General features: G+C 37.5%; 2 protein-coding genes across 2 annotated transcripts; both read right to left on the bottom strand.

Moving 5' to 3' along the window:
* Positions 1–1327: 1327 nt before the first annotated feature.
* LOC148821252 (protein diaphanous homolog 1-like) lies at positions 1328–44568 on the bottom strand. The gene is made up of 12 exons (XM_088932531.1): positions 41684–44568; positions 41078–41172; positions 38885–38986; positions 38223–38462; positions 37203–37332; positions 36580–36705; positions 33763–33926; positions 31177–31309; positions 22484–22573; positions 11680–11723; positions 4813–4913; positions 1328–3615 (listed from the first exon to the last, which is right to left on the bottom strand). The coding sequence occupies exons 2-12, from the start codon at positions 41084–41086 to the stop codon at positions 3522–3524; spliced, it is 1233 nt and encodes a 410-aa protein (XP_088788657.1). The 5' UTR covers positions 41087–41172; positions 41684–44568; the 3' UTR covers positions 1328–3521.
* A 50767-nt stretch (positions 44569–95335) lies between these two features.
* LOC148821253 (protein diaphanous homolog 1-like) lies at positions 95336–143293 on the bottom strand. The gene is made up of 19 exons (XM_088933449.1): positions 142818–143293; positions 142581–142692; positions 118889–118915; positions 117585–117746; positions 116805–116906; positions 115625–115755; positions 114947–115033; positions 114767–114830; positions 114320–114459; positions 113538–113643; positions 113037–113147; positions 112606–112724; positions 110374–110490; positions 105621–105736; positions 103472–103536; positions 101204–101383; positions 99557–100156; positions 95601–95715; positions 95336–95409 (listed from the first exon to the last, which is right to left on the bottom strand). Exons 2-19 carry the CDS (start codon positions 142686–142688, stop codon positions 95336–95338), a joined length of 2424 nt encoding a protein of 807 aa, XP_088789575.1. The 5' UTR covers positions 142689–142692; positions 142818–143293.
* Positions 143294–144179: the final 886 nt, after the last annotated feature.

Consider the following 144179-nt stretch of genomic DNA (forward strand, 5'->3'; position numbering starts at 1 on the left):
GTTCTCCACAAATCCTTCCGCTTGCCAATTCCTCCCCAACAAATAAACAGGAATTGAAGACAGGGCTGGTTTTGAAATAATTCTTCTGTGTCTTGGAGAAAAACTTTGCTGGTCTTATTTTGGGCCCCATGCCCAGGTGCTTCCTGAATGAATCACAACACACACAGCCAAAACTGTGAAGGAAACATTTCCTGTCATCCACCTCCCCCCCCCCCATATTACACTTACACCTTCATCATAATTCATTACTTGGCCTTTCCTCACTGGATCTACGTTCTTGATTATTTAAACTTTTATTCACAGTGCAAACTAGTCTCCAAAAGTATCAGCATTTTTGTTAATGTTGCATTTCATAAAGAGAAAAGGTGAAACATCTATACCAGGTGAAAACCAAGCAAAATTTATGGTCAAAAATGCAATAGTCAAGAAGGAGGAAGTCTTAACATTTCTACATTTCAAACCCAAGTACATTTAACACAGTTTTTTTCCTGCATTTGTACTGGTTACAAATGAAATGGGGCCCTTTGGTCTGCTTATTTGGTTATTAATAGGTCAGTAGTCAGAGGAACTGTATTGTCTCCTGCACAGTCTCTAATAATAATGACCACAGAGAGTCTGGACCTCAGTTCAACATCTCATCCGAAGAACGGGTCCTTTTTTACCGTTTAGTGTCCCCCGTCACTATCGGGGCCCAGACCTCAGTGTGAGCACCCCCTACTATACCCACTAACACCTCTTCCAGCACCAACCTTAGCATTCCTAGGAGGTCTCCCATCCAGGTACTGGCCAGGCTCACACCTGCTGGGCTTCAGTGGGTTCCTCACTCCCTGAGGAAGCCATTTCTGTAAGTGCTTCAAATTCATACCTCAGATGGTCAAATTCAGATGGTCTTTTGTCCACTTCTGGTTTTCAGATAGCAAACACAAGGGGCAATGACTGGAGATGTAGAGATAGTGCACAAAGATTTAACACGTCGTGAAAGCCAGCTGAAAGCTTTTATCACCATTTAACATAACTTAAATAAATTACACAGGGAGAAGAACAGTAAATAGTATCACTGTAGCCCGGTGATATGACAGGTAAACTTAAGAGTAGAAAAAGAAAAACACCCTATGTGTAAGTGTACAGATCACAGATCTTGCATCAGGACAAGACTTAACAGAAATGGCTAATCATCTTTCTCTAATTTTAAATAGTCAAAAATCAATGTTATCTAATTGATATACACAACACAGATGCTAGACAGAGTTTTTCAGTGTTCAGAAAAATCAATTGTGAAAATGTCTGGATAGCTCATTAAAAAAAAAATTTCACTGACAAGAACATATTCAATACATTTTTAATCTTCTGGGCTTCAATACTTTAACAGCTGCAAAGAATACCTAAATACTGTTCAATATACAAGTAACATCCCACTAAAGAGGAGACAAATAGCATGAAAAAATGTAATTGATTCTGTATCACTTATATTAAAACATTATTCAAAATAAAAAAAATAAACATAAAATTAAGCTATAGCGGAACACTGGCTTAAAATTTTACCCTGATGTGAATCCCATTATTAGTATTCACTTTTTCAAATTTCACTGATATCACAATGTTAAAAAAACAGTACTTTCTCGAGTCTGTATTTTGAGTTGTTTTCATTCTTTTCTGTGACATGGAGTCCTACATGGAAAACAGAATGAATCATAAACTGTACAAGAAATAAAATTCAGTATTTCAAAAAATAAATCAATAATTAACTGATTATTTTCTTATTGATATGCGTCATGGGAAAATGTCTCTTTTTGGATTTAATTGAGCCTAATTAAGCACACACCTCAGCTGGACTTCACAGATACCATCAGCACAAACTTTCATGACCTCATGATATGTGACTGATACTTAAACGTGTTGAAATAGAACACGTCAAACAGTAGCCTCCTCCAGGGGCTAAAACACAAAGGTACACACGCCTTCTAGAACTGCATCGTGATGAGAAGGAAGAATGTTTAAGAAAAATAGTTTTCTCCAGCAATAATACTGGAGATTACTCAGCATTCTGTTCGGTCAGATTCCATCCCAGCAGTATTTTGGAAGAGAAAATGTTGTCAGTGCTGCAAGATAATCGTTACTAGACACCCACCAGCATGACGCAGAAGCTGATGACCACCAGCTGAACATTACAGAAGGCTTTACAAATGACCCATTATTAACCTCATTGACGTCAATTGATGACATGCCCGATGAAGCTACTGTACCTAGGTACATTCTTGTTTTTGAATACGTAAGCACTACATTGAATACAGAAGAGACCAGAAGATGACGTCGTGGCATATGTCATTTAATTTGCCCTTAATTTATAATTCTAGAACCTGAAACTCCCTTAAATGTTGTAAATCCAATAAAAAAGATCTAACACTCATGCATACAACCTCTTATGGCTGGAGCTGACTAAAAGTGACACCACAAGGCTTACGGAGTAATTATACATTTCATGTGCTTTTAAAAATTTTGAATTTTTAACTCAGTGCATTTTCAGAGATACTGTATATCTAAATAAACCATTATACAAAAAGATGTTTAAATGCAGATGTCAAGAACACAAAAAAAAACATTCATTCCCTTAAATACAAAACAAAAAGGTGGTGAGGTTCCAGATTGACAGAAAGGGAACTGGCAGGAAATCATGTGGTGACGCTTTCTACATTAGCCCCTGAAACTACTTTTTATCTGAAACGTGCTCACATTTAAATTATATTGGCACTTTTTTATACAGGTAACTGCATTCAGGAATTTTATTTTTTTAAAAGATGCACCGCATACATAAGATGTATCTGTAAAACGTTCTCAAGTTACATTTTAGTCAATTCCAGCCACTGCCAGGAACGTTCTGGTGTAGAAGACCAATGGCTTGCACAAACAAGTCAGACTCCAAAACCCAATCGTGCTATTGGGTGCCCCCCCGTGCTATTGTGTGTAAAATCTGTCCTTATCTAACTGGTAATAAATAGTTATGAGCTCACTGCCTTCGCCATGAACATTACACTGAAATATAGTAAAGAAATAATGAATTTATAGCTGACCAAATCGTCCCCTAACATATCTTGGGCTTTCATTTGAAGATTTCAGATTCAAGACATTATTATGTTTCATGCACATGCATGTTAAGAGACCCTTAGTTTATACATTCTAACAGACTGATCCAGTGTAAATAGGTGCCTACAGCAACCATACCAGTGTTAAAAGTAAACGTAGAATAACAATCAAAAAAAAGTCTTTCAACAAACACAAAGACAGGCATCCTCCTCTCCGTCTTACACTTTTTAGTGCCTGTCAGGATGTCTTGTTTAAGGAAGGCATTATTTGAACTCTGAAAGAGGAATGGCTGTGTGCTCGCTTTTCGATTTCGGCAACCTCGAGTCTTGTGGTCATTTTTCTTTTAACTGGATCTCGCTGGTGGAGCTTCTAAAATGTCTTCTAGTGCTTCTGCCTCATCTGTTTCCACTGCGTTTTCCTGCATCTCCTGCTTCTCGACTTTAGTCTTTTTCTTGGGCGTGGTAGCAACAGCATCGTCCTGCATCAGCTCTTTGGCCAGGATTGAGGTGACAGCATTGCCAGCTCTTCGATTGGCTAGAATTACAAAAAGAAATGTATCAGAGTTGCACAAGCGAGCTTTATTTATGTTTTAACTTGCAGATTCAGTTCTAATACATGGAGGACTCCCGATGTGAATGAAAACAGAGCAATTACCAGAGCCTGGATTGGTTGGGTTACCAATTTCTGAAGCCCATAACAAAAGAATAAAATGAAGCTTACGAAAACTGTAGAGAGAGCGAGATAGGTTCTAGCTCTTTAAAAGGTTGTAGAACAAAGGAAAATCAAGAAATGGAAAAAAAGCGGTCCTTGCCAAGGCTGGCAGCTGCTGCCTTCTGTTCTCTGAAATGAGGGTCTGCGGGTGATTAGCCTGCGAGCTACAGGCCAAGTATGAGACACACTTGGAGGAAGGAAAGTGACAAACTGTCTCCATAGGGTCCCGCGCACACTTACATAAGCGAACATCTATGCCACAGTTAGAAAAATAAGTTAATCATCCAATCTGTTCATGAATGTGCTGGAAAACACCAAACGTATTTATTGTTCAGTTTGGGCTGCCTTTCAGTGGAGCCATAAAAGCTGGCCTTTGGTCCAGACCAGATTAAATGTGAGAAAGGAACATGCATCGGTCCAGTGCCATTCTGGGCCATGCTGTTATTCATGGGGATGAATACTGATGACATGGAGGAGTGTCCTGGGCAGCATCTTGAAATAAGCAAAATCAGGAATGACGCACACGGCTTTAAATAGTAAACAAGTCAATATTCTCTTTCATCCTGTAGAGCCATGCAGATTTCTTGTGTGTTTTTGAGCGGCATGTCAAAACTGAGACTGCTGTGTGTAATTCTACGGACCTTATTAAATGACCTCTAATTTAAAGCTTTTATCCTAAACATAAGCATTTTCGGCAAGTCAAACATCTTCAAAATACACATTATACTATTTAAAGGGATTACTAAAATGTTTTAGAGATGAAAGCTATTACTTTCTGAATAATAGACATACACTGGCAGAACTGAGAGTCATTTAACTCTCCTCCTAAATTGTATTCAAAATCTATTTAGCACTGAACACAAGGAGCAAACTACTGAAAACGAGCAGGTTGCGATGATGTTTTTTATGGAAACATGTCTTTATCTCTTTATATGCAAAGTTAGGTATGTTTTGGATTTTTTCACAAAACTCAGTCACAAAAAAAGATGTGAAATAACAGCACATTTAATTGCCACGTACCCCTGAAATATAATGGATACTGACAGGCTTGGCAGGAAAGAAACATGTCTGATCTGCAATCTGGACGCCTCTCTCAAACTTTCCACTGCTGTGTGTTTATACTGGAGCAAGAATAAGAAATTACAGAGAAAGACAAAGGTTACAGCTTGTGGGGCTCAGAAGGATGCAATATCCGGTACTTTTGGCAGGGAGGGATAATGTAGAGTTGTATGCTAGCCCCCAAGTCATTTCCCTGGTTGTTAAGCCTGCTACACAGAGAGGGCTTTTAGATGTGTTTTGTACTGCAGGTTTTATCATTGAGCAAACCTCATTCATGCCACTGTATAAGGTTAAATGAAAGCACTGCAAACACATAGTCTAATAAATCAACAAACAGTGCCCTCCAAAAGTACTGGGACTGCAAATAGCATATACTGTATAGAATATCAAGGTATCAAGGGGAAGCAAATAATGACTTTTACACTCTGAAAAGTACTGAATTTTATAGTGACTTATGGTTACTTGAAACGATTGAGTTGAACACAATACATTTCTGTTGTAATATGATCAAATGTGGGCATGGAAATACTCAAAAATAAATTGCATGTTATATTGTACATGTCGTTTGATTTAATCAAAAGATCCCAAATTGACTATAAAGTAAAAATAGCATTTTTATACTTTGCTGTCCTAATACTTTTGGAGGACACTGTACAAGAAAAAGAACAGCTAGCATGTTTTTGGTACGATTCGTGAAATGTTCTGGAACCTGTTTATACTGCATCCTGTCTTTTTCAAAACAGTTTTAATGTTTTTTTCTGTTGTATTAAACTGTATATTTGACTACATATTCTACTGATGAAATCCTGTATCTAATGACAACTAGAATTGCCAATGCAAGCAAATTCAGAATTCAGCTAGAAAACCAGGTTTATAAAATGCTTTAAGAATCGCAGCATTCTTGCCAGACATTGAAACATCACATGATGAATTAAATCGAGTTACTCTCCATTTACTTCAACTCTGTATTCCTTGCAACAGGAAGTATATTTATTTTTATCTTATTAACTGCCGTGTTTCACTGTTAAAAGGCTCCTGTTCTTAGCAATGCCAACCTAGCCTGAGTTGATGCTAGAAAGATCAATACACTCTAGAATAAAAACAATTTTATATACTGTGTATAATGACATCAAGGGCCTCTCTATTTGGTTTGTGTGTGTGCATGGCCTGTGATTGACCGGCATCCTGTCCAGTGTATATCCTGCCTTGTACCCATTGCTTGCTCCAGCTCCCCTGTGACCCTGTACTGGATAAATAGATTATAAAATGGAAGGATCTTTCCATCAGATAAATTATCTTGAAAATGGTTTACCACAAGGTGAGTTCTGTCACAGCAGTTTTGACTTGCCTTTTAAGGGATCTGAGTAAGATCTAAGTAGGTAGATGAGAATCCCGGCCTGTCAGAAAATCTTCTTCATGCAAAGAAGAGTCAATTTACAATCTGACTTCTAACCCATTCTCTGTGAGGAAAACTTGTGAGAAAGTTTCTGCTTACAGTCAGCTAAACAGTAGAAAAGTGTTCTGTGCTGAGGTTTCTTTGCAAAAACATACCATCACACTTATAGTAATGACAAGAGATGTGAAATAAAACAATGGCGGAAATGTTAGTGGCCAGAAGAGTGACAGCAGGCATGTGACCTCCACTGCATCGCCGGCGCTGAGGCAACACAAAGCCCCAGCTTCACAGGACTGGAGAGGAGGACGACATCTAACAAAACGCATTCTGCTTCACTGCCCCCTGAATGCGCCATCCTCTCCTTCCTGCAAAGTAAAATAGTGTTTAACAGATTTGTGGATCTCCCTCATTTGCAAAGCATGCAATTATTGCTATGGAGTGAATTTGAAACGGTTAAATTGGAACTGTTAAGTGTTACGATTCAGAGATAATTCAAACATTAATGTCTCTGATCATTCATCCTATGCACTTGCATGGGGGAGGGTGAATTTTGTTAAAATACTGCTTCATATGTTCTACTGACTGTGATATTTCATGGAGCAGGACCAAAGGTGCCTATGGAACAGTACAGGTACACCAGTGCTGTGTGCACTGAGAGTGCAGCCGGCAACAGAACACAGAACACTTTGTCTGCTTTCACCATCCCCACCCTTGGGAGAAAAGAAAACCGCACACAGCCTTGCGTGTCAGTGTACATATGGGCTGTGACAATTTTCTGCATGGAGGAAGTAAGCCAAATTAAATAAATGACAAGCAGGGGCTAGGAGAAATCTATCCTATGAAGGGTAAATTACCGCATCCTGCCCTTTTGTTTGTTTTTCTTTTACTGACTAGAACTCAGATCCCTTTTGTTCTTTTGTTCCACGCCGCCTCTGTGCTTTCATAAAATAGCTCCTATACGGTATAATCGTCTGCACTTGCACCAAAACCAGAGCATTTCTACAGAGGCAAAGACAGACAACCTCTCTTCCTGTGTGGGAAGGCGGCATTGAATCTAAACCGGGGAGCTCATTGAGACCCTGAGGATATGAAGCTGCCTTATTTAGGTCAGGGGGAGAAGCAAGCAAGCAGCACTCTCCATCTTAACCCTCTCATGACGGTGGGGAGCCTCCATCTCAACAGAAAACCATTTGATTGCAAAATTAATTACATTGATAACGTAGTGCAAATGAAAAGAAATTGGTGGCTTCATCCCTTTCAGTCAATTCACTCCAATTAATAATTCCAAGGTTTGGTTTTCACTAAAGCCTTATTTATTATCATACTTTTAAATGTATAGTTCATTTTCAACTCCCTGCCTTTGTCATTAATGAAAGCATATAAGACAAAGGATGAACTTTTTGAGAGTACACTTATGCAACATATGATGCACAAAACCCCAATTTTGTGTGCATCTTCCTACTGTAATGTACTGTATTAGCACTAATGCCTAAAGTTGCATTTTACAGTTAAGACCTATTTCAGTACCTTCTAATTGAAAAGGAAAGTTAATATTTTTAGAAATGAGAAAACATTAGGTTTCACTTTGTGATCTCAGGTACAGCCGAGAACTGCCTTATACCATGACAAAATTCTTCAGTCATTTCTTTTTTGTCAGACTTCCCAACCCCCCAGGAGAATACAAATTCCTTTGTCTTTTGTATCAATGATCATTCAGAATTTTCAGGCCTCTTTTAATCTAAAAAATAGTGAAACCTCCTGTAAAAAATATATTGTACCAATAACGATGCTGTTACAATGCCATATCTGAAATGATTATAGTCTATATGTGTTACCAACCATGGAACTGCAGAAAACCACACTGAACTGTTCTTTTTGTAGCCGTAAAGAAGATATGTATTTTGTTTTAAGAATACAAGTCCAGCTATCAATTTCAGTTTTATCAAGCAAGTTGATTTTCAAGATCATAATAATTCAGAGGTTTGTGAAGTTGTTTTCCAGTCAGCAGCTTAATTCCCACAGGATCTGAGAAAGCAGAGAAAGGACAGAAGAGGGTGGCAGGGAGTGGCCACAGGAAGTGGCTTGATCTTATGATAACCTTATAATAAACACATTGGCTTTTAATAAACTGCTCCCTTGCAAAAGTTCCCAAATCAGACGCTGTTAAGTTTTACATTGAAAGCTTTAACTGTCATTTACACACTGCTGAACCCTGCTCCTGGGAAGCTTAATTAGGCTATGTTTTATATAAATAGCAGCAAACTTACAAAATAAAAAGGTCTCAAAACCTCCATTTGAAGAGGTGGTACTGTAGGATATGTTAAGGCAGAGGAGCACTACCGGTTACAACTTGTTTCTACAAACAGCACTATTCATTACCAGTGACAAGTGCTATATATATTTTCCCCCCTTCCTTTCTGCATGAATGTGTATACAAATAAAACATACTCTGAAAACAATGAGAAGGAACAAAAGCAGCTGTGTGCTTGTTCTTAATCTATGGCTACTTCCTCACAAGTTTCATATAGTAAAGAGGGGATATCTGGGTATATTTTTAGATCTGTTGTGCCTGCAGAACACAGCTAAATTAATCTGAGGAAAGGGAAGACAATAGTTAATTTAATGGTTTAATTAAACTAGATATTAATCCCATCATTATTACCCTCAGGTTTCCACAGGGGCAGGGATCACTTGCTATGAAGGTTTTACTACCGCAGACAGAAAATTAAAATGACCACAGTGAAATGAGTGCAAACAGGCAGAACAACTGTAATGGAGCACTGATTCAAGACTTCCACTAGGGGGAATTGCAAACAATCCAATTACAGACGACAGCACGCAAATGACATTACTACTAAATAGTTTTGAACGTCCAATCAAGTTATTTACCATTATTATTTACTATGTTATTTTTCAAAATGCTTTCTAAATTTTTCACATGGAATTATATCTCTCATTTACTTTCTTTTAAGAAATGTAATGACTGTAATGACTATAATGTGGTCATTTTCTAAGCAAGCAACTCCATCAGACAGATGTGCAGATCCATAAATGGTCAGTGCTTATTCTAGGGCTAACTTCATGAAATCAATAAACCATACATCAGTAATATTCATAAATATATTGTTTAAATGGAAAGGTATTGATTAAATTATTTATGTACATGATTAGATCTGATTAACTCTCTGAGGATCATTACTTGTAATGAGGAGCTTGTTACTGTCAATGAACCCAGCAGCTATGCTGTTCTTAGCCAGTGGGTTCAAGTACCCAGTGGCCTTTTGAAGCTGGCTACAGAATAGGCACAGCACCTGTAGCATCCTGTCCATGACGATGAAACGCACATGAACCTCTCGATTCACAAATAGATACACACTCCCATCTTCACCTACAGTCCTGAACTTTGTCTAATCACCGAGCTGTTGGGCTTACAATCTAAGACAGGCTGAGAATCATGGCTGTGTGGGAAAGCTTTGAGCAGATTTTCTATTTCTACAGATTGAGAGGAGCCAGTTGGGAAAAGTCTGGAAGCTGGTAAGGAAGCTCCCAGGAGTTCTACTTGCCCCTACAGTACGTGTTCTACATGCACGAGGACTGGATGCCCCTACAGGGGGAGCCATCAAGGCTGACACCAGAGTCACTGGAGGGGCTATCCTTCCTGGCTGGCCTGGGAACACTTGGGAATCCTCCAAAAGGAGCTGGAATGTAGTTTTGGATTCTCTCCAACTGATGTGCTGTGGCAGCTCTTGCAGCGGACAAGCTAGTGAGCAACTAGAAGTGAAAGTGGATATACAGTATATGGGATGGCAAGATTCTGAGTACTGTATAAAACAAGACAGGAAACCTGTGGGGACACCAAACTACTCAAAAAAATAAAAGCCTCTCTCCCACAGGCTCCGTTCAGGTGAGGCTGATGCTATGCTCACTGTACCTCAGACTAAATCTGGGACCTTTGATCATCATGCTTTTTTTTGTCACTGCCCCTTTGTCATGGGATGCCCTTCCTTCAGCTCCTTGGGACACAAATTGCTTGATTCTCTTCAAATCAAAATTCAAAACTCACTTACTGGAGCCTATGTCTGACTTCCCTGCATTCTGTTCAGTTTGTTTTTATTTTTGTATTACTTTTTAAACTTACCTTTTTGTCTTTCTTTATCACTATTATGGATATGGAAAGGCACATTAAAATCAAGAGTTATTTTGTTGTTGTTATATACTTAGACGATGAGAATTCTGGTCAATAATCGTTACTTCAACAATCAACCTCTTTTAGCAAGAGATGAGCTACTTCTACACACAAAATTTCAATTGGGGAGAAAAAAAGTGCAACTTTTTTTAAATTTAAATTTAAATAAAAACAACAGGCATTTTTCACAGCTCTGGAGGGAAGCTTCACAACATTAAAAGATTTAAGAAGTGCGTGTGATTACATTACAGCAAAACCATGAAGGAGGCCCATTTACTGCGAAATTGTAGAACCACTGCATTCATTTCAAACCACATGACATTCTCTTCTGAATATTTGTGAATCAGCTTTGATCTGTTTCCTTCTGTTACACTATGAAGAGAATGAATCATCGCCACCAGACTTTAATGTCTCTCAGTGGAGACCAACAAAGAGAGAGTTATTTTTAACCCGTCTTGCACACTGCAGCTGAAATGGTTCATGTTCTGATGACATAGTATACTGCCGACATGTGGTGGTTGAGGAAATAGCCTGCTTCTGTACAAGTGCTGATGACATATGAGTCACATATGGACTGAATGCCTTTCTAAGTTCCCTCCATAAAACCAAGGATATTTGCCACCCGAGCAGATCTGCCTTCAAGGCATTCAAAAAAACGAAAAATAGTGGCTGCAAAAGTCTGAGGTACTGAAATATGAAGGAAACAAAATAAAACACCAAACAAGCATGCATCAGAAAACAGTTAAACATACATTAGCCATGTTACAAAAGGAACAAAAAACAGCAAATCATGACTGCATCTAATCTACCGTGTTAAGTTCCAAGTGAGTGACACCAATGGTTACTTCCATTCATAGAGCAGTTAAAGACCAAATACCAAAAGCAAATACTAAATCATCTTTTAATGCTTCTCTCCATATTATAAATGGATTTCTCATTCTAGGTTCTAAAACTCCAGAATGCATATTGCTAGTGTTTAGCTTTCAGACATTTTTTGACCAAAAAATTATATTTCTTTAATACAGCACAAAATCTAAGGCTTATGCCAACCACTACCATCAATTCTATCACAGGTAAAAGCAGCTCCTGAAATTGTCCAATGACAACTGGGACATTATTTCCCACATGCAGTGACCTGTTTAACTGCATTGTCTAATTGATTTCTCAATGCCTTAGGAGGTATCCAGGCTGGGTGTTAGTCACACAAAATCACAATGGCACACTCAAACACACTTCAAACGTTTACCAGGCTGGTTTCCGAACTGTACTCTGACAGGGAGAGCATGGAGTCTACAGAGGGAGAAAAGGAATGATTAGACAAGGTCTGTTTCCATCCCAAATTTCCCAAAAAAGTGACAAAAGGTGAGAAAAACCTCTGACACCTCTTAGGAGAACATGTCAATAGGGCCTATTAAAACAAGTTTGTAAAACCTACAGTGATTTAATAGATATTAAGACAGGTTGAATCCTTGATTATTAAAGATTGTGAGCCCATTTCAACAGCTTTAAATAGACCGAATTTGAATTGAGATGTGTAAACCCGGGAGGGAACTCACAAAGTCAACCCCCCAAAAAAACCGACTACCGACTCAATGAAAGTGAGAATTAAATGTATGACAACAGGACAAAAACAGAAAGAAAGAACATTAAGAGGAAGCATTTCTACCTAACCATGTGGGAAGCAACAAGATGAGAATCTCTTAAATTACTAATTGAAGACAAAAGCTTTGCTTATAAAGCTCTTAATATTGCTAAATCTTGGCCTTTGTAATTTGCCCAACTTAAAAACAGTAGTAGTTTTGTATAATATCAAAAAATACTCATAGAACATTTATACCCAGAGGCACAGAAAATTACATTAGAATTAAATTAAAATAGAGGCACAGTTCCCAGATTTTAGATGAGGATATTTTTACGCTTCTAACAAGTAATGTGGTAGCTGTAAAACTGAATTAACACCCTTTTAATGCCCTGGGAGAAAAACCATGCAGAGATGATGCACTTTCTAAACTAATTAAAGATTATGTAAATGACCCTACAAACGTCAGCGATGGAATCATCTTCTAGAAACAGAAAATTAAAAAACAATTAGATTTCATGTTCATTTACAATATTTACAATAAACATACAGCCTTGAATTAAAGATATTCCAGAATCTATTTGGACTGCTATCTACTGTAAGTACTACAGAGTTAATGCAACTTTGCTCCATTTATGTGAGGATACTAAATATAATGAATTTGTCCAGAATTTTACAACACTAAATTAGGATTTGGGAGTTTTCCTATCTTAGTAAACAGACCATCTACAGCTCAGGAAATCTTTAGTCTAGACAAACATTTGTAAAGAATATAAAAGAAATACAAAAATTCTGAGTGGGTGCCACAGGAATCTGAAAATTACAACAGTTTTAGACTGGGTTTGGTCACTTTCAGGAATCTGACTGCTCGTATATAATAAATTAAAGCCCAAAGTACACAAAAATAAAATGAAAAGGCTTTCAATAAATTCAGTTCATGGCTTGGTAATTATATGGTTAAGAAACTAACAACAGAGCTTCTGAAATTCTATAATTTTTGAAGAAATAAAAAAAAATCATCTTGCATGTGAACACAAAACATTGAAAGTAATCTCTGCCTTTTCTAGAATATAGTCCTTCAGAAACTTATGTAAGCGATTTCATTGCTTTCCATCAACTTTATCCTATTTATCAATATTTCCCTTCAGCTGTTCCAGTTCAAACAATCAAATGAACAGTTTTTGTCTAGAGTCATTTGTAATTCTGCAGATGGATGTATTGTTGTAAGTGGTCAAGACCAGAGAAAAAGAAAAATAGGGGAAACTCATTGTCTCGGCAGTGCTGGGTCCCTCCATTCTGTCAAGTGGTTGCTGTAAAAATGCTCTGCCTACAGCATGCACTGGCCTATTGTCAGGCTGTACAAAAACTAGAATGGCAGATTAGGAGTGAAGCCCTCAGAGACAGACTGTGGGTTTAAGGTAGAACAATGTCTGTTTTCGGGGGGAAGAGTATATCCCCACAATAAGCAGCCTGTTGCTCCATTGACGGCCCTTTGCTTCATTTCTTTGGAAAAAAACAACACAAAAATACCTTGGAATGAAGCCATCTGCTGTAGCTGTAAATAGAAGTCAAAGATCAAATGGGCAACAAGTTTCATGCTTGCCTATCTCCCAGCCCACCTCCTAGGGTTCTTTCTTTAAGGCAGGGTGGGGGAATAGAAACAGGAGTAAAGGGGCAGGGGGAGGGGGTCATTTCAGTACTGTCTGGTGTACTAACTTTGTTTAGCTTATATGTTGAAAAAATTAATCAAATAAAGCACAATACCAAAGACTGTTGGACAAACTGGACACTAAAGCACTGTGTGAACTTCCTATATTTGCTACCATGGAGTGGAAGTTATGTTTTTCCTGAGACAACTACAAAGTTACTAAGATAACTATAATTGTGATAATTGCTTCAACACACTAGGTGGATGGGGGTTTTCAAATTGTTGGCAAAAAAATGAATAATATCATATGAAATATGTAGTAAGGAGTAATCCAAAGATGCTGAATTTTAAAGATATTTAAAAAAAAATTCCAATCCAATTTAATTACTGAAAATATAGACACAGCAAAAACAATGATTTGCCCTTGAATCATCCCATATAGGGATGCTGAGAGTCTTTTATGCTGACTGTAAGACATTTGCCAATGCATAAAATCAGTACTGATGTATTCAGCGAGGCTTAGATTACAGACAAAAACATCTAGCAAAAGTGACGAATCTTAGCCTACTTACTGTAGACAATCCTAGCCTTAGTCTTAGACAATCTTACCTAAACTAAGATTATAAAGTGATAAAAACACTTTACAATCTTAGTTTAGGCTGTTTATTGTCAATCCCATGTTTAAAAGTACACGTTGTTCAATTTCTTTTATGTTACTCTAACGTTCTTTCAACAAATTCTTTGATAGTAGAACATATGCAGTTTTTATTAACACTGCTGTGCAATTAGGCATCAAAAAACATTCAGAAATCTTGCATGGAACACCCGCTAAGCAAAACATGATTCTACCAAGTCATTTTTATAAAAACAATTCTAGAACCATCTACGTGCTCATTATGTTTGATAGTCCAGTAGTCTGCAAAAACTGTTCCCTGCTTGGTGTACTAAGCCTAAAAGTTTAATGAGGCACAGCATGGTTTCAATGGATATTTTGTTTTCGTAAAAAACACTGGCTATTTGAACTTCTAATTTTCATATGAATCAATGTTACTAAAATTACTAAATGAATGTTAATTTAGCTAAACCATTTTACACAACTTTCAATAAATCACAATCGATTTTTTAAAAACATAATTTTTCTAAGATTGTCTCTAATGTATGATGGAACAACCTACATAAGAAAGCAACTGAAGTTAAGTCTTCATCTTGTTCCTCTTCTCGCATGGGAACTTGAAAGATTGAAAGATCAACAAGGATAATATGGAAGAATGTTTTTAACAAATTATTTCAAAAACAAAACCAGATGCAAATGCTAAAATTAAATGTAAGAGAACGGCATGACTAAAATTTAGATGTACAGTTACAGTATATTCTACATCCAAGCTGTACTGCTGTCACTTTCAGAAAACTGTGGTATGAAAAAAGGAATGTTGGAGTTCTAGTTAAAGAGATGGTTTAGAAGCTATGGAATTGAAAAACCATGTGGTCCGTTTGTTCTCCGCGAACCACAGTCCTCCTTGTTCGTTTTTTCTCTAGAGACAAGCCAAAAGAATTTCTAACTCATAGCTGGTAATTTGTTTTCACATGCGCCAGAAAACTATATACTGTACCACCTGAAGAACAGCCATTAAAAAACATTCTTGCACAGTCTTAAACCAACCCTAGTAACACAGTACTCTGCAGCTGTCTTCGGTTTCTATGAAGTTTACCATTACTTGAGGTGAAGTTGTAAAACTGTGGTAGATTAACTGCAAATAAAGTTTGGAGTTTATGAGTTGCATTTCAATGTCAGATAAATTATTCCCCTGAGAATTCAATCTTTATAGACATGACACGTGATCCAAAATGAGCCTTTGGGAACAAAGAAAGAACACATAGAAGCAGTTTACCCTCTTCTGGCCTGGCATTAAGCTATTTAAACTATCTCTATGGGAGCACACATCTCTCAAAGGCATCTGCTAGCTAGACTCTGAGAATCTGATTACAAATACTTTCCATTTTCTTTCCTTTACTGTATCATCACCATCACTATAATGTTTAGGGAGTGAATGCAGCTTTTAATAAAAAAAACAATGCTAGGGTGTATTACTGTTTTAATGGATCAAAAATAATTCTACAGCTTGGGTGCAACACAGACCTTACATGTCAAGAGTAAATACGAAAGATCACCACACAGCATGACATAAACAGGCTTTGGTGTGTTGTTCTTTTCTTAAACACCCAGAAACAAAATCAAAGCCATGATAAAAAAGCATCATTTAAAAAAGAGGTCAGCATGTACTATCTTCAGACTGTTCTGATAGAGGATGGCTCAGCCCACAGTATCCATTCTAATGACCTTGACGTGATATTGGTTACAAGGTTATATCCTTGAATTCTTGGGTTGTACAAAACAAACTTCAGACTAGAGATTTGTAGCAAACATCTGCTCTTTCCTGCTTTCCAATTCAAATAGTATTGTGCAGATTCCATCTGATTCCATCCTAAAGCAGCAGGCTGGGGGATCTCACACATTTGTCTTATCCTGTCTTTTATCATGTTTAAGAATGTATTTCAAAATTCTAAAACAAACAAGAGACTAAAAAATTCCACATAAAGAATGGTTAGGTAATATGAACTGTTAGCGATCCTTTCAGTTTCAGAGGCTAAGGTCCAAAGCAACTTAAATTATATGGTGTATAAAAAACGTATATGGTGTATGTAAGAACTGTTGTACATACTGTAATACAACAAACCTTTCCCCCAACACATTTTTCAACAATGCTGGTAGCAAAATGGATGGATATATATATATATTTGCAGTCTGTGTAGCGTTTGCTCTGTGGATTAACACAAAATCTTCACACCTATTTTTTCAAGCATGAAAAAGTAATGTTCACAGAAAAGGCAACAAAAAATAAAGAGCCAAAGACATAAACACATCTGTCATGGTTTTTCAATCAGTGTGTTTTGCTTATTAAAGCCACAGTAGCAGTTTGGGCTTAAAGGACTTAGCTGAAGGATAATTCAAAGTACTATTAAAACTAATAGGATTAGAAATATAACTCCTAATAATAACAGATTCAAGCAATTCTAAATTCATTTTAGAATTTAGAATCATCACAAAATTTGATGATAACAGTAACCTCAGTCTACTTCTCTGGAAAAACACTGACCAATTTAATAGTCATTTTTAAGGCATTTTATAGCCTGAAAAGCTTATGTCGCTATATTTGCAAAAGAGTCCTATAATGATAAGTGCAAAGGGAACTATTCAACTCTTCTCTAAAGGCAGTAGTATGTCAAAAAGTATGTCAAAGTCCAATCACTTTATAGATGCACAAATCTCAGTCACAATTTCGGTAAGGCTCCACCTGAACTCCCCAGTGGGAAATTCAAGTAAATATAAGGCATTGATGCTAAGAATACCCCCTCAGCCAGGAAAAGACTTGCTCGTAAATTATGGCCTGCTGCAGTCTTTCATTGTCCCAGTGAATTAGTAGCCAGCAACTACCATGAATTATCCATAGCTAGACCAGCTGGCAGGCATTCTCACAGAGCTGGCACAGCTTAGAGGTTAAAAGGTATTAAAAATTCCGCAGCAAAGCATTTCATCAGTCAGGGGCAAGGTAACAAGCACAAGGGGAGAGAATAAAGGTGGGAGAAAGACTCAGTTAGCTCTACCTGGATTTCCCTCTGGGGCTTTTGCCGTCTTGTCAATATGTCTGTTTGGATTGATAAAAATGCAGAATCGATCTTGGCAAAAGTGTTATTCACACTAGTTCCGGCTTAAAGAGCACCATGACTTACAAATAACACAATGCAATCTAACTGTGTTGAAGAAAGGAGAAGTTCTAATTGCAACTAGGATTAGGATTTTAATTCTTAATACATGAAGCACCTAACACAGATCCACACTCTTCTCAAATTCTCCTCTCCGCCTCTACTAAAAGTGTACCCCTTGATGGAAAGGAAGAGGTGGAAGGGAGGTCAGTGTCCTGCGATAACAGCGCACAGCCAGATCCTCTTCTGACCTGCCGCATGAAGCTGCTGGTTTCTGCAGAGGCATTCTGTCCTTCATGAGTGGACTCAATAGGCCTCTTGCTCAGAAAGCAGACTGCAGCAGAATGGGGTCAGTCAATCTTCCCTCTCTGCCCTCTCCGAGGGAGCGAAAGATAACCTTGCCCTCCCTTCCAGGACCCGATTGAACTGTAAGTTTTGGTATTTAAACAATTTGTTTAAAAAATGTCAACATTTCTAAGGTGGCAAGCACAAACAAAAAATATTTTGAGTGAACTTTGCGTTGAAGGAATGTTTTCAACAGCACCGGGTTTAGGGAGGAAAAACTTCTTCCCCTGAGAATCATAGGAGAGAAAGGCAATGTAAATATATACATGTTCAGGTGGGTAGCTGCGTCAGCATGCGTAGGCTGCAAAGGAACAAGTAATAGGTTTATTCCATGCTGAAAAAAAGAAGAAAGAAAACACAACATTTCGGCTGTGGAGCCTTCTTCTGGTGTTACCGAAAAGTTGTTTTCTTTCTTCTTTTTTTCAGCATGGAATAAACCTAACTTGTTCCTTCGCAGTACATATATACATGTACATCTAAAATGCAATATAACTAATATACATTGAAACTTGATGTCACCCTCAGTCTTAAAAAAATTGTAAAAGAAAAAATGATGGGTGTACAGAATAGTACTGCTGCCCGACAGACTGGAAATTCCTTCACGGTAAGAATAAATACCCATGGGGATTACAGTTATCCAATTGCTAACACTGAGGCTGCTGGAGAAATGTTTAGCCATGCCAGCAGTGCTCATCTCTAGGGATTAAAGTCCATGCTGCTGTGCCATATGGGAACACAGACAATAGATGCACATTTTGTTGTAGGCAAGCTGGCATTCTGGTTAAAAGAAAAACATTGACAATTGCAGACTGCTTTCAATATCCAGGGCTCAAAGTGGGAGTTGCTCTATTGTTGCTCTAATCGACTCTTAACCTTGAAAAATGATCGACTGTCTCTAAATCAATACTCTTTGCTTCCACAACAGACTACTCGCAGAGGGCCCCGAGATTGGATGGAGGGATTAGTCTGAGATCCAAGAGATCGACGGACTTAATCTTCTTTTAAAAGCGGATGTCTACGGATTTGAGCACAGTACGCACTCCAGCAGGGTGAGGCGGAGTGCCATCTCAATGTGCCAGACGGCAGAAGGTATACGGGCAAGAGTGTCCTCCACTGGAACTCGAAGAGATCATGTGAAGGAACAGATGCTGCCTAAGCTGTGAAAGTCTGCAGGAAATAGTGAGTGTGACAGAACCAGATGAGAGAGGTGCAGAATGAAAGCTAATTTCACAACAATTGCTGACAAACTTCAGGAAAAGTGCCAAACCTATAGCAGAGGAGATTAAGCAGATTAAGAGGACATGAGCAAATAATTTCTCTATTAAGATAAAAGATCACCATAATGTATAATACAATGTAAGCAAGTTTCACAATTACATTATTGATTTCAATTGATTAAATAATGAGATTCTGATGTCACTTACAGAAGAGAACTGAAGGTTTACATTACTATTACTTCATCATCACACTAAAGAGCCTAAATTAGCATCCACCGCCAACTTACTGTATCAGATATCCATCTCTAAGGTTCACAAAAAGCATTTTCCACTTTGAGAATTACTATTGTTATAAGCAACTACCTACATTACTTAGTGCTGCTTATAAATTAGGGATGCAATGGCAAATCAACATGAATGTCAAAGAGAATAATGGTTTGGTAAATGGTCTTTTTATGTATTTATATAAAATATAAATAAAAATATTTTGTAGTTAATATACATAAGGTACTGAAGGTCTACCAAAATTTATGGAGTCTCTGAAGCCTTTCAAGTAAATGGTTAAAAGAGTTAAAGTTAAGGTACTTGCAGCTGGATCTGCATTATACTGTAGCTAAACAAAAACTAATTTAAGCCAGCAGCTCTATCTTGCAGAATGACAGAGTACACAGAATCATAAACACCCAAAATATTCAATCAGCAGTAACCCAGCCAAGATCTCCACTCTTGTTCATGACTAGATTACTAGGCATCCGGGTGAGAGGTCATTATTTAACATCGGTTACAGACAGAAGTCACCTAGCATTCAGTCAAGACAACAATTGACATGCCAATCTTTTAGATGACAAAAGTCCTGAACTCTTAAATTGATAAGAAACAAAGGTTTCGAGACTCCAATATTTACACTTCCTTTAAACTTGATATTTTTGCTGTAGAAAAGGCTCTACAAGTAACTACTTCTAACACTGTACATTCTCCATGACAAGACATTGCTCAAAGCTGGAATTGTATGAGGCTGCCAATAGCTCCCCTGCTGTTAGAAATCAATGGAAATGAGGATTTATTGATTCCACATGCTGCTAAATTAATATTTAATTATTCTTGCAAAAGGAATTTACATGTTAAACACGCAAGCTCTTTACTGTAAATTTGGATTTTTTTTACAGTACATCTTGCAAAGTATGTTTATTTTTTTAACACCTTAACTGAAAAGAACTTAAAAATGACTTCACTGTTCTGCTCCTTTAATATTGTAACAGATGGGGGCTTACGAAAATGGAGATGATAACATTAATAATAATAATAATATTAATAATAATAATAATAATAATAATACACACCATCAACATACAAGTTACACGATTACAAATTTACAAATAATGCCTCCCAGAGGCCTAACATCCTAACCAGACAGAAAAAAAAAGTTTGCTTACCAAAAGGCCAAAAGAAGAGATTATCTTCCATCTCAACCAAACAGAATACAATCTATAGTTAAATATTTCTCTCTATTGACCTGGATGCCACAAAATGATTAGGAATCTATCCCACTTTCCTAAAAATGCACTCAATATCTAGGAGAGGGCGTTTTTAACCAAGTGATTCTTTACACAAGTTCCTTACAACAACAAAATAGCAAGTTCAGATACAGCCATTTTCTCCTATGATTTGAGCTTACGTTGTGCAAGTTGGATATAGCATGACTATTAAAGAAGAGAAAAGTAGTTATATTGTGCAGATGTCGGTTGGATAGAGAGCAATCTCATTCTGGAACTCGCACCTCATGGTGTAGAAAAACAGACTTGCATGTGCAGCACAGTTGCACATACTATAGCTGCTTAGTGGCCATTGCATGTTTTTTTTAGAAGTGGCAGTTGTGTGCTTTACTGGATTATTTCATTATTTTGTGCTTTTTAAAAATATTTTTATACAGATCCTATACAGATGGAAGAAACTGAGTTACTTATCTCCTCCTTTCTGTTCCAGGCTGCATTCCATTGTTTTTGAATTCCTACAGACCAACTAATACTTATCTTTCATCTTTATATTGATAAGTTCTAATACTTAGAAGTGCAAAGAGAGGGGAATATTTGGGGCAGCAGTTATGGGTGTAACTCAGGACTGTGGAGTTGATAACAACACACGTTGTTGGTCAACTGGAGAGATGCGTGTACATCTGTTCCCTCAGGATCAAAATTGATCTCAGAAATGGTTCATTGGAATGTGACTAGGGCTACAAAGTGAGGCAGATCAATAGTCAGTTGCTACCAGAGTCCATCATGTGATAAACCAGATACTGTGGTGTTCTGGCACTTCAAAGGTTACACTTTATCTATCCCAGATGTGAGAAGGAATCCTGCAGTTATATAAAGCACCATTCTCTTATTTACACTTTGAATATATTAGCCAAAATTTTGAATAATTAAAAAAGTTATTGAAGGACCAAGGGCAAGGAAGAAACTTAAACCAACTTAACTGATCCTTGCTTTAATATTATTACATTGTCATTTCGGGATAGATGGTCATTATGTTTCTTTTAGATATTGAAAACAAACTTTATTATTAAGAATTGAAAAAAATGTACCTATTTCTTTAACAGGAACTTATTAATTCCCAATTCTGAATGAATGCACAATGTTGTTAATTGTTTATTGTCACCAGTTTGAATCATAAACTGCGCCATTAAAAAAACAACACTACCAGTGTGAACATTTCAGACACATCTTTCTTAGTTCTTCAGCCTTACTGAAAAGCAGAGGGATCTACTGAACTCCTGCTACCAATTCTTCAATGAGCAGACATTCATGATCTTCATTCATTTTTATGGAGTAGACAATCATCAGTTTAAAGATGCCAAGACATCAGTAAGAATGAAGAAAGAGCCACATTGTTCTCATCCTGAGCAATTCACTACACGTACGCTATAGAGCAAACATCAGTTGGCTGATTGTGATTCTGCCAGGAATAAAAAGTAGTTCATTTGCTCAGCTGAATGTGTTTACTTGATTTTGCAAGTTTCTAAGAAAGCTATTTGGAACTATTTTTCAATATATACTGTAATTGTCTCATAATGGGCAGCACTGTTACAATCACTGGAATAAGAAGCTGTCCAAGGCTTTTACTGTCAGCAGAAGCGAAACTGTCTAATATTTCACAAGCTAACACTGCAGCAGATGAAAAGTGGTCACTTAGGACTAATGCAAAGCCATGCAACATGAGAACGCATACAATGCTACATGATGTGTTGGGTTGTAACTAATACAGCCTTTTTCTAAAGAAGAAAGGACAGATATAAAATGGTGTTTAGGATGTCACAGAGTGAAAGTGTCAGACGTGCTGAATCCAGAGCTATCAAATTCAGCCTTAACAAGCAAAATGCCTTAAATACTATACATTAAAGAATATGTTTGAGAATTTCCCAATTTTCTTCCATGAAGTTTTAGTTCAGTTTCAGTTAAAGGTCCAGTACTGATTCCGGGACAGCACTTAACAAGTCACTTACCAGCCTGTCTCGGACCTCTCTTTCTCCTAAAGGCAGCACCTGATTGCAGGGCTTCTAATAGGCCATCCATAATTCCAGTCTCGTCGCCCGCTGCAACAGAAGAAAAATACAGTCAAGAAATCATAACATTAAGTAAAGGATTGTAAGTTTACCGCTTATTGTTCATCAAGGCTGTTTTCAATAAAGTTACCACAGTTCAAAATTCCTGTGTCTCAGTTTCTATGACAACCAGAATAGCTCTTCCATTCATTCAGAATGAATTTCAGCTGAGTCACAGTAGAAAGGCTCAAAGAAGTTTGGGGAAACTTGGTATTTACAGGACATTTAGATGATTCATTTCTCCAGGTCAGGTGAACCACTGCATTTCCACTGCAAGAAGTTAATTAGGATTTTATGCAACAACTTTTAGCAAACCCAAAACAAGATGTCCTTGTTATAACTGTTTCAGTTGGCATTTAAGGCCTACAAAATACAGTATTGAACATTCTGCTTTTTATAATCAGAAAAATACAGTTTAAATAATTAATCCCTTTTGTCCAGTGTTTGACGAAGTATACCTGAAAATATATCCTGTACAAGGGCATTTTTAAAGATGCTCTATTTCTACATCAACGCCTTCAGGAGATTACAATTTCAAAAAGACAAAGTCACTACCTGGAAGATTAAATACTAATGACTAAATACTATTTCACATTGAAATTACAATTAATAAATTACATGCAAAAACAAGTATAATTCTATATCATTTACATTTCTTTAGAACCAATAATAAAATAGGCTACAAAAGGCTGGAAATAACTGTTCCCCACCCATACTTCCACCTTTCACACACTGTGGAGAGGGGACAGGACTGTGGACTACAGTCCTGAAGGTTACGCGCTCAAATACTGTGTGGGGACACTTCTGCGGGACCTCTGAGCAAAGTTCTTCACTAGATGTGTTGCAGTAAATACCCTGCTGTATCAATGGGTCTCTGGGTCATCACTGTAAATAAGAACGCGTTTTCAATTGACTTATCTTGTTAAATAAAGCAGAATCCAGAATTTATATGAAACAGGACAGCACCTCCCTTCAGACAGATGAAAGGATTACTCATTAACTGCTGTTTATGGATAAAGGAAAAAAATAAAGCGAACATCCTTGTTCTACTTTCCACAGTAACCCACCTCCCTCCCATCTTCCTGGATGTACAGTACAAGTATTTGAGTGCGATTCAACCTGACTGCCTTCCTGCTGGCGGTGCGTGGACACAGGTCCACAAGCACCTTGACTCTTGACTCAACACTGCACCCAAGCACTGAAAATGACTCTGAGCATGGGGTGGGTGGGTGGGGGGGGGGGGGGCAAACTACATACTTGTGTAAAAAAAAAATCACAAAATCAAAGCCATTACACCAACTATCGCAAACAAAATGCAAAATCACCAATAATATAGTAGGCCTTCGCTGCTCTCACAGTCTAGAGGCTTACATTAACCCAGATGAGCACTGACCCACTTTAAAATGGGACTCGACTCACTCACACTACTGGTGCTGGAGGGGAATAGTAAGGCAGGGGAGGGGAGAGGCAGGCAGACTGTGTGGCACACACAGATCTGATTGAATGCTAAGAGATTAGGATTAATAGTAGAAAACAGCTCACTCTCCAAGTAAACACACTGTCCTTGTGGCATGATGAGGGTAGACGTCCAGGATGGAAACAGGCATGCTAATATAGTCTTCTAGTAAAAAAAACATCACAAGCAGATGGGAGCTACAGTAAATATATTGTACATTTAAAAAAATGAATTTATGACTGGTAAATAAAAAAAAAATCAAAGTAGATGGCTAGGGACATCTGGAGGCAGTGGCTCTAAGTGCATTTTTCCCCTGAAGAGATTGCAGGTCACTCGTGTTTCTTTTATGAGGTCAGAGCATATAATCCCTTTTTATTCTAAGCTAAAATCTGCCCCCCTGTCCCTGGAGTGAATCCTCAGTCCGATAAAGACACTGTGCAGAGACAAAAGCAGATCAGGGGAAAATAATCTCTACAATAAGCAAGCAGTCTTATTATCCATCCTGGGCTAGCAGCATCTCCAGGGTAGTGACTAAGGATAAATCACACCTGGCTAATAGAGTAGATTTTATATATATAAAATATATATTTTAATTTGACAGACTGATGTGGTGAGCTAATGGAAAAAAATATATTTTCTCAATTAAACCTTTGTATTGCAGTAGCTTTTCTATGTTTTCTACGTATAAAAATGCTCGTAGAAAGTAACATAAAAAGAAAGATGTGAACACAAACACAGCGGCAGATGGCTTTAATTATTTCCATTCTGAATGGAAAAGGTTAAAGGTTTTAGGTCATCATACCGTATCAAGAGATTAGCTAATACGCAGCTCTCTGCTGCCACCCCCTCCCCCCCGACACGCACACTTATTCCAGGCCAGTTAACACGTGCCAGATGGGGCACGTGCGCGCCACCCGCGTCACTGAGGTAAACAGAAGGGAGGAAATCGCTGCGTGGCTCGAAGGCTCCACACTGTGGTTATCTATGTGAACTGCAATGCTGGCGTTTATACAGGTCTCAACAACACAAAGTACATGACTGTTTTTCCCCTTACTTAACTGAGGATTTAGGAAATTACATTTAAAAAAAAATCTAAAAAGATGCCTTTTGCTTCCATCACATACTAAGAAATGAATAAAAACTGCAAATGGGAAATTATGTCTAGGAGGAGAAAATAGCACTTTTCAAAGAAAAATATTTCACCTAAACTAGTCTTCATAGTTCCAGCAATAATTGTAGATGTTATAAGTGATAAAACCTATGATGTATAATTATATACACTTATTACACCTATATAAATATACATATTTAAATGCATGGTAAAGGTAGAGTGATGATTTTAATCTGACAAGGGAAACTTAAGCTGTAAGAGGGCCATCCTTGGGATACCACAGTACTGACACCTTGGCGATTAAATATCCCACGGCACAGTCTGTAAGAGCACAGGTATTAGCCCAAGGGTACCTGCCATATTCCCATTTGGTATTGTAGTACCTTTCCAATGTGTGTTTCTCCCTTAATTCAACTGAAGCGATTTCTCAATTTTCCACCTGATCTGCTATATAGATGGACTGCTGGATAATCGCAGTTACATATCAAACATGTGAACGTTTCCTACAAAAAGGCAGTGGGTGAGGTGGGCCTCTATATACAGTAAACAGTGATTTGGGATAAAATGTTATGCAAAGGCAAGAAATTGAAAATAAAAGAATGGTTGATGTGTAAAACTGTAAATAAAAAAAATACAAAATGAGCAACCTTGCAGTACAACTTATGTATTCAGGTAGCTACACTAGGTGTATTGACCATTGGCACGTACATTTCCACTCCAATAGATGGGGATGCTAAAAGTCAAGCACTCCAGAATTCATTCCAAAACAAAAATCACTGAGCTAATTACAGCTAATTAACAAAAACTACATAGCTGCTACTTACAGCAATGTAGTGATTATATTGTAGTCTTTATATTGCCTTAAAATATCACATTATTCTTACTTAGTAACAAATACCATGGCTTTTCTGTCCAGGGCTATGAGAGTTAATTGAGCTTTCTTTCAAATCCTTTCACATCCTGGATGTCATGACAACAGTGTATGTTGAAAGAAGATGTAATCACATTAGGACATCTGTCACTGGTCTGTAGGGCCTCACTTATTGATAACACTGACATCGTGTGGTTAGAGGTAGATACTGCAACTGACCCACATTTACCCTTGTTACGTTTAAAGAAAACTAAATACTGCACTTCCCAGTATTATTTGGACCTCTACTATTTTTCAACTTACACTATTTGTGAAAAGAAAACTGCAGAAAGTTTAAAACCAGGTCAATACTGAAAGATTTAAAGACTCATTTTTTAACAATTTGTGTTAAGGGTATACTGCACGTCTGTCATGTTTTCTTTGTACTTTCCCCAACGTTCCCCAGATGTTTTTCAATTTAAAATAACTGACTCCAGTGAACCTCACTGTGTTACCAAATCAAGACATCTGAACATAAAGTGTTGACACAAAGGTAATTATAAATCAAAACAAGTTATTTTTGAACAAAGTTTAACAGAAAAATGAAAAAAGACACAGACTGTGAGGTTTAGTTACATAGCGGAGTATTTGAATGTTTCCTAAAAATGTTCCCTTTTCCAAACTTTCATAATATTTTGAGATTAAAATAACTTTAAGTCTTTTCAATATAAAAATAACATACACATTACATTTCTTAGGAATAGCAGATATACAATCTGCAGTATTTTGCCTTTTTCAACAAGTATGTGTACTGCAATTAAAATGAAACTTAATCCGATACTACCAGCTGGTAGACGGCCTGTATTTTGAAAGTGAAAAGTGTAAACCAAGTTCTTTGTGGCAAAGAGCCATAAAATATGTTTCAAAGGAGGAGAAGAACACTACCAGCTTTTTGGAAAGTTATGTACTTTACACAGTGTCTTGTATTCAATATTCTTCTGCTGTCCTTTATAATTATCAGTAATTTTGGATGTGGAAAAAATGTAGGTGCATAGAACCGCTGTTCTTGTGTAAAGCTGAAGGTACAGAAAAGTAGAAAAGTAAGTAAAAACAGCTTAGAAATGGTACAATAGCTGCTGCATATGAGACAATAGCTTCCCGCCCCCCGCTCTCTCTTCCTAGTAATTATTCATATCCCTGCAGCAGGAAATGAGGGAGACTTGAGACGCAGGGACCCATACGGGAAAGCTGGTTCTAATTTTTGCTTCTTTTTTTAGCAAGTCTGTAACTTGAGATAAGGCTAAGTGGCCCCACTTTTCTACCTATATCAAATAAAGCGGCTTCTAGGGGGGTATCATTGTAAAGTCATAAGGAAAATACTTTTAAATGAGCCTGGTGTGACTTTAAAAAGGTGTCTCCAAATGTGGCCACATTCTAAAGAAAACAACTTCTGTTATATCTTCAGTGGTGATACCTTCAAATGGAAACAAGGCATAAAAGTAACAAGGTGTTAAAAGTATTTTTTTAATTACCCTGCCACACTCATATTCCCCCTTTTAATTCAAGTATTCTAGTTTAGAAGAATTCGTTTTCAATTGACATAATCTGATGTAAATCTTAGACTGTTTACAACACCATACATGTCACTGGATTCCACAAATGCACATCAGGTCCTTTATAATTTTAACAGGACTCTATAAGACTACTCAAGCCTAAATACTGACTCATTCAAAACGTGGTTATGGCTTTAAACCAGAGTCCCCCTTCAGTAAGCCTGACTCATACTTCTGTGTCAAACGGGTATTTTCGTCGTCTCTTACAGACATTTTTCCTTTAGAAACAGAGGAAAAACAAAAACAGGGAGAGGAGGGGAAGGTGGTGGATTGAAGCCGAGCGAACTAACAAAAATGAAAAACAGATTGAGGAAAAAGGAAGGAGCAGAAAGGCAAACTTCACTTCGCGGGGGAGGGAGGTGAAAATCATGCCAACTGGCACATTCTATTCCTCACGATTACAAATAGTCTTCAGCCCCTTGCAAAGAGGGCACAGAAGTAAACTTGTAAAGGGAGGTATTTTCTAAAAGCATTTGTCACATTAGTATGGCCTCTTTCTTTAGTGCCTGGCTACACAGAACTTGGTAGAAGGAGGAATTTTTCAGCATGGTTAGATTTCGCAAACAAGAGCCAGGGTAACACAGAGATCAGGTGGTGTTTGATTTAAAACAGATGTGGAGTGTACAATGTCCTTATTATGCTACATCAAGACATTCTGGCAGACATACAGTCTCCAGCAAGAGGCACAATATATGCAGGAGTTTTCTAAAGCAAATCAGGTGCAGAGACACCACAGAAGTAAGGAATAATACCTAATGAATTCAGACATGGAAAAAAAGGTATTTTGTACAAACCACTACTGGTTAGGACAACTCTGAACTTGGGCATTATGTAACTTGAAGCATCTCAACTGTCTTTTTATTCTAAATATTACTTTTGAAAATAGACATGGGAAAAAAAAGACTTAATTATAGAGCATACTTCAAAAATAAACTGCTCTTTCTTTTTCTGTGGCAAACTTATTGTAACCAGAAAAACTGTAATCATGAAGGTAAATGACGTGTTTAGTTCAGTTAAAAATCAATGGTGTGGCACATGACGCATGAAAAAACACTTAGAAGATCTTCTGATGCCACAAAGTGCTTTATCCAATTCTAGTTTTAAAACTTACTAGAAATTGCAATAGATACAAAAATAACTTCCCAGTCTATTTGAACTTGTACCTTGTAAATTACATAGGATCCAAACTCACGGAATGCTGTGTTCATGAAACTAAGAATGACAAGTATGAGATGGGTACATTTTTAAACAATATCAGTAAAGCAAAAAGTTCAGATAAGCAAATTAGTATATTTAAGGCCTTCCATCAATAAGAAAGATCAAATTAGCACCCAGCTAGACTACTGTGATGTGTATAAAGGATCTGTGGATGTTTTTACAATGTGGGCCAGCTGCACATACACATACTGTAGGAGAAGGAAGGCAGGATACTAGAAGACGAGCATCTGGGAAACGTTTACACCAGACGCATAATGATGGAGTGGCACCATTCTTAAGGACTGGACATTTTCTTTGAGAAAGACGAGTCCTACAGGAGTGACATTCTTTGGCTGTAAGTCATGCAGAGTACGTGGTTAATCAAGGGTTGCTAATCACAGTCATGCACTCAAACACACTGACAACAATCTGTGTTTAAAACAAATAGAGGAGGTTTACATTTTTCTAGTTAATGGTATAAATATCTCAAATTACTGAAACAGGATTAACGCATTCACAGTAAAAAAAAAATTAAATGAGCAGCTGCCTGATGCTCAACAGGATTAATTTTGCATTCTAGCCAAACAGACACGTGCTAAGTCTAATTTCAATTAGAAATGTAATTAATAGTCAATCGCAAAATTATGTCAATGGTGAAATACCACATGTAGTAATCGACCTTTTCCTAAATTAATATTTGAAAGCTATGCTCAAAAACTGGATTGAACAATCTGAGAGAGATGATCAGATTTATACACTGAAGGCTCAAGTACCAGGGCTACTTTTGGAAAAGACAGAGGGGAAATCTAGCCAGGTTGGTAAAGCTACTTAATTGACAAAACTCAAACTTTACAGATCATTTTACATCAAGGCCCTGAGGTTTGTTGAAATATGAGCCTTCTAATTATAAACATTATAATTAGAATTGTGTTGCTGTTGCACAATAACAATAGAAAAAAAAAGGATGCCAACCATTAGGATGCTAATCATTAGATCACTGTAATGTGAACTACATATGTTTTATTGTATATATTCTTTTTCTCCACGGGAAAGAGGAAAATTGTATTTGTTTTCTTTTTCTTATTTCTTAGGGACGGGGGAGAGGGCAAATACCAGGATGTGTCTTTAAACACAACTTTGAATAAACTTTGTATATTTATATAAGCAACCAGCTGGATTCAAGGCCATTTTTCTTCAGTGTATTTCCACAGCTTGTTCCAGAGCAGCAAATCTGCTATAAAATGAACTCTGAGCGCCCTCTACTTGTGCAAAATGGTATTTTGCCAGCCACAAACTAATTTCTTTCCACTTATTTCACTGCATGTGTGACATTTCCTGGTATTCACCAACAACCACAAAACATTAACTGCATGCTGAATAACACCCTTGGTCGAAACCTTAAATAGATGTTTACAGATCGCCAGTTGGAGTTCTCAAACCAGAGGCTTTTCATCACACACCAAACTACACGTTTATGATGAGGGATGAAGGTGGTTTTGCCAAATCACTGGTCAAGACATTTTAAATAAACGTGGCAGAGCAGTAACAGCAAAAGGAGCATCGCAGCTTCTGTCCCTCTGCGGGATCCCAGAGCTCTCATGGGAACAGGATGAGCTGCTTGCCAGAGGATTCATTCCTGTAAAGGGTTCCTGTCTTCTTGTCAGCACTGTCACTTCCAAACAGTAAATATTCTGCAGTCAAGCCAACTGGGAAACTTATGATAACCGTCACACTTCAAACAGTCTTCCTAGGGACCAGTGCCTTGATTAACCACATAAGCAGAACTATATATTTATATTTCAGCAACGGAAGGATAAATGATAATGTGAAAACAAGCCTTCTCAGTTGCTACTGCCTCAGAAACGCAAGATTTACAATTCTACAGACCACAAAAATACATTTTTTATTTCTTTAATAAATGTGCTGAACTGGCGGATATTTAGAGTACTTTGTACTTATGTGGCTTGTCAGAAATATTATATGAAACACAATTTGTGTTTCCAAAGACGAATTCCAAGACTGGAATTTGGATTTTCTGGACTTTGCATTTTCTGAGGATATCAAAAAGTGATACACAGTTAGTGAAAGTACACAAACAGAACTCTGAGGACAGCCTTTCTTTACTATTTGAAACATTTCTGCCACTTCTATCATAGTTAAACATGTGCAGTTTATAAAAGTTTATAAAGCAGACTGGTACAGTCAGTGGAGGAGGTGTGGGTGGAGTTTGAGAAAAAGGCTCCTATATGTTCTTGTGTGTTCTCCTATATGTTGTATTCTGTGAGAGGAATCACATCATTTTTCCCTCATTCTTGACTTATGTAGACGAGAGGTTTCTCTTCCCAATGACAATACTCTCCTCCTTACCTGCATTGATATCAATGATCTGGCTCCTCTTCTGCTTCTCCTCCTTCTCCCTCTCGGCCTTCTCCTTTGCCAGTTTGGCCTTGCGGATCTTTTCCTCTGTCTCTTTCCTCTTCTGATTCTCCTTCACTGCTTGCTGAAGAGCACAGGAGACATGTTCCATTATGCATCAGTCCAACCTGTGAGTCAGGCTGAGGAGAGTGCAAGGAGCAACTCAAGCTGGATGCTGTGATGACCAGGCGCTAATATTTGCTCATTTTGTTTGTGGTAAATGTGTTTTAAACTACACTTGCAAATTTAGGGTACGATGCTCATTATAAGTTGAATGAATAAAAAGGCATTGAGCCCTTTTACACTAAAGACAATACACAACTTTTAAAAATGCAGTATATGAATTTTAGTCGCTTGTACTGTCTCTCAGAAATGGAGCAGGAAATATCTGGGCATCTTCGTTCAACTTTGCAGAAAGGGAAGGCTACTGTGGCACTTTACCAATGATTTACTGTCAAACTTAAGCGCATATTTCTTATGATGTATATATATATATGTATCTGGGTGACTGAGGTTGTGAATGAAATAAGTGCCCACTGTGCACTCAAAAATGAGCATGAACAGGCAATCCATCTGCATTTGGCAGTTTGCCATGATACACATACAGCTTGTGAGCACGCTAGATTACGCCTGGCTGTATAACCTGCATTACTATAAAGCACCACAATAATTAATTTTTTTAAAAAGGCAATTGTCATTATCTTGCACATTTAATTACTGTTTGCATATTATAGATATTAATATTTGATCAACAGGAATGAAGTGAAGAAAGAATCAACATCCGACCGTAAATCTGTTGCTTGTTTGGGTGAATGCATTTTCATAAAGAATTTCCCTGACAGTTGTGGTCAAAAACTATTTGACTAGAATTTGCAGGTTCACTGAGGATGTGCAAAACTGTTCTTTACAATTATATGAATGTGATACCATTGTGCTTCTCACCTACCTATGAACATATTTCTATTAATCCATTTCTGATTAATTTAAAGGTGTCACTATACAGTGCCTAAGTGAAAATGAACATAAGGTATGCACATATTTACAATTTTAAATGTTTAGTACAAATCCATCCATATATTGTACTAAGTGCATATACAGTATGTATGTATACATAGTGTATGTATGTATATCCATATATTGTTCTTAAGAAAGGAAACTGAAAAAGAAAATCAGTAACAACTCAAAATGATGATGAATGACAGCAAGATCTAATGCAGACAATACTACAATTCTTCCATTCAAAGATGATATCTAACAGGCAATGGGATAGTTGTGTGTGACTAAGTCATGGGAAAATAGAATTGATGACATAAGTGCTTAGCCGACTTGTTCTTTAATAAAGTCAGTGAGAAATGATTCATTCCTTGTAAAATTACTGGTACAAAGGAAACGGAAAACAAAGTAACTGTTTGTATCCCTGTAATGCGTCAGCACAGGGCTATTCACAACTATCTGACCTTGTGCTCTGCCCCCTTAACAGGACGTCAGTATCTGGATAGTGTAATGCTTGTGTGGAGCTCAGTGAACATCCTGTGTTATTCTTTTTGCCTTGTATCTGGTTCACTTAGCGCAGGATGAGGATCAGCTGTACTGTCTTGCTTTGCCTGGTGCAAGGGAAACAGCATAGCTAATTTAATGCTTTCAATGCTATAGATTTGCTTTGTCAGCACTACGGTTTCTGTTTCTTTCCAACCTCATGCTGATCAAGATTGTCATAATAGCTGTGGCATAGGAGCCAGAAAATCTACCCTTTAAGTGCAACAATAGTCATGAAATGTAAAAAGGGTTAGAATGGAGACAAGGCCATTCAGCCCAGCTAGCTTCTTAAGCTGCTAGCAGCCAAGCAATTTAGGATTTCTCCCAGCAACTTTTTGAAAGAAACTAAAATATCAGTTTTGAACAAAGCTTCTTCCAGACTCCTACAACCATTTGTGTAGAAAGCTTCCCTCTGTTTTCCAATTTAACACACTTCCCCTTATTTGCCACTGTGGTTATTGTAGTATTGCTGATTCTAAAAGTCCATTAGGTTGACTTTTAATGATCATACTTTTAAAAATCACACATGGTTGTCTCTGTTCATGAATGAAAAAGACTAAAAAATGACTAGTTCTTTGGGTTTGTCATAGCAAGACATTCCTTTAAGTCTGGGAATGTATTTGGCAGCTCTTCACTGGACTGATTCCAAAGCAACAAAATCTTTTTACACAGTGGCAAAACGCTACACAATATTCTGAAAGAGGTCCTTTGGGAGCACATAACATTTTAATATTGACAACTGACTCTTTGGTTTCACATTACTCCTCCACATTGTCTAGAAGATGAAACTGATATATTAGCATAGACAACTTAAGTCATTTTAAGCATCTTCAGGGTCAGTGTTTTTAGTATGTATAGTTTGCACTGTATGTCTGCTGCTTGCAGTGATTTTCTTGGATTAAAGACTTGTCTATATTAAATATTATAACCCAGATGACATTTCAGATTTCAATACAATTCTGATTGTGTTCTGAATCAAATCAAGCTGAAATGAAACACTACCTGGAACATGTTCCTGAAATTGTTGAGGTCCCCGAAAAATTCCTCCACAGAGATCTTCTTGGGGTTAAAGACAAAATAGGTCCCTAAGTCCTCATACTGCTTCTCCATGTTTTTGTGCATGAGGGCCAGTAGGTCATACTGCTCTCGTGCAGAGGTCACAAAGCTGTGCAAACCAAGAGTTAAGGAATCACAAGTAAAAGCAGGTGGTTTACATGAGCAAGGGTTATAAAGTACAGGATATATTCACTCAGAAATAAAACAAACATGAAGTAAGAAACAAACACCATTCTTCAACATTTTTAGGTTACTTATTATGCTATAATTTTGGATGAGGTTGTACCTGAATGCAAAATAGTTTTTTTGTGAGGAATGGGGAATAAAACACAACCATAAATTGTTATCTATGGATTGTATTTCTGAGGTTCATTTTAGTTTGAGGAATAAGCAATCAGGGCAATCCTGCAAGATTAAAAGAACAAGACTCGGGGCCTCAGTATCCTTCATTTAATTTCACGAGGAGCTGAAAGTAGCAGGAGGAGCAGAATACTACTGTGTTTTAATATTAACTTAATATTTAAGGGAAGACATTGATCGGAAGATGGTAAATGGAAATTCATTTAATTCAATTTACCAGTACCATCTTTTATATTTACATATGAGCCTGTATCTATTTTAATACAGATCTATATCTGTATTAAAAACTACCCTTTTCTAATATTTGGGCAATTGTTCCAAAAAATAAAAGTGCTGTATTAATAGCTTACCTATAAGAATATACTACTTGTCCCAGTACTTTGTTTTAGTTATTTATACAAAAATACATACATAATCATTCATAAATCCTGGTAGCATCACTGTCTCAAAGAAATATGCTGTGTTCCTTTACTCTTTGACATAGATTTTTTTTTTAATGGCCATTTAACATTTGGCATGGAGACATCTTTCAATATAATTTGAGTGACCTGTGCCACAGGTCAATTATAAATTAATTTTATCAATTTAATATTAGGCTACAATCCATCACAGAACACGTTATGAATACAAAACTTCAGACAGAAAAGTTAAAGCAATTCCTCACTTACCCTGTGTTGTAGATTGTAATGCTGCAGGGAAATTACCTTTATTTACAGTATAAGAATAGCACTGCCATGCTGTGCCCTACCACTCAGTGTGTAGACCAGTCCTGTTGTGCTGAAAGCACAACAAGGCCATCTGTTTCATCTGCACTTTTGCCAAGTGTTAAAATCAACAACTAAATAAAATATTATAAGAAAATAATAAGAATTAAAAATTAAGAGACAACCATTTGCCTTCTCTCATTAAAAGTATTTGGTAGCATCATAAAATTCTGTAACAACATGTTTAGCTGTTTAGGAAGAAAAACGTTATGCCCTAAGACAGTCCAAGATACATGCCATACTAAAAACTGTTCATGTAAGAATGGGAATTTATTCACATAGGAATGGAAAAGTTAAAGTTAACATTTCAATAAAATGTGCTCACCAGCAATAAAATAAACAAATATCAATTAATAAGCACCAAATTAATGGAGCATCATGACTGTGCATCTTGAATACTGTATTTCTGCTTTACACAAACGAAATGTTTTCACCACTAACACCACCATACTGCAAAAGACTCTGGTGAACACTGACAATGAAAGAGGTAATACAATACTAACCATCAGCTCTGTAAATTCTAAACAAAACAGATGTGAAAGGCACAGGTGAATACAGTTTATAATGACTTTTCCTCCCACAGTTCCCAAACTTCAAAAGCATTGTAAGACAAATTCCAAAGTTAGGGAATTGTCACCCCTGTATGTATTTCATTAGGATTGGCCTTTACTATGAAAGAACATAAATGCAGCTGTGCTATCTGAGTGATGTTCACTGCATGAACTTTCTTGCTTTCTGCCTTAGCCAGCCTACAGCTGTGGTGTTATTGACAGGGAAGGTGCAGTTGAAAATACACAGTTACACACTTCATGTGTGCAACTCCAACAAAGATGAAAGTGCTGGTTAAGAGAAGAAAGTCTCAGAGAAGTAGAGGAAGACAGTGTAAGAGTCAATGCATGATTAAGCGAGCACCGAGAGAGAAGCTTTGTATGCAGCTCATTAAAATGAATGATCTGAACAACTACATCCCGGCAAATGGCTTTTGGGAAGAGACTGAAACTGGGCCTTTAATCAATGGAAATGCAGTGTCATGACAAAATCTCTTTTCAGGAAGTGCCAAGTCAAAAGGGGGAGGAGGGGAGGGGGGGTAAATGTTTTTATAACTCTCCAAAAATATTCCATTACCCATTGCAAGTAAAACCAAGATATCTGGGGAAAAGCAGCATCTTAAAAGGACTTTAAAAAACTACATTTGAAAATTCTAAAAATAACTTTAATGATTGAACTTTAACTTAACCAATAACATATAATGTTATGTTTTTCTCAGATTTAATAAGACTAGAAGCTTTTTGTTTTTGAATAATTTAATGTGAGATACTTCTGGAAGGATATGTTAACACACCTAAGACCTTAGATTCAGCTGGTATTTGAGGTTATCCGAATCTCCAAATTCAACATAAGGGATCAGTGCTCACCAAGCATTATGTATGTTACTGTTGGGCTTTTGACAACTCAGGAGGAAGTCAGGCTGAGCCATGTCAAAACCCAGCAAATTTAAAATTTACACAATTTTAGATACAAATTTCAAAATGTCCCTCCCTTAATCTATTCTAATCCATTCTCAGGCACATTAAATCAATTTATCTCCAGCTCTTCTTTAATAGTCACAAAGGATTACATTGCAGTTTAAGAAAGGATATTGTCATCTTCTCCACAAACTTATCTCTTTCATCTGTTGGAGGAGGGAAAGTCTCAATTTCTTTTTCCAAATTTGTGATCTGCTTAGACATCTGGTCTATGGACTTCTGTAGTGTTTCAGCAGGTACTGGATGGCAGGAAGACAAACAAAAAGTAAGGTCATAGGTCATGGTGAGAAAAAAACACAAAAATAACTCTTACTTATCACTATATTCAATCAACAGTTGTGTTAATTATAAAACATTTACAAGTGTCATCATGAACAGCTTACAAACTGTCCACCCCTTATAAAGAGAGATTTACTGTTCACTTTATAAACAAATCTACACTTTGCTCTGTAAATGGGATTTAAGTTGCAATTTTCTATATATGCAGGTGTGACTGAAAATATGTCATATTGAATGTTCATCCCTAAATTCTCAGTGACAAGTGGAATAGTACCAACAGTTTAATTTAATTTGATATTTTTTATGTGATGTATAAGTAGATGTTATAGCCAAACAAAAATGATAATTTGGTAATCACCGTGTGGAGAAGAACATAACATTTAAATATTTCCTAGCTTGATCACTTGAATCAGGCCCTAAATCAACAGGGTAAATAAATCTGCCAGTGCTGTCATACCTCGGCTTGCCTTCTCTACATGAATCAGCTCATCAGTAAAATGCAGCACCTCAGGATACTGCTCCTGACAAATTTCTGCCAGGAAGTGGAGGAGGGTCATTTTCTGATCGGTGGTCTTGGTGTCTCGAAGCTACGGAGAGAAGAGGGAAGCAAGGGTTCAAATTCTGACCACTGAAATGACATCTGAGAGCAAACCAAAAAGAAACAGCCTGCTTTTCTTAGTCATCAAAGGGCTTGTAGTACAAATAAAACAACACACTACTAACAACCACTGATCAAAGTTATAAGCCTTTTGTAGTCAAAACATGTACGTTTAGCAAAAGGACTAATAACGCTAAAACCAAAGAGCTGTTAAACATACTTTACAGATGTAAAAACAGTAAAAGAAACTGTATATTAGACTGAAAAATTGGAATTAAAAACTGTGTGATAGTTAAGTTAACAAACTGAATGTACATAAGGCTTCCGGCTTTTAACAATGCCTACATGTGATTTGTTAAATCAGTGTGATATTGGAATAGTCATAAGCCTGCAACTAAAAAAATAAAAAAACCACAAGTATAAATAATTATTCAGAATAAACTGTTATTACCTATATTATGTGTGGGTTGCGGGTTACAAAACAGACTGGCTTTCATTGTTCATAAATACATGTAATTTACAGGAAAATACTGTGAACCTCTTATTTCAGTATCTTCAGTTCAGAAGGCTAGCCTTTGAATCTCTTATGCAGTAACTAAACTGTGCCCTAACTATGTGCCTCATAGAAATATCTTTTGTTAAGCTTTGGATACAATACTGACCTTCTCCAGTGTGAGAAAAATGACTGCAATATAGAGGAGTGAAAACTCAAGGACCGCAGTGCAATTTGAGACTAAATACGAGTTGGTAAAATGTAGATGTACTGTCTCTATAAACAGCTGCTTAACAACATATAAGTGAACTCAAGTGGTAGAAAAACAAAGCCTCTACAATAAGGTTTGTCAATCCGAGCGGGAGCGTGTGGCTCTGGGACCTTACTTTGCAGAGGAAGCTGATGCTGAACCCAAAGGCACCGGCGTTTCTGGAGCCTGCATTCATGTAGTTCCCCACCAGCAGGGTGAGCTCCAGCAGCTTGGCGAAGCTCTCGCTCTTGCGCAGCTCCTCGCAGGCGGCGGTCACGGCCACCACGTCCGGCTTGATGTTGTTGAGTTGCTCGTCGAAGAGGAGCTTGAACAAGATGGAGTTCAGGCGAGATCGCAGCCTCGGCACCGAGCTCATCTGCAGGGAAACAGAAGACGAGATAGAAAGAAAGGTTAGAAACGGCAGGGGGCCGTCCGGCCTAGCCAGCCAGTTAGGTAGGTAGGTAGTTGTAAACTGATGCAAGAATCTCATCCGAACGTTTCTTGAAAAACTATTACTAAAGGGAATGATCTTAAAAGTTTCAGTCTTTACATGCATAAACTGATCACTGTGTTTTGCAGGAAGAATCAATGATGTTCGTAATAGATACAAGTATATCAAATCTTCGCAGTGCAATGGTAACAACCAGCAATCTCGAAAGATCAAAAACGCCCAATGCCTTTTGCTTTTCACTGAAGTAAAAAAAAAACTTTCACTTGCAAGTTTTTTATGAAAATTAGTCCTTTCAGAGTTACATCTATATAATTGCTTGCTGCTTACGTTAGCGTCAGTGGACTCACCACAACACCAAACTGTTCTGATTCCGCCAAGTCGTCGTAGTCATCCTTCAACTCAGCCAACACATTGAGCTGGTCTTGTTCTGGAAGCTGTTTAACCAGGTTCTGCACAGCACAAATTCAAAGGTGGATTGAGTGAAAGGATTTACAAATTTGTCCTCACATTCTTTAATTATATGCTAATACACATAAGGATGGCTATACGTGAAAGGGAGATGTTCAGCCCATCTAGTTCATTTGGTTTTTCAGTTGCATACTGATAAAAGCATATCATCCAGCTGCTTCTTGAAAGCAGCCAGGGGTTTGTCTTCAAATCTAATCTTCTCTGACTAAAAAGGTTAGATTACTTCAGCCTGTTCCTTTGAGCCAGGGAATGGATCTCTTTGTGCTTCTCTGGGACTGATTCTTGAACAGAAGTATCTTTTTGTACCTTGTTGGCCAAATTGGTACTCAGTATTCCAAATGAGGCCTTAAAACTGCTATTTTAACATAACATCCCTTGACACGAGTTGTACACTTAACTATCCTAACATTCTGCTTGGCTTTTTACTGCTTCCCCATAGTGTCTAGAATATGAAAATAATGAGTCTACATATACTTTCTTGCAAGTAGCCTCTCAAAGCTCAGTGTTTTATGTGTTATACTTAGTAGTTTACGCTTTTTTCTTACCTGAATTCAACACCCTGCACTTATCTACAGTAAGTGACTGCAGTGACTGACTGTTGCAGAAGTAATTAACCACCTCGTTTATGAAACAGTTGATTGGGCACAGGTGTTGTGGTGAATTAACTCTTTGGATGTCAAGCCTGGTGAAAACCAGGAAAGAAAAACTAAAAAACAACATGACCCCTTATCAGGAGAACAATGCTTTTGTGCCATCTGTATGTTGAAGGCCAAACTAAGTCACTTCAAATGAACTCAGCTGGAGTCCCTTTAAGTGACGAATCAAAGTTCTGTATGGACCACCCTGAAAGAAGCCAGCGAATGTGTTGCAGATGTGCCAAATGATACGCTAACTGTTGTGTGCAACAGACCAGTTGATAGCAAGATCCCTGGACAAGAGTGTCTATTGACTGCAGAACTCCATTTGATTACTTGATTACATAAAACCATCAAAAAACTAGAGTAACATTCAACCTCGAGCATACAAATAAACACATTATTAAATATTTTTAAGAATCAACGTCTGTATAAGATATTTAAAAGGTGTGTGTGTTGTCAGTAAAAAAAAAAGTCCATGAATACCATTACATTAAAAAAAAGTTACATCACATAACAGTCTGGATTATCTTTTCAAAGCGGACATTGGTGTTCCTTGAAGAAATACTCTGGGCAAAGTATAAGATGCTTAAGCATCATCCGTAGACTACAAATAAGATTAGAGTTTGAGCTAGTACTGGAAAGTACAAATGGCCTGTCAGTTAGGCTTTTATAAACCGTAATAGAATGTCTCACTGCCTCAAAGACTTCCAGCATTCACAGGCATGCTTTAAGAACATGTAATTTTTAATAAAATACACAAATGAACAGGATAATGCATTGTATTTCAGCTTGCACAAGAACTTTTAATTTTTCAAGGGGGTGCAGCAGGATTTCATCTCAATTTGACATCATAAGGGGAGAAACCTTTCAATGGACTGGAAGAGAACTATACTACGTACAGGTGCAAATGCATAAAACACTGCCTTGCAAAACAGGAAGGCAGTTTCAATAAGAAGTTCTGACCTTTTTTTGAACATTTCATTAAAATAATTATTTTCAATAATGTAGCTCATGTCTAATTGAGTCCAGGCAATTCATAGCACAAATCTGAACATTTTTAATTATCAGCATTCTTACCCTAGAGTCACAAAACAGTTCTTAATATAACAATAAAAATGCATATTGTTGTTGTGTACAAAATACCACCATTTAAATCTAAACAGTTGTGTAACATTTTAACCTGTTCAAAATATTATCAGGTTCAAATATATACTGACAAGTGTCACAGTTGACAGTCAATTATCTTTTAAAAGACAGTGATGCGATGTGATATTACGTGTACTGCAAAAATATAAATATTGAATATTACCAAGCATAAAATCCATTTTTATGTTACAATATTTTATTTGCAAAATGATCCAGAAAACATTTAAACTTATAAATCACAAACCTCAATGTGAGCAAAGACCACATAAAACTAGGAAAATGAATTACCTGCACCATGGATTCAGTGAGAACTTTCTCATTCACTTCCAAGATGACATTCTTTATTTCTTGGTATGGGAGTCGGAAAGATCCCAGGAAGATAGCTGTTGAGAAATCACATCCGCAAAAGAGCATTTTTAGAGGTGAAGGTAGGTCAAATTAAATACTGTGATTTTTCCCCTTGAAAAGAATAATACGTTTGTGTTCATTCAGATAAATTGTACATCTATAATCTGTCTTAAAATCCCCTTGTAAAACAGCACAGAAACATGTGAGACATTATATCCTATTCTAATTGTGTGTAAGGGTTTTAGTTTTTTTATATAAACTTAGCTTTTCATAAATGCTTTATGAAACATATTCATATTTGTTCCCAGCACACATTACCGATGGGGAAATTACATTTACTGGTTTATAATCCTGGCTGGAAGACTATATATACGTGTAGATTAAAACTTAAAGATATATGAACTTAAAATGTTACCATCAAATGCAAAACCCTCCAAAAACTACTGCTGCAGCTGGTACTATGTGTTTGACAAACGCTGACAAAATCTGCTGCATAAACAATCATTTTTTGAAACAACAAAAATAAAATACAGACACAGCACTCACAGAGATTTTGTGCTGTTTTAGAATCCAGCACTTTCAGTTCTTTGACTTTCTTCTTTTGTGCTGTTTTTTTATCATCAGTGCTATCCTGGTCTTTCTTGGCTGTAAGAAGGAAGACAGGAGATTAATACGGATGCTTATTGCTTATAAGATCACTTTATTAGCCCTATACAATTTCTTGCATTAGGAATTTGTCTTTAAGCATACCCCAGCTTGCTTTCCATGGGGTCAGAGCGCAGGGTCAGCCATTGTACAGCGCCCCTGGAACAGTCATGACATAGAAGGAGGATTTAAGTTTTTTAATACACTGTGTATCAATTGGCCATGCATTTGAAATCACACAGTTTGGTGGCTCCACCTTCAACGGAAATGGATTTCTCAGTCTACCAGACTGCAAATGCCAAAATTTTAATCTAGCTACAAAAACAGATTGAGGAAAATGTGAAAACTGAAATTGCACTGATTATATAATCATCATTTTGCTGTTAGGTGGAAATAAGGATGCTTTTAATTTGATCAAGAGAAGACATTCACCCTTGAGGTAAATGTAGCTAGAGTGCCATATTAAAGAGCTGGGCAAATCCTTAGAGGTTAAGAGATTCAAGAATCGTGAGGAATAAAAATGTCAGAGACCTATTCTGCACACTTTTACATCCATACATACAATCATATATAGTATACTAAATATATATTTGTTCTTGTTTCTACAATTTTTCTTAAAGTGCTTCACTCAGTGAACATTTCCAGTCAGTCCCTTTGAATTACTGGATTCTTAAACAGGAAGATCCCCTTGTGTGTGTATATCTTCGACTAGCCTGACATGGTAAGTGCACACTGCTGACAGACATATTGCCGCTAATGGAGATCTGTATATAGAATTTGAGAGAGGGAGAGCATCTTAGAAAGGGTTAAGAGAGCATAGCATAGTAAGAAAGGGGCCCAACTTACAGAGGGCCAGTGCCCTCTGTGTGTCATTGTCCTGGTTAACTGGAAGAGTAAGCCCATGTTTTAACACCATAAAACCATCTATCTGCCTTCCAACAGGCTTCTGTGAAATGCCTCCCCTCCCTTCTCTCCTCCCCCCAACACACTGAAGTCTCCAGTGGAAGGAACAGCTCTCCTGAATGTATAACCTAAAGAAGTCAATTGTCTGCCCATGACATCATGCTTGCGGTAATCACATTTGTGAGATAAATGTATTGTATTATATTGATGGAGTGCACTCATTTTATAAATGGGCCGATCTCAGGGAACTGAGGACACTTGCAATCAGTTACCTCCTTGCAATCTAAATCTATTTGATGGCACACACACAAATTGGTCAAATATTTGAACCATGTATTTAAAAGCATGAATATTTGATGGCTGATAGACAGATCAGACAAAGATTGCACACTACTCAGTTGTAATCAATTTTAAAACATATTTTAGAATATTCTTTAACTTCATCTGATCTACCATATTAATATGGGAGACAATCTGGCACCCAAATTACCATTCCGTGAGCAGCATTTCATGTGACCACCTCATTTAGAGAAAAAAAAACTTGCGAAACAAATTACTTACAATGCAGTGATTGTAATTGATGAGGTCTGTTTTTATGTCAACAGACTGAAGCAGACATCTGTTAATAATGGGGGACTGCTCTTCTAACACTAAGGTCAGCATAGTGTGGAATATTAAATTACAAGCCTACATACCCTTACAACAGGGTTATGTCTTTAATCATCTAATTTTCCTACATGCACAGCAAACATGTACTACTGCTTGTAAAGTTTAGGATAAATAAGTTCAGGAATAAATAGCTCTGGAAAGAAGGCCGTAAAAATCTGTCCAGTGCAGATAAAATCATTAACGTTATAGACATACAATTATTAATGAATCAAAAAATTATACTTTAATTAACTTTTTAATTACTGAACTGAAACAAGGTCAAAGTACTGGCTCGATCTTATTTATATGTTCACTTTCAAATTTACGTCCCTTTTGTAAGACCAGCAAGACCATTTTCAGGTTATATGCATCTGATTTCACTCTTCTCTTTATGCTTTAGTTAACGTACCCTAGAAACCAAACGTTACAAAACCCAGATCTTTTCACACTATAATGCGAACTGAATTTTAAGATACAACTAGTTTTAATTCATAATGGACATTTACGCAATTCACTTGAATTTAGACTGAATCCGTCCAGATGGCAAACTGTTGAAACAGTACAGTGAACAGATGTCCCTCTATAATGCCAACTCAGTGATTACCTCTGTGTTGTCCAGACATTGGCATGTATCTCCAGACTGAGCCACTACAGACTGATCTTTTCTATTTAAGTAACTTAAAGAAAGAGAGCATCATTCAGCAAGAAATAAGGAGCTATCTTGACAAAGCACAGACGTAATCTGAAGTATGCCACACAGAAGAAGTAGAGCCAAGTGTATCACTGTGTTCAAGGGGCTTTTAAATGCATATCACTGATCTGCATTTCTGCTCCCAGCACAGGAAGGATATCAATTATCCAAAATCCATAAGTAAGGTGTTTAAATTATCTGAATAGTTCGCAAACTTTCCTGAAACCTGAGTTATATATCTTTGAGACAATAGGAAACCTACATTTCCTATTGTTCCTATTTCCTATATAGCGTCAACTACATATCTAATGTGTATCATATCTAAAAGGAGTTTGCACTAATTGTATAAAGCCCGTATAATCACTACCATCATTATTTTAAATCCCACACATTTTAATTTTTTTTTTCTTTTATTTACTTTAAGCTTTAAGCTTACTGTGACACAATACAGTCAAAAGCAGATAGGTCGGAATGGAAAAAAAAGCCTGGCACAAACAAGTACTGGCTGCAGATGTCTATGGAACACGACCAACATTTACAGTGCCTTGCGAAAGTATTCGGCCCCCTTGAACTTTTCAACCTTTTGCCACATTTCAGGCTTCAAACATAAAGATATAAATTTTTTATTTTATGTGAAGAATCACCAACAAGTGGGACACAATTGTGAAGTGGAACGAAATCTATTGGATTTTTGAAACTTTTTTAACTAATAAAAAAATGAAAAGTGGGGCGTGCAAAATTATTCGGCCCCTTTACTTTCAGTGCAGCAAACTCACTCCAGAAGTTCAGCGAGGATCTCTGAATGATCCAATGTAGTCCTAAATGACTGATGGTGATAAATAGAATCCACCTGTGTGTAATCAAGTCTCTGTATAAATGCACCTGCTCTGTGATAGTCTCAAGGTTCTGTTGAAAGCGCAGAGAGCATCATGAAGACCAAGGAACACACCAGGCAGGTCCGTAATACTGTTGTGGAGAAGTTTAAAGCCGGATTTGGATACAAAAAGATTTCCCAAGCTTCAAACATCCCAAGGAGCACTGTGCAAGCGATCATCTTGAAATGGAAGGAGTATCAGACCACTGCAAATCTACCAAGACCTGGCCGTCCCTCTAAACTTTCAGCTCAGACAAGGAGAAGACTGATCAGAGATGCAGCCAAGAGGCCCATGATCACTCTGGATGAACTGCAGAGAACTACAGCTGAGGTGGGAGAGTCTGTCCATAGGACAACAATCAGTCTTACACTGCACAAATCTGGCCTTTATGGAAGAGTGGCAAGAAGAAAGCCATTTCTCAAAGATATCCATAAAAATTCTCGTCTAAAGTTTGCCACAAGCCACCTGGGAGACACCCCAAACATGTGGAAGAAGGTGCTCTGGTCAGATGAAACCAAAATCGAACTTTTTGGCCACAATGCAAAACGATATGTTTGGCGTAAAAGCAACACAGCTCATCACCCTCAACACACCATCCCCACTGTCAAACATGGTGGTGGCAGCATCATGGTTTGGGCCTGCTTTTCTTCAGCAGGGACAGGGAAGATGGTTAAAATTGAGCGGAAGATGGATGCAGCCAAATACAGGACCATTCTGGATGAAAACCTGTTGGAGTCTGCAAAAGACCTGAGACTGGGACGGAGATTTATCTTCCAACAAGACAATGATCCCAAACATACAGCAAAATCTACAAAGGAATGGTTCACAAATAAACGTATCCAGGTGTTTGAATGGCCAAGTCAAAGTCCAGACCTGAATCCAATCGAGAATCTGTGGAAAGAGCTGAAAACTGCTGTTCACAAACGCTCTCCATCCAACCTCACTGAGCTCGAGCTGTTTTGCAAGGAAGAATGGGCAAGAATTTCAGTCTCTCGATGTGCAAAACTGATAGAGACATACCCCAAGCGACTTGCAGCTGTAATCGCAGCAAAAGGTGGCTCTACAAAGTATTAACGCAAGGGGGCCGAATAATTTTGCACGCCCCACTTTTCATTTTTTTATTAGTTAAAAAAGTTTCAAAAATCCAATAGATTTCGTTCCACTTCACAATTGTGTCCCACTTGTTGGTGATTCTTCACATAAAATAAAAAATTTATATCTTTATGTTTGAAGCCTGAAATGTGGCAAAAGGTTGAAAAGTTCAAGGGGGCCGAATACTTTCGCAAGGCACTGTACATACGCTACAGTGTCCGTGACCAAACCGCCTTTTGTTCCTGCGTCCTGTGAAAACAACTTCCAGATGGACTGCAGGTCAGCCTGCCTGACCGAGGGGTCAAGTCAGCAGCGAGCTCACCCCACACCTCCTCCATGTCTGCTGCTCACAGCACACATTCCTCATGGTAAAAGCTCAGGGAAAAGGGACCAATAAATGAGCAATCACAGGAGAGAGTAAACCTGCTATTCAGCAAAGCCCTGCCCATGACAATGCAGTGTAAACCCCCTTGAACGAGACATAAACAAAATAAAACTATTCATGCTGTCACAGCCAAAACTAAGTAATGATGCTGAGAGCTCGATTCCACAGGTTCAGAAGCACATGCCAGACAAGAGAGAGTCTACTTTTGTGACGGTCTGTTTTTGTGGACAAAAATGACCCAGCAAAGAAAGACGACTTTTAAGAATTTTCTCCAACGTGGCCAGGGGTCCCTGTAGACACACTCTTAATGTAGTGAGGCAGTAAAAAAACAGGAGGCTATGTTTGCTCACGAACAAGACAAGGATGAAAAAACCTTTCAGGAACCTCATCGCACTATTCCTAAGCCCCGTGGGTAACAACCACCGTCACAAAGGACAGGTGGTCAGGAGCAGCCATGATTAACTCAAATACTGCTCGTTAACTCTACACACCTTTGGGACACCCCCGTATCTCAAGGGGAACAGTTATGTAACCTCACTTTAGACCCCTCTGTAAAACAGGAACAAATAAAGGAGGTGCCGTTTACTTCAAAACCAAAATCTGGCAAAATAGTACAGTTTCTATGATGATGTTTAGAGAGGCTTCATATTTTCTTGTCTTTGAATGTATCATAGATCCATTCTTTGTAACTGCTGAATCTTCAGACTTATTATGTTTAGTGGAAATGACAAGCAGCATTCATGTTTGTTTAAATAAGTCTTTAGAAATCCAAATGTTACATCAGATCACATAGCATAATTAAAAAAACAATTAAAGAAAATAAGATTTTATTGAGTAAATTTGCATTTACAATCCACTCATTTCAAAAAATAAATTTATAATAAATGAAAACTGCAGGACATTTCAGAAAGCCAAAAACCTCAGCCTGAAACCCACACCATAAAATTAAATCTGTCCCTTTAAATCCTAACATGGAAGTGTGTCAGTGTGCCTCTGTGTTTGCAGACACCATGTGCTCAGCATTATCCACTCTGATAAAGCAAAAAAGACATCCAGTTCATAAAATGGGGTCTGTGTATGAGAAATACAATACCACGAAATGGCTGAACACTGAAGCGAATGTCTCAATTTAATGTTTTCCACAGCTCAATTGCACACCCCTACTGTCTATCAATGGCATATACAGTACAGACACACAAAATACTGTAAAACAGAATACAGTAAGTGAATGTCGATCCAGACATACTGCAAGCACACTACCTAAGCAACTGCATTACATCACTGAAAAGTGGCAGATTTAAAAGCAAGCCAGAAACACTGCAATACATGTCAAAATACTTAAAATAACTTTAATGTTTAATGTCATATACTGTATGAGCTTGTAAAACCTTAGCAAATATAACTGATGGAAGACACAATTTCATTGATATTTACAACCGAGGAATAAAACAAAAGATGCCTTTAACTCCTAAAACTCTTGAAAATGCTGTTGTATGTTTTCAGGTAGCACAGGATATATGATACACACTGATCTTGGTCTACACTGTATATATATAATGATGCTTAATAACTGCTTTTCATATGCTTACCCCTCACTTAAACACAGATGTTAAAGGACATCTTGCTGCTTCTCAAATCTGAAAAGCACATTTTTCTTCATCAACAATCCATGAATAATAACAATATTAAAAACTGTATAACTACTTGCTACTAATGTACAGCCAGACATAGGCTAAAAACTGTTGAGCAAAAGATAAGGCAGTACATTACCGATCTATTCCTATTCTTTGAACCTTCACAAAATCTGCAACTGAAAGCACGCCATGATATTAATGCCGTGTGGTGAGGTCTGGGGGAGAAACCCACCTCGCGAATCGCTCAATATAAATGTTCATTGTCATATGATTCTTTTCTTTTTCTGATACCTTTCTTTTCCGGCTGCCGTCACAATTGCCAGAGTCTTTTTTTCCGTGCCCTTTTCATCTTGTACGTCTCATCTGCCCTTCATTCTAATGCCATTAGTAACACCCAGGTTTTTTTTTTGTAACTTTTTGTTCTGCTCAGCACTCTGACAAAGTCCTCATTATGTTCAGGCCTATTCCCCACCTGTTCCTGATGGCTGACTTTAACAGAGCTCAGCACAATAGGGGGCAACGACCACGCATCTCACAGCTGTTTGAAATTTGGAGACTAGTCCAAATATGTCATAATTACTGAGCTTTTTATCTGTAAACACCAGCTCAAGTGTCTCCTTCTATCGGGTAAGCATGGCAAAATAGTTTTAAAATGTAAGACCCAGACAGAACTTTAGGTAGTCTTTGGTTTAAAGGGAAAAGGAATCACTCACACACACAGGCTAGTTCCTGTTCTCTTTCCTCAACTCCCTCACTCTGTTTCTCCTTAAAAGGTCTTAGTTACTGAAAACAAGTCAGGAAGCTTTAAGGAGTGTCTGGCTGAGTTGGCAATGCTATTGTAAATATGCTTTTAAAACATGGCTCATCACAAATTTAAACTCCCTGTTCCAAGAATCCACTTTTTGGGGGTGTTTTTGCACAATAACTCACTTCATGTGGATAAGGTTTAGGCTATTTTTAATACATATCCTATCAGATGACAGAATCCATTGTCTGATGCGCTTTGCTTTACTTCAGAAGACTCAATTCCAGCTCAAGAGCACACCTCTAGTGGCCACGTTTTGAAAATGCATGTTTTCCTTTAAGTCTCTCATGATTAAACTCTGAATATATAGCCTTACCTTTACTTTCTCTCAAATGTATCTAATCTTTTTAAGTTTAAATACACTGCTGTAACCTGTAAAACTCATCAATAAATATCTTACATTATCATAGGAGTAAAAAAAAAGTACATTAACAAATTAACCAATTAATATCTTAGCATTTACTAGTGAAACATAACAGACTAAATTTATTTAAAAAGTCCCTTTATTTTAATTTATTTATTATAAAACGTCTTCTGGAATTAGTATTTTTTAATAATGGTATTCTTAAGGTTTTCATATATGTAACTCATTTTAGATGCAGAACTTCAGTCTTTGTACCACTTCAATATTTATTTTCCTTTACATTAGGGAGGAGATTATAGGGTTAATGTATACCTGGTACATAGTGGAATAAGTGATATTGAATTTCACAGTTTGTTCTTAATGTGTTTTTAACTTCTTTGTGGCAATAATGGCGAGCATTAAAACATTGTTGATTTGAATTCAGAATTACACCCAGGCAATGAAAAAAGAACAACTTTCAGTGATCTTCACAGTGGAAAATTCATTTTAAAACCAGTAAACAATATTTGAGGGCAGGGTGCTGCTTCTTGTACAAAACACTCTCTGTGGTTACCAAAGCACAGCTCCTGTTGCTATGAAGAGCACAAAAGCGGTGAATGTGCTGAATAGCTGAATAGCAGCTCTTAAGAATCCCTTGTTTCCATCAGCATGCTGAACAGAGTGATGCATAAAATGGATCCCAGACACCAGCAGCTGGTGAGTCAGAAAATGTCCGATATTGCAGCAGATGGCAGGGTGGGAACAAAAGGAGGAAGGGGGGCGGTTGCCGGGGAAGGCTGATGAGGAAAGAAATGGGAGGGACTTTCAATGGGAGGGACCAGGGGAGGAGTTTCGAGCCCTGCTCACTTGCACACCCCTGGTGTCTGGAAAGTGTAACTGCAATGTCCCCTGCATTGCAACAGCATCTTCACTTTTTATTTATTTTTTTTCTCCGTAAAAGTGAAGAGGCTCCAAGCAATCAAAGTTCTAGAAAAATAAACTGTAAGCTCTATTGATGCCACCTTTAAAATATATCTGAATGGTAATACTGAAATTAAGAAATGAATACTTCCAATACTACTGTCAAATATTATAAATATTTAACCATTAATGGCATTAAATGTTATTTAAATATTTAATTTAATTCATTCTACTACATTTTAAAATGGAATTAACATATTCATATTACTTCATAAAGCAAGGGCAAGATATTTTAATTAACATGTCTCGCAACCAAGGAATAGTAAACTGCAAATTAGTGATTGTTTTCCATTGGAGTGAAGAAATTAATTGTTTTTTTAAGAGTGTAAGAGAGGTGTATAATTCCAAGTCTTAAAACAATAGCATTACTACAAACACATGAATAAGTCATTTATTTTAAATAAGTATAGACAAGAGTAATCACGTTTAAATAATATTACTGTTAGGGGTAGTTTTTGGTAAATCTGTTTTATTTTTTTCCATCAAGGGGCCCTTAAAATCCATTTACTCTACAATAGTAAAAAAAAAATCATAAGGTTCCTTGAAGATCTGTAATAATTCCTAATACATAAATGTTAATCAAGAGTTGAAATCAGGTGGTAGAAAAGCAAGTACAGCTTATTACATAAACTGTTTAAGATCTCTAAATTTTAATTTAATATTAATGTATAAAGTTGCTTAATCTCTCACTGTCCTGTCTTAAATGCAAGACTTCAGTTATCTCTAGTTAATTATTTTAATAATACATCCTTTTCAAGGACCAATGGGAGGATTAACATACCAAACTGAGCCTTCCACACTGTTTTACTGTGACATTCACATATGTAATCTGATCAAAATCCTTAAATTGATGTCTTTAATTTAACACTACTTAGATATCAGTTTTATTTTTGTAAATTAATTACTCATATGATACTGAATTTGCAATTGCTAGGACCAGAAACTATGTAAACAGAGAGACTACACTCCTGACAAAGCCCTTAAAAACAATAAATTGCACATCCAGCATCAGGTGCCCTGAGAGGATTTTGGGAAGGAGAAAGTACATATCATATTATATATGCCTTTTCTTCTTGTAAACTTAAGAGCTGAATTGTCACACTACACTAAAATACACTACACTTGCAAGTTGTGTTATACATACATAAACAATATAATGTATTTAACATACAAAATACAACATTTCTCAATACATACATATTTTAGGGCTTTATGCTCTATACATTAACTATTACAACTTCCTAGACCTAAGATACCGTTCATGGGTAAACACTGCCCTCTCCTGACAAAACTGCATTTCAGCTTATTATAGTCCTCAACTTGATTTCCTCCTCAAAATTGTTTTTACAATTTAAAATACCAGGTGTGTCCCACAGACTTGACAAAAAGCCTTTGAAAAACAGTTTCAATGCACCTTCAAAACCTGAATTCATATTATAAGAGTCAAATATAAGTACTCAGGAGAACATAATGTGAGTCAAACATTGTATGGTTCTATGGGTGTGTATGGGTGTGTGCCTATGGATGAGTTTCTCAAAGCTCTTTTCATGTGTTTTTTTTTCAGATACCTCCCAATGTATTTTACTTTCTGCAAATAACATGTTTTTCTAAGAAGTTCATATGGGTTCATTCAAATGGGTGAGATACAGGTTCTCATTAATCACAAATTCCATCCATCTGCAACAGTAACACATTGTATGAATCACTCCCTCTACCTTGACTGCAGAAAATAAAAAACAGGCCAAGCCCAAGGACCTGCCCTCCCAGAATAAGAGGAACCTTTCCAAGTTGGAATCCAAGGTCTGAAAAATACCATGTAAGCTCAGTGAAGATACACTGTATTCCATGTTTGAAATAAAATGCATAGGCATGGTGATAAGGTGTTCTGGGGCTTATCTGAAAAAAAGATAAACAGAAGAGTCCTTCCTTAACCCAAAATGGGAATGAATGTCCTTTGCTCTGTGCTGCGATAAGTAATCAATTAAAGAAAACTAAAGAAAAAAAAGAAAAAAAGGTTATTTACCCACGGGAGTATTTCTAACAAAAGAATGAGACTTCACTAAGCTGAATTAAAAAAAAATTGCAACAGAAGTTCAAAACAACTATGTGAATAAAGTATATAGAAACCAGTTTACATTAATAACAGGAGCTAAAAAATGTTGGGTAACACTTTTCTGTGCTAATACTGTTCATCAGGAGTTACTGTGATTATTAACAGTCTTAGTCTTTTCTACTATCATACAACAAAAAGCTGTTTGAATTACTGTGATGGAAAGTACAGTATTAGGTACCAGCAGCGCACTGTTTATATTTCTAGGCATGTTCATCCCTTCAGAGCGCTGTCATGGGATATTTAAAATGACTTTTTTAACTCATTTAAACCCAGACTACACTTTGCCAAGAAAATGATACAAAACAAAAGTGTCAGGGTGCCTGAAAGATTTACTAGCAAACCCCCTGCATATGATGTTTCCATCATATATTTTCACTTTCTCAGACTGTTTAATGTATTTTCTTTGCTGTGGTATTTGTTTATGAAACTGGCCTGTTTTAAAATCAGCCTTGGCTATCCTGAGATATACACCCTTCACTATGCTGAAAGTGAAATGCATGAATAAGCAGCAGATTGTGAAGATCTCATTCTAAGCTTTCTTTTTTTCTTAGTTTATGGAATTGGAATCTGTAGACTGCTTCATATCACTTAAAATAAATTTACATCCAGGGAAGTTTTAACTGTTTAAAACCCAAAACATACTGTACATCTTTAACAAACACCAGAGTTAGTATTGTTATTTACGTATACCTCAAGCTGAAAGTAGAACTCTTAAAGTAGGCAATTAATATTAAAGTGGAAAAAGGCTCTGAGGGCACGACAGGCACGGAGTACATTTGGTTTTGAATTAATCCAGTTGAAACAAATGTTTCAGAAGGTCTTTGAGCAAGTGGCCTTCTTTTAAGACATTTACTATGCAGGGTGCTAGCATTAACATTTCATATCCGGACCTAATTCATTCCATAGAGTGCCAACTGTTAGGGTGGCCTAACAGGAAATTTGTTAATTAATGAAAGCTTAATAGAAATATTCAGAATGATAAAAAACAATGACAACTGAAAATGAATGCCAAAGAAGTTACTTTGTTTCTTAAAGAACTATTTCATATCCTGTAATACCAACCAAAATTCAAGAAAAAAAAACCTGCTGTTAAAGCAACAAACGTACAAAAACCACTATAATTGTACATAAACATTACATACAAAACACGTTTCTGAAACAAATGGATAAGGGTTGCAAAAGCTGATATACAGCTCAACAGCACACCTCTAGTGGAAAAGGTCAGAATGCACAGAATAACCAGAATACAGTACAACAATCATTTGTGATTTCCTAAGAGGTTTATTTTTGCAAGTCATGCATACCTAACTGAAGTTATTCATGAAGAGGAGATTTACATATTAACAGAAGCCTTCTTAAATATCCTCTAAATGCTATTACATGACTAAAACCAATAAAGCTGTAACAGTTCAGATGTGTTATTGTTCAGTTTAGTCAAATATATATTTTTTTCTGGTAAATAGCACTGTCAATAGGTTACTTGAATTGATAAAAAAAAATTCTGAAGTTATGGGAAATGATTGTGTACAGAGTTCTTTCATTACTGTCTGTGCTCATTTTTGTATTTTCTTGTCTGACAGTTCAGAGGAAAACAGATGTTTTATCATTATTTTTCTAATAGTTACAAGTGGACTTTTGTTAAATGTTGTTGCTAGCCATTTATTGTTTTTTAAAATAACACTGTTTTAATGAAATCAAGTTGAGCTGAATGCTGCTGACCCAATAATTAGGATTTAGCTAAGGTGATAAATTCTACAGTTGTGCTGAACAGGAAAAGTCATGTCAGAAAAAATGCAGATCACAACTACTTTCAACATGAAGAAACTCAACTTAATACCTAAAAGCCAAATATCCCAATTAATCTCTATGTTTAAACAAGAGTGTTATATTTCCCCATCTCAGGAAAAAGCAAAATACCGTCACAAACCGAATGCACATTGTATTCTTCAACCTAAGTGAGCAAGAATCTTTGCTTTTCTTCAAACTGTTACTAATTAACATGAGCTTACTTAACACCAGTATAGGTTGTATCCCTATACCACGATTGCACCTTGATTTGTCAATTTTAATCAAAACACTGAGGTTTCGGAAATACAGGCCCTCCCTTGACACAAGGCTCTGAAACAGTGCTGTTTCATTAGTTTCCACGGCAAGAGATCAATCTTCTTCCCCTTCGACCTCAAAGGACAAGGCCATGTGTAGCTGTGTTTTTGCTAAATTGCTTTGTCTCTCTCCCCTGAGGCATCGCCACAACAAAGGCCAGCCCCGGCAGCAGCTGCCTGGGTATCAGCACAGCCCCAGCAGTAACCAGCTCTCCGGTCTGCAATGTCAATGAAACGTATTACTAGGGGGGTATGATGGGTAAGGTATGTCAGGCAAAATCACCAAGAGGGAGGGAGCTAAACTGCAGAATCGGGTAGCCATTAGTACTAAATGGCAGTTAAAAACAAAAACTAATCCCTGAGATAAAAAAAAATAGATTTTCAGATCCAGAGAGCAATGGGATACAGTATTGTTTCTCAAGCAGCAGAAGAAAAGGAGTTTAGAGACTCTCCCTAACATTCTTTAGGAGATCAATAAGAGTCAATTCAAATCCATCACAAGACAGTATTCCCAATGTACACAACGCGACTAATTAACACCTGAACCCTCTTGGTGCAGTTGTCTCATCAGCAGGGAGTAACGCTCTGACTCATACACTGTTATAAATCTTCCTTTCTGAATTGTGCACTAAAGAATACACAGACTTGGTAAGTGCACACCAATCCTTATTATCCTAATTAATTTGTAGCAGAATACGTTTGGTTCTATCTGGTATAAGTAGCAATCAGAAACACATGAGCTTGTACTTATAAATGAGTGTAAAAATCATCCTCTTACTCTGAGGGAAAATGATCTTGTTATTTTGCTAAGGCTGTGCGAACAACACAATTAATTTAATTAATGTTTGCCCTTTTTCTTGTCACAGCTTAATTTTTGTATTGTTTTTTCCAGAAGCATATCACATAGACAGCTCTCTAAAATAGTAACCACACTAATAATCAAATGCTTCAATAACCTGTTTAACTCTGGAAAATAAATATGGGTCATTCACTCTAAACATGCATTGTTTGAGGTTCTTTTTTCACAGAGCTCAACTGCACACATCTGGTGTTTGAAAGAGGTAACTGCAGCACAAATTCCTACTTTCATCCCTCTGCACACCCACAATAATCCCTTATACAGCTCAACTGCTCCCCTCTGGTGGTTAAAAAGAGAACTGACTGACATTGCAACTTAGATCCATTCATTTGAATTATATACTTTACTCCAAATACCGCTGAATTATATGGAATATCCTGATTTTATTAACGGCATTTCACAGATCACACACTTACAAAAGCATAACAGCTTTATCTGCAATGAAGGAAAAATTTGGTATATTATATAAAAAAACAATTGTGGTTTCTTGTTTCCCAGTTATTTTACTGTTAGAATTGTATCTGTGCATTTCTTACCATTTTTGAGGGTATATTATTTACCTGTCTCTATGATGGGCACATCTTTCTTTAATTTGTTTCTTGTTCTAACCTTGAATCTAGTGACATGAAAGGTGTGATATAAATAAAATCTGTATACAGATATTTGAATACAAACAAGCTTTCATCATATGCTTTATTTTCTTGAATGTCCTGATGTACACTTAGTTGTATGGGATCTTTTCTTTTTTAATTACCAATGTCTTTACAGGAATGGTTACAAGACAGGAGCTCATTAGGTCCATATAGCTTGTTGAGTTTCTAACAGCAAATTGAGATGAGGATCCCATCCAGCCATTTCAAACTAAATAATCCCAGGTTATTGTCTTCACAACATCATAGCTGGGTAGACTGTCACACAGATCAGCATTCTTTTGGTTTAAAAATGCCTCCTGTTCTTTATTTTAAATATGTACTTCCTCAAAGTTTCCACTTGAGTCCTCTTGTTTGTTGTAGTATTGATTCATATTCTATTTGTCTATTATAGTGTTATGTAGGAACAACTATTTTCAAATACATTACACCATAAGTAAAAAAAAAACAAGGTGTATTTCAGATATATGAAGTAACACCAACACACAAGCCCAATCACACAAGAGCCTTGGGGCACACAAAGGAATTGTTCTGTTAGTCTGGAGCTGTGAAAGATATGTGGTTCAGAAAGAATGCACGAGAATGGCCCTCACAGTAATGACGGCAACAATCGTTTCCTCATAATATATACCAGTTGCCTCCCATTTAAAAGAAACACAGCACCAATCATCAAGAATTAAGAGGGGAGCTGGACTGCAACTGAAATTATTATAATAAACTTATTTATAAACCATCTTTAAAACCCAAGGATGCTGGAGAGCAGAATTAGCCAACACTTCACAAGTGTATCCAGAGCTCAGATTCCTGAAAAGCTGCAGAAGAGTGAAAAACCACAGTTTAGGGCAGGCTTGTGTCATCACCAGAGATTGATCTGAAATATTTCTTCACATTTTTCGTCCCGGGGTTAATACAATCTCCTAAAAAGCACAGCAATATCGCATGGATGAAAACAATGAATACAAAAACTTCAGAGGAAACGTAACCCATCAGTGTCCGATTTGAGTTTGGGAAGGAATGACGTGTGGTGCTTTATCTAATTGCTCTAATCCCTTTTTTTCCAGCAAATACAGCTGTGCTTCAATAAGAAAAACAGCAGAATGCACTTACTACAAGCCTGAGAGCCAGTGATTAGTTGTAGCTGACTAAATACAAGCTTTTATGTTCAATTATCAACTAGCCAGGAGCAGGAAGGAAGGGAGCCCAAAGGCCCTGGCTGGGGAAAGAAGGCAGTAAAGCTCTGCATTTTAAAATGTCAAGAACACTTAACAAAGGACAAAAAAAAAAAATTGAAAGCCTTGGCTGCAGTATCCTCTTCTTGAGAAATGTCATGAAGTAAACAGAACTGGCTACTGCACAGTAAGGATAAACGACAAGAGAAGAGCACAGAACCAAATCAGAAGATCTTGTTTATATTCCATATCTGGACTGGACCAATTCACCACCCCCGACCCTTATCAGAAAACATCAGCTTTCAGATTATGTATAGATGGGATAAATAAACGTACTAAGTAGAAAAAAAAAAACACGAAGTTACACAAACGAAGCTCAAATTTCCATTTTTCATACTGCTCATACTTTCATACTGAGTGTTTTTCAAACACTCATATTACAAATTAAGCATTCTGGACAACATTTCCATCAAGTGTTTATTATTCTTTGCACAAGGAGTTACAGGTGTCATATTACAGGCAGAATTTGCAATTAGCACATTTTCCCATTGACTACTTCAGGCCAGCCTACTGAATATTTTTTTTGAAATAAATTGGTGTGAATCAACATTATCTTTGTCTGACTGCTTTAGCGGAACAAACCGCAAGCAAATGAAGGTTTGCGACGTACCACGCGCTTACGCGCCCTGCCACCAAACTTCATCAAAACAGATGTAAACAATCGGTTCGGTAAGTTCAATATCTCGGGTGACTAAACAACTTCATTTTACTCGAGAGCTCTACAAACTGAATGCTATGAGGTCCGGCATTGGAGCGTGACCTGTGTGGAATATATGTGCCAGTAAATTTAGTTATGAGTTATGAATTCCGGATAGACATTGCCAGACGAATAAAGCCTTTAGGAGCAACAAAAATAAATGATTTAGAAACACAACATTTCAGAAAATAAAAAGGAGAAATCCATCATGCTACTTTTATTTTGGTATAAAAGATTTCCTAATGATGTTAGAAAAACTGCTTTTTTCATTACAGAAATGCCCGAGGAGAAAACAAGCATATGAGCTCACTTTATGTGTCCAGCACCAAAGCCTAAAAAAATTGCACTGCAATACACATTAAACTAGCACACAGATTCTCTGGGGAGCAAGTTGCCCAGAGTTTTTTGCTATTTTTTTTTTGTTCTGTTAAAGGTCATATAATAAAAACACAGCATTGTAAAGTTACGATCAAACACCATCAAAAAGTGTTTTTGCACTCTGTAACGATTCTGTTCCTTGAAAACAACAAAAGGAGAGCCCAGTATTACCACACCGAATCTTCAGTCAGATATTTAAAACCGGCTTTGCAAAAGAGTAGATAAACACAGCACTGAAAATCAAAGAGACTGCATCTTTGTGCAAGAAAACCTCTGTCAATCCAACAAGGAGGATCCAGAGTGCTGTGGGAGATCAAAGGCTTCCCAGATCTACCTCCCTGACAGAGAATTACTCTAATCCTGCATACAGCTGTCTAACCAGCTACCCCTCTCTGTTTAATTACACAAATGGCAAGGAGGTATGTAATTGAATTTCTCAGGAGTGCACATGGGGTCCAATTCTACTGGGGAATGAGGGGAGGTGGGGGTTAAAGATGTTTACAGTATCAGAATGGGAGCTGTTTAGAAAATTACAATTTTAGCTGACCATCCCCAGAAACCCCTTTATTGCCTGCAGGCACAACAGACTAAAAATATCATCTATGCATTTCATCCACTGTTAAATAAACCTTGCAATGAATACAATGGAGTTGTTATTTGGTAATTAAAAAGGAGACATAAATATTTAAAAATTAATGTTGTAAAGCCCTGTGCCCTGAAGTAGGGTGAAACTAAAAGTTTTATAGCACACAGAAAGCCTTTGAAGTTAATTTTATAAAGGGCACCATTTTCAAAAGGGAATCACAAACAGTGCTACTGTATAAGTTATTCTCATTTTGTCATAAGATCTTTTTCCGTTAAGTCGGGGGTTTATTTTTTTCCCCCCTCAGTGGCACACCGATGACGTCCAGATCTTAGTAATCCAAAAGAAAAGACCTGAAAAGAAAGACTGGAGGGCTCACACACAATGACATCAATCACATTTATTCTGTTTTGGAATAAACAGCTTTATGTGCTGACATAGACAAAAGATGCTCCTACAAGAATGCAATTCTTCCAATTACTGCCATATAGATGTCTGTCTGTGTCAGTGATCGTATACAAATACACATGTACACACAATCTGTGTCAAAACAAGGACTCCCAGATCAAATCATGGGAGACCAGCAGATTCATGGTTTCAATCCCTAGATTTAACAGCTGAGCCTTTTGTAATACAGTAATGTACAATGTTAAGCTTACGCCTATTATTTACCAAGGATTTAAATTTTAAGTGGGTTGCTTTAATTACAAAAGTATTATGCCTGGAAACAAAAACCACGTTCAATTCATTAATATAAATGTTAAAATACCTGAAACCAATGTCTATTTACCAAAAGAGTGGCAGCGATTTGGTTAATAGGCCTTTTTTATGCAGTCCTACTAATAAATAATAATAGCTACATAACCTTAGGGAAAAAGATCTTCAACGCATTTTCAAAAACCTGTAGATTAACATGAATCATTGCACTAATAGATATACAAAATATGGGCAAAATTGCAGACTGCTTGCAATCAAGGTTTTCTGTCTGCCAAATGAAAAGCAGAACAATTTCACACAAAACACACAGCTTTTGCAGCACAATTTGTGCTCTAATAAATCTTTGCCATAATAACACAGTTTTGAAATTCTCCTAAAGCACCTGCAGATGAGGCACTTTTCTTAGCAGTTCAATATGGAGGCGACCTGTTTGAGCAACGCAAACTGGAAACAATTTCAGGGCCTATTATATATAGATTTCTGAGCTCTCGCTTTGTATTTCAGAGCAAAATGAGTTGACGGCAGAAAATATAATGACCATGAAATTGATTTTGCGATTATACTTCTGCCCGCCAATTAAACATAGCTTCCTTGAAAGGCTTCATTTTTTTTTTCCTTCCACTCAAAGCTCGGAGATGCTGGAGACGATGATTGCAAATCACCCCTGACACAACTTACACCTTTGCTTGAATAGGCCTACTCAGTCTTTAAGCTTGGGAAAGGAAAAACAACAGGAGGGGGAGGCTGGAGCAACGCCTTTCAAAACCACGCAACCCGGCATGGAGAACGAAAAGCTTGATTGCTGTGCTTGAAGGCAGACGATCCAAGTTCAATTCCATTTTCATATTGTAATTTTAATCTAAAACTGCATTCTTCTTGATTTTGCCATTTATAGGCAGCCGATCTCCGCCAGTGCCCATTCATTAGTGGCTGCCTTACGAGATTTAAAATAAAAGGACTTCATTAGCCCTGCAGAGACAATCTAAGCAGAGGATGAGGGACTGCATATAAAAAAAAAAATCACACAAAAGCCATTAGACTTTTGTGTTTGTTTTAGAATTAATCAAATCTATTAAATCTGAGCAGAAACGACTGTCCTGACAGGAAAGGAAGAAGGGCATCCGAATTTAAATCAGATTCTCCCTGACTGGAACACATTTGAACAGACCATGTACCGGACGAGCGCGGTCACAGTCTGGAGTAACACTACTTGCATTCTTCATTGAATGTTGCCATTTATTACAGCCACTTCATTCACGGCAGCAGAGATGGGAGTTTTTTTTTTTTAATTCTTTATTTTGTATGCCCCCAAGAGAGAAACAGTCAAAAAAAATAAATAGAGAAATACTCCTTACTGAAAAGCACAGTACTCTCTTAACCTTACTGTCATCCAAAGGGGGTCAATAGTTCACCACAAGACAAGCTCATCATTCTTGTTTCCAAGGATTTCTGCATGGTTACAGAAACAGGCTCTAGTGGTCTTACTGCTGATATCATTCCAGACTCTGTCCTCCTTGTTATTTTTTTCTCTTTACAGAGAAAGGTCAATGTAATCGAGTGTATCCATACACATGATTTCAACACCAAACACTACATCTTTGATCGAGTCCGTTTCTCTTTGTAGGGTAAAACGCTTAAAAAAAACTAGACAATGTACTCTAACTTTAAGAGAGTGGATAGCTTTTTTTCTCTTCTTTCATTTTTAATTTAAAGAGGGCGGGCTGAGGGATTTTGCCTTTGAAACTAAGCCTGAGAGCTACGCACTTCGTTAATTACAGTCCGTACTGTGCATAAGTATTAATACAGCTTTCCCTTAGGCTTTTCCTTGAGAAGTTTCGGATTTATCCTGCACACATGGGGACTTGTTGTAATTCCAAGCCCTCCTGAACATCTGTCCCCTTGCTTTTTTTGAGCTTGCTGTAATGAAATGCACTGGCTGGACATGTTGCACTATAATTTAGAGGAGGAGCCGCTGTCACTCTTTGGGGTCTGGGTGCAGGTGGGAAAACAGATCAGAAAAGGAAAAAAAAAAAGTCATCCACTTATCCAGATGAATGAGGTCAAACACAGAGACCCCTCCCATCGGACATCAAAACCTCTCCCAAGCCCATTTCTTGAGTTTTTCCATCAAATTACACTTAGCGCCCCACAAGCTGTAGGCAATCAAAGAATTTCTTTAAAAATGTCAGTATCAAAAGGCTACAAACTATTAAGTTAATGTCAAAAATGAATGACATGCTGCTTAGTGGCTTTAACAAAGGTTCAAGCCCGGGACATTTTGCTAGACAGCAGTCTCTAGTTGTGCCAGTATTCCCCACATGGTAATGTAAATGCGGTGGGTGGTGTGGTGGCTCTGTGACTAAGGACTGTGGCTGGAAGGTTGCCAGTTCATATCCCGCAGCCGGCAGAGGAATCTTACTCCGTTGGGCCCCTGAGCATTGCCCTTAACCCCAACTGCTCCAGGGGTGCCGTATAAATGGCTGACCCTGTGCTCTGACCCCAAGCTTCTCTCCCTGTCTGTGTGTCTCATGGAGAGCAAGTTGGGGTATGCGAAATGACAAATTCCTAATACAAGAAATTGTATTTGGCCAATAAAGTGATCTTATTTCTTATTATTTATTTAAATTTTGCAGTACCCCATTGTCTTTGGACAAAACAGCATTACCTGCAATTTGCCAATTAAACCTGAATGTTTGCAATGACATCAGGAAGAGACTAGCACTAACTGCGCTGAGGCATTAAGGCATTTTAGAGCTTGCAGCATGTCAAAAGATAAATGGCTCTGACAGATGAGCATGTCGAAGGAACTTATCTGAAGATCCTCTTGCAGTTAGGGAGGAACATCACTGGTTGATGGGATTGTATTCCAAATTGGGTGAAAAAATAATTTACAAAACAATTCTAGGGTCTGGTAGCCTTTAATCATTGTAATACTCTGTATTTCAGATGGAGATCTGTCAGATATGTCAGATGGAGATCTTTAAAGTACAATATAATTCCACATCCATTCTCCATTTAGATAAAAAATGTGGCCAGTTTACCCTCCATAGCTAAATTAGCTTATTTTATCTGTTTCTAAGTAGTGAAGTCAGCATCTAAACCAAGCTGAGCAGTGCTGTAGCAGATACCATTTATTCTGGTCCAGTAGGCTCTGAATTGTATCATTTCACTTTACTGCAGAAACCGGTAGGAGCTGAAACACTACCCTAGAAGTGAAATTGCATATGCTTTTAGCCTGTATGCTTTATTACACATGTCAGTTGAAGTTCAGTACATAAAAACATTAGCTGGAACTGTCATCCTTATGAAACTTTTAACCCCTGTAGAAATTGCTTACTACACACTGATTTAAGTCTTGCTGGGCCTGATTGGTAGAGATGGGAACTATTGGAGGGGATACCATGTAGTGCTGACAACCGAAAGAACAGCTGGGTAAGAGATGTTTAACAGTAATATTGTCACATATTGCAGAAGTCTGTAAAGGTTTATAATCCTAATTTACATCAAGAGGGCATCAGCAAAGAGGTACATACTGAGGAAAAAAACAATGGAACTCTTGACTGTTTACCTTTAAATTTTTAGAATTTTTTTTTCTATAATGTCAATGAATTTACTTTGTTACTGAGATTTAATAACCGATCTGAGAAATTGAGACTTCAGTTCCCCTTTAAATTTAGAGAAAAGATGTTAACAAAAAAATGTTAAAATTGTCTATAGCACCACGCTGTGCCAACAACTAAGGGCACCAGAGCCATTCAGGAGAAAGTAAAATGGAGACTCTAGACAAACAGTATGATCTGAATTCTTGGGGTTAGAGGTCAGACATTTTTGGTGTGCGATTCGACTCTTGATTTATAATATGCACTATGCAGTCTACTATAAAAGCCAATCTATCAATAAATTGCTAGTTTCACCAAAAAATTCTACAAGTCTTAATCAGTACTATACTATGGTACTGTATTTAGCTTCTGCTGCAAACTATGATTGCTAGCTTGTGTGGCACTGCATCCTAAATAAATTCCATTATTTGATAACGAATAAACCAACTGCTTTTTACATAGTTGGCCACGTACAATTACTTCAATTTAAGCTTTCTGCTACATCTGCAGAACCTCTGACCACTTTCTTAAGCTGCACATTTTCAGTTTATACCAAGCTCAGAAAACAGAGAATTGTACTACTGCACTCTAAATAAATGAGTTTAGGCTTCATCAGCAAACTGAGGGTCATTTTCCCCTGTGGTCCCAAGCGCCTGATCCCAGGTTCTCTGATGGTAGTTAAAAGAAGTGGACAAAGGGAGAATGTCTGCTACAGCTCCAGAGTTTCTTTCAGCTCCGACTCCCTTACTTTTTCTATAATCTTTTTTACTGCCAAGTTTAATGTGGGACATGGTCCTTGGCCCAAGGCAAACTGCACCACTAGCTTAATTAAAAATCGCCTCTAATATGGGGAGGGGGGGAGTTTATGTCTCCAAAGCCGAGGGGAATAAAGTCAGAAGTTAATCAAGCAACACAGTCAGCGTGTGGAGGAGGGAGGATGTCGGAGAGAAATGCTTTTACCACTCGGTCTCTGCACTGGACTCTCCAAGCGCACATGGTACTTTATTAGATTCTGTTACTATTTAAGGTGAATTCCCTGAAACTTGTCAGTGGGTTTATGAAGGTGACCCCTGGTATGACCACAGGATGAATAACCATCGGGGTTTTTTTTCCTCCAAGGCTGATACCGTTAGATTTCAGCAGCCTTTCTCCCTAATGACATTTCCTATACCAGGCTGTAGAATAGTGGACTGTGAACGTGCAGAGAACATCATATTTATGCTAAGATCGGAAAAGGGAAATATTTCCTACGGATGGGGGAATGAAGAAGAGGGGAAAAAAATGTCACCTCTGTCATAGAAGAATCTTCCTAAATTCTATTTAGCTGGATTGTGAGTGACATTTCTAATATACCACTCTGCCTTTTAAGAACCAGTTCTGCAACAAAGTTTCTTTATCCTTTGTAAAGTTAGAAGGGCAGAAATGGACACATTAGCTTGGAGCTTGTGTAAACCTGGCCTGACATAGAAAAGGCAGCAAACCAATGTGGGAAGCAGCAGTTTATGATTATGTTGCAGACACGGCCTTAATTGAAACCAGTACAACAAATATCATTTAGTATTCGAAAAGACAGCATTGTGAAGTGTCTAGTTTTAAACACTTCACATTCTTACATCTGTCATTTTTAGATAAGGCTATGCATTAGATATAAAAGTAGGTCTGACTTCTCCACAACCACAAGCTTACAACTATAGGAACCTACATATTTTAAGGATAAAGAGATGCCCTCTTGTGGTTGAAAGAGAAAAGAAAAGCAGAGCTGTGGAGCCTTCTCCAATAACAATCTGTCCTTCAAAGAAGGCTTCACAACCAGAATGTTACTTTTTTTTATATCATGCTCTTTTCAAGCATGGAATTAACCTGTTCTTGTTCTCTGCAACTTGAACTCTAACACAGCTTAGTGATATTCTCACACAATGAAACAAACTCTTTGCATTACTCCTCAGTTATCTCAAGTAAATATGAGAAGCAGATAATCTATTGCAATTTATTTTAAAAAATACACAAGACATTGTTAAGAAACATTTTTTTCCACACACTCATTAACTGATAATTTATGAGTCTATAGCAGCAACAAATTGCTCTCTCATTACTGAAATCAAATTATTATTAGAGGTTTACATATATGTGTTTGCAAAATCTTTAATAGGACATTAACATTCTTCACAGAGAGACATCATCATAAACCATGATCATGAACCATGATTCCTCCTACACTGTCTTATGCTTTAATGAACGGGGGATTTGTTTTTACACCATTAACTCAATCAAGTAATAAGGATTAAAAATGGAAAGCTACAAGACATGCAAATCAAAATAATCTAAAGTAGCATTAGAGAGAGCAAAACTCTAACCATCTGGAAACTGATTAAAAAGAAGACAAAAAAGAATCGAGGAATTTAATTAAAAGATAACATAATGCATCTGTCAAAAGCCTGACAGACACAGAGAGAACCTGAACTGTTTGCACTCAAGATCAGTAACTTGTGCGATAACATGCAGATTACACTGTCACTGCTGGAATTACTCAAAAGGTTTAATTTCACTCATGGTGTACACACCATGCCTCGTATTTATCTTTACAGCAGAGAGGGAAAAAAAAAGAGGTGGAAACAATTTATAACAAATGGAAGCGGGAATTATTGGTATGCTTCTTTGTTTTAATTACTTTGGGTTCTAACTCCTTTCCAGTTCAACAGCCACTACAGCAACCATTAAATTAAATGCGCCGGGCAAAATATTAAAGACAGCGTCTTTGCATAAGCTACATTCGACCTTGAACACAATTCCACCCATGGCGTTCTTCTGTTTCCCCTGTCTTTAATGAGTGTAAAGCAACAGAATCAAACTCACAGCAATACATCACAGAAGCACAACACCACTACTTCCCCTTTAAAATGCACCACCTGCAAAACTCCTACATTCAAGCCAGTGGCAATGAACAAGCATTTTACATTAAAATTAACCCTAATCATTCCTGCCCTGTGGGCATGCGGAGACGAGTACCACTGCCAGCCTCCATTCGTTATATCTTGCCCCTCGGAAACCCGAGACATGAGTCAGAAAACATGCTCTTTCCCTTTGCATCTCTTTTAATCCTCTTCATCATAACACGGCATTCTGCATTTTTTTGCTAATTTATACTTTGCCCAAGCCTCGGCGCTTGCGAACGAAAACTCGGATTTTCAAGGTGAACTGAAGTGCACGAACAGTTGGGCACGTTTGTGAGTAACATAATCAGAAAGTCACCGTGTGTCACATCCTTCACGTCACCTGAGAAGGGACTCCCTTCTCACAGACACAAACACAAACACAATCGGGCAGCAGAGTCAGTAACCAGCCTGTTTGGCTGCAGAGTAACCTCTGAATCCCGACATCAGGGCAGAAAAGCTGTCCAAAAGTTTTATGTACATACATTCATTTTAAAAAATGGAATATTCAAAATATCCATGATCAGAGAAAATTAAGAATAATGCTGCCCTTCTAATAATTGCCACTAAAGCATGAAGCCACTTTAAAACTGGAGTAAAATGTCAATTAAAGGTTGATTTGGGGATGCAATCTAAATTTCAGGAAACAGTCTCATTGTTGTAAAATGAAGTGCCAGTGGGAATAAATTAAGATCAAAGAATATTGAGTGATGTGACAGTGCACAAGAAGACTGAGCCTTTTAAAACGGGCATCATACTGGAGGAAAAAGCGAAGATAATTAGCATAAATTTTGAAGCGTTTTAAATACAGGGAGCAGATTTCCCACAACAAAGAAAGAAATGTATAGAGGGGAAAACTTACTCTTGAAACACAATTCCGAGTAGGCCTCATACGCCCATAAAGTTGCCTCATTTATACTTATTTCCTTCACCTTTCCTCACAATGTTGTAGATAAATTAAATGCTGTAGCCAATACTATTATAGAACACATTTTAATGCTAGGGATTTAAGAGTACATAAAAAACTTCCTGGAAGAGAAACAAGTCATTTACTACAAAATGCTTACTGAAGGATTTTCGCCCACTTTTTTTGAAGGATAAACAGTGTTGAAGAGATAAGCCAGATCTCCCAAAAATAGAAGGTTTTGCAACTTTATTGCTCTGATTTGTTTACACAAATCATTAAAGGACAACCTAGGTCTGAATTAGGAAAGCTATATATACACCAGTAAAAAACAATGTTTCCAGCGATAAAGCCTTGTCACTTTATTCATAACAAGGCAATGACACTTAAATGGAAAATGGGATTAACCATTAAAAGTTACACCCCCTTCCAAAAGGGTGCTGCTACCTCTCCAAGCACAATTTGTGCACTGAACTGCAAAGGCAGAGCTACGTCTCAAAAAGACATGTCCTCTCCTGACAGGTTTCTGACAAGTGATTAGCTTCAGCTGAAGAGGATATTCTCTGACCCTCCCTTGACAGCTTTCTGACACTTTATTTAACACAATTCATGCTCTGAACCGAGAGGAAAAAAAAACGTAAGGAGGAAAGGTCTGGAGATGCTCTTTTATTTGTCTATACTATGTACAATTAAACAGCATTCAGATCACAGGTCACAATTAAAATCAAAATGTCTTTGGAATACATCATCTAAAATATAGAATTTAGAATTCTACCATGTAGAATATAGAGTTTGGGATTCTACAATACAGAAGAATCTAATTTCTTTTCTGTTATCCACTTCATGCACCTGTCACTGCCGACACAATGGGATTCAACAGATAGCCTGTCCATCTCCTGAACCACATCAAAATTCTCCTCCAGAAATTTGCTATCTGCTTGTCATCTCACAGCACATACCTAGGAGCCTATAACACCATTTTATTGTGGTCGCAGTAACAGTAGCAATTTGTAATGAAAAAGCCAACTGATAATAAAAAAATCTTAAGTAGGAGAGTACACTCAATCTTTTACGGCAGAACTGGATTGCATGTTTGTCTTATCATGTTTTTACACATTTTAGTGTCTACATCTAATAGCATACACAACTGGTTGTGTATTAGTTTCGACAATACTACTGAGATCTCAAATATGTTACAAATACTGAATAAAAGCATTGAAAGATGTACCCGTGCCACAATGTAGGAGGCTTGTACAATGACTGTTCCCCTGGACTCAATAACCACTTATCAGCGACGGACTGAACAATTCCTTCAACAGCTTAAATTATAAATTTTTAAAAGCTGAAACTCATCTGAATCCACGAGAGGAATTGAATGCAGGAACACAATTAAATCCCTTTCAAAGTATGTGCCTGCTTCTTGTAAAGACATGCTGCTTTAGAGCATACTGCAGCAGATAATTCATGCTGGGTCTCTCTGAGAAAAAAAGCAGAGAAATGGGATGAAATGGCTTGATATCTCCCTCGTCTTCCAGCCCCACTTCCCCCTTAAGTACAGAAAGAGAAAGAAAAATCTATGTCACACCCAGTGTGAAATGTAGGACAAAGTTAAAGGGCTACAGAAAAAGTCCAGTGTGTATAATTAAGAATGAAAAACTCAAAGTCCTTGGGAATGAGATGCTGGCAGAACTTTGGAGAAGAAAAGAGATTTTCTCCTCATGACCTTTTGAGCTCCTCTTTTTTTCTATCTCTCTCTCCTTTCGTAAAGCGTCTAAGGCTGGCTCCTAATCAGCTATCTGTAGGGACACAATAATGAGAAAGCCTGCCAGAAAATGTCAGCAGAGAAAAGGCTGAGGAAAAAAAACTGACATTCAAATTAAAATACAGGCAGTGTTTAAAATTAGAGTTCAGGGGAATCAGAGCCGCAACAAGTCATACATTTTAATGGTTGAGAGAATAAACATGCTTTATTTATTCTAAACTGTTTTTTTACCTTTAATATACCCTTGAATGATTATCAAACTTTAATGGAAGATGTAACAGAATTAATTCATATTCAAATTCAAAATGATCACTATTTTGATTTAAGATTAAAGCTACTCTTGCTCAGGGTATTTGACAAACCTTGAAATCCCTAAGCAATTAAGAGATGCATCAACAGTCTGATTTGTTTCTGGCGGGGGGGAGAGTGAGTGCCCTTAAAGTATTATGGAATTGTGAAAGCTGTAATGTATTATTTATAGGAAGATATGTTCGTTTCCCCCCTTAGCCCTTATTGTCCTCTTCAAAGAAGTGGCAAACAAACCAGAGAAGACTTTCAGTCTACATCACTTTAAGTGGCCCATGCTTTAGCTTTAACTGACCAGCAGCAAGACTTTAAGTGTCAATCTGCTTTGCAGGTGGCAAAATAATAAAAAAAAAACATCTGACACTCAATTTATGAGTCCAGGCACTTGCCATGTAGTGTAGACAATCTACACTATGAAAATGAGCATCCAATGTGACATACAAATGATTTTCACTGACAGAGATGATATATTAAGTGAAGCACTGTCACTTTGAAACATCAGATGCATTAGAACTGCTATTCCTTCTGTTGACCATACAGCAAAGACAACTTCTTAAATATGAAACAACAGTCATAGGAATGTCCTAAAGGAACAGCCAACACTGACAGGCTAAAAGAACTGAATCATTTTAGTCCTGAACAAAGAGGACGATGAGAGGACGAGACCCCATCATTAAAATACCTCAAGGGCGTTGCCAGAGTCAACCCTGAGGACTTCAGAATCATCAGTGAAATGCAAACCAGAGGACACAAGTGGAAACTACATGGAAGTCCATTTAAAACTCAGAACAGAAGCCACTTCCTTATGCAAAAGGCTATGGGGATCTGCAACACTCTACCCAGCCTAACTGCTAAAGCCGATACCCTGGCCTTTTTATTAAATAATAGCTGATTGACCCAAACTAACTACTAAACATGTTGATTGGGCTAAATGTCCTTGTCTCATTGTAATCTTTCTTGCGTTCTAAATTATGTTCACACAAGACAGTAAATGTTAGCTACATGAATGTACAAAATATTGTCTCATGCCTGATCTCTATGGTTACTTTGATTGTCCATGTCAAAAGATGACACAAAAGATTTAAAAGCAGATGATTGTGTCTGTCTGTCATAGAACAATTTGCTGTTTTGTCAAAAACAAAATTTGCTCTATTATTCCTGCAATTTGTTAACATTCAAAGGGGGCATTTTTCTGAGTCATTTCACTGTCCATCTCTAGGACAGTGTTATCACGTTGTGAAATGCATTACTTGATTTATATGTAGTTATCGAGGGCAGTGGTTTCCAACCCTGGTCCTCAGGAATTACTTGTGCTAAATGTTATCTCTGATCAATATGTCCACATTTTTTGACCTATTTCAGTATTCCTTCGTTCCAAAATTACCCCACTTCAGGTGCATCATTACCAGCAACTACAGCACTTGAAAAATTATATAGTCTCTTCTCAATATTTTTAAAATATTTTTTCCACTGATTTCTTTTGACACATTGCGTAACAGTGTTTCAAAACAGTTTAACACTAAGCTTTTCTTTTCTTCTACAGGCATCCAAATAATTGCATTTTTAGGTAACCCAGACGAAAGATGGAATCTTCAGATTCTACTTCTTTATAATTATTTTTGGATAGTGTATAAATCACATTAAATCTTTAATTTATGACTTAAAGCCTCTTAATACCATAAAAAGCTTCATTTCACATGGAAATTATTTAAATTAACGTATTAATTTAATTCATTTCACCCTTGCACACTTAATATACATTTTAATGGCTTGACCAATTTACTACAACAATAACACAATGCTTATATTCTATACAGCATGATGACTAACAGCTTCACTGTAAAATGGAAAGCTTTTGATCAAATTTTAAGACGGATGTATTTTGCAAGTGTTCAATCTTATAAATAAGGTAAACCTTTTCAGATAGTAGTAGATATTCTACTACTATTTAAATAATTAAATAGGTTAATTATTATTTATAAATAATTAACCTATTTATAAAACCAAACTCCTACAGGCAACGAACAAACTGTAGCACAGGAATGTTTCTTTACTTCAAAAGTATGAGGATGCACAGCCTTGTCGAGTCTAAAGAAGGCCTTTGCTTTGTCAGTACAAAGGCTTGGCAAACACACAGGCCTTTCTCTGCCTTTCAAGAACTGCTTCCTAACTAAGTCAATTGTGATCCTGTAGGTCTCTTATAGGATCACTAACATTAAGCGAAATATCAGAAGAACAAATCTAAAGAAATGAGGTGCCAAATTTTGTCCACCGAGACAGGAACCACTTCCTCAAGCAAAGACTTAAGAGTATGATCTTTCCATTTAATATAGCCCGGAATATCGTACCGCTTAAGCAGGAATCTCCTGGTGTACTAATCTATGGGTGACATGTTCTTAAAAAAACACAATCTTTGTGAGGAATACAGGAATCACATTTAACCCCTTTTCACTGTATTAACTTCTGTCCACTTGTGTTCATACCAGAAAAGGGCAGTTTGTAGTTCCAGCAGTTTTAGACGCAGATCAGGTGGTGCCTGAAGTTATTTTTTGGTGAGCCTACAGACCTCCCAAACCTGGCCCTGAGCGCTGATAGCAAAAAAAATGACAAACACAATCTGTGTAGAAAGTGAACTGAAGCAACACTAGGCAACCTGCTAAAGTAAAGATGCATAGCTGCACCAAATGCCTGCAGCATCTGCAAAGGCAACCAGCTGGAATGGTGGGAAATGCTTCGAAAGTCACTTGATTTTAGTCACTTGGGTTGCCAAATCATAGAAATTTGTATTCTGCAGAAGATCCAGCAGGCAGCCTTGTCTTTGTTTAAATTTACAAGCTGTCCAAAATCCAAAGAACATACACAACTGCTTTACATAACCCCTTTCTCTTGACTCGAAGCATGCATTTCAAAAGGTTCCTCTGAAGTGTTTCTTGTGAGTCATGTAAATAAAATTACCTTCAGTGCACATTTTGCTTTGCCTCAAAAATCTATTTCTATTTCTATATCTATCACAACAAGTGATGTTAGCTTGATGCAGAAGAGAAAATACTTAGTTACAGAGAAGGACAGATCACAGTCATTACTAATGTTCATGTAATTAAAACAGCAGTTCAAAATATCCAGTCATAGCAGCGATACATATTTTTGGAGTTGTGCTGTGTTAATCAGTCCAAATAAAGGTTCCCAATCATTCTGCTTTCATCATCTAGTCAGAAATCACTGTTGACCGTTAAAGGAAGTTAAAATAAAATAGTGATTAAAATAGCGTATTCCTGTAATGCACCCTATACCACTATAAAACACGAGCAGATGAAGTCCATGGATAAAATACGGAGAGGCACATCTTCAAGCTGCTTCATATCCTCACTAACACATTTTCAATTTTTCAATTAATAAAGGCAGATGAGCTCCGAACCAGCTGGGGATAAATGTGCAGGGAATCACCTGAGATCTGACCGTATGTCAGGATTCTAAACCTCATCTCAGCAATCAAGCTGTGAAATGTGTAAAGCCTGCACTGGGAGTATGCTTTATTTCATAAAACATGTTTGCAATTTTCCAAAAAATATACATGGAACTTAAAGGGAAACTGCAGCCTAAATTTCTCAGGCTTGTTATTAAATCATGGTAACAAAATAAATTCACTGACATTATAAAAAAAAATTACAAATTTCAAATTGCTGTAAGCACAAAATTATGAACATTGTGTAAGTACTGCAAGATAAGATAAGATCACTTTATTGGCCATATACAATTTTTTGTATTAGGAAATTATCTTTTCGCACACCCCAGCTTGCTCTCCATGAGATAGACAGGGAGAGAAGCTTGGGAGCAGTTGGGGTTAAGGGCCTTCCTCGGGGCCCAATGGAGGACTCCTCTGTCGGCCACAGGATAGGAACCAGCAACCTTCCAGCCACAGGCGCAGATCCTTAGCTGTCGCAAACTCACATTCGAGTTCTCACTAACTGTGACGTGATGCGGCCCTTCCTGCTCACTAGTCTCCATAATGAACAATATAATGTGACGTATGAGCGTATAAATACAAGCTGTGCAGCAGACAGTTCACCACAGAAATGTTCCAACGTGATCTGCCGAGTTAACAAGTAGTAACTGTCGGCAAAAATCGAAAGCATTATTGTATTGGTTAAAACAGATGCAATCAGAAGTTTGCTTGTTTACGTTATAGGACTGCACATGTCTCCGGAAGTTTTGTTGCCTCGTTCTGACTCACAGAACTTGGTGCTTCGCATACCTGGAAATTTAATCTATTTTGTGATGTAAACTAGAGGTTTTACGAGTTACTGTGTCCATTTTACTTTTACTGCAGTTTGAAATGCACTCATCAATGCTGATTCTTTCTAACCCCAAAATATGAAAACAGCGTTCTACTTCCCCTTTAATTTGACAATTACAGACAACCTCAATAAAGACTACAATAATAGTCAAGATATAAACACAACAATCACTGGTCTATGAAGCCTCCCAGATCCAATAGAAGACCAGTTGCTGCACCTCAGTGGAAGGAATGTCTTTTCTCACCTATGACTGCTACATTTATATACAGTATGTACGACGAAAAACGTAATTAAGACACTGGTTGTAACAGGATCTCAGGTATGATGTTACATTTCAAAGGAAAAACATTGTACTCTCTTGCTTTGAGATGGAGATATAATCACTCTGCCAAGGAAGGTATGTAAGCTTGAAAAAATGTTTAACCTCCACTTAAATATCTAGATAACCAAAAGATTTATTTAAAAAATACATTGGGGATTTTTCAGGGCCAAACAGAGCCATGTGTGACAAAACATGTCTACTGCTGCTGCTGCTAGCTGCTGCCTGGCTGGTGTTTAACCAGTCTGGCATTTTTTGTTGTTGTTGGTGAACAATGCCAGTTGCCAGTGTAGCGGCGAGGCTTAATAATAAGGCAGAATTAAGTGTTTCTGAGCTTCCCAAATGAGGCCCCATTTCTCTGTTCATCTCTGTGGTGCAGCCACAGAGAGACCATTAGGGTGATTTAAGGTTTCCTAGGACAGCTCCCAAAGGGGGGTGCACTTAGCTAAGCCTGGCTATCATGATCAATGGTCATCCACTGGCGCCTATCAGTCTAGGGAGTGCCGGATGGACATCTGGACTGCATTACTAAGTGTCAGGACTAAGTGACTCATATCTCACCTTGATCAACCAATCAGGGACTGGTAGGGCTGAGTAACCCACGTGGGACTCTGATGCCCATGGAACTTTCAGCCAATCAACGAGCTGAAGTTCCTCCAGGTAAAAACAGGCAACACAGAGAGCCTGTAAGATTCAGATTGAGATTCAGATTCAGTAAGATTCTGGAGAGGATTCTGTGGACTGTTCTAAAGGGAATTCAAAGGAGAATTCCAGGGCAGGACGGCCCAGGAGCAGAAGGCTCCCAAGGGCAGGACATTCTCGCAGCGCGCCTCCTGACCATCCCGAGACTCAGCCCGGACAACCACGGAACGGCCAGTGTGTCCGAGTGCCAGAACTTTCCTTTGTTCTAAGAGTCTAGAGTGGAGGTTGCCAGAGAGTAACCAGCAGCAGGCCTCGTGGACAGGTCAGAACTGTGGACAGCTGAATCACTATTCAGAACTAGCTCTTCATCAGGAACGAACCGGTCCTCTTCCTGACTTGCTGGGATCCACAGTCATCTTTTCTCCTGTGCACAAACTTTGCTAGTTAAAGCCAACACTAACTAGCCGGTCAGTGAGCATCAGCAGCGCACCGTCGCAAGCCGCACAGCACAGCCTGGCACGGAGCCAGAGAGCGCGGATTGGACAGCAACAAGCCTGCAGCTGATTGTTTGTGCCTGCAGGAGATCTGAATCCCCAGAAATTGGATGAGTATTCAACTTCAATGCATTACAGCTCGAGAATTCAATTGTTATCCCAACCAGTTGATATCAATTTAATTCCTAAGAGTTATGTACTTGTTTTGAGTATCTAATGTAGAAGTTGTAACCAAGTTCACTTTACGAAACGGTCTTAATGAATGATATACTGAACGTATGTCCTCTTGATGTGTAACACTTCGTAACTGATTGAATATATATCTTTTGTATTCTGATAACCCTCTCGATAAGATCTGTTAGGTTTACATGCATATTCTATGTATTAATAAATGTATCCTCGTGTATTAGTACCTGTGTGTGTGCGTTGTTTGAGTTATATCGCATGGTTGGATTCTAAAGCCATCAAAAGAATCAACTTTGTGATTTACTGCTACAATTGAAAATTGTCTCAGTAAATGCCCAAACCCTACAGAACTGGTGCCTTCAGAGAGCCACTATGATTACATATTTGGCGTCCCTGAACGGCTATGAAACACTACACCAGAAAATCAATTAAAAAAGTGCTGGAATACAAGCAGCCCTTTTGGATATGAAATGAAAAGACTGTGAGGGAAGCTCCCCCTCTTCAAGAAAACTGATTTGTTTGTTTTGCTAATGTAGCAACATTAAGATTTTGGATTCTAAGAATAGCAAATTGGACCTTGCATTATTGGCTGTGGAGACTAGAGGAATTATTAAAGGATACCTTTAGTCTGCAGAAAACTGACCTAATTCTTGTTGACCTGTTTTCCTTCCATTGAATGCAACATCAATACTAAAAACAACACTTCCTTGTTCCACAATGGGGCATCTGCAAGGTTGCCCAGCAAAGTAAGATGTCTGCTTTTGACAGTGTCACTCTACCTCACTCATCTCTCCCCACGGGACTATTCTAAAAATGGCATGTGCCACAGCAATTTCCCCTAGCTCATGATCTCAAACGTCGGAGAAGAAAAAAAAAGGTTTTTGGAGTGCGGCAACATTGTGATACACATCGAGATTTAGCAAATCTCCTCCACAACACCATCTCCCTCCTCTACGCCCCCGTCAAAAGTCGTTAACTTCAGTCCTTTCCCTTCTATACAGGAGCTGAACCTCAAACACAGAAATGACAAATGGGATTTGTCTACAGTAGACCACTGAAGCAGCAAGTGTAACTGGCTTGGCACTCAGCATCTTAGTAATTTATCTGCCTTACCAGATAAATCATTAAACTTTAATTGCTTTTGTTATTGACGATGTTTGTGCACAGCAACAATAATAAAAATAGCAGCAATCATAGCTATAATAAATACGACAGCCGCACTTGCGCCTTCTAGCTGTATCTCATCAGATCTCAGAAGTTAAGCCTAGCTAGACTTGTTTATGTACTGGGAGGAGAGACGTCCAAGAAATAAAAAAAAAAGGTTACTGCTCTAAGTGGTGTTTGTAGTCAACTACTGCAGGTAGAACTCTTTGGAATGAAATTTATAAAGCTAATGCTCCAGTATAATGGCTGTAATGATACTGTCTTTCAAATGAGCTATTAAACAGAGGTCCTATCAATCTGGTTATTTAAAATCCCATCACACTGTAAGAGTACAGATGTTAACTCCAGTGTCCTGGTTGACTTCCATTCTGGGCTTGCTCAACTCAATCTGTCCTACCTAACATTTGCCCTTAATTCAACTGCTGAACTCATTTCCACCTGATCTACTGTGTGGCATAAAATAGGTGTCTGGCATCAGTGCAGGATGAAATGGGTCCCCTCCTATCTCTAAAGGACTTTGGAATCCTTTGTGATGAAAAGCATCATAAATACAATTAATTAATATAAGCAGACTGCCACTAGCCTTGTCTCATGGAATAATAAACATTCATTTCACATTTTGAAACCTTTAAAAGCCCCAGTCACTTTCTAACTGATTAATACTACAGAAAACAACATACTCACGTATCTCTAGCATCTAAAGAAATCTTTTAAATTTAAATTATTTTTTGGTGAACATTATCTAATCATATTGTACTGCTAAATTTGTGTGATGTGTAGTAATTAGACCATGTATTGTTTTTTTTAAATACCACAATGCCTCTCCTGTATTACTTGACCACCACCTCCCCAACACACACATTTTTGAAATGCAAATAAAGTACAGTGGATATGATGCCCTGAAGGAGAGCTAAAGGCATCTGCAGCACTGCTCTCTTCCTAGCCTTCATCAGACGACTGTCAGATTTAAAGTTCAAACACCAAGAGAACAGAGAGAATAACATCATTATTCCAAGAGGTTTAACAATGTACAGTGCTTCTCGTCAATAAGCAGACTTACTCCAAAACGACTCCGCTTCTTTACTACTGTAATGTCAAATCCGGCTATGTTTACACACGCTACACAACTCCCCTTCCCCTGTGACAAACTTATTTAATTAATAATAATTCCTGACATAACAATGATATAAGTTAGAGTCTTACGAGCATCAATTTTTCTTTTGGAAATGCAACACACAGAAACTACCAAATACTTTTCCTTGGTCATGTCGGCTCGTCTCAATGGGATTCGCATGTGGCCTATAAGATGTGCTGCTAGCCCTTCAAACACAATGCCAGCAGCAGAGGTCAAGGCTGCAAAACAAGGAAGATCACATCACTGCCACATGAGCCCGGTGGAATCTGGGCCAATTCAGCTCTGTGCCTTCCATCTCCTTCCATAGGAGCCTCCTAAAATGAAGATCTTATTTGGCTGGAAGTTCAGAAGCTTTATTTTTTGTTAACCTTTGCTTTTGCTTCTTGGCATCCAATTCTAGGTCAAAAATCATTTGATGTTTGATTTAGTTAGTGTTCCAACTAAAGAAAACTTTCCAGCTACAGCAACAATTCAAACACTTTGTTCTGAAGACAGCCGATTCCAGGCCCTCCTTCAGTAATGGATTAAAAAATGCTTGCCTGGACTTCTTTTTGTGGTCTCCTTGTTATACAGTATAACTGCTTTGCCATTATATGAAACATTCTTTTAGAATTTTTTTTTTCTCCAGGCAGTTCTTTTCCCATTAAGGATTTTGTTTAATAATGTAGCCTGAGTAAATTCTTGGTCCCAGCCACTCTTACATTGTATCCACATTTTCATGTAGGAAATAATTGAAAAAATCAAAACTGTGGTTTCAAGGCTGTCTACTGGAATGTGGTAGCTAACAAATTAAGCCTTTGTTTCAGAAAGGAAGCAGCACAATGAGTGATGAAGCCACAATTCCAAAACACCTTTTTAACAAAATCATAAATTGAAACCATTATCCAAAAGCAAACTGAAAATATACCATATATAGAATATATTTATATAAATTCCTTGGACAACATTTCAAAAATGATTTAATTTTTTTATTTACTCAATAGCTTTGAGAGGAGCTGTGAAATAACTTGCCCCAAATATATATTTTTGCTTTAAGGTCCATGCCCCTTGTATGTTTTTAAGTTGTACAACCCACTGTTTTATCGCTTGATCATTAATCTGTGTGGCTGCTAAATGTTTTTAAGTTGCATTAGGTCTTGATTCTTGCAAATCAAGAGAAAAGGTGACATGAGTAAAGTCAGTTTGGATGTACAGCACTGTTAACACCTCCTCGTCCCATTTGGTCATATCTCAAAAGGAAGACTGGAAGACTTCCAAGAAAAATTAGGTTGGTTCTGTAAGTGGTGCTAGTGCATGAGTAAATGGCACTGTTCCTTGAATTTCCTATTCTATGCCCCAGAATGGTGACCAGATACACTTTGCTATAGGAGGTACCATCTTTGAGATAAAATGTTAAACCAAGGTCATAACTACTTTGTTCCATGACAGAGTAGTGTTAACGCCAGCGTCCTATATTAATTCCACTTCAACCTAGTACCATTTGGAGTACGTAAAGATCCCCCTTAATCCAACTGGTAAAACAATTTCTCACCAAATCTGTGTAGTGGGGCTGCTGGCTGTCGTTTAAATGCAAAGAATAATTATTCCTATTTCATAGTTTATGCAAGTCCTTTTTCTAAAAATCCAGAGCTTTGTACCAACTAAAAATATAAGCTTGCAAACTATGTTCCAGACTTGTCTGAATGTTATCTGCTGAACCTACTGCAATGCAGCCTTTGTTACCGACAGGAGCTGAAGCTGTCAGTCATCCAGACTAACATCTCCCAGCTCCGGGTTTTAGACAGGAAGCTATTGTAATAAACCTGACAGGCTGACGAGATTCATCAGGAATCATGACATTTACTCAGGAGCAAAGCGGCCTACAAAAGTTTTGTCCACATCATCTTAACTCAACACTGCAGGCTTATCACAGGTAGCAAGCTTTTATTTTTTAACTCAAAGCAGATTTGGACTAACCTGCAAACCTCATTAAGAATGTAAGGACGTGGAGGCTGTGCTCCTAGAGACCAAAGTCTCCTGCATATTGCTTCTGTATTGACACAGTTACTGCCATTTGTATGAAAAGCATCACAACAGATTAACATGGAAACATCCCTGAGTATCTGTCTAAATGTGCCCATTTAGTTCTTTATTAAGTCTATTTGAAATAAAATAGATAAACATACAAAAAGAACTTGTATACTTGTGTAACTTGTAATAATTTAAAGTAATGTAAAACTAGTTTTTTTTATGCTGACAGATCTTCATTATACTCACACACAGCTATCCAAAATATACCTTTTCGTATATGCAATCTTATTTGCTTTATTTCTATTATTCCAGTGAGAGAGAAATCAATCTCTTCCACTCTGAGATGGAACAGCAGAGATGAGGAGAGATTTTCATTTGTTCTGTAAAAGGCGGAAGGTTAATTCTAATGATACTTTCTTGCCACCCAAATCCACAAAGCAAGAGTGTTGTTTAGTTTAATATTAAATCTCCGAGGCAACATCTATAGCCCCTGTAAACCCTACACAAAATAAAATATACAGGACCTCCAGATGGAGAATGAACAAAGGGATGGTTATTAAAAAATCCTTAATTTGCACTCAAGATTTCCAGAAAATTTTGGAAGGCAATTACTTTATAAAGATAAACGCAGAATTTTGTGCCCTATAAAAAAGGACCTCACTCACTGCTGGTTTGTACCATCAATTAGTAATTAAATAGCAATGAAAATGCGGAAAAATCATGGTATTAATTCTACATGGTTGCCCTTCAAAATATTGCTAGAAGCACCACTAAAAAAGGGCAAAATAACTGTTTCCACATCACCTAGATTTAACGTTTGCTTTTGGGAATTTCTGCGTAAACAATACACTGCAAAAGACTTTGGGCTGCATCAAAGTGCCATGAGAAAAACTGACTAACTCTCAGGAACAACAACTGCTCAAAAATGACCTGCAGTAGATCCGTTCTGCTGTTTAAATCATAACTCCTCAGAAAACCAGTCTTTTGGGACTGGAGCCTACATAGGGGAATTTGGTTTAGCTAGACTTGTATTACATTATAACACAGACATCACAGCCTTCTTCCCTAATCCATTTTCTCCATTTATAAAGAGGGTTTCCCAAAGGCAAAGGCCTACGAGCAAGAACAACAGACTTAATTATGCACTTGTCAGGATGCATGTGCTCATCTGTTGAATGCCATAAGAGCATAGACTTTACAGCAGACCTAAGAGCAGAAAGACATGTAGGGATGCAAGGAGTCACAGTGCAGTCTGGTGAAGGTTTAAGATGTGTTTAATTTGTGACAGAAACAGACACACAAGGTACATCCCCCACAGTGTCCCCAATGACATCAGTGTTACAGCGAGTGTTTTATAGTCAGAGTCCAGCTATGGTCAACCTCTGACCATTCATGGTCCAGTGGCTATTCCTGAGATATCACCTACACAGCAGGTGTCTGTTAAAAATGCACTCAAGTCAGGTTAGGGGTAATGACCCCAGGACAGAGTCAGATTCCTATAGACACATATGACATTTTTGCCTGTTTCAGCAAGGTTTAAACTGTTGTGTTTCAGTTGCTCACCTGACTGCCCAACTCTGAGGAAATACTGCATGAATGCGTTTTTCATTCTCCAATGTCAAATGTGGGGATGAAATGGCATGCCCAGACAAATACAGTACGTTACTTCAGCAGCAGGTCACAAATAAAGAAATGCAGCAAATTAAAAAGAGATTCACTGCAGATGATAATAATTTAAAATACTTAAAACTGTAGCTTTTGTTCTCTTACTTCTAGTTTCAGAAGTTGTTCTAGAAGATATTCTTGAAGTGCCCCAGTTAAGGTTAGGGTTAGGTTTTGAACAACAGCTAGACATTTTGCTGGGCTTTAGAATCCATTTGAAATGCAGGAAAAGTGTTATTTTGTTGTTTCCTTGAGAAAGAAATTTGGCCCAATTTAACAGCTTTTAAAAAGCCACGCACCCGTCAAAAATGGTCAAAAATCAAAAGTTTGAAAACATACTTTCTACACACTAAAATCTTGTTATTTGCATTTAAAACCAACCAAAATAGGAAGTTCAACCAAACATCAGTGGTAATCGTAATCCTAACCTGTAAACAGCACAAAACACGTTTATTTCATATATCATTCCAGCAAAATGATATATTTAATATATTTAAATGGTCAAAAATCAAAAGTTTGAAAACATATTTTCTACATACTAAAATCTCTTGTTGTTTGTATTTAAAACCAAACAAAATGGTACATTTAACCAAACATCAGAGGTAATTTTAATCTTAACCTGTAAACAGCACAAAAAAATGCTTATTTTATATGCACAAACTGATCATTTTTTAATTGTGTCTAAAAGGAAAACAGCAACTAGAAAATATACATTTACAGAACTAGAAAGGCAAAGGAAAAACAGGAAACCTAATTAAATAATCACTGGAATGTCAAGCATTAAACATGAGAGACAGCAGTGTTATAGGAGTTAAAATGGAATCTCTTCAAAAATGCCTCCCATGCACCATCGTCAAATATTAAATAGCTCTGAGCATGAAAGCAGACCCTACATTATAGGCAGGTGAATTAAACAGAATTCAAAAATAGGAGAAAAGGTCTGGGTGAAGAAAGAAAACACATCTAAGGCTAAAAGCAGAGTTACTGCATTTCAGAGACCAGGACAAAAAATTAAAAAGAGATAAGAAACCAGGAGTATCAGAAAGAGTAGTGTAAACGAAATCACTTTAAAGAGAGTGAATTTCATGTCCTAAATTAGGTTTTAACAAGTAACACAGCAAAACCAAGCTCCCCAGAATTATATCCAGCAGGATCACATTGCCGATAAGATTAAAGTTTAAATTCCTAATTAATCCTGATAAAGAAGATTATTGCATAAAGCAGACTTGAAAAGATCATAATTTTGTTTCTACCCTAGCGGTGTAATGGAATAGGGAAGCTTTCATTTGCGGCCAGCCGACAGCAGCCTAATTAGAAATAGACCTTCTGCAGCAAAGGAAAAGAGAGAGGACAGTCTCAAGACTTAAAAGTTGTTAAAGCCTTTAGTGTTGTGCTCAAAAGAAAACCCAAAAGCAAGAACAAAACTGACAGCAATTTCAGTATTGAGATGGCCCTTGCTGTCCTAAGAAACCAAAAAAAAAACCCAACAAAAACCCTCCAGGAGTTTGTATCTGGGTCAGGCTGTTGGGAATCTTAAAAACTGTCTGCTCCAACTTTCAAAGATTCAGGACTCTCCTTCCCTTTTTGTCTTTCAGCTGTTAATGCTGCAGTCTTGTCCTACTTCTGTAGACAATCATTTGTCCTAGCCTTCTAAATTGTCCGAGTCGCTGCTCTCAGTTACATATCATTACCCATTTAATATCATATGTATCGTACTGAATAATAGAAAACAGGGTGCTTTGTGACCTTGCATCATACATTCTATCGAGGAGATAACCACCCCTGCAAAAAGAAACAAAGTCAGCCTTCATTGTAAGACTTATCACTTAAGACCACAATCATCAAATGTTTTTCATTAACTCAGTGTGCTTCCAACAGATGCCGAACTGAAAATGCATATATTCTGAAAGCCAGAGGAGGAATGATTTTAATCAGAACTTGACACTTTTCAGCTTGCTGCAGTGTAATAAAGTGTAAAAGGCAAAACAGCTCTTTAGACCAAACAGAGCAGGTTTGATTAGAAAGGGAATGCAATGTCAGTGCACACGCTGTGAATGGGTAAGCCATTTCAAATTGGACACCTACAGACACCAAACTTTCTGAGCATATCTCCTGCGTGCAAAGATGGAAAGAAAACATTCAGCAGCCACACAGATTAATGATCAAGCGATAAAACAGTGGGGTGGACTCTCTAGTGACAATGATTTCGCCAGACTGAAATTATCCTGCAAACTACTTAATTTAACGGGAAGTTGCATTTGTTTATGTACTTCGCAGATGCAGAAGTCTCGATGGAGCCATCTCACAACCAAGACGTGTACATAATTGTAGCATAAAAAAAACCTCTCTGGTAAAAGTAAAAAGCTTACCTTTCAACTTCATTTCAGCTTGTGGCAGAACAATAGGCTACTAATTGTACAATACATTTGAAATTAAGAAATTAGAAAATGTTCCTTTAAACACCCATGTGAGCAACAGTGACAGAGTCATAGTAACTATACGCAATTCTGCAGTATAAAGTAATCATACTGATAAATGCTTTAACCTAATCAAGATGAGACTGTTCCAATGCCTTGCTGACTGGCATATCTACTGAAGGACCTGGCCAGTTTTTGTGTGGGCAGGATTTGGTGGTCCATTTAACTAAACGACTGCCTTACCAGATCTGTCCCCTGTAAATGCAACTGGTTTCCTGTGAAATTTATAGTGGACGTTAAGGGTATCCTGTTGATATATAAGCACTCTGATCTTAATTACATCTTCGAAAATAATAGTACAACATTCAACATAGTTTAACACTTGATTAAAATCTGCTGATTTAGGTCTTTTTAATTTTCTCCATTAAGAAACAATGAGTTCTGTTGTGCAGGTTCGCAATTTTAAAACTTAGATAAAGACCTATTGTTTCACTATATCTTCAGTTGTGCTTTTACTTTGGTTTCACTTTTGTCAATATACTATGTGATGCTCTTATGTTTTCTGGGTACTGTTGTACCTTGTAGTTTTGGGGGAAAAAAACTGATGAATAAAATATTTTACATTCATGATATCCTTATTACTTTATCAAAACCGCACTAATTATTCATCACCACGGAGCTTGGTTAACAGTCAATGAAACCACACTGAGAAAGCCAAAGTCCAGAACACGTACTGTACACAGTAGGAGCTTTGAAGTCTTTGCTTCAACAAGATTAGTTTGTGCTTTTTGAAAAGGAACTTCTCCAGAACAAATTTCTGAATTTATCAAAATTACAAAAAAAAAAGAAAAACAGGAAAGCCAGAAGCAATACAAAAGTCTCTTCATCAAAACAAATGAGCTTGCTGGCAAAGTGTTCCGTTACCCAGTGGGGTGTCTGACATTTTGAATACCTCCTGGTGCTATTAGGTGCAGTAAAAATGAATTCCTCCTGCCAGGGATTTTAAACCATGTGGAAATGTAGATGAGATGAGGAGATTTCATTATAGATCCGGAAAGAAATTAGCAAATCTTTTGTTTTTGTGGGCACTGCTCAATTGTACAAGTAATAGGTTTATTCCATGCTGGAAAGAGAAGAAAGAAAATACAATGTTTCGGCTGTAGAGCCTTCTTTGTGTGATTTGGTCTTCGTGTTTCTGAGGAAAGTAAAACAAAACAGGCAGAGTAAAAACCTATGATTTTAAATTCATCTGATGGCAACAAATATTTTTACCAGCACACAAAGTTATAAAAGCAAGCTTCCAAAATATAGTTTGCGGTTAAGTTAAAAGCATATTTTCAATTCCCAGCATTCCTTAAAAACCCCAAACCACTTATTTAGGAACTCAAGCACAAAAAAGCTGAACAAAACAGGCTCACTAATGGCTTTAAGGACCTAAAACCTTTTAAAGATTAAATAAATTAGGTACATTTTAACCAAACTACAATTTTAAAAGTTAAATAGAACTATAACAAATATACCAAAAATGTCAATTCACAAGACAAGGAAATATGAGCTTTCAACAGAAAAAAATATGAATACAAGAGACTGAGTCTGACCATTAAATGCCCAGTTGATGATATTGCTTATATCATTTGAGAGGACCCATCCAATAATGAACTACTAACTTCACGTCTGATGAAAAACTACAGGCCAAATAAAGGTTTGGGCAATTTTATTTTTCATTAAATGAAATAAGCTCAGATTGGCACAATACAAGCTCACATCATAAGCAGACAAATCCAAATAAAATCCAGTGAACCAGACACACAACCTCCTGCTACATCACCAGCAATTTTTGAGAGAGGAAATGAAATCTCTCAGGATGAGCTGGATGCAGAAATTAGTTTGTTTTTTTGTATTCGACTTTTTTGTCTTAGTTTTGTGGCTCTAAGTGCCATGCAATATTAATGTGCTATCTTTTGAAAGGTGGACTCGCTTGGGCACTAAAGGGGTACGGTTTCAATTTGCCTGCCGGGGAAAAGAGCTGCCCTTTTCTGATAATTGCAGACAGCAGCATGCCTGGAGTGTCCACTCAGACGGAGAAGAGAGATGCGGATAAGAACCAGTCGAGGGTGTTTTGGGGATTTGGTGCTAAAACGCATAGCATCACTCGTCTGATTTTGTAAGCAGGCCGGTGAGCAATTCCACCCACAAATAGAAACATCCCCTCCTCCTCCACCCGACCCCTCTAGTACTCAATGCAATGAGAAAACCTCAAAACTAAAAGGATCACACTAAAGATTTCTGCTGTTATCTATTCATCCATTCAAACCATCTGTCTGTGTGAATTTGTGTTCAGATGCAGACAGCTTTAAATTCACAGGAACAATTCAGAATCAGCGGACGTCACAGTAGTGCACGTCAAGAAACCCAATGCTGTGTGAACACAGTACCTCGAACCTGCATGGACATAAATCTCTGTACATGCAGCCATGCTTTCAATAGTTGCAAACCAATGGTAGGATCTGCACAAACAAAATATAGAACACCACACAATGTCTAACACTATTAGGTTTACATTCCTGCTACAATACATGATACTCTATTACTAAGCTCAGCTAGTAACTTTTGAAATACAGTTTTTTTTATATGTACTAGGTAGCCTAACATGCCATTTTACAAAGCACAACATGGCTTCCAACCTTCTGACAAGAAAGTACTTTTTAAAATTCAAGTCAAATCTAGTGAGGTGAAAGGGAAAGGAAAAAAAGGGCAATATATTATTTAAACTGAGTCTGACTTTAACAACAGAAATAAATGTAAAACTGTGGTAGGAGTACTTTAAAAGCAGTCATAGGACCCACAAAAAAATCATCTTTGCACATTTGAGCAGATAAGCTTTTTACTAGAGGCTGTCGTGTATTTTTAATTCAAATGGAGTTAAAAATTAAAACCAGCCAGTCAGGGAATAGAAATTGAATGTACCTGTAAATGGACAAAATGAATGTCTTTAGGGACTTCTTAATGCACTAATCTATGACTGCTGCTATAAGCACACTCTCCTCATCATTAGTAACAGCAATGGAGGGAAAGTGGGATTGTATATTCATATTCATTCCTGTGTAAATGGGTACCTGCTTCGTGAAAAATTCAAACGCCTGGAAGGAAAATTAGGCCACACGTTTCCCTACATGTGTAACAGTTTCGCAGGGTTCAAAACTGCTTATCTAAAAGGTTAAAAGATCAAATGTAATGCTTTAAAATAATTAATAAATACATCTTTGATTAAATACCTGCCACTACTTGAGAGGCAATAAGGGGCACGTCACAACAAGAAGGAGGAAACAAAGGGCAAAGGCATCAGACAAACAGCCGCAGAGGTGTTTACCAGATTTTCAGAAATAAAAGGTCAACACACATGAACAAAACCAAGATCAAAGAAAGGAATGACTACCACTGGCTACGCTGAGTGGCCACTGCTGCAAGTAACCATCATCTCAGGGTGCTGTCAAATGTAGAAACTTGTCTCTCCACTTTATCAAACTCCTTCTGAAACATAGCACTCGAATCATTTGTTACCAAGCACTTTCTGTAAATTTTATACAGACTTCTTCCTAGGCCTTACAATGTCAGGTAAACATGATTTCTACAAGTTTCCTGCTATTTTTAAATTTGCAATTGGCTGGCCACATGCAAGTTAAATAATACACAAAAACACATTTCTTGGGAAATTTAATCCTATTATGCAGCATTACTATTATGTTTGGAAGAGCAGCTGATGAAGGAGCTACTCTGATACTTTTAAGAGTACCACTAAAGGCGGTTCTGCACAAGGAAACTCAAACAGGAGGGCAGAAAATCCAGTATTTTTTTCGGAGTTCACTGCCTTGTTGTGTTATTCTTTCAGGGAAAAAAGTTTACTTTGAGGTTTTCCTCTAAAGTACCTCAACTGTGTTGTAATTTATCGAATATAAAAAGTCTTCCTGCTGCTATCACATAAGCTGAAAGCACAGGATTTTAATTTCTATAAATATGCAAATATTCAGGAACAGGAGGAGGTATGTGAGTCTGTGTAGAAGGTGGGGGTTGAGTTGGATGGGTAGGAGGCAGAAGAAATCGTATTCACACCCAATGGGAGTTTGCACAAGAGGTTCTGCTCAAGAGGAAAATTTTGAAAAGGGGAACGAAACGTCATTATGAGGGTAGTATTTTTCATTTCATATATGGCATCATAATAACAACTTAAGAAAGAAGTCATCTCATGCATTATCTTGTTCCCATTTATGTTAATGAAGACTTTCTTTCCTCTCCTCCACAAGAATTAATTGTGTGTGCATCAATCTTCATGAAAGCCCTGCATATTTAAATGATAAGCACAGGGTGTTAATGTTGCAATCTTGCCATCTCATTTTTTTAAGATACTTTTTTGTAATCAGTAGCATCAAAGTATAAAACAGAAAATAAGCCTGCCACAAGTTAACCCTGGGCGATGTGAAAAACAGAATCTTGATTAAGATGCCACTTCTTAACCAAGGCATACTGTTTGTTGTTTAATTAAAACAAACCCCTGCTCGATCGATTTCTGAAACAATTTACAGTAGATTAACCAAAACTATGCAAAAACCAAAGGAAAGAGAGAAAAAAAAGTATTTGCATATGTGTACTGAGTAGGTGTTGGTTCATTACAAAAATAATAAAAATAAACTCATTGCACTGCAAAATGCAGCACTATGGTTTATTATAATGGAATTGACTTAGCATCATATAAGGATTTATCAATCCCCATTAAAAATCCCTTTTAGTTAATCAGAACCTGCATTTAAATGGTAATTTATATTTATTTATTTCCTGGAGAAGCCTTCTTGGAGTTGTAAATTATAATCTTTCAGAAATAAAGCCCAGATGAAGAGGAGCATATTATCAAACATGAAGGCACAGTGGGATATACTTAATTTCCATCTTGAAGCCTAGACAAAGCACTAGAATTATTGGCAAATCTGCTGTATAAAATGAAACCAAAATGCTGGAAATATTGTTTTAATACAAAATAACATTTCAGTACATCAGTCAGTAGGAAGAGAAGACTAGAATGCTATTAGATATACTGAGTCAACAGTACAGATTTTATCTCTAGAGAAAAACTTCCAAAAAAGGGACAATTTCATATTACTTCTGCATATTACTGCTCCAGACTTTTTCAATGACCAATAATCTCTCTATTAGCTTTTTAATCAATTCAATCAGTGTATTTTTACAGGAAATGTTTGTAAGGATTGTTGAGAACAACATTGGTAGAGGAATCTGTTAAAGTTGGGCTTCTGCTGTGAACCCATTTGATTTTCCTATAATGTTATCAACTGAAACAAAATAGAAATAAGCTACAAAATACGGTGAGCACACATTATTTTGAGGTCCACATTTAACTGTATAAACTAAGCTCTCCATTTTGGGTTCAGTAATACATCTTGACAATGGCTTGGATGCGCTTGTGAACTTATCAGTGTACTCTTACCCAGGCTCGATTTAAACAGCTTCAGTTGTTTCAGTAATTCCACTTGATGGCACAAATAACACTGAATACCTCTGTCCTGGAAGTTTAAATATTTTATTAACGATCTTTCACTTAATTTGACTTTGAACGTGTCTAGGTGACAAATGCAAAAAGCTTGTACTATGCGTGCGGTCTCTCAGAAGTTAATTGTTTTCTTTCAGATTATTCTGGCTTCGGGCACTTAAAGCTAAAAAGCTAAAAACATAAAGCTGTACTTTGGATAGCAAGCACCATTCCTATAGGAAGTCTTTTCTGAAACGCTCACTTGTATCTCACTGCTGGTTTTGTGTCATAAGTGACAGCAGTATGTTGCTAAGAGGCTACAGGTAGGACTTTGCCTGCCCATGTCCCTACAGCGAGACCCTCGCCACACCAATGTTGGAGAGAACTCATTTGGATTTTCCACTCTGCACACTGGAACACAACCTGCAATGATAGTTTGTATTGTATTGCTGCAATCACAAATTGTATGATGTCATGGACCTAAGCACAGCATTCTCTGTAAAACCAAAGAAGGTGTTGCCTTTGAGTGAAACTGGTCGTGCCAAGATCATCTGCATTAAGAAAAACATCTGCTCTTAGGCACTGATACAATACAGTGAAGTCACTTTGGAATTGAACACACTGCCTAAAATGAATTCAAATCAGTCAAGCTTTGAAGAAACTAACAGAATACAAACGATTGCATATGCTGCATGTGTTCCTTCTCAATGCATATTATTTACTGGTATATATTTTCTTCCAAATTTAAAAGAATTCATAAAGTTTACAGGCAGGCTGTCAAAATTGCCTTAAAGGGCTTTTTAAAAGCCCTACAGGACATAATGAATACACCCACATAAGAGCTCACTTAACTAAGCTAATGAGTACATAGTAGAAGTACTAAAAGCACTTCATTTTTTAAAAATGAGAATACAAATTTCGAAAGTTATCAATAAAAGTAAATAATACACTATACTCACTTCTGAATGACATGTATAACTTGAAGGTGCTGAATGTTTTTCTTTTGGTACAAAAAAGTGATTCCATTACACTCTTTACAGCACACTGCATTCCTTTCCTGTAAGTTAACTCTTAGCGCTGGAAAACTGTTCACACACTCGTCCTCTGAACTTTATGAAAGATGACATTTGTACACCAATTAAGAAGAAAAATGACCTAATTTAAAACTGACAATCTAATTAAACCCACAAAATGAGTCACGGCAAGTCAATGTCAGATTACATTAAAGGCAAAAAAGCTATCGATTTATGCCTTTAAAGTTTTCCTTTTAGCTAGGAATGACAGTGAACTAATTATAAAAAACCCTCTGTCAGATTACTCTGATTGTAGCCAAAGGAAAGGTGTGCACAAGTTTGCGACTGCTATTAATTTAATCTGAAAAATAGCTAAAGCTTAGTGTGTCACACGTAGTTACAGATTGCATGATTCTACTACACAAACCCAAAATATAGCTTATTTTAAAGCATCTGCATTGGTTCTCCCATTTAGAAACTATCAAGTTTTTCAAAACAGACACTGAACTCTACATAAAACCATTTCTGTTTCTCCATATCTCTTCTGAAATATAATATGCTCTGATAACAAGGTCCTGCTGGATTCAATGTGAAGGAACTATTTGAAAAATGCATAAAATCTATTCAGCTTTACGGTAGACACAGTAAACTCAAACTAGAACTGGTCCCAAAACACATCCTCTACAATTCCTTGGATGAGTAAAGAGCCTTTACAATAATCTGAATAAATCCTCACATCCTTAGTAATCACTGTAGTTTTGCATACATCATCTCTTTAAACTTAAAGTGGATATATACATATTCAGCAACTGTTTCTGTAGTTTTGCAGAATAGCAGCAATGTGGCTAATGTATAATTCAGGATCGCTTGAACTGAGAAAATCTTAGTTCCAGGACTGTTATAACTCAATGAAAACAAGAAACATCTGTTTTTTTTAATAACCAATATATTTCCAGAACATCTGAAAGGGGAAGAGTTACATTGACAGCTACTGTATATGTGCTTGTTAGTAAGCTTGTAAAGCATGGGATACTATTTTGTGGAAAGACCTTTGTGCAAATGTTATCTGAACAAAGGTTGAAGCTCTATGTCTAAATGTTTAAATAAAGCACAAGGACAAACATCCATGTGACAGCGATCCAGAGCTAATCTCATTGGTCACTTTGATTATCAGATGATAAAAGCAACTAAAATCACAGACTGTCACTGTCGGCTTTGACCATGTGTTTTAATGGAGCTTTTGATCTAATAGATCATTAAACACTTATTAATAAGATGAAATTTTCAGCTTCCTACCAGAAATAATTAAGTAGGTCACTGAATTTATTAGTCATCTTAGGTGAAACCAGTTTCATTGCCAGATGGCACCATGTCATATTGACTGGTGTGCTGTGAAAGGCTAAAAATCCCCAAGGTTGAGAATTAGACCCTATCTTTATACATACTTTATATTAAGAAATTCCTTTAGGATGATAGAATACATTAATATCATATCATAATAATAATTGCAGGACTTTCAACACTATCTTTGAACTAATTGGACTAGCTGAGGTACAGACTTCAAAAAGGCAGCAATCAAGCAGAGTGCTAGTGCGCTAAAAAAAACCTTCAGATACTTAGACTGTAATGACAAAAACACGGTAAAACTGAGGTCGACATTTCAAAGCAACAAATTATAGCTACTATTACAGATCAGTGGTACTATTAAAACACTGTCTTAATGGGAGAGATTGAATTCTCCCATTGAATTCTAAATTAAGCCTTTATTCAAGAAGAGACAAGTTACTCTGGTCCCATGAAGATTAAAAAAAAAATAGGAATGGATTGAATTGGTCTTGACACCAGAACATCTGTAATGCTCTCTTGATTATAGATGACAATAGATCAAGAAATGGAGCAAATGTCACAAAAGTTTCGATATGTTACTTTCCTTCATGAAGCTAGTTCTCTAGAATTCTCTCTCGCTAGTTCATGAATCTAGGAATGCTAATGTGGTTGTTTTGCTTCACTGATTAAAGGAGAAGTGGGTTGTTTAATTCTCATCCATAACCTGCTTCATCCCACTGCTCTAGGCTAACAGCAATAGAAAAAAGTCAGATGAACCCAGAAGGGATTTGATACTTTAGGGACCCCTGTAATATATTTATGTAGCCGTGTCTCAATGAATGTATTTGTCTTTCAATATTCCTTTATTACCTCTGTTTCTTCCTCCAATCCTCTGTACTAGAATATGACCAAAAGAGCACCAGAGATGAATACAAATATATACAAAGAGACAGATGGAATCGGACAAATAATGATGAAAAGGTCACAGTGTGTTTTGCGTCAGATGTAATAAAAGGTTATATTGCATCAAGGCAGACTACACATGCTAAATAAACATATAAAAGAAATGAGAAGCACTGTCAGCTCTGACATTTGATTTTCTTGAAAACTTTGTTTTAAATTGAAGAGACTGTGATCCAAAGGGCAGCAAGACTTGTATACGAAAAAATAAAATGTGGTCAAAATTGATTGTGTACATAAATACACTAGCTCATTGGGGGGTGCAGACAAAATGGTTTTCTTACAATTACTCTGAGCCTATGAACGTCGCACAGCACACATGAAATGAACAGGTCTAAAAAAACGTTATACTTCATCCTACATCCTGTTACACAATTTTAAACATCTTATATCTGCAGTAATGCTGCTTTGATACAATGTTCTTGGACTCAGAAACACATTAAATATTCCTGAAAGCACCAATTTCCGCTTCCGAAGTGCCTTGTTAGCTAATCAGCATCTTATCTCTGCCTGCTGCATTGTAACTCCTAAATATTGTTGGGTGTTGATTTGCATTTCTGCCTTATAAATGAAGCCAAATTAGTGCCTGGCATGTTTTCAGTGAATTTTAAACCCTGGCTTATTGCTCAAAATCCCCTTCTGGGGAATAGCAAGTACACTATCAAGAGTTAGCAGCAGTGCCCTTTCCAAGCCTAGCATACTTTACACTGTTTGGCATATATCAGTGTGAGTGTTTTAAAGCAGTTGACAGAAACAAGTGTTTGCAGACAGATGCTAAATCCATTGCAGCCCTCAGGGAAAGCAGGTTCTAATGGCTACTCTAACCTCTGTAGACAGGAGGCTGACATCCAGTCCCGGCAGGAAACCAGGATATAAGCAAACAAAGATAATTGAGAATAGGAGCACCGGCTTTCTTATACACACAAAACAAATGAGCCAGACACAAAATTAAGTACAAGTGAATACTTAACTTTCAAACTTTTTAAAAATCCACTCAAATTCCCCCCAAAAAACCAACTAGGCCTTGTCACAAAACACTTTCCAGTGCATAATAAACAGTACAACTTCAAATCCACATATTTTTCCACACATAAAACAAGAAACCACTAAGCACTTCCACAGTGACGCTTATCAGCAATTTTCATGAATATCTTTGCTACCGAGATGCACATTATTTCTTTACTTCTGACTTCAAGCCATAACGGGGTACTATTCCAATTATAGTAAGAACCCCATCAAACTTAAGCTCCGCATTAGTCATTTTAATCAAAAAAGGCTCACTCTAATGGTTAGACAGTTGTAGAACAGAACACATGCATTACTTATCTATTCATCAATTAAGAACTATACACATTTCAATCAAGTATATAAAAGCTTTACGCATTTTGGTAAGAACATGGAGATCAAGAAGGTCTCCTTAAATAGGTCTCACTGATATTCAGAAGTTGTGGATTTTATACATGACTGAACTATGTATGACATCGAATAAAAACAAGAAGCAATGCTTTTGCTGTGCCATCACTGCTTACAGCCACAGATTTCAATGGCCTCTCAAAACTATTTCTTGAAGCATAGCCATTAACACACACTGGGGCTGACCCCATTAGCGAAGTCTTTCGAATCACTTTGTATAACTCAGCGACCAACACCACTCCAACCTTTTTCTTCCCTTGGATATTTCTGGAAGTAGGGGAAAAAAATGTTCGCTTTGGAAATAATTCCGCAACTACTCTAAGTACAAAGCACAGAGCCTATTGAAGCAAATACATAATGATGAATGTCTGCAAAGCATTTCAGAGCAAGAGAAGCAGGTGGAGAGGAATGTAGTAAATACCAGATTGTCACTTAAATGTATTCTCCTTCTTCAATGGCTCTGTAACTATTAGTACAGCAAAACAGGAACGGTTTCTAATCCAGCAGAACACAAAAAAGGCTAATTCCGAACTCTTTACATGGGATCAAGCAAAACTGTCTCCATATTTTTCAAACTGGTCCCTGCAAAGAACACCTATCTAAAATATTACTGTTCACTCTTTATATAATGAATAGACATTTCTTTGAAAATGATCCACTTCAGTACAGGGGACCTTTTCCCTTACTTACTAGAGGTGTAGTCAAGTATAAAAAAACTTCATATGAAAAAGCCAGATTGCTATATTAACTTACCTACTGCATGGACCCAAAGTGTACGTTTATGTGTGAATTAAGAGCATTAAAAGTTTAAGAACAGCAGTGACATCTATGAGGTCCCCAAAGCCATTCTCCAGGCAGTTTTGAGAAAATACCACTCAATGCTGCATTACCACCCACACAAGCCATTCTGCAACCCATTTAGAGAGAACATTCTCTGGATGAGCAAGTTGCCTATTTTTCCTGAGTCGTGAGCTCAAGTAAAGGATCATAAATCTTTCCCAGAAAACGGTTCTCTTCTTCACGAAATACCTAATTTTTCTAACAAAATGTAACTTCGCACCAAGGCTTTACTGTCCTTAAATTAAAGTAAGAAAGCGCTCTTACCTTTAGAAGCTGTGTGGTTCAGCAGGTGCATGGAAGAGAATAGAAAATTAAGTTAGCGAGCCACAAAACTGATGCAAACATTACAACCTACTGAATTGAAAATTCTGCAATATACTTGATTTTATTCAGACTTGATTTGAATAAAATTAGTTTTAATTTGCTCCGATAAGAGACAAAAATAATGTACCAGGATACATACTGTGTGGCCTGTGTTAAAACAGGACTTGTGAGTTTACAATAAGTTACTGTACTCAGTGCTCTCAAATCGTTACAAACGTAAATTACACCGTTGAAGTCAATAATATCATTATCATTCTTCATTAGGCCATCATCTGATTACAAAATATTCATCATGGAAACTGTCTATTACCTTTTCATAAAAGTCAGTGTAATAACTTTATGCACACAATGTACTGGAAGACAGTACTGACATTCTGAGGCAGAATAATCATGTGACACTTCAAAAGATTTAGATATGGCCATTTAAAAAGGGGGCAATGTAAACAAAGTAAACCCTAGACTGGGAACAAGAAAAACTAATACTTTGAAAATGTCAGAAAAAAAATGGCTGCTGGCACAGCTTCCCTGCTATAAATTTTGATGCTGTAAATTTACAAGACCAAAGAAATGTAAAGCAAAAATGAAAGAAAATGTATTCATAACGTGCATAATCCATTAAGATGAAAACAAACTACAGCACTTTGTTTTCAAAAGCAAACTGCAGGTAACCAAGTCCATCGGTAGATCGGATGAACTGTGTGGGAGCTGGTATTACACACAGACAGATTTGGAAGGACTGATTCCTCTAAACTTCTATTGACACCCAGACTGGAGTGAGTTTGAGAATGCCCTGCTCTAAACCTATTAAATATTGTGTAGGCAGGGTCATAACATTCTCTGGAAGTGAAATACTGACATGCTGCTGAATGTAAAAGGTCTGAGACTCAAACACTCACACTTGGTCTGAGATGAGAACGCCAAGGTGAGCTTGGCAAAGAGCTCATTGTTCTCAAAGCGATCTTCCTTCACTTTGGTCCAGAAGCTGCTCTCCGAAAGATCCTCTACACCAATCTGAGGGAATACGAGTGGATAACTATACACAGAGGCCCTTCACATATCCAGTTCAAGACAAAATAAAAAAAGACATCACAAGCCTCCGTGTAACATCTGAGCCCAAAGCAATTATGTAAAGTGTGTCAACAGAAAAGTGCTTTTTTTAATTGACATCTCAGTAAAATACGGGACAAGAATTTTCTTTAAATAGCAAAAATACACAATGGCAAAGTACAAACATGTTAATTCTCTATCAGATCACAAAACTCTCCTATTGATGCAGTTTGGTTTCATTCCCTTCACTATTTTCCCTGTAGCTACACCCCGTAATTAACATGCAAGTCAGTATTCATCAGTGCTCCATCATTCCTTCCAACACTCAAAGATGACAGTCATTTTAATCTGACATGCCAGTTGACAGATCTTGATTGTACCGTCGTTTTTACTTCTGAGGTGTGCATACAAACTAAGCAAACTCAGGTTATCTGTCACACTCGACAGCCTCCTAAGAGTCCTGAAACCGTTCAATTCACATCAACTGCTCAGAAGGGTTAAATATGTTCCCCCTCCTAAGGATCATTGAATACTGTGAATACAATCCATGTAAAAATGTCTTTTTGGCTTAGTCTGTCACATGCAAACTGGGATTTAGCAATGGGATCCTGTTATGATAGAGATTCATATGTCTTCCTGTGTCATCTCTGAAAAAAATATTTTTGAAAATCTTTGTTAGAAAGGAGTAGTCCTTGTGCAAATTTTATAGCTGTCACACCATTAAGCTATTTTTCTTCCTTTTGTCCTTTCGTTTTCTCATCAGAAATAAAGTGAGTGAAAGGTACTGACTTCCATGGATACCAACCTTTCATTACCCAGTGCACCAATGCAGAGAGAGAGAGAAAAATGAGGCAGGGAAAAAAATGTTAATTTAAATTACAAAAGAATGCTGTCCTTTCTAGCTGCAATCTAATTATCTTTCACTGGCGCAGTTAAAAGAAACGGGATTATTAAAAAGCAGTTTCTGTGACATCCTCGTCAAAGGCCTTTCACCACTCAGAAAATGAAAAGACTTAAATGAAAAAAGGAAAAGTATAAATGTTCATGAACTCCAGAGAAGCTATTAAACTGTAGCTTAAGGCTAAAAGGATAGAGTCAGTTTTGATGTTTTAACTATTACAGGCTAGCAAGCACATACTGCAGCTCAGCAGGTCTTTGCTGACTGCCATCCTACGGGTACTGGGTTGCAGTTCTTGCCAATGCTGGTGTTACAAAAATGTAATTTCAATGGATGAAGTGCTAGTAAGGAAAAGCAGCAGAGGAATTATTTTGCCAAGAATTCTGCAAGCCAAATGGAAAGGTGACATATCTTCACACCCCTTTACGACTCGGAAAACTGTTACTTTCAGCACAAAAACATGAGAAGGTCTACAAATGCAGGAAGGCTATTCTGCACGTCTTTCTTTGCTGCCAGAAGCTGATCCACGGACCTCATTCAGGCATTTCAAAAGCCAGGCATCACTGTTTATTGCAGCCCTTTGTGTAAGAAAAGTGCCACCTGCTCTTTAAATATACCTCCCCTTAGTCTCTTTTTGTGTCCTCTAGTTTGTATTTTTTTGTTGCTTCTAAAGAAGTCCACTGGTTTGACCTAGTCAATGCCTTTGAAGATTCTGAATATTGGAATGAGGTCCCTTCACAGTCTTTTCTGTTCAAGAATAAAAAAGTTTTGGTTATTTTATTCTGTCAGTGTAGGACATAACCAAAGAGCCCAGGATCACACTGTTCTGGACTCATTCTAAACCTTTTCTAGAATCTAGAATCAGGTGACCAACACTGTATACAATATTTTAAATATGCATTTAATAGAACAATGTACAATTACTTATTCCTTTATTTAATTCTACACTTTAAACTATACATCATATCACCCTGCATTCCTTTTAGTTACTTTCCACACTTACTGCAAAATAGGAAAATGTTAACCGAAACACTGAAGTCTTTTACATAGACTTCAGACTCAGCGTTTCACATTGTATATTAACCAGTCATGATCTTCAATCTGCAGGCAACACAATGAACTTGTCACAATGAACTCTTTTTTATTTCCTCTGCTACTTCTACAGTATTTACTAAAACTCCTATTTTGACATGACCTACAAACCAGACTAGCTTTACTAGAATTTAGATTGTTAATACAAATCAGGAAAAAAAGCAATCGTAATACAGATCCTTGCCATATCAAACTCAGGAGTACTCATCTGTATTCCTGCTATTTGATTTTAGATCCATTAATGAGATTCAAATTCATAACATCATAACTGCTGTAAAAAACTACCTTTTATAATTTCATATTAACTATGCAACATTAGCAATTGTTCAGTCAAGGCATACTAACCTATCTTGACTGACAGCAGAAAGTTTTGTTTGAAATCCTGTTTGAAATTTGTTTTGTCAATCCTTTAGGACAACTGGCAAAACACCATTAGCTCCTGAAGATGTATTGTTTTATTTATTATTATTAGTTTTTTTTTAAAAGCTATAACATTTCTGTTTTTATTCAAGCTAATATGACTTAATAAGGAACTTTTTTCCTTTTTCAGCTTGAAGCATGTTGTCCATTTCATCCCTCCATCAATATATTAGCCATTCACTTTCATCTAATGGTTTTCTATTGCTGGATATATTACGTGCCCATGGCACTTCACATCAACCTGCATAGTTCTGCAACTGTTGTAATTCTGAAATATAACTAGTATTTTATCATCTATTGCAGAACTCTTTTGTCTCACCTGGCCTAATGGTATTACTTACAATTCATTACACTCAGTTTCTATAACCATGTTTTTTCTGTTATTATTCTATAAAGCTTTCTTTCCCCTTTTATTTTTCTTAACTGAATGAACCAATTCTTTTTATCCCTTGATACAGATAACTGATATGAGACTAATGTGTTCTGTGCATTATGCAGAATCTAGTAAAAATACTGCCATTCATTCTCTACCGATTCCATAATCTAACTTCTCCATTTTACCTCAAACACGTTCGACTAAACCAAACCATTCAATCTTATTCCTTCATACTCTGTTTTCTTCAAACTGGAAACCTTTTTTTAAACTCAACATATACAGTTACTCTATCCTGATTGTTTGCCAGCTCTACCTTCTAAAAGAAATAGACGTATTGAAATGTTCTTACAAACTGAAAAAGAAGGCAGTAGTAAGCCATGTCTGCTATTTTCACAATCCGAGGGGGGAAAATCGAAGTCACTCACAAAACCTTTTTATACATATATCCCTGATTTTGTAATATAAAACTACATTACAATGTATAACTGGTTTTGATAATTTGTAACATACATAACAATACACCTTGTACATATTTTTATAAGTGTGACCCGTACAGATTCTAAAAGTACGGATTCATCAAGATGAAGTCTGTATTTCTGATGTGCAGCGCTTCACCTCCATCTATTCCATATTTCCCCCAGTGCTGTATCCCTCACCATCACATTGTTAACTGCGGTTCGGTGAGTCCAATCACATCAGAGTGGCAAGCGAATACACACTGTAATCACTTTAAACGAACACTGTAGACACAAAAGAACTACATGCTATGTTCTCTTTCTTCTGCTGTTGGTACATAAATTTACTCATGGCAAATTTGCACAACAAAAAGGAAAGGAATATGAACTGCAGGAATCTCTTGGGGACTTGACGACAAAGCTTAAAAAGCACTTATACGTATTTATCTTTGTACTGGGAGCTGAAAATGAAATTTCCTGGTACGTACATGTACGCACACACACAACACCTTTGGGGGAAAGTCTGAGTCATTACAGGTGGCGAGAGTAGTGGCAGTTTCCTACCTTAGACCAGTTAGCCCTTCTGAGCTGCACCTCTGGCCTGTAGTCCTTCTTGGGGGCAAGGCCATATGGCAGAACAGGGGCAGACATGCCCCAGCCCCCAGGAGCAGGTGGTGGGGGGGGTGCGCCTGGCCCTAGGGGAGGTGGTGGGGGAATGCCAGGCCCGCCTGGCAAAGGGGGTGGTGGGGGAGGCATGCCCGGGCCACCAGGCAAGGGTGGAGGAGGGGGGGGCATGCCCGGGCCACCAGGCAAGGGTGGAGGAGGGGGGGGCATGCCCGGGCCACCAGGCAAGGGTGGAGGAGGTGGCGGCATGCATGCTTGACCTGGAAGAGGCGGAGGGGGAGGGGGTGGGGGGGGGACCATTCCAGTTTGTCCAGGAAGTGGGGGAGGTGGAGGGGGCAGTGGCATGCTCGCTAGCCCTGGCAACGGGGGAGGGGGTGGAGGGGGAGGAGCTAGCCCAGTCTGCCCAGGGAGAGGGGGGGCAGGGGGAGGAGGTGGCACCCCACTTTGAGTGGGCAGGGGGGGAGGCGGAGGGGGCGCTGGGACAGGCACTGTGATGACCTTGGTCTTCGCCTCTTTCAGCTCTTCAGACAGCTTGTCAATCTGTGAATGGAAAGCACGTGTAATAAATCAGATGAAGAGTCAGCACCGACAGCAGCTGTCAGTCTTTTGCATCAGATTCTATCAGTCTGGAAGTACCCCCAACAACTTAACCCTTATCACACAAAACTGCCAAGTACAAGAGAATACAACCACAGCAGACTTCCTATATTCAGCTACCAGAATCAGAATAATATCAGGGAAAAAATCTCAATTCTGGGCTTTCAAGAATACCTCTTACTTAAAAATGAAACCAAAAACACCCTATCAAAAGGTGTAATGCAAGAATTGGTTACAAATATTTTATTCAGGCACCTGCAATGTGAATCGGCACCCATCAAAATGTATCCTTATCTTCCAATATTTCATAATAGTTACCTAATGTCCAAGCTTAACCCTATCATTGCATATTTTTTGCCATATTTTGGCAAAATGCCAACATTATGATTGAAAAGATATTCCATTATTTACACATGTATGTGCATAAACATCAGTGGACACCTGAACAGTCTAAATGAAATAGAACTTCAATATTTCACCAGCAGAATCTCTTAATTTGAATATTTTCCATTCTAAATACCCCCTTTGTTGATGTAAGCTGCACATACTGTACACTTACTATCATACTTAACAGTGTGCAACTTGCCAATTCGTTTGTTCAAAAGGAATGAAAATTTAACTCTGGGATTTCTAATGAGGCATCTCCAAAAATACAATATTACAGTGCTGGTATCCATGAACACAGGCTTCAGAAAGTGAAAAGGCCAACATGGTATGTACTGTACCTCATAGGACTAGTGGGGATGACCAGAGTGCACCAGAGTTAAGCAGCTCACCAAGATGAAATCAGGAGATTCAATCTACATACAAATATGAAGCTTTGCTTGAAATTCAAACACTCTTATCTAACATAAGTGTTTTTCAGCAATTGGGCATTGCCTCAGTGATATGTAGTGTTAACAGTTTATTCCATTGTGCAGTAGAAACCATTAACTGTAGATTAGTTTACTTTCCATTTCTGTTCATTTCTGGAAGGAAGATAAAATGTACCTTTTCCTTAAGGTCATTAATTTCATTCAGCAGGGTCTGATTTTCAGTTTCTTTCTCTTGCTTCTCAGATCCTAACAAGTCTTTTTCCTTGTTTAGCTCCTGAACCTTCAGCTCAAAATCATTCTCCATCTTCTTCAACTCGACCTGGAGTTCATGTCGGGCAGTGAGCTCTGCATCAAGCTAAGAAAGACAAAGTGAATAATTAGCTCATGACTATCTCAGAAAAAATCCTGTCCACACAGTATAGTATACATCACGTTTTTTTAGCTTGTTTGAACTTCTAAGCCCGGCAAGCATTTAGTGCTATCCTAATGATGAGCCCAAACAGTTCAAATGCAATTTACTTAAATCAGTTCCACAAATGTGAAATAACTTTATGTATGTATACTTATGAAAATAATGTATCTGAATGAGTACAGTTAAATTAATGGCACTCACAGATCCAAGACACTATGAGGTCTCATATCTCTTTTTAAAAGCATTGCAATTAACCCCCCCGTCTTCAGTTTTAGTCTATGGTGTAACAGTGGGGGTCTCAGCTAAAATCAGACATCTCCTCTCGTAATATTAACTGGGCACATTTTATTGAAATTCAAACAGTTTACAAGTTAATTAATTTTACATATGCCCACAAATATAACAAATGAACGTCCTATGCTCAGACATTGCCAGAATCAAACATTACAGATTTTCATGATACGACACGTTCTGGTGTATTCTCAGTATACTAGAATGATCCAATGTACATTCATTTTTTACTTCTTTATTTAAATAGATAAGTCAGCTGAGGACAAAGTCTCATTTACAGTGACAAATCACAGAGCAACTACGTATAAATCAGCATTTAATGGAACAATCTGAGAGAAGTAACTTGTTCAAGGGGACAACAGCAGCCCAGAATCCTAACCACCAGTCCCCACTGTTACTCCAAATGTACAGGAGATGGAAATTCACATAGTTCTGAAGTTTCGCAGTACAGAAATATAATGACTTCTGATATACTGCATAAAAATATCCATGTGTGAGAATGAGAGAGCAAAAAATATATATAAATATATACACGCGCACATCTACAATGTTTCAGTGACTTTGACAGCAGTCTAATTATATCCCAAGTCACAAATTTAATTATCCCCTATCAGGCAGGACCAACGGAAGGTCAGATTATCACTATAATCAGAGTGAGAAATGCCGGCTGGTAATGAAATTTCAGGGGGCTTGCCCGTGCGTCAGTGCTCTTGCCCATCTCTGCAACTGCTGACAGCTGAATTATTTTTTAAATTAAAAAAAGGAGAAGGGAGGAAAAAAAAAGAGTAAACACGCGCCTTGCAATCTCCCGATAAGGGTCAACCCCTTTCTTTCCCGGGGAGCTATTAAAAGGTGGCTGGGCCTGGGTAGAAAGAGAGCTGCCGAGATGCTGCCGGCTATGCGACAGTCTCCTTATTAAAGGCACAGGCTGCTGACACCACCAGGGACAGAAACGGGCTGGGGGAGGCAGCACAGGCAGCCTGTCGCTCAAAGACACGGGGAATGGAAAACCTCAGGTATAATCAGAACAAACAGTCACAGTGCAGGCATGGCCTTTTGATTTCTTCTCCTCTCTTTTCCCAGTTAAGTGACAATGCATGGGAGACAGATGCTTCCGCGCGGGTGCTCCCACTGGGCGAATATGATTTAACATCGGCTGCCGTGACACAAAAAACGAACCCTCATGCCCAAAAACAACCACCCTGCCTGTTTTGGGAAGCACAGAGCTGCCAAAACAAGTTCTGGAGGGAGGTGGGTTAGGGAAAAACACTCTGGTCTCCTAAAACCAAGAAAGCCTTTCAATAAAGTGATGTCGAGCAGCATATCAGAACGTGCACGTGAAGCCAGAGGGAAGGAAAACGTCCTCTTGACCGATAATGGAGTGTAATGGGATAACAGTCTGCTCTAAACACAGCATCATCAACTGTGAAAAAGCAGGAACTGGCAAAGGCATGTCAGAAAATTCTAAGCTGTCGGACGGAAGTAGAAAATTGTAGCTCTGGACCAAAGTGGCTACGCAGAACTAACCAAGCATACAGGAGAACTGTACTGCAAAATGTTTTTTTCCCCACGTCAGGGAGATGGTTCCGTAATGAAACGGACAATTTTTATTTGGAAGCTGTTAACAATGACCTTTACACGTGAAGGTCAATTCTGAACGAACAGATAATTAGGATCAATTTGTGCTGTTTTTTTTTTGTTTTAGGAAAGAAACTTAGTTCTCTAGTCAGAGAGCTATACCTTCTTCTCCAGTTCACTTGCTTTTGCTTCACTCATCTCTACTTTGGTCTGGTCAAGCATGTTATCTGTGAAAATAAAAAAAGGTGTATTCGGTGATGACAAAATCAGATGTATACATGGAAATGGAGGCTATTCAAATAGAGGTGTCTCTAAAAGCAAGTACTATAATATTAGATTATTTTATAGTAGCAACTGGCAACAGAAGCAGTCCCCAAAAGTCATAAAATTAACTGATATTCCCACTGGTATTTTCTCAATAATTTCAGTGCAATTTAAGGAATTAAACTCTCAGATGGAATAAAAACGAGTTATATCACATAGACTGGTTTTCACACATAGTATGTTAATGAGGATTTTACATTTTTAAAGAAGTGAAAAGAACATTTAAATGGAAACATTTTATTTAACAATATTACAGATATTTTGGTAACATTACATTTCAGTTGCACTGGGAAGTTGTATTTCTGAGCATATAACGCAACTAAACCTCCATATTTCAATGCACAGTTTGCTTAATGAATCATGCAGTGGTTCCCAAAGTTAACTTGCTAGAAAGTTCCCAGAAAAACTTTTAACCCCTTTCCCTTAAGAAAGGAGCACAGACGCACAACATTGCTTCAAGCAATACCGCTACCATGTCTGCTTCTAGTGTGGCTACAACCAGAGCGAAGCTGTCAAGGTAAACTTGCAGGATCAAGTGTGATTTGCCAATAGACATCCATTAGGAGTAGCTACAAGGCTGAAGAACAAAAACATTAGGAAAATGCTGGCAATGGCTGTAGAAAAAAAAACACCCTAAAAATAACTGGGGATGGCAAGCACTGGTGGTACCCCAATAGCTGATGAGTTTAATTTTACATCTGAACTACTTGGGGTCTTAAAGAACTGTGCTATATTTTAATTTACAAATAGTACGGGCCATTCCCCTGACTAAAGAATATGCACAGGGAGAGATGCCAGTATACTCTGAAAAAACACATTATTCTGATTTGTCCTTCTGCATTTATTTTGCATCTTGTAACATCTGTTTGCTTCCCTGCAGCGATGCCATTCTACCCTCTCTGTTGAGGGAAGGCTAAAAATGTAGGTTAGCAATATGAAGCTTACACTTTATATAAATGATTAACAGGAAGCTGGACCTTGTTCAACCAGGCCAACAAAAACGTGCTTCTCTCTCTCCCCCACCACAAACTGGATTATCGCGCCTTTGCTTTCCTTTATTGAAACTGGTTGGTAGAAAAACTTCGCTCTCCACTTCAAGTACAAAAACAAAGCACCAAGTGAAAAATGCTACACTGTTTTGTTTGTTAAAAAGGTGTATTGCTTCGTTGTTTGTATTTTCTCTGTTGCTTTTCTTGTTTGTGTTTGTTAGTCAAGCTCATTTTTCAGGTGCCAAGAGTTAGGCATTTCCCCCCACAGATATTTAAGTACATGTGATTTGTTCAAGCAAATGCACAGCACAAAGTATGCCTAATGACTCACTCACAGCAGATTGTGTTTACCATAATTTAATGCATCGCTTAAAGGCTTTGATCTGACCACTTTTGGGCTACACCAGAGGCAGCTGTTTCCTGACTCAGACCCAGAATGGCATCTTGATAAAGAACTTCAAGAGCCAGTTTAATCAAGAAGATGGCAACAAAACAATTTTGTCTTAAAAAAAAAACATCCACTGATGCAACAGTATGGTGGAGGAGCTCTCTGCTCACTCTGGGCACACTTTTCAGGCTTTAATTTAACATCTGTTATCCACCTACTGATAATATTTAGAATACTGACAGTTTCAAATGCAGTGCCAATTTTACTTTTATGCAAAATACTTGTATGTGCACAGTACACATTAAAAATATATTGTATAAACTTTTTGGAATAATTCAATTAAATGTAATGGGATACAGGATATACGGTCCTATAGCTTAAATAATCATAATCTATAGGGGTGCCATTAGGAAACTTTTATTAGTAACAGATTTCTACGTATTTCTTGCTTTTTATATTTGTGCATTTTGAATGTGATCTCAATGTTACTGATTGGTATATTTACCAAAAACAACCATTTCCACGAATGCCCCATTGACCACTCTAATGTTCTGTACATTCCTAAATGTGGAATAGGAACATTAGGAATAAAAGTAGGAATAGGCCTTACCAATCAATCCATCAACATCAAGATTAAACTTTTTACATTTGAAGTCAGGATCAGCACCATTTTTGTGCAACACAATCTGACCAATGCATTCATCTGCGAGCTTGTAGTATAGAGGTCTGAAAGAGAAGGAAAACAAATCACTGGTTGAAAAAAAGTATAGGAATCAGTTATTCAGTAACAGCACATTTAAAATAAACGAAAAATATTTTTTGTGACCAACTTCCTTGTACTTTACTTTTCGCCACCCACCTACATGAATCTGCAAAAAGAAACTGATGTAATTAACAAATATTTGGTATAGGAAGGGATAAAAGCACAGTGGTTGAGTAATGTTCTCTAAGTGAACATTAATCTGAGTGGTAAAATCGGCAATTCAGACGATGACAGGTAAAAATTAGAGAGCCTGCAGGTTTTTAATCTGGGGACATCTAGTGCGAGAGAACCCATTCAGAGAAATGTGACTGCTAGTTATTTCTCATTTTTTCTGTCCTGTACAAAAAGTAATAAAAAAAACTTTTTTAGTTTTTCTGTGTTGCAGTAAGATATTTCTTTTGTGAAGCAAGAATGACATCTAGTGGCCTTAATAATAATACGAACTTTAGCTGGATTTGGTAAACCACTACTTACACCTTTTCATATGCAGAAGATATACTCTTTTTTCAAAGGCCTAAACCAAAGTCTTACACTTACATAATGTACAAACATAATTCTAAATTGTCTGTCCTATACAGAAACAGACTGTATAAGGGAATGCCTAAAGCATCAGAGTCATCATGTCACTCCTTGTTGTTACACAGTGCAGCATTTGACTGACACCAACCCAGAGCATTACCTAGTACACTACAAACCATCAAGGCTGCACAACCTTGCTAACATACCAAGGATTCCATCCTAGGTAATCAAAAAAAATCTGACAACTGTGGAAATGCATAGCTTAGTATGGGCTTTGAATACTAAACAGACTGCATCAATTTGCTTGATCTACCCATTTATTGCAAGGAAAAAGCAATTTCTGGGATTATGCACATTTTATCAGACAAATCCTTCTGCATTCCATGACACTGCCCCTCATGATATGGTTATACTGCAGAAAAAAAATACCTAAAACGAGCATACAATTTATTTCTTATTCATGTTTTGTGATTGAGCTGCCATAATTTTCATATCCACCTCCTTACAAAATATAGCACAGCTGCATTATGTTGCTCTTGGTGTTTTTGTGTATGGGGTGGGGGCAGGGCTTTGACTTTTACTCATTATTTGTTCAGTCTAGCAACATGAACATTCCTAAATCTAGCAAATAATTTCCAATGCACTTCAAAACTGACAGACTGATGAGGATAATAAAAAAACTTAGTAATTAAGTCATAAATATATTGACCTTTATTTTTTATCATCACATTTATTTCAATCTTCATTTCAATGTGCCAGCTCTTGGCTCTAACCAAGATGCAAACAGTTAATACCATATTCTTTCTCCATCTTGCTGTATTTCCTGCCTCTAATTTCTCAGATGTTTCGTCTCTCTGCACTCTATTAGGGCCAGTCCTATTGTGTGATGGAGTATTACCTCAGGGGTAATGGAATCGCTATGGTAAAATCACTCACTCACTCTTTCTCCATCTCCATTCACTGCAAACCCATTAAACAGACCTGCAATTCACTCTGGCTCTCTGGAAAGCTTCAATAAAGGTTTCCAAATGAAAAAGTGCACAAAGTGGCTCCCACATTTAACCCATTTATCACACAGTACCGCAGACAATCCTTCCCCAAAATTAAAAGGAGCAGGTCTAATTTCCAAAGTGTCCGAGAAGCCTGGACAACTGACATTTCAAAGTCATTTGTATCCTTCAGTGTCTCCAAGTGTGTGTATGTGTACGTGCGTGCGTGCCTGCCCTTAGTTGAATTCTCAACAAAATGTGAAGTTAATGACTTAATGACAGTCTGTGATGTACAAGGCAGAGAGACTCGCCTAGGTACTCCATGGAAACTAGGAGGAAATGATAATCAACTATACAGATTGAAATTTCTAAAAATATTTCTCACATTTCAATAAGTCATGTAGCAAATATTGAAGAGGTTTAATCAGTATTTTAAAGTTAGATTTTAGGATTTTCCCTTCAACAAAAATATCTTAGATTCCAGAACCTTTTGGAATAGTTTTGCAGATAAGTAATTTGAAGCAGACATCAGCCAAGTTTCTTCTTTCCCGTAATAAACAGAATCACGAAAGGGGTGTATTAACGAGCACGAAGACTATCTGAAGGAAAAGGTTCCCAGACAAGGCGTGAATTCTTTGCCCTTCTTTGTTGATGCGCCTCCAGAAGGCAGATGCAGATACTAAGTAAACAGGAGGTCTGCTCTTGCCAGTTAAGAGGACAGTTCTTTAAGTGGACAAAGTACGTAAGTAGACGTAACAGGGGAGGATTTAAGGGTGTAATTTAATGGTGTATAGACACACCACACACCCCGTAACATCAGTAGCATAGGAGGACTGCGATGTTAGAAAGAAAAAACCTCCACAGTTAAGAGATCTAATTCAACCTGAACTCCTGCTGACAGCATATCCATTGATGGACATTAATTAAAGAGCAGGAAGATGGAGGGATGGGACTGTAGAGATGGACAAAGAAAAAAGCTCAATGTCCCACTGAGAATCACAGAGACTGCCTGACATAATATCAAAGTGAAGACGGATATGAGAGTTGAAGTAAAACTGAAAATTGGTCACAACCCAGCAAGAAGTGAAAGTCAATACTGCCAATCGATAGATTTGATGAAACATAGTTAATTATGCTTTTTTTGCATTCCCAGTGCAGTCTTCATATATTGATCATCAAAAAGCAACTTATAGCTTGTAAGTGGTCACAAAGGTACCAGGGAATTTATAGTCCTTCTTGTAGCAGGTACACTGACAATTAATTGATCAGATGTGATGGATAAATTCATTCTGCCGATTAAAATTTGCGATCAACATAGGTGATCAGCAGGGAGTGTAAAATGTAAGTCACGGCCTAAAAGCATGTGTGGCCACTTCTGAAAGTTATGTAAGCTGTTTATCTACTACACAGACACTGTCTTGTGAGATTGTCTTCCTTTCCACTTGTACCTTTTGGACAAACATGTGCCTGCTCACTGGTGTCTGCAATCCTTAGATGACAGAATGTTGTCATGTCAGAATGCACCCACAGGAAAGGCAGCAAGTGAGATTGAAGAGCTTGATCAATCACACTGGTATAATAATGTGTCATTCTTGGAGAGCTGTCATAAATTGTGATCTCCCAAATCACTGACAGACTGACTAGCATCTAGAAACTGCTGCCTGTGAGTATCCCAGACAACAAGTGAAAGTGTCCAAACTTTGGAAGAATCAACACAAAAACATATTTCTGTCATTTGCATGTTTGAGACTGGACTGTGTTCTTCTTTCTTGATTTTCACAAGGCTTTACATTCACCAGATTTAATCACCTCTTCTCTTGTTCCTAATTAACTATCACTAATGAGGTGATTTATGCATAATGTTTATGCAGCCAAGCCACTCAAGTGGCTGGACAGGTAAGAAAAATCAATCAAAATGACACAAAAACATTTAATCAATATCCAAAGTCTGTACACTTTACACTAAAATTAAACAAGACTTATAAGTTACTATTGATGCTCAGTACATACTTCAGGTTTGGAAAGCTAGATATTATGAGACCAAATCTTTAAAACACTAAAATAGGAGGAAAAAGGCCAATACACTGTTATCCCCCTCTTAAGTAAAAAAAAGCCTGAAATCATTCAATCCATTTGCAGAATATAAAATTGGTATGCACCAAAAAATAATCTAAGTGCTCTTGCGATAGAAGAGGTAACTTCTTGTGCTCTAAACTATAAAAACTCACTATTTACCAGGCCTTGTACAATACAGTAAATGCAATATAGTAATCAAGACAGGAATGCACACATTCATATTTCATGATTAAAATGAAGGTTTCCTCTTTCCTCCCATCTCAACCACTTGATATGCATATCTTTATAAATTAAACAAAGCACATTGTTACTCATTATAAGTCATTTAAGCAACTGTAATTCACTAAGGCTGTGTTCTCATTTCAAGTGAATGCCTCGGGCATAATTCTTAATTTGATGACAATCAATCAAACATACGAATGTGAAGAAAAGCTTCTATTAGATTCAATAGTGATGAATTCAGTATCAAGGAAAGTGGTTTTCTTTCTTACTGATTTTTTAAACCTCATAATTCTATACAAATGACTGCAGACCTTTTTGGCAAAGATGCTATTCCATGCCGATTCCTTAATTTATATGGACATTTTATTATTCTGAATAGTTTTCAAGAAAAAAATGACATTCTTGATCCCATGTACATGCTGGGAAAAAAATTAAATGAACAAAAACCAAAGTAACTGTTTTGTACACGGGTACAAAATATTCATGTCCATTATATGGAAATGAAAAACCCCAAGATGGATTTTTCTTAAATTTAGGATAAAAATTCAGAGTAAAATATCCAGATTTTATTCTGAATACCCCCTCTTGAGTTTTCACTTGGAAATATACTGTTTTTTGTTCTGTAAATCGTACTTCAATATTTCAGAAAACAAGGAGGAGTAAAATGGAGGGGAAAAGCACCTCGTTCTGATGTCAGAAAGGACGTAACATTGTTATCATATGCAACATTTCAGTCAGCACTGCTAGTTTCACTCTAGAATGATAGGGAATTTATTATTTCTCACAGTTCTTACCTAACTGAGTAATCATTGCGGATGAGTAGCAGGTGTTGTAGAATTGACAGGAAGTGAGGCTCTGCTTTTGAGTCTTTTACCGTGTTCATCAGGATCTGGAAAATCTCAGCCACGTCAGTGAACCAGTGGTTAAGGACATTTAGCGAAGAAAAACAAAATGTATAGTAACACAATGAAATTGACCAAACAGTACTGAGTAGTACCCTTCATTTTTTAGAAATGATTTCAATTAAAGTCACACTTACCCAAAGAAATGACCTTTATCTACAATATACTGCACTCTGACTGCATGTTTTCAGTTTTTGGAAATGCTTAATAAAAAGTGGGCTTTGTTTAGAGAAAATTGGAAAAACAAACCCATTCATGTAAAATAAAAATGCTTATCTGCTGTTACCACTGTCTTTCACTACAGTGTAAGCTACATAAGATCAAAAAGAAAAAAAAAAGTGTGCTTCCTAATGTAAAACTTGTCCTTTTCTGAAATATTATCCAAAACGTTCCCCATGAATATTTAAGCATGACCATGGAAAAATCAGCCTACGCTTTCTCCATAATTCCATCTTTTTGTTGATTGCCAATATGACAGACTGTCGAGGACAAGGCATTCAGCAGAGCTGCTACAGCTGGGAGAGGAGAGAGCCAAAAGGGAATAATAGCCCAATCAGAGATCCTTTGTGCTGATGAATACCTGCCTGTCAGGAAATAAATGTGCTTTTTTTCCCCCACATGTAAAAATGATCAGCATGAAAATAATTTAGATTGAGTAATCAGGAGGAACAGTTGTATTTAAAAAACAAATGCATGGAAGCCTTCTCTTTTACTTACAGATGGTCACTGTCCATGCCAAGTTATTTTCATAGTTATACTGAGAATATATTTTTTTACTCATATTCCAAAAGGCTGGCTCGGTCGAAGACATTTTTTAAAACATGATAGTGTAATTTAACTAAGTAATATGTGTAATATGTGAAGAATATATTTGTGAAGACTCGGGAACAGGTAATGGCAGAATGGCGCCCTCTAGCACATTCTGAAACATTTCATAGGTTTTTTTAAAGCAAGCTCAATCAATGCTCACCGGGCTTTTATTTGTGCATTATTAGCTTTAAAATAACGGGTTTCCTGAAATAAACCATATCTTAAAATAAGCCTTATTTAACTGTTAAAATCTATACCAATATATTTGTAAATCACAGTGCAGTACTATGAAGTAGACCAACTTAGGACTTTTACAGATAAATGTAGCTTTCTTACTGAGGGGTCAACCAAAATGTAATGTCTGTACTCTTTAGTATGTCTGACCATCTTATTCTAAAAAAAATATCAAGAATGTTTTATATTTTTTTTTGTGGGAGGGACTGAAAATGAGCTAAGCTTACAAAAGCTGACAAGATTGAAAAAAACTGAAGACTGTTTGGCTCCTATTTAAAACACATTAGCATTGTGATCTGGCTTTAACTACTAGCAGATGTAGATGAAAACTGCAATTTATCTGATTCATAAATTTTACCATTTATTGTTATAAAATTATAACCTAATAATATCAGCTAATCTGATAATTCATCTTATTCATTTATATTGAGTCACTATGACCAAAATTGACCAGAACAATATACATATGGGTTAACCCAGGAATTTAAAGTGTTTTTTACTCTCAAATCTCCACTAAATTACCAATATATGTTCTGGGAGCCACCTGGTGGCTAAATGTATAAATGCAGAAAACATGGAAAGATCAAGCAAAAGTAGAAGCAAATTAAAACAAGGGCCAATTACATAAAGCAACGTTCATTAAATAAATGGAATCCAGAAATTACAAAAGAATATTTAAGGTTTACCTCTTCCATTTACAGGCTCAGTGAAAGGGTTATTGACCCTGAACTTAAAGTGGAAAAAATGCACAAAAATAGGGTGGTGTTAGGATGGTGGGAAAATTTAAGACAAAAGATTTTAAGCATACTGTTCTGTGTGCTCTCGTTTTAAGTTCTGTCTGCTGAAAATGTTGTCGTAACCCTACAGTACCTGAGACAGCACCTGGAAACTAACAAGTGATTTTCTCACAATCTGTGGGTTTAACCATAGTTAAAAGGGTTTTTTCTTTAATAGAAATGTTAAGTGAAATCTCTAAAGGAAACAGTTGGACTTCAAGCATATCTCCTCAGACAATTTATTCTACTGAATCCCCAACATGATGAACTACAGCTTGCCACACTAAATGGAGAAAAAGGATATTCCATCTCAATTCGGACATCTTCCAATCTGGCACGGAGATCTTCGGAGTCATCCTCCGCAAGATCATCAAACACACCCAGCTGCACTTTCAGCTCTTCATTCTCAATCAAATGAGCTTCCTTGTTTTAAGAAAAAAAAACAAGTGTCAGTTTACAATCTTAAATGTAATCATCCAGAATAGCTAAACGACATTGCTCATTAAAATGCTGTGTGAATAAATAGCATTGTAGATGCTTTGCTGCATCTAATTGCTCTTAATTTTCTAACTTTAAAACAGTGGCGTTTAAGTCGACACTGCAGTTCAAACTGAGTGTGTACCAATCACTTCAGTTTTTTAAATACAATCCTCTTATCTGAATGCTGCAAGAGTCTTTGATTTTAATCTCTTACAAAAAATATGATGCATTAAGTAGAACCTCTGCAAAAAATACCTTCAAAATATCCCTCAGTCCCAGTCTCATCAGCTCACTCCGGATGTGGATTCTGAAGTCCAGCTCTTCACCTCTAATAATCAGGGCATTAATGAGCTGCATACACACAGTCTGGGGGGAACAGCACCACATAGATGTAATTAAACCTGGATGTACAGTACATGGGAAAGGTTATCACAGTTTAAGAATTATTTTGTTCACAAATATCTAAAAAATCTAACTTGAAAGTCTCTTGGTACAGTGCTATTAGCAAACACTGACAAAGCACTGTCAAGTTAAACTGATAAGGCAGTGCATACATTTATCTCTGGAGTACTAAACCTAACAAAGTTATTGTTGGCTTTAGGACAACTGCTTGTGAAAAATAAACTTAATATCCATTAGGACTTCATGAAGAGACATAACTGAACATGCAGGTAGAGTCAATAAGCTAAAAAAGAGTTTAGAGCATGACTGGCAATGAATGGATTCTGGTATAAAGTACTCTACTTCAGTCATTACCTTCAGAGCCACCATTGGCTTGTTCATTCCTGATAGCAAAGGCTGGAACCGTTCACAGTCTTCTTCTTCAGCATTTTCTGTAATAGCTTCCAGCACACGTTCATGCCTGAATTTGTTTAAACAAAAAAGGGAGATTTATTTAAACCGCAGTTTACACCTGGATAAGGCGCTGCAAATTCATTCTTAGAGTCACCGAGTGTAACTTATGCTGCATAAAACAACAGGGTTTACAGTAAAGGAGGGAACACCGACAAATTAGTGGATTACAAAAATATTGGTCAGAAAAAGAACCAGCTGAACCACTCTAGGAGCTAAGCAATGATAACTTTAATTATTCCTCACACCAACTACACCTCCATTTTGAAAAACTATTTACTTTTTACCAACATTTTAGAGTACTAAAGACTAAAAAAAACTTTAAGTCATTCATTCTGAGTACACTGCTCTTTTAAACTCTGATATATAATCCCCTTCTAAGCACTATATTGACAGTGTAACACTTGAATCATTGTATTGTACTGTTAATCATATTGCATTGATTGTATACATTTTATAAAATCCACTTGATTTTTTATGTATTCTACCATTGATGTCTCAGTGAAGCCAAAGGAAATTTTCCACTTTATGTGGATGATAAAGTTGATTTTGATTCAAATGAATCAATGTACTGTAATTTAAAAATACATACCTGGATAAACCTTTTGCTAATACAAAAGTATTCTGTTTACCGAGATTCCTCAACTGAAAACAAGACAAAGTTGCTACGGCAAAGGAGCACTTACAGGTTTTCAGGTTGTTCCAAGATGCAGATGGCCGACAGCAATTTCACAGCATCCACCATCATGTGAGGAACACGGGGGTCAATGGCTTGGACAAGAAGCCTGATTCCGTTATCTGAATTCAGCATGGCTTTCAAACCAAACTGACCAGGAAAAAACAACACATCTCCATTTTTACATCTACACCTTGACCAAGGACTGGAAAAAAACTGCCGATTTCATGTGTAAGACAAGTTTGCAATAAGCCTAGGAAATTAAGTTAAAAAAACACTAAATGTAGTAATCAATGATCTTCACATAATTTTAAAACACAAGATAATAAACTGAAGATGAATTGCACTGCACAAGTAATAAGATTACCCATGGGGATCAGGAAAACTAAAACACAAATTTAATACTAATTAGCAGGAAATTACTAGACAATATATTAAGCAATTAATAGTTATTTACCTTGTTGTTCATGAAAGCTTTTAGACACCTGATGATTTCATGTTGACACTTAACACTGATATTTCTGCAAAAGAACAATCATGAAATGAAATAATGTAATATACTATTTCAATAAACACTGTGCAGACTTTCAGAAATTTAAAAATGAAATGAATCCATACTAAATAAAGATATATTTACGTATAGGATTCCTCCTTGTCATCTTGCAGCTTCTTCAAAATATCCAGCAGAAGTGCCAGCCCTTCATTGCCAAATGTCTGAACCCAGCTAGAAAACAAGAATTAAATAACTGTTTTACTAAAACAAAAGAGTTTTAAAAAATCAAAGGAAACATTCATGGTTAATTCACTAATTACTCCAGTTTTATTGTGCTTCAATTTTAGATTCACAATGAATGACAGAACATTAACAAATCTATTCGAGGCACATTTCTATCTCCAGTATCTGCATTAAAAACAAACAACGAAACAATATTTCATTTTGTGAATGGATATCGGTGTTCTTTACCAGTGACGGAAAGCAAAGAGAAATTTCATTATAAATTTCTCAATACTGGCAATGTCCCTGGCTCCACTGCAAAGATGAAAATAAAACTCCTTGCTTGTAAAAATCAAAACCTGTGAATGCAAATGAACAGCTGTGCAAAAAGTTCTTAACCTTCAAAATAGCCTTGATTAATTTAACATACTTGAATTAACTGATTGCATAGATACATTCTACATTCCATGTGGTATCTTAAATCAAGTTTCTAAAGCAGTTGGATGGTGTTAATATCTATGGCTAACAGCTGTGAAGTAAAGAATAAAACCTCCCCAGAGTTCAATTATTTGGTTACTTGAGCTTTGTTAATTGCTTTACCTGACTGGATTGTTGCTGAGAGAAACTCGCAAAGATTCCAGACAGCTGAGCAACTGAGTGTCTCTTAGCTCCATCTTCAGCTCCTGGATGTACATCACAGCTGACTTTGAACTCTCTTTCTGACTTTGGCCCTGGAAGAAAAAAAGAAAGGGAAAATTTATTTTACAACCGCAGACAATATAAAAAACACAATACACATAAGAACAAAAGAATGAACTGTTGAGCAAGGCTATGGCCACAGGTAGAAATGAGAAGTTGATCCCGTTTATTTTTAAATGGGGAAATCTGTACCTCTGTGTTGAGAGGCACAGTACTGGTAATAGCCAAAGACTCCTAAACTAGTTATGCTGTTCTAAAAATAGCAAGTTGCAAGTGCAAGTTCTAATCCAGCAGCAATATGTTAATGTAATGTTTTGAACAGCCTTTACCAATTCATAAGCCATTTTCTCAGGTGGGAAAGGGAGTAACCCAGGGCCTGTCACAGAAACAAGGCAGCAGGCAGGACTGAAAGTTCACAGCTACTGGACAAACAGCAGGCCATTGCAGGGCCATGGAGAAAGAGGTATTACAGAATAGCCAATCTAATCTAGGCAGGATTTCTTTGGGCTGAGGGAAGAAGCTGGAGCACCCATAAAGAAAACACCTTTTTCACAATTTTCTTCAGGAAGATTTCACGCAGACAGTAGCTCAAGGCCAGACTCAAACCCTGGACGCCAGGATTGTGAAGCAGCACTACGAGCTGACCGTACTCATAATAAATGGAGTCAAGAGACAAATACAAACTACATAACTCCCCGTTATTTTAAAAAGCCACTCTTACATGGTCAAGCCTAATATTAAAACCAATAACATTTTTTTTAAAACAATGAAAACGAACATTTAATTGATTTTAGACACATCTCTGCATTTGTAATATCTTTTGCACCATTCTTCTTCTCATTTACATCCTAATCATTAACATATTCAAGGTACAACATCTTTTCTTAATCCGATTTTCACAATCGATATTCCGCTGGTATATTAAGGGCTTGACTAATCCTGCCTGTTGTCCTTGGGTTTAACGAGGGATCAGCAAATGGAAAGGTTCAGTTAATGTTATGTTTTAGCTTAGACATTTCCCTTCTGTTCACAGCTGGAATATGACGGGACTTATAGAGACAAGCCTGAGTTTGAGACTTACAGCTTTTGAGGTGTGCAGGTACTGGGAGACCATTTCCCTCTTAATGGCAATGTCCTTCTCTCTTAGAGGCTGCTGCTTCTCCTCATTCAGATTCATATCCACCTGCAAAACACCAGGAATGGTTCCTCACAAGAGTTCCTTACATTCATTTGGGGTACAGATGGCTACATCAAGTGCTTCAAACGCATTTTTTCAAATACAAAACTACCAAAGCCTATCATCTAGTTTTGCAACATTTACAAAACATGGACCCCCCATATACTAAACCTTCATTTCAACACCAAAGATTTCGCTGGAAATATCTAAACTGTTGCATTAGTTTAAATTGTGCTCAGACAAAACACCGACAAAGAGTACTAATAGGGTGCTTAGTAGATTAAAATATAAAAGGATATTTATAAATATATAGAAGGCAAAACAAATACAACATCCTGTTTGTATCTCCCCGCAAGCTGCACAGTATCTGAAAAGGAAGTCTGCTGCTGTTTTATGAACATGTTTTAACCTTCACTTCAGGTTTCTTGGGTTGGTTGGGTTTTATATGAAACAAGAGAAGAATGTTTGATAGGTACGAATATAGACTATAACATAAATATGTAGCTTAAATGTGGTGGAAAAGCCCCAACAATGTAGACCCTGCAGCTGCTAATTGCTATTTTTGTGAGCCTTGTAAAGAGCATCCCTCTTTTGGCATTTTCTTCCCTAACCCTACGAGAACAGACAAGATCTGACCCACAGTACCAGGCCTCACAGGACAGGAGGAAGTTCAGAGAGACTCACCAGCATCTGCTCAAAGAGCTCCAGCACGTAATCATCAGGGTGGTCGTGCAACATGGCAGCCTGGGCCGGGACCTCGTAATGGGCTGCAGAAGAGTGCCGATGGCTGGGGATGTGTGGCTTCTCTTTGTCCTTCTTCATCCTCATGCTGGTGAACCTCTCCAGCTGTATGAGGGGTGGTGGTGAGGAAGGGGTAGACATTAGCACAATCAATGCACACCTCAGTTATCCGTTTGTCCGCCAGGTGGCGAAACAACTGAAAATATGTACTGTATACCGCAAGTAGATAGATATTGATCTGGTGAGGGAAATTGCAGCACTGCAAGTACTGTATATAACAGTGTTTATATATATCGATGAATTGTGTTATTTACTATACTGTACAGAACTGTAAACATCAAAGTTTAGGCTTCACTTACAATTACTGGAATTTGAAACATGAAACTCCTTCAGAAGGATTCTGGTACATGACGCATAGCTAATTTGCCACTAAATATTATTCAAGGTCAAAACCTTGAATGACAGATTCTAGAACTGTCCTTCTCGAAAAGAAAAATGGATTCCCATCACCTAAAAGCCAAATATGTGTATATTAAGATTTCACCAAGGAATAAAATGTTTAAAAAACAATTTAGCTCATCTAGCTTCCTAGAACAGTTCATATTTTTAAAAAAATGTTTACTTTTTTCATACAAAGACATCTTGAAATGATCTCAAATGTTTACTCACCAACAATCCCCCCTCCCTCCAACTACAAAAGTCGGCTAGATCTTTATGGGCAATGAGAATCCCAAAGTGCACAGAGCTCAGGGAAATACTTTGCATGAAGCCTAAATACTTGTTTGCTGTTCAACTCACCTGTACTACAGCATCTGGCTCCCTTTACTTACCTGGTCAACTCTTGCTTTTGCAAGTCAACATAAAAACGGGACTTTTCCATAAAAGCCCATCTTAACGGGGCATTAGACGAAAGCAGAGAAAGCGATGAGGAAATGCTGACAGCCATCGAGAAGAACTCAGACACTGTGAGCATTTGAATGAATGTCATGTCATGTGAATGCCATGCCAGTGAAGGGTGTAGCATTGCAGCTGAAGCCAAATAACTGCCTAATGTTCCCCGGAGGCAGAGGGCCCGGGAAAAGACATCGACCGAACCAAGGGATCCAACAATGAAGGGGCATGCACTTGCAAAAAAAGGGGCAGGCTCTTTTATTTTGTTACAGGATCGAAGGAGGGGTTAGTAAAGAGACGAGGGCACAAAGGCGACGAGCGAAGGGCAAGAAGCAAAATCAGGACTGCACTCCTACCTCATCCGGAATCAGCCGCTTGAGAGTCTGTTGAAAGGGAAGAAGCGAAGGGCAGGAGAGAGAGAAAGTCAGTGAGACAATAAGAACACCCAAAGGAAACTACCCACTAGAGATGTGCAGAGGACAGCAGAGTGAGCGGCACAGTGATCACAGGAAGGGACTAAGAACATGAGAGAGCCACATAACTAATACAGAGCGACGACGGCTTACTCAACCAGCTCTGTACCACACGCAGATAAATGCTTGCACATTTAAGTTCATGCTCTTCCAAGATTCCAGTCCCAAACCCTACATTATTACATTGTTCTCATGAGGAAAAATTTCCCTTTATATGTCATTTCACAACATGTCACGGCTTTCTGGTCCCTAACACCAATGTTTATCAGAGACTGATATATATATTATAAAAAAAAATCTGGTAAAGAAAACCTCCACACTGCACGAAATGAAGTTCTCATGCATTGTTCTCATTGAAGATGCTAGGACCTGGGTGTCTTATGCGACACATTTCAGAAAATACTGGGCTCTAAGACTTTTTACCTCAGGCCACTCCCTTCTGCATCTAAAAAAGGACCAGTACTACAAAACAAACATCTGGTGCCTCCTTTCACCTTCCTCATTGAGTTTTTAGGTGAAATAACCTATCTTCTATCAGCAGATGGCACTACAGGTCAATATACACACTTTGAAGCTCTTTGCCTTTGTACTATTTCTAAAGGGCTCAAGGGGGTGTTGTTGTAATACAAATTCTGTTTCTTCTACTTAACGACTTTTTACTCCTTATAGAACACAGAGAATGAAGATAGCTTGCATTTTTAAAGTATATTACTGTTTATCATTTTGAAAAATTGTAATTCAAAATGTAAGACTGTTGTATATGTTTTAAGAGTCAGTGATATGGTGGCACGATGATGACGAAGAAAACAGTGATAATATTCCTTATGCTTAAAGGACACTCAACTCAAAGTGCTTTACACGTAATGGGGACTCCCCTCCACCATCACCAATGTGTAGCCCCCACCGGGATGATGATGATGATGGCAGCCAAAGTGCGCCAGAACACTCACCACACATCAGTGGGGAGGATAACAGAGTGATGAAGCCAGTTCATAGATGGGGGTTATTAGGAGAATATGACTGGTAAAAGCCGGGAGAAATTTGGCCAAGACACCAGGCCAAGTAACATCCCTACTCTTTTTGAGAAATTCCATGGGATTAGTAATGAGTCAGGGCCTCGGTTTTACATCTCTTCTGAAAGGATGGCGCCTTTTTACATGATAGATGATAGGCTCCACATTTCCATGCCCCATACTTGGAAAAGGCTGCTTTTCTAATACCAGACATATGTTGTGCAGCTGTGTGATAACAGATGTATGTATTTTTGAGCCCTGGGTTCACATGCAGAGCCATGCCAATCTGAGCCTTGCATTTGAAAAGCTGGGTTTGTTCAAATTACTGTGTACAATCACTGGGAAACACGATTTGAATGATCACTTTTAATCACTGGAAAGCAGTCATTAGCAAGAAATTAACTGTTCCCAGTCCCGAATCAAAGACTCAGCACCTCTACAACCAGAAAAACCTGACCTGGTAACCTTGCAAACTAAGTGAAATTCCCATGGTCAAGCAGTCATAAATCTACAAACACAGCTCAAAGGAAAACTAATTCACCTTCCAAATAATTATAATCTTTCCACCTCTGCCCAGAGTTATAGTAAAATGCGTTTAGTCAAAAGCAGAAGTATATTAATTTACTTTGGGTGAAACGTAACCACCTTTTCCCTTTCCTTGAAAATAATCTTCAGTTCAATCACTCCTAGTAATTGTCAGCTATTTAAAGAGTATTTCATGTACATCAAAAATGAAAGGAGGCACAATTAAATGTGATCAAAGCGTGGTCTTTCTATTGTGCTTCTCCATTGCACACCTCTTCATATTTCATACATTTCTCCTATCAATTTTTAATTGAATATGGACACTCTAGAGATTCACAGACAAAAAATATCTATTCTGCAATGCGCGGTATTTCTAGGACATAGCTTGTGCTCGGCATAGTAAGACAGCAGCAGATTACAAACAATAAAGCTCATTGTTGCGGCTATGATACAAAGTATACGGTTCTGAAATACCTATCTTGTGACATGCATGACGTGGAACTTAAAAAAAGGGTGATAAGGTTCTTGCAAAAGCATGGGAGGTCAATATAACTACTTTGAGAACTACAACAAAAAATGGGATTGAAGGGATATGTAATGCCCTTTGAAACAATGTAAGCTTGGTTTTAAATTAAAACCTTTTTCTATCAGACTTAAGATTCTGCAGTTCCATCCTCTGTCTATCTACTTGATATCTGCTTTAAATCTACAATGATAACCTGTCACAACTGACATAGGCAAAAGCGACAAAGTTCAGTCCTATGTCTCTTGCAACACATTACACCTTATTTTGTGAAAGCTTCCTCATTCACTTCTAAAATTAGTCAGGATGAGGTCAACAGCCTGAGGTGAAACACACTCAAGCTTTACAGCCTCAGCTACAATGACACAACTAGAACTGTATTTGATTTTGATTTTTTTTCTCCATACTTACAAGTTAATGCTTTTTTATTCTAACTGCAAGGGTTCAATAATAATTCTGTGACTTCGAAGTTCCATAGACCCATACTTTAGTATGAACCAGGCATGGAAACCTAAGAAAAGGAAGTTCTGTTAAAATGTGTTTAATCGCCACTGTTCACCAAATCGAGGTCTGCATGATGTTCTTTACCACCTGTCACCTTTACACAGATATAGTATCAGGATGTTAGAGAAGTAATAAGCTCATCTTGGCAAATTAGGGCCAATAAAATCTTCAAACTATTTGAACAGCACTTCAAATTCATTTGAAATAAAAACTGGTCTGGAAACAAACTGCCCAGCTTTCTCCTTCTTTAGTGACTTGTGATAAGCTTTCTTCATCTCTGTGCTGTCCTTAAACAGAAAGGTTACTGTTGTAGCAGCAATGCTTATTAATAATACAGGAATTAGGTTTGCTGTCCCCCTTGCCGGTCTCTCTCCCTCATCTCTGTGGTGTTGGATACAGACAGACCATTCCATGTGGTTCAGATTTAAGGTGTTTTTCTGTCTGATAGAGTTTCCTGATAAGGAACAACTCCCAGGGCTGATGTTCTCCAGCCTCCCTAATGAATGGTCATCTCTGGCGCCTTTCTGTCAGGGTGATTCCAAGGGAGAGTCTCATCCCAGGTTGTTTACAACCCTAAGGTCAGAGAGAGTTGTTACTCATCCTCCACCTTGATCAGCCAATCAGGAACTGGTAGGACAGGGTAACCCCACATGGGTCTCGAATGCCCGCGAAACTTTCAATCAATGAAGAACCATAGTTCCTCCAGATAAAAGAGGCAGCACAGGGCCCAGAGGGTGCCCCTCCAGGACGTTCTCCAGGACAATCACGTGACGGCCAGTGTGTCCGAGTGCCAGGACTTTACTTTGTTAAGTAAATAAGAGTCAAGACCAGAGGTCGCCCGCGCATAACCAAAGGATCCGCCCGCGGTTAGCCCAGCAGCAAGCCTCGTGAACCACCAGTAACCCACCGTCAATGGTCGCCAGATCAACGAGTACACTAAAGTCCCAACTGTTAGTATTCAGGACTAGTGCTACATCGGGAACGAACTGGTCTTCTTCCCGTCTAAAGAGTGTGACTTGCTCGGACCTGCAGCCACTTTTCATGTGCACAAACTCTGCTAGTTCAGCCAGGTCCTCGGAGAGGCACTGCCAGCGCGCCGCAGCAGGATTCTCTCCCTCCTTCTCCCACACCTCCAGCCCAACCAGGGCTGCCTGGCACCGGGCCAGAGGACGCCGATTGGACGCAGCAACAGCCTGTCGCTGTTCCCTTGTGTCCGCGGGAAATCTGAATCCACATAAATTGGATGAGTATTCAAAATTCTACATTGCAACTCGAGAATTCAATTGTCACCTCAATCCCAGTTGATGTCAATTTAATTCCTATGAGTGATGTACTTGCTTTTGAGTATCTAGTGTAGAAGTTGTAATCAAAAAGCTCATTAACAAAATAGTATACTGAATGTATTTATTTCTTGGTATTTGTAACTCTTCGTGATTTAATATAGTTCAGGTGGGTAGCTGCGTCAGCATGCGTAGGCTGCAAAGGAACAAGTAATAGGTTTATTCCATGCTGAAAAAAAGAAGAAAGAAAACAACGTTTCGGTGACACCAGAAGGAGGCTCCACAGCTGAAACGTTGTGTTTTCTTTCTTCTTTTTTTCAGTATGGAATAAACCTATTACTTGTGATTTAATATATACCTTTTGTATTCTGCTAACGCTCACTATAAGATCTGTTATGTTTTATGTATTCATATTTTATGTATTAGTAAATGTATTCTCGTGTATTATTGTTTCTGTATTTCTAATAGCCATCAAAGAATCATTTTGTGATTTACTGCTACAGTTAATAATTGTCCCAGCACATGCACAAAACCACACACTACTACCACATACAGGTGTGGCAGTAATCAGGCCTGGGTGTGGCTAGAGAAATTGAACTCGGCTTTCCAAAGATGTGATAAACCATAGTTGATTTATGTTTTAACAGGGGAGGCAATCACTTTTTCACACAGGGCCATGTAGGTTTGGATTTTTTTTTTCCCTTAATAATAAAAACCTATATTTAAAAACTGCATTTTGTGTTTACTTGTGTTATCTTTGTCTAATATTTCAATTTGTTTGATGATCTGAAACATTTCAGTGTGACAAACATGCAAAAAAATAAGAAATCAGAAAGGGGGCAAACACTTTTTCACACCACTGTAAATGAATAATCAGACCGGAAACATGACAGAATCTCTTCCTGGTACAGTCTTTGTCAAGAACAAATTTTTTCACATCATACCACACACAACGGCTGTTTCAGTACCGCACTCTTTAAATAACTCCCCTTGGGAGGGGCTTTAAACAGACCCAGATTGCCAAATTACAACAAAAGAGAAGTCTACTTGAGTAACCTCAATCCCGCCAACTACACATGAGATTTCAAAACAGCGCAGGTCATCTTCAGTTTGTTGCAATACTGGCCACTGATCCAAAAATATATTATTACAGGGCGAATAGTCAAAATACATCCATTAAAATGTGCAAAATTTGTGCATGACAAAAATATTCATTCAAATACAAATACCTCTTTACACAAAAATAGCATAAGTAAGTGTTATTAAGGGATTAACCATACACCTTTCGCTTGAAGCAATAACTATCATGATAAGTCCCAACACTACACTAAAAAACACACTAAATATTAAGAAAATCAAAATCACATTTACACATTAAAGGTCTCATGGAGTGAGACTAATTTTAACGTTTTAGTTCGGACATTCCCAATTCTAAAACTCTGGACCTCAAAACCTCAGATGTTTTGCTCCAGGTAAGCTCACACCTATGTAACCGAAAACTTTATTGTTAGAATGTTGTCAGCAAGAGCACACAATTCTTAGCACATACACTGCCAAGAAAAGACTTGTGAGCCATATAGCTATGGAAGTCACAACTTTAATCAAAACCATGATGAACCAAATATTCAAGATCATGGTGACTCCATGGACCAGTTGCCCAGCAAAGGTCTCCCCAAGAAGTCTGCCAAAGACCATCTAGGTAAACTACAAGGCTACTGATCTCTGGACTGACAAGTCAAAAATGGAACTTCCTGGCCAAAACCAAACACTTCTAACACAAAAGGTTTATTCTGAATATCATGGTTAGGGTATTATGGCTTGGGGCTGCTTTGCTGCATGGCTTTGCATCATTGGCAGAACTATGAATTGACCGTTGGATCAGGAAATCTTGGAGGAAGAGTGTAAGGCCATTCATTTGCCAACTGAAGCTGAACTGAAAGTGGGTCATGGAGCAAGACAATGCCCCACTGACATATACACAGATCTACAACAGAACAGATGAAGATGGTTTTTGCATTTTGAATTTTAATAGTGAGAGGGAAAATTGAAAAACAAAAAAGTGCCTCTAAAAACTCCCATGTCGCCTTTACTGAAACAGTTGCAGTCATTGTTGTTCCTTTCTAAAACACAGCTTGCAGCTCATTTAAAATGCTCATTTTAACATTAACAAAAACAGTATAAGCAATTACATTAAAAAGTTCCAAGAATCAAATGATGCTCAGGGGACATTTTTAAGAGAAAATGAGAAAGTCCTGTAGGCCTCAAGGGCTGGATTTTGATTTTTTGTTTGTTCGAAAGGATTTCACTGTGTTTGGTCAGGAAAATGGCACAGTGGTTAGCATCAAGGATTCGTTTAACAGTAACATGAAGCTACTGCTTCTATACTGCATACTTCAGCTCTGCACATGTGATTCTAAAATAATGAATAAAAATAATTTTCATCTGGGTGTAACCAAAACAAATGACAAAAGACTTGTGGTACTGTTAGGTGTTTTGTATGATTTTACTGTGGGTACTGTTGCACTGCACAGTGCTGTGGTGTGCTGATTCCACGAGATGAGGGAATTCCAGTATAAACAGTAAATCAGCTCCACCCTTCCCAAATTATAGGGCTTCAAGCCCAAACAGTATGTTATAAACGAGCAGTTTGCACCAGTTAAACAGATGCTCCAATGGCATCTAAGAAATATACCAGTGGGGAAGGGGTAACTAATGGACGACTAAATTGTATTTTTATTAACTGCTTCCATCCATGCCTTTTTAATTGGACACAAAAACCAAAGGACTCTTTTTACCCTAGAGCTTTGATCCCTCAAAACTATATTTAAATGAAAACTAAATACTCCAGTTCATAATGGCAATTACGAAAGTTTACTAGATATACAGTAATTCAGATGTGCTTCTTAGAACCAAAAAAACATTGACAGCAAACAAAATGACAAATCCTGCTTTAATGTGAACGCAAACAGAACATACTAGCCTTATCTCTAGAAACAAACTCAATGTCAGAATACCTGAAAAATTACGACACAGTAAGTTAAAATGTGACTGGATTATTGTATAGTCCACAACTAAGTACAAATCTAGGTTACATTTGTCAAAGCTTGCAAACAGCAGTGAAAAGCAAAAGAACAAAGCAACAGAAAAGCAGCATTCAACACATGACTTAGTGTTTTTATAGATATTTATACTGTTGATTGGTTACTATGGCGACCACATAACTGACATACTTTAGAAAGGACGATATCACTGCAAGGTGCAGCCAGAACATTAACCATTCTTTCTATGACAGCATATGGGGCACACCCTGAGGCTAAAAGCACACTTCCTGCACCAATTGTTCATGCAGGAAGTTATCAAGATGTTGTCATAAAAGGGAAATTGATACTTCAGGGCACTGACAAACTGAAGTAGGTTGAAGCAGACAGCCATAGTCACCAATGTATGTTTACAGAAAAGCAAGCTTAAAGCAGTACATGGCACTCTTTTAAGACAATACAAGGGGAAACAAATTCAACACAATTCCAATACAAATCTAGAAGAGCAGAACCCACACTATAACAGCTGAAACAGAAGCCACAGACTATATCCAAAAAGGGGAAATAACAATGGACTTCATTCCGTGCATTACCATTTCAAGAGGTCAAATGCTGCAGTTCCATATTAGATATGCAGTTAATTATTTATTACCAATTGCTGGATAAAACCATCACTGATGTCCCTATTTGTGTTCCATGTCAGAACACAAAATAGTTATTTAATACAAGGATATTATATTCAATATTATCTTTTGGGTTTTTTGTTATTTTGATTTTAATAACATGAAAAAGAAATGGGAAAGGGGTGTGTGTATTGTATTCAATCTGAAATGTGGCATATAATTTTTCTTTCTTTACATCATGTAAGTCCTTGAAACATTTAAACAACAAATTATTTTCTCCATTAGGTTATTCAACTAATAAGGAACAGTCTGTAATACTCAGCCTGAGGTGTACCTTATACTGGTTAACACAGATTCCTTTGGATAACCTGGTCTTTTAAAGCCTTAGTACAGGCCTAAGTACTCCACTAAAATGTGAAAGAAACATTGAAAACTTTCTCAATTTTGCCCTGGCCTGTGGGATCACTAATATGTATGGCCAATTGAAAAAATTACTACATCAACTACTACTCCTCCCTCAGTAAAGGGCTCTGCAACTGTAATCTGCAGCTATCGCAATACATTATACATCCACAAAATACAAAAGCAATGTCAGAGAAAAACTACAAGTCAGTAAAGCAGTAATATGCCTAATGCATCAGAAACTGAATAAAATATATAAAGTTGGCTCTGAAATCTTTTTGTACGAAGATCTGAGTGTCTCAAGTTTTCGCGTGTGAAGTTTTAACTTTTAACAGGAAGTCCTTCATGCTAAATTAATTTTTTACATTTCATTAGCTCTAATCTTCGTGGCTTGCACTTTCGCTTGACTAAACTATATGCAATACTTTCTGCACGGATAAAGTGAGCCCCGGAAGGTTTTTACTTTTTTCACCGTCGTTGCAAGAAACAGGATAAAAGCACTGTGGAATTAGAAAGAAAAATTTCGATAAAGTGCGCCATGTCGTCTAAAGGGTGCATTCATGGCGTTTTACCTTCATACCAACTTCATGCCAAAAATACCCCCCCGATGATTTCTCTGACTTACGCCTGAATCATTCTGAACTAAAGTGGGTCTAAAGCCACTAGCTGCTGTGTCACTGCTAAGTCACCTCTCTTATCCTGTATACTGTAGTTGTCGTTTTAGGTCTGTGGCTAGACCGCTGTCAGGCCAAAGTGTGAGGACACAAGTGGCAGAGTAAACAGCAGGAGGAGAGCTGCTGGGAACAGCACACTGAACCCAGATTAATCACTCCAGTAACCACCAGGAACTCTGCACCCTGAAACAGCACTGGCTCCTCACAACAGACACTACCTAATCGCAGCAACCGGAACCAGACATTACTCAGCTACACTGTGTGGCTTATGAGCTGGTTCAACTTCTGAGACACACCAGTTTCAAGAGGCTGCAGTCTTCCGAACAAATACCCTCGCTTGTCTTAACATTTCCTGTTAGCTTGTGAGGCTTGACTCCAAATCCAAAGAGCTCACCCCTGGCAGTTACACAGTTACAGACTCAGAAGGCACTGGGGAGCCCCTGAAATGTTAAACAAGCTGGGATGGGCCTCTTCAGCACAGCAAGTAATTAGCGCACTGCTGCAAACTCAGTGAATAAGAGAGGACAGTTAATTGGCAAAACCAGGAAAACGTTACGTTGCACACACTGCAGATCTTAAGTGTATTTAAAAAGTGGGTCACTCTGTTTGCCTGAGAGGAAATTGTTTCCAAGACATTGAGTTCAGCAGCCTTCAAACAAGGGGCCTCCATTTATCAGTTTCTGGGCTGGACGACGACACTTTTTAGTTTTAAATGAACGCTTGACAGTAGTCACACAGACATAGAACGAGTTTAGAAATAGCACAACCTACTGAGCCACCTGCTTACCTACATTTTCACATACTTTGCATGCAACACGATTTTCTATGCAAAGTGATTTAAGGGAATTCAATTTTAGGGAAATTCTTGCATGAATGTACTTAGTGCACTAAAGTGATCACTGGGTATAGCACTATAAAAGTAATCTTCAGCATCACTCTCATATTACATATCTTAAAGGTATATTAAATGCCATAACAGCCTTAGCTTAACAGGCTTACAACCTAAACAGGAAAACAGATGGCAGATCATTTAAAAGATGTGCAGAAAAACGGTACATCATAGTCTATGTTTAATGACTCAACCAGAAAAATTCAATAGCACCTAAGAGTATCATTACTATTACGCATGAGTACCTAGAGAACAGTATTTGGCATTCTTCTGCTGACTGCAGCAGAGCAGACACTATAAGAGCCACTCAAAATAGGAAGATTAAACAGATTAATGTCTGTTGAATGAAGAAAATGAGCTCAGCCCACGCAGTTTCCTTAACGGGTCATAACTTCTGCCTCTGGTACACCATGAGAACTGTAAGTCACTGAAGTATCGAGGTCTGTAGTGAGGTCTCATTTAGTGGACAGAAAAGCCCACAGCTTGTGTCATACGGTACAGTAACAAAGCAAGCTATATTTGGGTTAACTTGAATTCACTAGTTTTTACACAGTGTGTAAATACTTCAATATGACATTGAAGTTTGTGCTAGGTTTATTTCAATTTCTAATGCTACAATACTGTAGCTTTACATTCCCAGCAATAAAACCCCACACTCTTTGTTTCTATCCTAATCAAGGTAAACTACACAAGCTACTTTATTTTTTCTTGGAGAAGAAATAGTAAATCCTAGAAGATTATAAGAATATACGTATGAGATCTATGGCTATAGACTCTTTTGATATTACTTTTATGCTTTAATTGACCTACTATAATTACTAATTATTTCTTACTTTAGGAAAATTCCATTTTAAATAATTAAGTTTACACATATAATACACATAAAAATTATTTAAATTATGGTAAAAGGGGCAATCGTTTCTACTGTGCAACAGTACAAAAAGTACAAAGGTACAAAACCCATTTTCTCTCTTGTGCACATAAGCCAGGCACCAAAGCAAAACTTAGGTACAAAGGTTAAGGAGGATCTTCTGATCATTAGTTAGGACAGCACAGAAATCTAATTTAGAATAAACATAGGGGGAAGATTACAAAACTGATATCCAAAATAATCTTGAATAATTATCCATTTGTATCAAAGCAGGGTTTTTCATTTCATTTTACCATAGGTACACAGCGTGAAAGCACTTTGAGGCTTTTACTCTTGTGCTTCCCCATCGTTAGACACTGCAAAAATGTGTAGCAAAGAATGTCAATTAGCAGCTTCTGCAAAATTTCCTTTTTCCTCTGTTTACCGAGTGAAGCTTCATCTGCAACACAGCACGAACTGCCATGCCTGAAAAGACACCAGAAAAAAAAAAAGTGCAACAAAAGCAGAGCCTTCACCACTTCTCCTTTTGGTGTCAAAGACAGGAAGCAACGTCCTTGTGTGTAACTCGGTAAGCAAGCAGTTGGCTCTTCACACAGTAGCGCAGACAGTAGAAAGCAGTGGCAAGCTCTTCACATGAAACAGGAAATGAGGCCGAACCCAAGCACCAACGAAAAGCTGGCAGCACATGCATTTCGGCAACTCATCTAAACATGCAATTTAGTCTTCTGCAATCGGGTGTGTGCTTCTTGCGAAGCACATGTTCACTCAGTACCAGTGCTAAAGTGATTCCCAGACATGGCTGAAAAAAGAATCCCCTTTGCACAGTTTAAATAAAAGCTAATTTGGGGAAAAACATACGTTTCTAACAATACATGTTTGTTCTTTGTACTACTACATAGTACAGGGCACATGGAGACCAATTTAAAAACAGAGCACACTGTACTCAGCTACTCAACAAGATCAGATATAAGGCTAAGACTGAGGGTTGAGTCACCAGAATGCAGCAGGTCAGCGAGGTCTTTGATCATCTGGTTGAAGGGAGGTGACCAGTTTGAGGAGGAGGTGTGTAAACACCAACTGCTTTCTCAGCAGCTACCCGAAGTTCAAGCTTCCATTCACATACAGTGAGAAAATATAAAGACCGAGCTTCTGTAAACAGCCGTTCACACCTACACAGCTAATGTATTTTTAACATGTTTGAAACACTGAAGGGGACAATGCAGATTCCCTGCCGCTAACCTGAAGCTCAGAATAAAATATAAAAAAAGAATATGATTATTTTCAGTTTCTCAGTTTATAAGACAATCTGTCCTTTCTTTTCCTTGGCCAAATATGGCTGATCCAGAAGCCATTTTTGATACACCGTTCAATCCTAATATAATTTGTTCTTAACATCTCCATAGTCTTAAATGACCCAAAAATTATATTTATACTTTACGTTACTCATCTTTATGCAATCCAATCATTTATGTGGGTCCTGATCATTAATCTACACGTTGTGTGTTTTTTTTCACCTAAAAACTTAACTACTCTCTTAGATTTAGTTTCATAGTTGTGTCTCCTGCATTCATTTGGTTTAATTATTCAATCTTGCACAGTCCTATACAGCGCAAAATAAATCAATGGATTAAAACAAACTAGACACACTTGAAGTACTGCATAATACTCCAAATATGAAGACAACCTCCCTCATTATACTAGACAAAATTAATTTGCCATTGTGCATTTATATACATGCCTGATAAAAACAGAGTACGAAAAAGAGCTAGTTCAGTTAGAAACGGGAATAGGGGCTTAAATACAACATACCAGAAGGCATACCAAAGTAGATTATCCATTCCAAGAAGCAGCTGACTTGCACTACCCAAACCTATTGGCCAACAGCAGCCTAACAAAACCTGATTCTAACACTCTAACACACTTACACTGATAAATCCTAAACCTAGGCAATTACCGACATGTACTGGATTAGTGTTGAACAAGTAGGTAGGTACGCAAGTCCACAGCAAACACAGTACATACGTGTACAAGGTGAGATAAATTCACACTAAAACAAAAATTCTGCATTGGAGAAGGTAAGGTTTTTCTCATTCCAACACTAATGCCATTCATCTTCAAAAAGCAAACATAAAGCTGAACCTAGACGGGGCCATCAGCTTTGGGGAAAAAAGCAAAATAAGGGAAATGCATTAAAATAAAGGACATGATCTACTGCAATTCAGTTAATTATTGCTTAAACCAGGGCATTTGACAAAGAAAACAAAAAAAGACCATGCAATGTGCCACTTTCTTTCAGCAAATAAGGAATAAAAATGTGTCCTTATTGAAAACTTTTGTCTTGTAACTTCTGGTCTGCTAATAAATTTTGTTACAGAAAACATAGCTTTATTCACAAGGCAAACTATGATCTGTAACACTACAAGCTAAAAATGGAAACGGTATCTTTCATCGTTCATTGAATTTCTTGTTGAGACCTACTAAAACAGCCCCTGGAGAAAGTGTTCACTTCCTGCCTTCTGTGCAATGCATTTCCTGTCACTGCTCATTTTGTGCTCACAGTAATTACTAAGCAGCATATGCCATAACTGGTTTAAAAATAGCATAACTGTATCAGCTTAGGTGGTCCTCATGAAAAAGATGACAAACTGTATGCCAAAAGATAGTCTGACATACAGTTTGAGTATCTCAAACTATATTTATAGAATATTTTAAAAACATATATATTGGTTCAACAAAACTGACGTAGAGATACATATATAAACAATTTACCATGTTTAAAAGATTAAATGTTTTCTCTCATTTTACTTTGATACATTTCTTAGAGTCTACACAGTTAACCTCAGTTCTTAATTTATGCTTTGATTGCCAGGCTCTATTCTTTATAACTAATCAATTGGGGGAAAAAAAAGTTCCTAAAAGTCTTCTAGCCTACATTATTAAACCCAGTGCATTGGAGACCAGCTATAGCACAGAACAACTATTCTGTGCCTGTTGCTTAGTAACAGAAAGAATCAAGGTCATCAGAAGGTATTGCTATCAACTATTCACTTTTTACAAAAAATAGAAATAATCATTATTCTTGGCCACTGTACATTCTCTTCAAAAAAGAGAATTGGATCGCTTTGCCTTCAAAGAAAGGGATCCATAAGAAATAAAAAATCATAATTTACCCTGTATTTCCATGATTTCACAGTGAAAGAAAACTGGCTTACTTACAAATAAATGATTGTAATTATAATTATTTTCATACACACTCCTGAACAGCCATATACTGTACTAGGATCACTGAAAGTGGGTGAGAATACCAAAGCAGGAAGAAAGCAATGCAAAAAAAGGTCATTTTTTCTCCAGAACAATCCCTCAAAATGAAATGTTTGTCTGTCAGCAGGGCTCAAGATTACTCAAGCAACAACTGTCGAAACACTGTGTATAGAAATTGTGCAACTAGCATAGCTGGATATGATGAATTTAGCGTGCAAGGCTTGTGGTCCCTGTTAACTGAGGTTTGCTGCATCTTAAGCAGGCCCATCGGACAGATAATGCTATTTGAGACCTCTGGCCCTAATTCCTTAAAACATGGACAGCAGGTCAGGGATCGTGATTCTGCTACAGGGGGAGGGGAAAGAGAAAACCGAGCCAAGCAGGCAAACAGGTGGATTCTCTAAACGTACACTCAGGTGACTGAAACAAAGAGGGCTCTAAAAGATGACAGACAGGACTGTAGAAAGAAAGCAATGACTACTTTGAATAGGCTGCTTGAGGCATTCTGAAATCTGATAAGGAGTCGCTCAGCTAAACTCAGACTTATTGCAGACAAAGCTATAGCAACCAGGACTGAGGAACCAGGTAGGACAGTGTAAACACTTTCCAGATAAACGATCAAAGACACTAAAAGTATTTCAACAGATTGGTGGATATATGGATGCATTAGTATTATCCAAAATGGTGATGATGATGGGATCCTTGAATCAATAATAATTCCTTGCATTTATATAGACCATTTCATTCCAAAGGAGCTGAAAGACTGTTCCCCTTGGGAGGGGATTCACCCCAGTCACCTGTGACGTGCAGCAACTCGACTAATCAGCAGGTGAGACAGAGAAGTCAATTATGGTGGAACTTTCAGTAGGGCAGAATGTACAAGCCCAGAGGCTAATTTAGCCAGGACACTGCGGTTACAACTCTCACTCTTTCTAAAACTGCCAGGGGATCTTTGATGACAACAAAATGGTTACAAAAAGCCATTCAGCCCATCTAGCTTGGCAGTTAGTAGCTATGTAATCCAAGTATTTCATCCAGCTGTTTCTTGAAGGAAGCCAGAGTAACAGGTTCAACATCATAACTAGGCAACTTGTTCCTTACCCTTACAATCCAAAACCGCAATGCTGCCCCATGTGAGGAATAAACTCACAGATCACGGAGAGTCTGACTCCCGTAGTCAGGACCTCAAATTAATATGAGCCATTAGTGTCACATTCCAGGAAATCAGTTGTCTTCTTTAAAGAGTCAAGTAGCAGAGTACACTGTTAGCTATATATCCATATACATCACAGTCTGCTCAACTTAACTAAACCCTTGCATCACTAACTCAAGCTAAGAAACAGCATAGCTAATAAACTGCATTCCCAATGGCAGCCTGAGCCATGAGCTGTTCATAGCTGCATCAAGGAATTAGATACATCTAGGCTGAACTTGACATAAACCTCCCACTTAAAACACAATCTGCAAAATTGTTATAAAACATCATAGAAAATTGTCGTTTTCTCTAAACTCTTTTGAGGCTGTGCCAGCCTCAGAAATAATGCACAAAAATAATTCCAGGTAAACTGCACAAAAACTGCACAAAAAAAGTTAGCTCCGGTGAATAAAATAGGCTGTTTCAGATGTTTCATTTTTGTTGTCACTTTGTGGATTTGACAGTATTTGAGAACTTCTGGAAGAAGAAGAATCCTCAGTGACAGAAAGTCAATTTTAGCATTTAAAGAAGCCTCACAAACCTTCCAGCACAGTTACCCTAATAAGATTATTTCTACTACAAAAGTACTTAACCTTAACGTTAGTCCTTCTGTTAAGACTTTTGATAAATCGGTTGACAAGCCTAATAGCAAGAAAAAATTCAAGTCCAATTAGTCATCCCCGCCTACACCACAAAAAGTCCCACAACACTATCTGCTAAAGCCTACACTAAGGACATGATTGCCGGCACATTATGATTTTAACATTTTTAGGCATATTAATGCATTTCCTATCAAATGAAGGGGCAAACAAACACCCAACAGAGCCACGGTAAGAATGGAAGCTCAAATATCAAAAACCATCTTCAGGAGGATTTAGGTTAAAATATCACCAGCTTCTAGAGTGTTCTTTACCAGATATACATTAAAGACACATTGTTTACAGCAACAGTTCTTACATAAAAGTGAAGAACATAATGTTTTGGTAGATTTACAGTAAAATAATTCCACATAGGATTCTGGAGGAGTCATCTGATATAGACCACTCATATTTGAGTACATAGCTATACCCTGCTCATTATGACAGGATAAAAAGGAATGGATTATTTGCATATATCAGATAAGAGTTCAGAAATTAAACTGCTTGTACAAATGATCTTCATAACACTGCATAGGTATTTGCATATATTATTTGCCAATGCACCAAGGAAAGCAAAATGGTAAGAAATTCAGCATAATCCAACACTACATTTCTGATCAGTGCCCAGAAAGAGCCCAGAAAGACACCTGATCACCAAACACAAGGAAATTATGAAATTTACTTACTTAAAAAATAAAGACAATGTTGGCTGTCATTTTTAGATACCATAATTTAAAAAACATCTGTACAAATTGCACCGACATCCATAGCCTGTAGTACTTTTTGTTCGTCTTTCATGAGCAACAGATAAAGGGTTTTATCTGAATATTTTTTCTTTAAAGAAACAACTACCTGGAAAAACATGTCAAATGATTCTTGCACAGAAATATTTAGACCCAGTACATTAGGTTTACATAACCCACATGAAATGGGAACTAAGCAAAAGAAAGCTTTAGGTTTTTGGATCAAGTGTAGTTATTGACCATTCTAAGTGCCTTACCTAACTAGGTTTATTCATAACTGTGTTACTTAAACCAGCCTTATTTACCTCAATCCACATACCTTTCATTCCTAGAACACTGGATCCCTACACATTCATTACCTGAATACAAGTTCTTTTATCAAGCAGGTCGCATTTCATTTATCAATTGTCAAAGCAAACACTATTTTGTCATATCATCTTAAAAACAATGGTATGAGAATGCATTAGGTCCAAACTGCCTCTCTCCCCTGGAATTTATTGATTTCTACAAATTGTAGTACAATCCAACAAACTAAAAAGCCGTTGGTTCAAACTAAGTTACCATCTTTGCAGTCCTAATATTATATTTCAGATACAAACATTTTAAAATGCAGTGTTTAATGATACATACAGGGATATAGTTTTCATCTTTATTAATACTTTTAATAAAATGTATATGCGTTTAAAATAACCTATTTTAGAGAGTGTCGTTCACATTAACAACAGCCCAAAGAGCCATACCGAAACCTTCTGTTAAATAGTAAGGGACAAATTCACATTGGGAAAATCGGAACACAAGAAAAAAATATACACTTAAGGAATGACAATGAAAATGCCATCCAAAAGTCAAGTTTTAAGTTATGATTCCTTTCTATGCATTACAACTTTATTTTAACCTTGCTTTTTGACTATTTGAAATCCTTTATAGACCTGAAATGAGGTATAGCATGAATGAAATAGGCTTTAGGCTCAAGCACCTGTGCAAGGTGTAAGTAAAATGTGCCTCTTGACAGGTGCTTCAGGGACACATAATAAAGGGCTGTGTAGTCAATTAGATTATGTTACTGGAAACCACTCACAGCATTACTGATATCGGAGGATGCATTTCAAATAGAGGACAGCTGCCATTCGATTAACATGGCTTTTCCACCTGCATGCCAGTATTGCTTCAGTATGATTGACCTCCCCATCACAGGGAAAATATTAAAAGGGAAATACTCTTTTTTTTCTATTTTATTTCTGTAGTGACAGCAAATTTAAATTCTACAAAATATTGGAAATTTTGTAGCTTTCCACACCATGGCTGAAAGACGGTCATTTCTCCTTATAAATATAGGCAACAAAATAGCTTAAATTATGCAGTGCAACATCATTATTTATTGAGGAAAATGCACACTTAAATGTTTTTTTCAAGAGCAGAACATTAGTTAGATGGCTATTTAATATATTGTGGCATTTAAAAACATAACAGACCTAATGCAGATCCACTGAAATGGATGCTTGGCATTTACTGCCGTGAGCTGTAAACAAGAGTGCTGACCTTGAGTGAACTGCAGAACTCTGCAGTGGGCTTCAGTTGCACATGTACCGTTGTTGATTTTAGCTGGCATTTATAGAGTATGTTACAAATAATATTACACACACAAAACGAGACCCTAGGGGCTTGCATATGAACAATGTTCTGTGAGCACTGCTGAGATCCGTACTTTCTCAGCAATGTTCTTAAAACAGAACGGGTGGGGTACTATAGCAAGGTCATAAAACCAGACCACTGGTGAGCAATGCATGGCTGTAGTCATTTGTAAAATTTAACTTGATGCAGAGTAAAGAGGTCCTCTGGCTACACTTCAGGGTGGCGAAAGATAACTTTGTGAAGTGAACAACAGGCCACTTTCAATGAATCCATCATTGTTACAGTACTTTAACTACAGTAGCATTATACCAAAAACCAACAAATGTTAAAAACTGTCACAGCTATGAACCTTAATAGGATTTAAAATCTTTTAATAACATTTCAAACACCTACTGTTTATAACAATCTCACTTGGTTCCCTCCTATTAAACTTCTCCATAAACAATAGCATTTAATGTACAGCACTTCAGTGATGTCACTGTATTCTCTATTTCAGTACAGGTCATGACAGTTTGATATCATATTGCACATACTGGTTTTACAACTGCAGATCAGAACTGTGCTCATGATATCACATAACCTACCTCTGTTTGCATTCCTGTACAATATGAATTTTATTGCCTTTAAATAGGTCACAGATTAAAAAAAGTCCTAAACAAAATGTTTGATAGCAACACAAAAGATGAAGTAATCTGTGTCCCTCCCACAGATAAGCTAATGATACATCCCAGTGAGATACTGTCATGATGGTAATTATTGCTACACCCCTGTCACTGTAACATGAACGGAACAGTAATGACACTAAGTACAGCAAGATACCTTGCAAGCTTAAAAGAAAATCAAACACTTTATTTTCATCCTTGAAAATAGTTCCGATTTTGTTGAGCATGTAAAATCCACTTTAGTAAATGAGCCCCAGTAGTTAGGACACCGGAGTGCAATCACTGGAGCAGCTCTCAACATACAACACAACATTATCCCCTCTTCTCCTGCCACAACACTGCTAACAGTATACAACGTACACAGAGGAAACATAAAGAACCACATTTCTCAACCCTCGGTCCATGAATCGGCACTGCTCCCTAGAGCCATGCTGACTAATCCTTGCCATAGAATAATACTAAGTAACACTACCCATTAAACAGTATTCTTGCTATAGACCACTATTTACCGTTAGCAGTCCTCAAAGCAGAAGGCCTTTAGGAAACTGGTCCCTGGTACAAATGAGGTTAAGAAACACTGATCGAGACAGAGCGAAATATTATTGTATGCTGTCTGACGCGATTAATTTTGGAACAAGTTCAGGTTAATTCAAAGACGAAAAGCAGTGGTCCTACTATTCCGTTTGGAATTAAGCTTTACTTATTTCTTTTCAACTACTGTACTCTGACACAGCACCCCCCCCTCATGATTACGTTTCCTCTTTCATAAAAATGTGCTTACTACCGTGTTGTGGGACTGCAGGTAAAACATATGAACTCCAGTTGTATGTCCTTCATGTTACTGTGAAACTAAAACCTTTGGGCAATTGATCAGATCGGCATGCAATTCTTTTAAAATGAAAAAACACTGCATTGTTCTTGTGTTACACCTATCACGTTTCACAACTATTTCGGCAACAGTCTGGAACAGAGGCAACAGGATGCCAAGGTTGTATCAAGGTTAGTGTTTTGTGCATAAAACCATTTGATGTCATAACAATTGTGTTATGTTTACAGTACAGGTGTATGTCTTCTTACAATATGTAATACATAAGTCTTCATTAATTTAACAACACTGGTGGTGAAAATACTTCAGATAAAACAACCACAGCTTGTTGAAGTTCATTTTCTGAAGTCAAAACTTCCTAATTTAATATAAGACATGAGATTAAAGCGTCAATTCCAAAGTTATGAAACTGGTTTTCCAACTGAACTATGTACACTGTAAATAAACTTTGAGGCTCTTCCAAAGTAATTTTGGGCAGGGGCATCTAAGCAAAGAACTTCCTTTGTGAAATTTATCTGAGACACACAGGAAATTGCAACAATTCAAAAGGTAAAACATTTAAAACATGTATTAAACTTTTTTTGACAATCTCATTGTTATCAGAATGTCAAAACTGAACTTTGGGAGTGGGTATCTTACCGAATTAGAGTATATGGATGCACCTTAGTGAAATATCTACATTTTAAATGTTATTCTTTTAATAATATTTATTAATAATATTAACATTTTATTCTAAAATAAGCGTATTTTAATATAATGTATGTTTCTCATGACAAACTATATTTGTTGTGCTATCACCTTATCTAAAGAAAGAACGTGTGATATACTGTAAGATATATTCAGCACAAGAACAGTTAATTACCACATCACAGTCACCCAAAGATGTGGTTCACTGAATTTTCCAGCAACCAGCATCCAGCAGAATGCTGTGCATGCATTTTTTTTTTGCTCAGGTGCAGCGTGACTGCAAAGGCCACAATTGATGCTCAAATTGTTCAGACTGACCAGTAAAATAAGGTCAACAAGATATCTGTCCCCATTTACCACTTCTATTTGGTCACTGGCGTCTTCTAGGCAACTATAAATGCTGAAATCAAGGAGCTATTCTAGATGACCCCAGATATACAGAACTGCCAGATTAATGGCTCTGCTGCCTAATTTGACACTGAAAGTGTTTAGATAGTTCAGGAGCTTCAAAGTAAACTTTAGATGTGTTGTATTAAAATACATGTAAAAACATATATATTGCTTTAGTGTCTAATCAGGCTCTATAAAAAAGAAGATATTTATTGAAAATACACTAAATCCCACAAATTATGCCATGCCTAATTTAACCCAGCAGAGATCCTCAGGAATGACATTTTAACTTACAATTGAATACACGCTTAATTAACACCACAATAACTTAATTTGAGAAATTTACTAAAAACGTTTGTTGTCAGGGTAAGGCTGCTGCTGTATACTAACCTGAGTTCAACAATGATGATGAATCTGCTTTAAGAGCCATTGCTGAATTGGTGTCAAGTTTAAATACAGGCTACATTAATTCTGTGTCATACAATACAGCAGTGCATGATACCTTTCTCTCTCTGCTTATGGCTTCTGCTGTCTTGTCTTGTCACTAGTGTTACCTGTAGTAGAAGAATTAACAATTTAAAGGAGAAAAACAATTAGGTCTTTAAAAAATTACTGAAGCATCTGAAATTGCATTTGAAACCTGTCTAAATAAACAGGATACATTAAATCCCCTGAAAACATGTACAAAACTTCAGATCTGGAATGATCTGAGTATTTTTTTTCCTTTCCGGATTATCTATCAATAAGTGCAACTTTGTGTCAATAATGTGCAGTAACTAAGCTCCTCAATAGTTTATGCACTACCACTACTGTAGTACCAGCTAACGAGACTTAGAAAATCCAAAGGAATCACTGATAGCTTGTTCCCCTTAACAATGAAAGCACATTGGGGAGAAAGAAATAATGTAAGACCTATTCAATTGATCAAGGCTGTTTTTTTTATTTTTAAAACTAATGAAGTACATTTGCAAAAGTCTTCATTACCTTATGTCACTTTAAACGTACGGAATTACAAAAAACAATTTACTAGCTTAACCATAAAGGGACGTTCATGGTCCCTGTCCAAAAGCTGCACATTGATTGTAATCCTGTGGTCTTTCTCTAAAGAAGCATTAGTGTTTTCACATTACCCTGAAATACAAAACGAAATAAAGTACCAGATGATTGCCAAATATCTTAAGACCCCAGAGGTTGTACGAAATTACCAGAGACTTTTCTCTTTTACCAGAGATCTGTCTGGGCTACAGTATAGACTCCCTAACCATACTACACTACTATGACTCATTTCATATCTCAGTAACATCCTTCCGTGGTATGGTTAAATTGTCTCACACAAGTGACGCATATAAAACGAGACAGGTAATTGCTTAACCTGCTTAACTCCACCCAAGCAGGTTGGAAACTATGTTCTATGTGTACCAACGAAGGAATTCTGTATTATGTTTTGAGGATTATGCCCTATATTTTCTATGTCTTTAGTATAACTCCCTTAAGAGGTCTGTCTAATTTCGCAGCAATAATAAATCTAAATTTGTAGCTTTTCCTGTAGAAGTCCTGTAGAGCGGGCATTTACAATGCCATTTTAAAAGTTACTTAAATCATCCAAGAAACGAAAAAAAAAACGACTCCGAGGTATTAATAACGATGTACCGAATAACAAGACAGAGAAGTCATGAAAAATCAGAAAGTACTATTAACTTTTAATAGTACTATTACTATTATTTTCGTCTATTCTGATGTCCGTTTTTGCTCGTCTTGGGCTGGGCTGCCGTAACACCTCGATTTCCCTTCGGGATCAATAAAGTCTATCTATTAACTACCGCCATAACACAAAACCATAACTCACTTTTATTCCGTCACTGTTTACGATTGTTATCTGCGTACAGTTAACTGAGTAACTAATGCAGATTACAATTACATTTTGAATGCAATGTCTGATGTTGTTAGAAGGCCATGGGAGACTTCAGAGCTGATGATAGCTCCAACTCCTGCAGGCCGTCAAATCGTTGTTAATTCAGCACCAGTTCATATGTATCTGTTCGCATAAACCTTACTGAATTAGTTCGCCATTTTCCCCAGGATCAACAATGCTTTTTGCAATCGAAACCTTCGTATTACTGGAGGTTTTTTTTTGTGGTTTACTTCTCCCTAAACCCCTTCGGAATGTGCGTCCAATTTTCCCACCCACTGACTCTGCAGATACTATTAGTGACCTTATCAAAGCAAGATCATTTGTGCAGTCTACTGGGGTTGGATTCCTTGCTGTAAAAAAAGATGCACTTGTGCATCCTAATGGACTGCATTCACTTGGGTTCAGTCTTGGCCGCACGCATCTCAGAATTCAGTAAGGAAACTGGCGCTCTGGCAAACCCAGAGATCTAAACCCCTGCCCTTGTCACTCCCATTTAAACAAGCGGCACGAAACCACAAGGTAAGAATGTCACAGGAGCCTAGACTCTGCTAAAGAGACCAACTGCTACAGTACAAAGTAAAAAAAAATCCAACAAAGACGATGCTTTTTTTTCCTTTTTCATGATGTCATTTCCTTATTGAAACAATTCCACGGCATGTTTCTTTGGCAAGCCATTAAGTGGGAATTTTAACTAGTGTACCCAAGATAGGAGAACCTGTTGCCGATTTAACCCCTAGAGGAGAGAAACCCCTCCACCTCGTCAATCTGTGCCATTCGTGTTAAAAACAACTTTAAGTCACAACGTCTCAGTAAAGATCACGATTTGTATACAAGGGGGTTGTAACGGTTATCATGCTAAACCACATGACATCTGACATTTTATAGAAACTTCTCATCTCAACATCACACTGTTACCCAACTTCCTTAAAATAGTGCATATTAAACAAACGCATCAATTCAGCCCATTAAAAGGATCTTTCTGTATTAACCATTGTTTTACAGTATTTCTTTTCAGTCTGTTGTAAAGGAAAACCAAAGCGCACACCTCGCTCTCCGTAGCGGAGGTTTCGAAATGTATTGGTGCCCATTTTAAAAGATGCGTCTTATGATTGATCTTGACAAAAAATCTAACTACATGAAAAGTTTAATCTACACTTTATCTGTCCGTAATATCAGCGTTTCCTAGGAAAATGATCGTCGTTCATTTCCCACATGTTGCTTTCATTCTTGAGCAAACAATCTTAAAGAGCTAATTCAGAGTTGGTAAAAAAAAAGATAAATACGTACAAATTTCTTTTTCCCATCTCCTTCTTCGACGTTTTTCTTCGATTTCTTTTCCTTGCTGCTTTTATTAGATGCCCCAGCTGAAGCGGAGTTACCAAGTTGTGGATCCATCCTGCTAGTTGTGGAAAAAATGCAACACACAATAATTCAAACTACTTTCCTCCACAATTTGTTCTAAACCACCCGGATGTATCAGAAGAGTGTATCTTCTTTTCTTCCCTGAAGACGAAAACTCCTCACCGTCACCCTCCAGAGGCCTGGGCTCAGGCTGTCGGGCAGAAAAGTACGGCGAACCCCCTTCTCCGCTTACGAGGAAAAAAAGGGAGGGAAATTTAAAATGAACCCCAAATAGCAGCGACGGAGCTGGAGTTTTGGTATCTCCTAGAAATGTGTTAGGATTTCTATAAAAAGTTCTTCTCAGCCCGCAGTTGCAATCAAGTCATTGCAACTTGTCGATAATCCTGAAAGTTTACTTCTCGCGCACGGCACAGCGTGCTGTGTGAAAGTTAGTATTCCAACAAGCAAGTGGAGTTATTTGTGGTATTCATAAGCATCGCCGAGATATTTTATAGTCCAGGTTTCCATAGGTGTATTTTCATGATTATTACAGGCCAGCTACACAAGTCCTCCCCGTTCACACGACTTCAAACTCCGCTTCCTGTCTTTGCACAAAACAGGTTTACTGAGCGAGGGGAGGAACCAAAGAACCAAGCCTTCACCTGAATACAGGAAGCACAACTGAGCACAGGAAAGTAGCTTTCGGCAGCCTATCATGGCACCTTCGTCTGAGACACAAGAAATTAAAACTCGGCAATGAAAGATCTTGTCATTGGCTATAAGGAAATGCCACCCCTCGTTTAAAATAATGTGTTAGTTGCATGTTTAGTGTTGTTTTTTATGATAGTTAAAAATTAATTACATTAAATGATATCGACTGCTAGGTTATCCTTTTCCAGCTGCTTTGTTGTTGTCTTTGAAGCAACGGAATGCTGCAGAGTGCAGTTTTTTTCCCCCCCATCTGAAATGTTTCACCATGATGCAGTATGTCTTCGTGATTAACATCAAGTCATGGCACAAAACTGATTTCCGCTGTGTATAAAGAACAGGAATAGGAATGTAATCTTTCGTTTTGAGAGGCGTAGTTTCTCAGATATAAATCTAGTGCTAGTTTCTGTGAAAACGAAAGAGAATTATCTGGGGAAGAAAAACAATGTTTGTTTTGTAATTATCCGTCTATTAGCTATTTTGCAAAGCAAAATACTGTTAAAAACACAAAAGAGCAAGGCTGTCAAATTGCTCCACCCAGCGGCGAACATGTAATCCACAAATGTCTTTGCAAGTTTATTGTTCATTCATTTCCCCAAACAAAGAATTGAAATAAATATGATCAGGCTTTTAACGTTAACGTTGATTGCTATGAATATACAGTGTATTGTTAAAAGGTTGACGAATTTGACAAAAAAGAATAAATTGTAATATGGCACAGTTTCATGGTAATGAGATAAAAAGCGTCTACTACAGTACCTCGTGATGGAAACACTGTTATATAGATCAATATTGTTTTATGTAGCGAACGTTATGGAACTGATCATATAAAAATCT

Source organism: Atractosteus spatula, chromosome 14 (assembly GCF_055471065.1).
Source record: "Atractosteus spatula isolate fAtrSpa1 chromosome 14, fAtrSpa1.hap1, whole genome shotgun sequence".
Classification (NCBI taxonomy): Eukaryota; Metazoa; Chordata; class Actinopteri; order Semionotiformes; family Lepisosteidae; genus Atractosteus; species Atractosteus spatula.

Bases quoted from the DNA above. Each gene is read 5' to 3' on its own strand.
- LOC148821252 (XM_088932531.1), bottom strand. The intron at 11,724-22,483 runs GTAAGTGACTTG...CTCCCTCTGTAG, and splicing joins GAGAGGTCCGAGACAGGCTG to ACTCCATGCTCTCCCTGTCA. The intron at 4,914-11,679 runs GTAAACGTTTGA...TTCTTGCTCCAG, and splicing joins ACAGTTCGGAAACCAGCCTG to TATAAACACACAGCAGTGGA.
- LOC148821253 (XM_088933449.1), bottom strand. From the start codon at position 142,688: ATGGATCCACAACTTGGTAACTCCGCTTCAGCTGGGGCATCTAATAAA. The intron at 115,034-115,624 runs GTAAAGCAATTA...CTTGTTTTCTAG, and splicing joins CTCAGCAACAATCCAGTCAG to CTGGGTTCAGACATTTGGCA. The intron at 114,460-114,766 runs GTAAATAACTAT...TTTCCTGGTCAG, and splicing joins AAGCTTTCATGAACAACAAG to TTTGGTTTGAAAGCCATGCT.